Source organism: Anguilla rostrata, chromosome 6 (genome assembly GCF_018555375.3).
Source record: "Anguilla rostrata isolate EN2019 chromosome 6, ASM1855537v3, whole genome shotgun sequence".
Classification (NCBI taxonomy): Eukaryota; Metazoa; Chordata; class Actinopteri; order Anguilliformes; family Anguillidae; genus Anguilla; species Anguilla rostrata.
This window is the reverse complement of record NC_057938.1, coordinates 11369863-11514041: the sequence shown is the minus strand read 5'-3', so window position 1 is coordinate 11514041 and position 144179 is coordinate 11369863. Positions and strand designations below refer to the sequence as shown.

Sequence of the window (144179 nt, the reverse complement as noted above, 5' to 3'; positions counted from 1 at the left end):
GTTTGTGGTCCTTAAATGCATAGAATAATTGTGAATTATTAAATGCCATAAAACTAAAATTTGGACCATGACCACTGTAAAAGTGATGCAAGTAAATAACTGCAAAATAATGCAAAAAGCATTATTGTTGTTAATGTATTCACCCCTTATATTATTACAGTCCCTTTGTTATCAGGTGGCCTCAATTAAGTAGTGTCTGTCCTTTCACTGCTGTGTGTCAACAGCAGCATTGTGAAAGTATTGCACAAGTCAAAAAGTTTTTTTTGTTCTGAAGCAACGGTGAAGTCCTTCCACAAGCCCGCCTTTTATCAAATCTGAGGGCCGACAGAGTAAATGGATCCTTGAAGACATCTTCCATCTGTTTGTGACAACCTGAAATGGCTGTAACATAAGTATCACAGCAGTAATACCCAGTACCTGAATTATTAAAATTCAATGTGCAGTGAAATCAAGGCCTATTAATTATTAAGTGTAGATTGATACTAAATGCAAGGCGCCCTCTTATCTGTTAAACTCCTTGCTCGCAAACAGACATTACATGATTTATTTATGTAGGAATAGCTCCGGTGAAGGACGGCTTCTGCCGGTGGCGTTTCGGCACCGTCTCTGAGCGCCCTGATGGATATTTACAGAAGCACTTCACAGCAGGGCCTTCGCTCTCGGGCATAAATTCTGCGTCCCATCTTGGATCAGTGCGCCAGAACACACAAATTTGACTTTTAAAACAGCTCGCTTCGATGGCCTACCTGATGTCAGGTAATTTCGTGCCTTTCTCCACGGGTGCCCGTTGAATTGTTTTTTCGTGTCAGTTCAAATGTCAATGAAGTAAGCTTCATTGTGTCCTCAAAGTTATTTTTGGGTGTTTCAGTCAGTTGCATGGTGTTGTTGAGAAATGTTTTGAAGCATATATTGTAGCAATTAAACTCTCAAGTACAATGGGGCAAGAACATTTACAAAAATGACAAAATGTAATATATGTGTGTGTCTGTACATGCAGTGTGTATAGTGTTTGCTGATTGCATATTGTTTCACTATATTTGAACACATTCACTCTTGGGTAGATGTTCATAAGGCTTTTGATTTTTTAAATTTATTATTTAATTAATTTATTATTTAATTAATTAAATTATTTTAATTGGTTCAAACAAATAATTGACAATAGGTTCCATCTGTTATCTGGTTCACAAACCTTCATCGAACTACTTACGATGAGTACTCTTACTTTGCAAGACCTTATATTCATCATCGGATCTGTCAACACCTGTGTTCTAATACCGATTTTTCCATGTGTACTTAAACGTGTTCTTTGAGAGTCTCCCACATGAACACATTTTCTAGACATTGTTGTCTCAGACAACAGGCCGTGGACAGCAACAGTGCCTTATCCGGTGGCGTGTGGCTCTACAGGCCGCTGGCGTATTCAGAGTGGCCTGTTTATTTCTGGAGCCCATCGTATTTTGCTATTTGCGATTCACGTGGGACGAGGGACCGGCGTGTTTCCTTTTTCTGCTAAACGTGGCTCGGGCTGCCCGCGGGGGCGATGACACTCTCCGCAGCTTGCTTTTCACGGACGGCGCGTTACCACGGCGGCGCCACAAAGACGTCGTGCCGGCGTTAGTCGGCAAGGCGGAAGAGGCCCCTGGGAGGCGTCCGGTGCACGCAGGGCGTGGCAGAGCCGGCTAAGTGTAGAAGAGGATGGCACCGTGCTGATTCCCCCTGCTGTGCCCCACCTCTGGAATCATGCCCCACAGCCATGGCTTTAGGCCCGCTGCAGCACGTTTGCTCTTAAGCGAGCGCTACTCTCATTCCTGCTTTTCATTCCTGATAAATGCTGTGTGGCTGAAAGCAAAGTGCGTTGGGTTTATTTTCTGCTCTGGGGCATAGACAGATCACATTCTCGGTGCCTGGGTTCGCTTAAATCTTCAGGAAAGTAAACAATTACAAAGTTTGCAGTTCAGGGACTTTATTTGCCCATGTTTTTTTAACTGTATGTATAGACAGGACAGTAGACATTGGGCCTTGTGAGGTCTGTGTCGGTCCCATTTGTGTCCACAGTCCTGTGGAATGTGTCCTGTCCCGGAATGTGTCTTACTGCAACTTGAGCATTCTTCAGATGAATCTCTGAATGTTCATACTTTGAAGAAACAAAACAGTGAACTGGCCATGTGCTATAATGAGGACACTTAGGCAAACTGAAGCCTTGACTAATTTAAAGGGCGCTTGAAAGTTTTTTTTTTTTGAGCTGCAAAGTGGTGAATTTGTAATTTTTTGTTATTCAGTTCTTCTCACCAATCAGACGAAAGATCAGTGTGTGTGTGTGTGTGTGTGTGTGTGCATGTATGTGTATGCATGTGTTTGTGTGCATGTGTGTGTACGGGTGTGTCTGTGTGCTTGTCTGTGTGTATGTTATTGTTCTTGCATGAGTCTGCATGCAAGCTTGTGTCCAGGTTGAGGGTCAAGGGTTCTAAGGGTTCCAACTATTTTTTTTTACCTTTAAGCTACATGGAAATAATTTGTAATAAAACACTTTAAAACATCTTGTAAGTATTTGGAATGTTTTAATTAAACCTACTGACTGCTCACCATCTGTCATGCAAAAAATATTACCAAGCTGAGGGCTGGCTATCAGACTTTTAATGCTAAGTGCAGAATTCTTTCATGATCTCAGCAAACTTTTGATGGATATATTTGCGTTGTGCACATGCGTTTATATTTAGAGACCTAGGGGCCTACACACATGTAGCAGAATTTCAGTGGAGCTTCCCCCCACCCACCTGTGGGTGTGTGCTTAACCTGAATAAATGTACTTTTTCTTGTGCACACAAGGAAGCATCTCCCAATATGTGAGAAGCAGGTGTGCAACACAAGCATTAAAACCTCCTTAGAAAACACAGGTAAATTTTACTTAAGCAAAAACTGTAAAAAAAGAAAAGAAAAGGCAAGCAGTTTTCTGACTACAAATAGAGCCCATGGTGAATAGATATGAAATTGCTTATTTGTCCAGATTAATCCTGTTTTGTTGCTGAAACTGCAATTGCTTTTCAAGGCTGAATTAATAGCTTTTGTTATTACAGCGTGACTGTCAGGTGTATGCACGCTGGAAATTCATGCGTGCGTGTGCTGCAGTCCTGCTTTGTGAGGGACTACGTGTTCTAGTCTCTTTTCTGTTATGATTAAATCCATTTAGAAGAACATTGTTACCTCAAGTTTGTATCTAACAAAACATATTCATTTCACAAATAATTGCTGACCGTGCACTTTTCTTTTTGAGTCTGCGTTGGATTCTTTCTGTACTAATGGATTCGAATAGACTATTATGAACCAGAGGAAAAAAAGCTTACAGTACAGTATCTTTTTACACACAGCTCCCAAGCACAACATTTTCAGGGCTTCATGCAGCACTTCAATTCAAGAAGGCAAAATCATAGGATCTAAAGTTGATTGGCACATCTATTTTGCCTGTGACCAATGAAATTATGAATCAAGCCCTTGTTAGCCACAATCATCAGAACTATGCTTTTTAGTTTCTAGTTCTGAAGACTTTCACAGGAATGTGCCTGCTCTTGATGGCAGACAGATGGTAGGGTAACCAGAGTTGATTATGTAAAGGCCCTAATTTCCTTTACTGATGGGCTTGAATCCCCTCACTTAAACCTTAATTGACTACAAAGCAATCCACAATATTGGGGTTCTGTCCAATGAGGTTCATGCCTGAGCCCTGTGATGTGCTGACCTTATGTGCTGACCTTGGGTCCGGCATTCATAATTACCGTGGGCTTCGTACACCATGAAAGTAACTGCTGTTGGCAGATGACATAATGCTCCACATAGGCCTTTGTGTTCTTGAGAGCTGACTGTAATTGCAGGAAGTCTCTATGTCTACAGTGTATAGTTTTATTATATTATCATAAATGCTTAGTGCCCATAACTCTATGTGTATGCAGTGCTTGTAATAATGCTGTGTACTGGTTATGAAGATCCATTCAAAGAAGCTGTTACCCATATTAAACACATTATGATTGTGAAGTACATTTATTTTTGCTGGCCTTTACCACTCGTGATGTGCAGATAGCCCGTTACATAAATGAACATAAAATGCAGACCTCAGTGTTATTTAGCCAATTTTCTCACTACAGGTCCAATGGCATTTGGCTCCCCAAGGGACTTGGCGATTACATAACCACATGGAATGTGAACAGCTAGTTAAAAGGGAGGCATTTTCCCCAGCTGAGCCATGGTTCATGGTTGATTAAGCATGTGCGGCAGGCAGGCAGGGAGGGAGGGAGAGAGCGAGAGATGTAATTTGGTCATCTGTTTCTTCATCTTAACATCATTGTATTTGAAACTCTTTCAAATGTTATGTCACATCAAAGAGAGAAAAACAGGCAGATGTATGATATATAATTAAGGTAACTTAGGTTGCAACATTTGCTTACAAAGGCATTTAGCCAGGGTCGACTAAATAAAGCCAATAAACCCGAGTAATGTTTGTAAATGTAACTGCCTGTGATCAGCAGTATTGTTTAGTAAAGGCTTCTGGCATCAGTAGGATAAGGGGCTGTGAGCAGATGTTTTTTTTTTTTTTTTTTTTTTTACAATTTACCCTTTACAAAAATATTTGATGCTTTGGGTCTGTACTCTAGCACATTGGATTTTAAATGACATTACTACGCCTACATCCTGGAGAATGTTTTTGATCTGGTCAACAGAAAAGGGTCTTTTTCACAAATGAAGGTATTCTTTGGTTATTCACTACAGTGGTCTTCCGTGGTCTACCAGGTTGTTCGCTATGGCTGAGCTCACCCATGCTTGCTTCCTAACAATGTTTGTTAGTTTTCTTGTGCATGAACTAATGATTCTACAGCACACAGTTGGCCAATTACATTTGGTCCCCTAAGATGGGGGAAGATGGTTCACCCTATATGGATATTCAGTAAATACTAAATTAAAGTTGACAGTCTGCAGTTTAACCTCATAATCACTGTTTCATTTCTAATCTAGTGTGCTGGAGTATAGAGTTAAAACAACAAAAAATTTGTCACTGTCTACATACTTACAGACTGCCCTGTATATGAATTTATTCTCGAATGCTTATATGTTTCTATCTCTATCACATTCGGCAGTTTTTATTTATTGTTTATATTTTGTGTGTCACTGATGTGCTTCAAGTGCTATATCCCCCTGAGCTGTATTACGATGAACATTTTTCAGGTTTGTAGTTGATCCTTGAGTGATGGCAATTGCAGTGAAGTGTGTCATGTACCAGTCAGTCATTTTAAGTAAGCAGATTAAACCCAAGCTTTAACAAGAAGGAATCAATAAAAAGTGGTGAAGGTCTGAGTATAGTAATAATAGAGGAACCTAGGAAGAGCTAATGGTATGGCAACAGTGCCAAAATGCGCTGATAACTTTATGCTTTATGAGTTGCAAGTTGCATCATTTGGCCGGCTGTGCTGTAGCACAGAAAATGGTTTTTAAAAACTGTACTTAGGCAGAAAATATTTTAGAGCTCTTTTTTGCCTTGAAGGTACACTCAATTAATATAATTTAAGGTTAATAGAGCTGTTTAATGTTCTTCTACTAGGATTGAACCACAGTAAATAGAATTAGGTGATTCAGACATAATCTTATTGGCTTTAATGCTTATCAAATTGAGTTTGCAAACCAAACATTGTTCAGTATTTCTGTCTGCTCAGAAGAAAGAATAGTAACTACCTCCAGAAGGGAGACAGGCAGTAATGTTCTAAGTGTCCTGTTGCTATGTGAGAGAGATCTTCAATAAAGCAAATCAGTGGACTTACCAAAAAGCTGTCTGCCCCTGATTTCAGTGTAACACATGACAGGAAATTCTAAATATTATCACCAGTCTTCCAGGTAGGAAAAAAAATTGGATTTATGAGCAATGACAAGCCAAATTACCCTCAGGGGGTGCAAAAGAAGTGACTGAGTAATTAGTGTTGCAGCCTGTTCAAACCACCGCTTTCCTTTGACCAGTCAGTAGCGTTCAATGTGTAGGATACAACTCCTATCAGGAAGGGGGAGAGAACTAGGTGGAAGATGGAGTGCATTTTAGAAGATATACTGCATAGACCGGAGCACACAGCATGAAAGTTGTCCTCCAGTCTATACTTGAAAAGGCACATGAGACTGCTTTTTAGTAGCAGACAACCTTTAGTTAAACTGAAACTGAAAAATGGTATAATGTTTAAAGAACCCCATCACCGTGTTGATGGAAATTTAACCGTGTGTATTTTCATAACAGCCGGTATGACGAGTATACAGTGATTGAAAGAGCCCTACTTTTAGATGATTATTTTACAAGGCTTGACAATATGCATTTTTCATCTTAATTGGCTCCCATGTGCTGCCTGCGCCAGAGCAGTGCTTCTGTCAGGAATTCCAAAAATGCATTTTTTACTCTGTCCTTGGATCACATCTCCAAAGGACTTTTGCCATCAAGAATGAAACTACGAAAATAAACTATACATGGTTCAATAGCTTCCACAATGCATTTTATCATTGTGTGCTCCTGTCAATCAACACACAGTTCCCATGGGTACGGGCAGTGCATAGCAGCGATTGGATACATGTTTTATTGCTGGTGATGTGTTAAGAAATTGGTCCTAGCGGTCATACAGCAGCAGCCTTTAGGTACGCACTGTAACTTATTGTACTGCACAGCTTCCCATCCACTACCTTCTGTAAAAGATATCCACACATCCATATCTACACCCACAGTGCCATAAAAAAAATGTGAACCTCGTAGAATGGTGCAATAGGATATGTACATGCAAAACAACTCCAAAACAGCAATGAAAGCTCACCATATTTTGTTGATGAAATTAAGCTCATTTCCCCATGACCCCAAACAAAATGTTGATCCATATATTTGGAAAGATGAGATCAGTTGTACTCACTCAACTTTATCAAAATCACACCCAGAACTTTATGGACTATCCTATAGGGTTCAGAGTTGTGTTCTTGGCACGGTAAGAACAGTATAAATGTGTGAGTATGTGTACTGTAGAATTGTAAAAACGTGGCAGACGTTTCTACAGTTAGGTGTGGCTCCTTGTGTCTAAGCACTTGGAGTCTTGCTTGTCTTTGCTGCTGGCAGAGAGCTTGTCAACTGGAATATCAGTGCAGGGCTCACATGCGGTTGTTAGCCAGCTGGGGCTCATTGGGACTGAAGTCCTTTTGAGTCCTCTGGGAATTTCATCCTGTCAAGACTCCAGTCAGAGATCACTAACGTCCCGTATGCTGGCACTAATTGACTCTTCGGCTGGCAAAGTCTCTGCAAAAAAGCCCTTTAATTGGATGGGTATGGAAGTCAGGCAGCTGACATCTTCCTTTTAATTACCTGTGCTTGGCAGGAGCTGTTGCCAATGAAACTCAATTTCATAAAGCAGCATGTCGAAGTTGTGCCATGTCTGGTGCGTAACAAGGTCATTAATGCAGGTTTTTGCTCTAGCTAAAACCCATGAATTGGATTTTTTTTTTTCAAAAAGAAAATTCCAAGCTTTCTGATTCTATAAATGCATTATTCTCACATGGTTGCTCTTTTCTTCTTATTTTCTTATTTCTTATTTTTTCACTGGATCAGCTGCTCCATTAAGGTTTGCTGAAACCCTTGTCCAATGATTTCAGATGATGGAGACAATTATTTCCTAATCCAAATGTCTTGTCAGTGCACACTTGCAAAAATGTTTTTTGTCTCTATACCGACCCTTATGTAACCGTGCATATTGCACATCTGAGCTCTAAGAAAAGACACTTTTGTAACACTAACAGTATGTTTATCAGGCCTCTAGAGTAGTTATTGGGTGTTAAATGAAGACCATAAGTAATGCACTAACTGGAGCTGAGGTTACAATAAGAATTGCTTGCCTATTGTTTATAAATGATAAAATTCATAAACATTTCCTGTTTGCGTTTAGTTTTGTATTGTCTTGAATAAATGTGCCATTGTGAGTGTGCTGGCTTTGTCATTGCACATGTCATTGCACATGAGCTGGAACTGTAGTGAGAATGTCAGATTTGTTTCTTCATGTCATCACCTTTACTGCATTGTATATGAAGAGTTAGAGTAAGAGGAACTGAAGATATTTCTGCATGTACCTTGTACTCTGTATCATTTGCACAATGCCGCCCAGTGTAATGTTAATATAATGTTGCCATGTTCAGCTGTTTTTTTCAACACACTTCCTTTCCCGGTCAGGAAGCATCAAAAGTATCTTTTTTGGTACTTGTCTTTGATGTAATTGGCTTGGAACAACACTAACATTATTCAAGGATATCATCGACAATTCAGAGACCCCCAAAGTGGGGTCCAGTTCTCTCAGCAGGCATGAATCCAATCCAACAGTATAATTCTCTGTTCTGGCTCAAGACACTTCTGAAAATACCAATGGTAAAGAGGACAAGGCTATTTTATTTTAAATGAAGATTTTCTGGTCAATCAAAGCTTGGATAGAGAATGATAGTCACTTCTGTTCTCATAGCTCAGTACTCATGGTGTGGAATCTTTTAAATCACATTCATTTCTCAAAGTCATATAAGGCCAAATATGGGTACCTGGATGTAGGCTGCTCTTGTCAAGAAAAAGTGGCATTCATAATAGATGTGCACTCTAGGAAAAACCATAGTATTACTGGTTAATGGATACCACCATCCTATTTTCTGGTCGAAACACTTTTTGTTTTTTTGAATTGGGTTTTAATGTGGTCTGAAGTACATATGCATAGCAACAACTACATTAAGTTCTAGAAATCTCTCCCCTGTCTTGGAGAGAGAGAAATGAAATTCAGTTTTAAAGCAGGCTTGTGAATAGATATAAGTTTAAACAACAGACTGTAATGCCCTTAAATATTGCATGAAAATATAAAACGGCAGCAAGAGTGGTCCTGTCTGCTTCTCTTCTTCCCAACTGCCGAGCTTGGCTGGCAGGCTGCTTCCTAGCAACAGGCTACAGCAGCTGTGCTTATCTCAGCTGTGCTATCACCTGCATGGAGAGCAGAGCTCTCACAAATCTCTCCCCGAACAGCTGCTCTGATATTTCACCATTGCTTGGTGGCAGTGACTGCCTGTCCTCTTCTTTTCCATGGTCTGTACGAAGGGGAAGTAGCTTTAAGCGGTCCTCTCAAATGCAGCCACTGTTCTGACAGCACTTTGCACCTTTCAGAGAGTTCTGAGTGCACCAAGCTGTTCCATCGCCACACTGTGCCGTACCAGCGCTTCACTTTAAGATCTGTAAAATGACCCTGCATCGTACTGCAACAAAAAGAAGACTTTACCTCCCGTACTGGAAGGTCTATAAATAAGACTCTTTAGATTCAGCATTTAAACTCACAGCTGTGTCTAAGCAGCCAGTCAAAATGAGAGTAAAATCTCTTAGTGAATTCTGTACTATTGCACTTTTGTTCTAACATTAATTAAATGGTGAATTCAGTGAATCTTGTGAAACATCTTGTTATGATACAGTATAAGTGGTCTGGAGAGGGCTGTCTGCTGGCTGCCCGTCTGGTCCAGAGCAGCAGGGATGGGAGAAGCCAATGTTTGAATGGTCAAAGCCCTGCAGCTCGCAGTGTTTAACAAAACATTAATAACTGCATTTTATGTGCTTAAAAATGAATTGTTGATTTTATAGCAACATTGTGTTGTTATATGTCATGAAAGGAAGGCTAGAGTTACCAGGGATTGTACAAGGGATTGTTCGCCCATTTCAACCATGTACTATTTATTGGTTCCTATAATTGCCTGGGTTTTCACAAGGGGGTCCTTGAAGGTTCTGTTGAGGGTCCCTGGCCAGACCTGATATGTAATGACAATGTGTAGATTTGGAAAAATATATCAAAGTATAATTTCAAAAATAACTTTTTCACTTTTGATGGAAGTCCTCTGAATGCCTTTGAGCCTGAGTGGGGGTCCCTCGATTCAAAAAGTTTGTGACTTGAGAACCCCCGTTTTATTGCATTTTCCCAACCCTTCAGCTCACCATCAAAACAACTGACATTTTAAGCCTTCCGACCCATAATGGCCGATGGCCAAGAATGGGCAGAATTCAAAGGCAGCCATTGAAATGATGGAAATATAATGCTTTCACTGATGGCAGCATGAAAGATAGTTTAAATTACGGAAGAGGCTGTGTTAACATTCCGTGATTCTGCTCCGAGATCCAGTTACACTGAAACAGACAGAGAAGAAACAGTGAGAGGCACACATCAGGGAAATAAAGAGAACAATAAGACTAGCATTGTATTGCTCCACATCTAAGAGCAGTAATGCACTGCCACCCTGAATGAATGTGGTTTTATTAATTTTATAAATGTTTCATATTGTCTGATATCATTTCCTCAGAACTACTCAGAAGTAATAGTGTGAGATTATTAAAGAAAAGGTTATATTGGCCACCGATAGAACATTTAGTGATAAAAATAACTGTACCACAGTATTATGAAAAAGTCAGTCATAAAACTCAGTTTGAAGTTACATTCTGTGGAAAAGAATTAAAATGTTGTCTTGGTGACAGGGTGGCTACTGGCATGTTTGATCTGAGCACTGTGTATCATTAATAGAGGCTTTTCTGCGTTCCCTGGTGTTTCTGAAGCTAATAGAATTCCACCTGGGGAGATCTGTGCAGATTATTTGATTAAAAGGGCCCTGCTGCAGCACTGTAGGACTGCTTATGAGGGCCCAGCATTGCCCAGAGCAGAGGATAAACTCCTGAAAAATCATGTACTGTACCGGGGGGGGGAGTAGTAGGAAAACAAAATCATAGTTTCTTAAGAGGATCAAAATGCCATAAGAGGTTTTGCTTATCTTAAACAACACCCTGCAATTGGTTTTACATCAGCATTAGATAGATCATTTTAAAGAAGGTTAAGGCACGAGAAGCCCCGTGTGTTTGAAAGGCAGTCATGCGTCAGAAAGGGGACCATCTGCCGACACTTCTGTCAGAGCCGGGGGGGGGGGGGGGGGGGCGGGAGGAGAGGGGGGGCACCTGCAGTCAGAGCAGCTTGGCCTCTTCGTGCGCTCTACAGCCCTTTGACCTGCCGGTTCGCTGCCTGTGAGAGGCCAACGGCAGTGCCCATCCTATCAAAGACAAGCTTGAACTGCACCTTTTAAACACTGCCTGCCTGATCACCTGTATGACTCTGCAGTATGGGACTCTGTCCTCTGTAGCTGTACACCTGGTGCACACTGCTTTCATTACTAGGTCTTCAGTTCAATGTCAGCTCACAAATAAGTAAGCAAGAGCTATTTTTTTCAAAGCTGTCTGCTTATTTTATTGGGATTTCAAGAATATTTATTTTACCCTCAACATGAACAAAAACTGTTTAAAAAACAACCAGATTTTCAGCTGTGCCTCCTTGTCCTAACTGTACTGTGCCAGTACACATTTATAACAGTCACAGTAAGAATGTTTTTGGAAATGCACTTGTATACAGGAGCCCATGTGGTTCAGTTTGTCCTGTGATTTGTGTGCCTGTACTGGGTATTCTAATGGGGCTTTGCTTGGCGCGGTTTTATTCAATTTTCTACACGATCACCCCACCAGCTGTCGGTGTACCTGTTTTCATGCACGTACAGGTATTTCTTTTTTGCTACTTTTTTCTTCTTCATAGAAACTGCTTAACAGCAGGAGGTGGTATCGGCACAGGTGACAAGGTTGACAAGCTCCAGCCCCATGTTAAGGTTTCATGTAGACTTGTTATGGAAAGCAGCCTTTTAATCACTCATCACTTCTTATTAAAGTGCATGCCGGAACAGATGGCGATGTGAACGAAAGGTCACGTCTGAAAGAACAGGCTGTTGGGCTTGATGGCTCAGGTTTACATTCTTGGCATTTAGCGGACCCTCGTATCCAGACGACTTACATAGATTACATTTTTACATACAGTCTAATTATAGAGCTGGATGTGTTTACTGAAGCAATTCAGGTGAAGTGCCTTGCCTATGGGTTCAACAGCAGCACTGCAGCTGGGATTCAAACCCGCAACCTTCTCAAATACAAACTCAGTTCCCAAACCATTACAGTATGCTGCTGTAAGTATGAAGTGGCTTGTTGAGGCTGGATGCCTCTGAGCATTTGGCAGTGGGCCATGAATGATGTCCTGTCCCATATGAATGCCCTTCTCAAACTGAATCACACCACAATTTTTTTTTCTTCTCGGGCCTTCTGCTGTTGGAGATTGGCACTTCCGCACACTTACATAATATTTTTTCATTCCACACCAACTCACATTTGTGGAGTCTGCCAGGGGGCTAATCTGTTATTTTTTCGAATGAGCTTTCACAACCGTGATTTGCTTGATTATAAAACGGCATCAACCGCAAACTGCTGAGAACTGAAGCTTGTGCCTTTAAAGTCTGGAATCTCTGTGACCATGAAGGGCAAGTTTCCTGCTCTAGGATAGTGCCTGCGCTGTACTGGAGTCCACTTTATCTAATCTAAAGTGCATGAGCAGTGCTATCTGCAGATTATGGCCTAGGCTAAGTGAATGCACAGTTTGTTCATATCTGTTTCTCAACAAGAACAGACATCTTGGGGAAAAAAACAGCATTTTCTCAAGCAATATAAATGATATTTTCTGCTCTTTGTACAGAAAAGGAAATTGACTGTATAATTCACTATGTCAGTTTGTTATTATATTTTATGTAATTATTTATAATTAAAGAAGTGTTATATTATTTTCTGCACTGTCCTGTATTCCTGGAGTTTATTTTATTAAGATAAGAGCCAGATATGCAGCTGAGAAAATATTGTTTCTACTGTAGATGCTAAGCAGTTCTCTTAATGCCCTTAATTATCATACAATGTAACACTGCTAATAGGCAGAAGGAATTTAAACCATTTCATTAATATTTTAGATATAATATTTTAGGCTGTAAGAGCATTACAGTGATCCTTTATTAATTTCAAATAAATCACTTTTATGAGATTAATGTGGTTTACTTATGTGCTGCCATATCACATACAGTATATTTGATTGTCCCATACCACATGACATATACCTGAATGATACTAGTGTTGGCTTTTAAAAAATATATAAAAGCCAAAACTAGCTTCACGTTGGCCAATGGAGCAAAGGCACAATCTGGATTAAATCCGAGACCATGCAGCTCATGAACCAAAGCATGGTGCCTATATGGAGCCACCCAGCTGTTTTCTTATGAAAATGCTTTCATAACAGGTGACAAGCATCTTAGTGCTCATCATCAAAAGAATACATAGGTATGTGCTATAAAGAAATAAATTATTGTCAATGTATGTGAGGATGATTACCGCTACATGGGTCTTATGATTATCAATCATATAATCATGAAATAAAGTGAAGACTGGTCAATGCTTATGATGCCATGATTTAGGCTTTATAATGCATGCTCAGACTAAAGTGTTCCTGTTACTAAAGCTGAGAGCACAACTCCACTGAGACTATCATCTCCTATCATTTTATTCTTCAAATCAGAGTGCCACACAGCAGCCCCTGAGGTATGGCTGACCCAGTCACTCTTTTCTAACTGTTTATCCTGGAGCAGACTGGTGCTAAAACATTGTGAGAGAGAGATCACTTTCAAGTGCAGCCTCTTCAGAATTGTTTTTTCAACCAGCCATGTTTTTGTTCAATCTTCAAACCTGCCCAAGGGATAGGGGGTGCATTGAAAGTTCTTTAACAATGTTCTGCGATTACAAATATTTGGATGCATTTGATACTTTGTTTCAATAGCAAGGGTTTGGTTAAGGCCACGTTGTTGCGCAAGGATGTGCCTCGTGATCTTGGATCGAATCCAGACCTTGCCGGTTGAGGGTCCACGTTCCGTCTAGTAACCTCTGATGTTCGATCAGGTTAGATCGGGTGCCTGCAGACTGCATGTCACCTGACAAGCAGAGGTATTCCTCTGACTGCAGTATGAAAACAGCAGCTGGTGACATCACGTTTCAGAGAAGAACTATGGCACTCCACCAAATCGGCAGTGTGATTGAATGAATGTAGTTGCAGATAGCTGGAAGTTATGGGGGGCATTGGAAATCTGAGGGTCCCTTGAGTGTCTTTCTACCCCAGACAGTTTATACAAACTCTTTTTTTTGCTTTTTACATTTTACATTACATTAATCAATTTCACTTTGTAATTCCAGATAGTTTTTGAGTGTGTGGTGAAAATGAATTGAAGGAGAAAATGTGTTTATCTAAAAGGTAAGAAAAATTATTCTTAGTGCTGTACCGCATAATTCAAATTACCTCATTTTACAGTAGCTGCCATCTGCTTAATACAATAATTACTGTTCACTACTGTTCTTGCTCTAAGCCTGTGCTACTGTAATACAAAAGCAGAGTGCAGCTAAACTTTGATGAGGAAATCTAATCATTAAAATGCTGGCGCCTGAAAACAAACAGAATTTTTGTATTGATTTTAACCCCACTAACCCATAGCACTCCCACAGCATTCCTATAATCTGTTATGGGATTCTACTATTTTATCGACAATGCGATGAAGGTGTATATAAGATGGAAAGAGCTGGGTCTCATCTTACTTTTGTTTACTTTGTTTTAACAAAGATAGTCATGTCTCAATCCAGCAGACACCCAGCCGCAGACAGCTAATGATGGAGCTGAGGTTCAGGCCTTGATTATAGGGCCCAGTCTGCCCTCATGATTAATGTGCTTCATTGTGAATGTGAAAATTCAGAAACCCTCGTAACTACAGTCTGAACCTGCTAATGTACCAGATTACACTACAAGGTTTTCCGCTGTGTAAATGGTGAAGTTATCAGATGTTGTCCACGAGAGTTGCCCCAGATGAGGGGGGGGGGGGTCTGTTCAGGAAATAACTACTGCCCAGGAAACTCATCTGCACGTTTTGAGCCCCGAACTCTTCTGTGGTTTCCGTCAGATTCCTGCCCCCTTGCTGTTTCGGAGCGGATCTGTCTGGGCCATCCTGCCCCCGGCACGGCGTGCCAGTCACCGGGGGTGGCACACTTTCTCTTATCGTACGCCCATCTGCCAGCGCCCGTGCACACAGATAGGAAGAGGAAGCCTGTGAGGGCTGGCTTGGCACGGCAGACCGGTACGGTGCAGGTGGGCCACTCGTCTGCATCCCCAGGTTGAGCGTGTCTGTTTCTTTTGGATTTTCAGTTCTGCAAAATGCTCTCACTACTTCCTGTCGCTGCTGTTTGTGCAATGTAACTGCCATCCAGTAGAGCAATAAGGCCTAGCACATTGCATTATTGCAACGAATGAACACGTGCTTGTGAAAGACTCGTACACGTGCGCCCAGTGAACCGCACGTGCACCGACCCGTTCAATTAATTTATCCGAGCGGTGGTGCTGGCAATCTGGGGAAGTATGCAAATGCCGCGTCTATGCTCAGTCGTTAAGGATCTATTTACCACTCATCGATATAATGCACAATATAATTCCACACACCCCACACACACACACAGACACACACACATTGCATTCATCATTATTTATGGTATATTCATCAAAGTGATTATATTTTCTGTTCCAGGGCAGTACAAAAAAAATCTTGTCATTTAATTTGAAAAATGAGATAATAGTCTGCATGTATTAGAAAAGTGTTTCAGCTTGTTAGATGGATCATCATCTGGGAAAAAGCCATGTACAAATTGACAGTGAGGGCTCTGTATATAGCTGTTGCAACGGGGATAGGTTAATCAATCCAGAGTGGACTTGGCCTGTACATCGTTTTGCCCTGTGTGTACCACACTCTTGATAAAGCTGAGCTAAGAAGGCTGTTTAAAATAAACAATGCAGGTAATAAGCTATATTGTGTGCTAAAAAAGGGGAAATTATATTTCATTTTTATTTTATTATACAACATGTGCTCTGAGAAAAAGATTTTGTTTTACTAATAGTATTTTTAAAAACAGATATGCATTACAGTTATGCATTACATTCGCATCTTAATAATATGCATGCTACCTGTTGAAGTTCATCACAGGCTTATGGAAATGTAATGTGGCCTCACATGTCTTCCTGGTTCACTGGGGTGTAAAAATGAAGTAACATTCATGGGGCTCTTTCTCTCTCCCTATCACCAATGCTGTGATGTGGGACCTCACTTGGAACTGAGCTCTGGTCAAAAGAGACCAAAATTGAGCTTTTTGTCAATACACACCAGAGGTGGTTTTTGGCAATTAAAGTAGAATGTCATACCGATGGTGAAATGTGGATTTTTAGATGTCATGTGCTTGTTTTGCTTCTACAGGTCCTAGGGCTCTTGTTAACCTCCTAAGACCCAGCAATTTATTTCTGTCCCCTGTAGGGGACATGAGCCTCTGCCCTTAATCTCAAGAACCATATATTCTACTATGCTGAAACCTACACTACAAGGAACATTCAGTAAAAAAATATATTTTTTATATTTTCACTGCAACGTATTTTAAAAAAAAATCTAAACACTTGTATCATTATTTTTTAATAAAATAATTCAAAATTAAATATAGTTCAATACCTCAGATTTTTCTATATTGGCTAATTGCTATTTTAGCCTTTTTTGTTCAACTTTAATAAGTGTGAGACTACTTTTGATTCTGCAAAGCTTTTTTTTCTTAGTATCTACAAAGAACATGTGGTACAGTCATACCTGTGCAGGCACAATGTGTACTGCACTGGGGAGGATCAAGTAAAAATCGCACAGAACCCATGACATTCAAAAAGAGATTTAAAAATGTCTTTTTGAATGTCAAAAAGACAGTTTGTACTATTCAGTTACTGTAGGCTGTGGAAGCAACAGGAAGTACCCAAATCAGGGGAATACAGGTCATTTTAAAAGTTTATTAGAAAGATGTTTCATCCCAGGACTGGCCATTAAGTGGTCGAAAGGGAAGTACAAGGGTAGAAACCAGGACTGAAGACTCCTCTCGTTAGACGATATCTTGGTTCCCTATCCATCCCGTTCCCTATTTATGTGTATAGGTTATATATTGTTTATTTTTTGTTTCTCTTCTCAGGGCTTGTTATAGAGATGTAATCTTTATGTATTCAGAATTAGTACTTTGGTTCTTAGTTAGCACAGTAACTTGCACTGGTGCTTTAGCGACGTTGTATCTGTTGTACTAATGTTAGCCTGGTGTAGTGGTTTTGTGAATACTAATCAGATGGATGCGCTTATGTATCTCCTATATTGTACGTTGCTCTAGATAATTGCCAGGGCAGCAGTGTAGTATAATGGTAAACGTCACAGGTTCAATTCCCAGGTTGTACACTGTTGTACCCTTGAGCAAGGTTCTATATATATCCATCTGTATAAATGGATGCAATATAACTAGTATCTAAAAAGTTTATTGAGTAATTGCTACTGGATAAGACTTCTAAATGAATGTTATGTATCAACAGGTACTGGAGTACAATGTTAACACTGGTATGAATTGATATTATCAATGCTTTCATTCATGGGTTTCAATTGAAATGTACTGTAACTTTACAAAGTGTTACCATTAAACATTGGCATTTGCATGAGAATTTTCTATACTTTCTCTGAAAAATATCATGTTTCAGAAATATAAAAAATCAACTAGAAATTCTTCGGTCATGCTTTCAAAGCAGTCGTATATTCATCAGTGCTACACACGTTCTGGTGACACAGCAGAGTGCACTGTATGCAAGTCAAGGGTTTATCATGATCGGATAATGACCCTTCAGTGTGTACATTATGAGCAGTAGTATGTACACTGCATTTAATGAAAAGTAAATGCATCCTGCTAAAGTAAACCTCCGAGTCTGTCTGTCACATCCTCGGGCATGAAACAATGATTGACATGTTGCCAAAATGGATTTTCCCTCATGAACAACGCATTGTGTCTGATGGAATTCCACTTTTCAGATATGGCCAGACTCCACACAGTCTTCATCCAGTAAGCTGGAGTCATATTATTACACTGTTATTATTTTACTCAGCCTGAGTGAGCTTGTTTGTGCAATTGAAGAGATATTAAAAGGCTTTTTTTGTGCTAGTTCAAATCTGTATTCATTTTTTTCCACATTTACCGATGTGAAGGATGTTGGTCATATATACCTAATGTTAGCAGCATAACCTGTGATGGTAATACAGGCGCAATAGACCAGGATATAAATGCTTCCTCAGTTTTCTATTGAGAATCACTTTGACAATAAGTGGACTTGAATGAAGTATCAGTCCAAACAGACCAGGGTTTAAGCAAAGACTGCAGCTGGAACATATGACAACAGTAATTGAATCCTTGAATTATAAAAGGAATGCATTTTCAGGTCAAGGAAAAACTTGCAGCAAAAGGAGAACTGGCAACATTTCGTTCATGTGTCTACTCCTTACCTATATTTAATTATTTTGTCATAGTTTTATGTCCTTGAATTCTACTTGTCATTTTTCATTCTCAGTTCTTAAAGACATTTCAGTAGATGAGCAAAATCCCTTGAACAGCTCAATATAGGCCTACTCTGTCTTCCATTGAAATGATTTAAGTGCTTCTGTTTTATGAGTGTTTTATCTTGTCTTTCATCATGCAGCTTGGTAGCAGTAGTGATTTGACTCTAGCTCTGGTGGTGTTTGCTTACCTTATTAAGTGCACGTTTTAAAAGCCGTTTTGGCTGAAAGCTTCTGCCAAATGCCTAAATTATACAGTACGTGTAGAACCACATGTGTTTGCATTAGTATTGGCCACCAACTCATTCACCTATCCAGACATGAAAGGGGGGGGAAGTTTTTTTTTTTTTATTTTTTTTTTACCCATCAGGCATAGCAGGGGAATTCCAACAGACAGAGCGACATGTTTTGCCCTACTGTGTGAATTTAAACTTCAGCAGGAGGAACTGGAAGGGTGACATGCCTCATTATGCATACCTCTTCTCTGTCCCTGGGGCATTGGCCTCTTTGTCTTCGCTACGGTTGAGAGCGTGGAGAAAAGGGGCAATGTTTATGTTTGCACCGGGGTGATGACAGCTTGCTGTTTATACCTAATTAATATTCTATAGCCATATGAAAAACTGTGTGTGTGTGTGCGTGTGCATGTGCGCACGCGTGCGTGTGTGTGTGCGCATGTATGTGCATAGATACGTGCTTACACTCCATGTCCCAGCCTCCTTTGTTTACCTCATTAATATTCTGGATGGACACTTAAGCCTCTGTGGAAGACTGTATGTGAATATATGCGAGAGCTCGTGTGCTTTTGTGAATTTTGTGGAGCAGGATTGCAAATGGACTCCAGGATGTGACTCTCGTGTAAAATGGCACAGCCTTGGAGTGCCGCAGGAAGAATGGGTCTGAAATGATTTTCGCTGCAAACTGCCCTGAACCCTGACAAACCCATTACTCATCCACTGCACCTGTGAGTGCCGGCCTTTTGGAAGCACTGTAGACTGTTTGTCTTTGTCTAGTGATATTCGAGGTGTCAGGTGGGTATTTCAGCAGTCTCAAAGACATATTCAAATCCACAGTAATGGGCATCAAGTTTTGCTTAGTGAGCTCCTCTGGAGATTGTGTGTCCTTACAGGTTCAAAGCCACTGAAACAACGCAGGGCTCTATCACAGTCTGTGATGAGATTACGGCTAAAAAAAACAATCTCACCATAGCAACTAGCAATATTAATAAGAGAGAGCACATCATCACTATCTTGGCCTCACTTATAATGATGACCTTATTAACTTCAATCTGTCCACCTCTGCCAAGCGATCGTCTATGGTGAACAAGAAGTCCACATAAAGAGAAAGCCAGTTTTAATGGAGGATATAGTTGAAGGAAATCAAAAACTTTCAGAGGATCAAAATCTTTGAAAAATGCATTATTTAGAATGTGTTTAATAAATCAGATTTAAAAAGTGTTGATGAAAACCAGGCAGGTTGCCTTCTGTAACCCATAAACAGACAAATGATTAACAAGATTTATGAGTCAAAGGAGGCCCAACTCCTCAAACAAGTGGAGACTAACTCAGGTTTTTGCAGGACACTAAAGATGCACTGCTTAAAACTTCTGAAGGTTGCCCCATTCTTAAATGACCTTGGTTGACAAAGGCCTCTGTCTGAATGCTGGCTGCATTGTGCAGTCTTGGTTCAGACCTTGCCAAACTTGAATTTTAAGCCTCTGTTTAGTTCTACTTTTACAGATGTTTAAGGGATTAATAATGTACTTAAAATCACTTTGATAATAAGGTGTCCCTGATTTCTCATTTTCGTTGGCCGTCAAACAAATTTAAACAAGAAAAAGTGTATTTATAAGTCAAAATTTAGGACAAATGTTGATTGAGTACCGGCCAAAATCAGATGCTAAAGTACAGTGCATTCCCATGGTATTCCCTGTTATGTCATAAAGTTGTACACAAAAAACATAGATGGAGATAACTGTTGTGTTATTGGTGTTATGATATTCTATTGTACATTTAGGATTCGGGAAGGCACACAAAGAAATTTATTTGCAGACTTCCTACAGCAGCCATACCTCTCCTGCCCAGCTCAGTCTTCTCCACTTCATCCTCCTCAGGACAATGTCTAATTACATCTGGACCAGGAATAAGTCAACCATAACTTTTTAAGCCATAAACTATTTACCTGATACAAATATTCCTTTTTGTATACTACCCAGTTTGCTGCAGCTAAGATGGACAAGACTGCTTCATTGTGTGTTCATTTACTGATCTGTGCACTTCCACTTTCTGTCCAGGGGACCATAGAGATGGCAGAGACCATGAAAATAGTTTTTTCTTATCCAGCTCCTCTTTGAATTTGTGTGATTTATTTTTTCTTTTATTTCAAGGAAAGCCTTGTTGTTTTTGGCCTTCCACGTATTGCTTAAAATAAATTACAAGGACCATTGTTCTCAAGGAAAAAGTCTGATCTTGTTTAGGATGCTAGAAGAGCGATAATGTTTATGCAGAAATGTTGTTTTCATAAACAAGCATAGCAGGCAGGTAAAGCAGTGAAAAGCCTTAAACTTTGATATGCATTTTCTTTGATTACATTTTCTTATTCATTCATGTAGAACTCCTTCAACAAATAATCTTATCTTCTCATGGTGGAGTGAATAATTCAAAGATTCAGGCATTGTTGCTTAATATTTAGTATGCATGTGTCATTATTTTTGGGTTGTTTGAGATTTGACTGATCAGCCTGCTCCCACAGCCCCTGCAGTGTCTGGTGCAGCCTCCTAAAGTTAGTGTTGTTCAGGCGCTGTTTTTCTTGTTCCATTCTTTCTCTCTACCTCTGATTCAGAAAAATACATTTACTGCATGATTGTGAATATCCTTCCATAATTTCAAAAGGTCATGGAACTTAATGGCACCAGTTACATAGCCAAAGGGTGATGGGAAATGCGGTCCTTGAGTCAAATGGATAAACAAATTATTTTGAATAGAGGTGTGAGATGGGTAGAGAGTGTTCCAAGCAGTTAACAGTTGGTTGTAATATGTATTGAAAATACTGAATGTATTGAGCAAATACAGTACTAAGTGAAGTTACATAGGCTAACAGTAAACATCTTCAGCCTTGTACCTGTGGACATCATCAGGGGCTTATATGACTATTTCAAGCTAATGGAGAAATATGCACTTTCCTTCAAACTCAGGCATTTAGTACCCCAAATTGTCTGCTACATGAAGTGGAGTGAAGGTGATAGTGAGTTGATAGGTCATATCAGACATATCAGTGTCTATTCACAGGAAGTTGAACTTTGACCCTTTCATGCATTTCCTGCATCATCTACCACTGATGGTACGCTGGGACACCTGCCTGACCTCTCCAATCTGAGACCGACTCCATGCCCATCAACCATCCATTGACGTACTCACAAACTAATTTACATACTTTGCACAACAAATGTGTTTAAACAAGTGTATTCGGATCGTAAATGGACTGCATTTATATAGCGCTTTTATCCAAAGTGCTTTACAATTGATACCTCTCATTCACCAGAGCAATTAGGGTTTAGGTGTCTTGATCAGGGACACTTCGACATGCCCAGGGTGGGGGATCGAACCAGCAACCCTCCGACTGCCAGACAACCACTCTTACCTCCTGAGCTATGTCGCCCTCCTATTTATATGTGCACCAAGAAGGAGGTCTTTTTGAGTATGATGTTTGCTCTTTGGCCTCATTGCTGCCCCTGTTCAAATGCACAGAGTGTTCATTGTCCCCCCAAACACACACACACACACACACAATTCTCCACGAGCACCGTCCAGCTCACTGGGCTCAGTATAGCCTCTGAACAAAGACGCTGAGATGTCCTACTCAATTAAGTTAATTGCTTTAAAAGGCTGAAATCCAATTAGTTAAGAACTGTTGTATGTCTATGGAACTTATGGGCCAGGTTGCGCAAGACGGTGTACTGTTGCATTATGTTAATGCTGTGCATTCACTTTTAACCGTTAAAAATATTTTGTTCCACATTGTTAGATTATCATAATCAGTTGATGATGTAAAGACCGAGGCTTGAACCTGTAACTATAGGGTCCAGCTGTGGTTTAGTATTAAATAGATTTAACTAAACACATTTTGACTAACCACAGCTTGCATCTATTCTCTACAGTGCAGCAAGTGAAAGAATTTAATTATAAACAGACATTGATTCTTTCCAATTATAAAACGGTCAGTCAGCCCAGTTACCATTATTTGTGCAACAAAACCTTGGTAGGGACTCCAAAGAAACAGCCTTAGTCTGTCTACGGAATACTTGCCAAACAAACAGCATACCTCATATTCTTATCTCAGTGTCCAGTCCAAGAAAAGGAAACAGATGACTCCACTGTGAGAAGCTGGAGGCTGACAATATCGGAGAACAGCATGCTAAATATAAATGGATTCTCACTGGCTGAATGGGTAAGAGTGAATCAGTTTTCATTCATGTTCTGCAAGTACACTCCCCTTTATTCTGAACCACTCAACGTTGAGTAACTCTCCCATTCCTGTTGAAATGGAGAATATCTCCGGTACAAATCAGTGAAAACATGTTAATTTGTTTTGAAGCCATGCTCACTTGTAGATTTATAGAGTAGGTCTCTTTACTAGGCCAAGTTGTTTGAGTGGTCTCGAAAATATTTTTCTTTGTTTGATGTAGCACGAGTTTCATGTCCCTAATCAAGCCGCTATTATGTACTAAAAGGATTGTATCCTGCAAAAATCTAATTCCCACATCCATGTACAAAAATATCCTTAAATTACTCAAAACAAGGTTTTGGGCTTAAACCCAGAATCAATGAATTAACAAAAAATGGCTTCAAGCTAACCTTCTGATTAAACATAGACTATGAGTTGGCGATAACAAGGATATTTGATTACACTGTCATGATTAAACAAATTATTAAGGTTTACCAGCATTCTGGAGTGAATTATGACAGATCTACAGAACAGTAAACAATAACACTACTGATCTTTAGATTTTCCAGCAGTATACGTCAAATACAATATTGACTTTCCTAAGTTTGTTCATGCATGTCATTCATGCATTTGTATCACACAATGAAGTTTCAACCATTTCTCCTTTATTTCGTTTGACAGGCAGAACTATGCTGCGATCTATATTCTGCTACTGCATATCAGCAGTAGTAACTTATTCCACTTGATGTGATTGAAAAATGAGTGTCCATGTCTTTGTGCTTCAACTGAACAGATCTTCATAACTAACCCTCATTAACAGCATGACTTCACTGGCTGTCAGAGCAATAACAAACTGTGCTCGATGTACAAGTGAGTCTGACTCCTGGCTTCAATACCAAGACATTCTTTGTCCTGAATTTTGAATATCAGAATGATGAAAGTGCTGCATAAATAACGGTATAGCTTCCACAATTGTTTACATTTGTTAATAAATGGGGGCAACAGTTTGCCACAACAATGCCGGTGACTATTGCATAAATGTGTTATTGACTTCACCACAGACCACAATGTGGTATTCTAGAACTGAATCAAGTCAATATCAAACTAAGATAATAAATAAATGACAAAAGATGCCCAGGTCCATTACATAAGCTATATTACATTGCATTCATTTAATCAGATACTGTTATCCAGAGTGACTAACAATAGAGGAGAAATAGAAGTACATCAAAGGTACAACATTACTATAAAGCACCAGTGCAAATTAACTATTCTATGAACTAAAGCACAAATTCTAAATACAGACAGACTACATCCATAAAAAGCCCTAAGAAGAAAAACAAAAAACCATAAAAATATAACCGAAAACCATAAGAATGCCTTAAGGAGCGACTGATGAGAGGAAATGGTAGGGCAACCAGAATGGCTGAAGAGGTTTCAGGAGATAGCCAGCGGTTCTGCTTTACTCACCACTTTGGGAAGTTTGCTTCAGCATTGTGGGGCCAGTGCAGACATTCATCAGGCATCAAGAGACTATGCAGTGTGGGGAGATTTTGTTACAGGTTCTAAAAAAGACATTAACGATTTTTGGCCCTGTTTTTATTCAGCTGAAAGAATACAATAAAGAAATAAAACCAAAATAGCTGTTTTTTTTCTCTTTTGCTGTCAAACATAGTCTGGTCCTACTGGTATTGCTTGAGGGCTGTCTTGAAGTTTAGGCTATTTGGAGCAAGCAATGTCCCAGAATTAGCGGCAACCCAAAGCAAAACATAAATGTGCAGAAAGAAAAAAAAATCCATTGTTAATGGATTATGATGCTTAAATTGAATTGTATGTTGTATATCATGGTAATGATTTTCAGATATACAGAATAATACTGAAAATCCATCCTTACAAATAATCATTAGTCAAATTTTCTAGAAATTCATAAAAACAATCAGGATAATTTGAACGATTTCCGGTGTTGTCTTTTAATTACAATACTTAGTGCGTACGGTAGCATAGTGGTGGCAATGGAACTGGGTGAGCTTCTTTCCATAGTGCATGTGCATTTAGAGAGAAATTTAATGCATGATTTAAAAAATAATATATTGTATGCAAATTTAAATGTGAAATAGAAATGTGAATGTTAAATGTAGAAGGTACATGTTTGAAATATATGCTAATTGTCCATGCCTCCTACAGTATGGGTCAGTTTTTTGCATGAGGAGGGCAGTCTCAACCACACGCATGCAAACACAGCTAAATTGGCTGCCTCATAATGACTACCCCAGGCTATGGGGTGAAAAGAGATATTTCACTTTGGTATAACGCAATTCGTTTTATGGAGCTTAATTGCCCCATATTATTTGCATTGTGTGAATACTACTTGCAACATCAGAGGTCCCTGTTGATCATAAATGGTAGTACTGTTACTCCCATTTATCCGGTTCCCAATTCACTCCCATTCAGTTTCGCGAGTCTCGCGACCTCACTAAAATTAATCGTTTTAAAACACAAACAAGGCTAACTACTGAGTAAAATAGGTTGGTAAAAAAAATAAAAATAAAAAAAAAGAATACTAAAGTCAAACAGTCCCAGTCTTTTTTTTTTTTTGAATATCTGATGTATTGTCTACGCTTTATTTCCTTATAAAAGAAAAAGAAGATCCGTACAAAGTTTACTTATTTTAACTAACGGATGTATCCTGTATTCACATGGGCGCGTAGCTTACATTAAAAAAAATCTAACTGTAATACTTGCTGTATTTCTATACGCAGTAGCCAAACCTGAACATAGCATATCAGCTCTAAAAACCTGGAACCGTTTAATGTTAGTACTCTCTTTTATTGACCTATTACCCTCCGAAGTTAGTGTTTTATAACATGTAGTTCAGGCGAGGTTGCAAAAATGAACAGGAGTGAATTGGGAACCTGAAAACCGGGAGGAACTGTGCTTCCAGTAACGCTCAACGGGGACAGCTGATGTTGCTACTATTCCCATGAAGCAAGTACAATGTGGTAAGCTCCAAAAAATGACTTGTTTTACCATAGTGAAGTATCCCTTTAAGACTTATGAGTCTTGCTAATTTGCCTTGAAAATATCCTGCTTACATTGACAATATGTGACATTTTGCATTGCATGACTGTAGGCAAATTTACAATTACATTTTTAAAACAACATAGTTCTGTTCACATTAATGGTTTAAAAAATACATTCACAAGCATAACTAAATTTAAGGGCAGATGTGCCTTTTGTTCTTGTCCAATGTGCAAAAAAAAAAAAAAAAAACACACATGTATAAGTTTTCATATAAAATATAGTGCTTTAAATGGTAGGAAAACTAGAATATTTAATGGTGTAAGCCAGGTCTGTTTTTGGTAATGAACATCATGTTTATTGACACTAGAGTCACATCAGATTTGCTCAGGGGTTAATTGTCCCAGAGTTGTTTTCTGATTGAAGCCATGTTGTGACATGTGAGGAGCCATGTTTTCTACTTAAGGATATACTCATTAAAATCAATGTGTGTATAGCACCTGGGTGCATGGCCTTATTATCACCTGAGGGATTTCAAAATGGCTGCTAATTTTTAAATATTCTGTGCTCATTTATCCCCGATCCCTATTTTTCTCAGGTTGTTCAGATAATAATCTGTGGTATGAAATTCAGGCCATGTTAAACACATGTTGGCTTTTTACATGGATCAGTGCCATTTGTATCTAGGAAGAACTGATGTGGTTTATATTGTTTTTTTGTGTTTCCACTCAATAAGCAGTGTAGTGGTGAATTGATGTTTGAAACAGGCTTTTTTTTGGTAAGCAGGAATTCTTTTTTTTTCAGATAATTTTCTCATGCACTTTTGTTATATTTGAATTGGTTCTTTTTACGATACTGTTTTGATTGTTACAAATTATCTGATTTTTAATCCATTGTACTGTATGCAATGCCTAGTTTCAGTATCAGTCAAATTCAATTTGGAGGGAAATACTACATTATCCATGTAGGTCAAATGTTGACTGGATCGATATCAGTTGAAACCGAAGGCTTCACGCCCAGGGATTTATCATCAGTTTGAAAGCTGAAATTCAATATTTTTATATCTTATTTGGTAATGGAAATTAATCAGCAGAGCTGCCCAGTGACACCATCGCTGGGAAGGTGGTAGTGCTGGTCCACAGCAAGGGAGAAGGGAGAAGGGAGATGCGAGTGTGGTATCTGTGACCATATATCATGGCTTATCTGATTTTGTTGAGCATGCATTTGCATGGGTTGGCCCACAGGTCAGAAGAACACGACCAGGCAGTGCCATTCTGCAGCACAAATAAGCATGCATACGCCATTCATAGAGGTGACTGATAAACATCCCCCTTCAGACATGATTATTATTGTGATTCAATAATAATCACCATAGCAATGGATTGTATTTGTATTTTACACGTTTTGTGGCTCTCAAAGCACTTTACTGTGAAGGGGGATTAATTGATGCAAAATTGCACCAATATTTAGCACCCATCTGTGTGATGAATAAGAACTTCTTTCAGAAGAACATTCATCACACATCAGCTGAAATGGAGTGCGCAAGACAATTATTATATTAAATTATTCAAATAATGAAACTGGACCATGATTAGATATCCAGATTGAGAGAGCCATGGCATTTTACCAAGATACTGGATAACCCTAACCACCCATCAAATCAGTTAACAGATTAATCAGTCTTTTGTCCATATATATTTTGTGCACACATTGTGATTCTCAGACTTTCAAAGGAACTGGTACATTTGCTGGATATTATATATTATGCAGTATTACGTAGCAGCACTATAGGTGCAATGAAGATAGCAAAGAAAGAGCGTTAACATAAGGCCATTGAACAAGATAAATTAAAATGATAATGGAATTAAATGCAGAAGGTGAGGATTCACAGCTGTAGATTTGCATTTACTGTATATTCATTTTAGCAGATATTCACCACAGCCTCCTGTTCCCTGTGATCGTACATCTTCCAGAGAATTTAAAATCTAGGCTTTTTACTCATGGCCATTTCTGTATGTCCAGGAAACTTAACTGTCCGGCATATTGCCACTCACAAAACTGCTGTGAAATGGATCCAGGTTACGGAAGGGTTGTCTCAAGAGACCGTTGTTTGCCTGTGAAGTGATTTTATTCCCCCATCAGACCTGTGGTACTTATTTGCTTTCCATGTACCATTGATTTATCACCCCTATCTTACTTACCCTGCTTTCGTTCCCTGTGGTGCGGCACAGAGTAAAGCGTATCTTCCTTAACCCCTAGCAGCAAGCATGCTTCACGTATTTCGGACGCGAGCGCTGCAGATAAGGGGTACGCCTGGGAATCTTTTCTGACAGGTGATTGCACAGAAAGAATGGCCCTCCAATGTGACCTGGCTCCTCACGTGTACGTCTCCACTATTAAGCTCACAGCCATTAGTTACAATCTATTGTTAGCAGCAAATTCCTGTCTATGGGGGGAAGGGGGCGGGTGGGCGAAAGGGGGGGGGGGGTGGAAGATTAAGCACACACACAACAGAATATGACCTGAACAGTATTTTTGGAATATAGCAATAACATAAATGGACTCTGTAAGCTTGTTTGGTCGTCCTTCTTGTCTTTGCGTGGAATTTATAAAAACATGACATGTGCAAGCAGAAAGCACCATAAATAAAAATGCCCCTGCTCTGACACCTCCAGGGTTCCTTCATAGAAGAATGTCATGACAAAAAGCCTTATTAAAGCAGAGCATAACTCTTTCATGAGTGCGTGTACTTATGCTGTACTGCCATTGTATTTCAACAGTCTAACATCCTAAATATTGTCATTGTTGAATCTAGTTTATTATAAGCACCTACATTTGTGAAGCCATAAGCTGCAGCACCATGCAAATGGTTGCTTTGTTCTCTTTTTCTCAATTTACTGTATGTCAGCACATGCACACACACACGCGCACACACCCACACTCACAAATCAAACAGAACAGTCATAAATACACCGTGACTTTAAGCCTCAAGCAGAGAGAATTGGACAGTTTCCCATTCCAATGTCATTCCAGGAATCCCATTCCTAGAAAAGCCAGTAGTAAAAAAAATGCACCATTACATCTGCTGTTTTTTTTCCACAGTAGCTGGGTTAGAGTTGTTTTTAGTTTCCTGCGCAGCTTATGCAAGGAGACTATAGTCATCTGATAAAGTTGCTAAAGGTGCCATGAGGTAAAGTATACTCAGTCAGCCGGATTTCTTGCTCCGTGGCCGATCCTATTGCCAATTGTCTTTCACCTTATGGGACTTCCAGCTAAAGGAGACACTGGTGCAGTCAGAATTCATTTCCACTCGCCTCAGCGTTGAATTATTCATGAGGCCCAACATTGCTTGATTTTAATGGAATCTTTTGGATGTCTTCATCTGGGGTGAATCGTACAACCAGCAATCTTCAGTGCAGTACCTCATGTCCAAACATTTTGTATATTATACAGGACTGTCAAAACACCATCTCATCTGATTTAAACACCATTCAATAAATATTATTCAAGAGATCATATGATTCTTCAGGTGTTTTTTTTTCCTGGAAACCCTAGACCATATGGTGCGATATTGTGTAATAGTAGTTTATGGCATTATGTTTGAGTGTCACACCTCTGCAGGAAGTGATTCTAGTGTCCCATGCCTATCCTTCCTGAAAAGTGCCCTTGGGATCCTGGCGTCTCAATGCCTCTGTGTGTAAAAGTACATTACCACCCTTTTAGCTGTCAGTGGGGAGACGGCTGTGGATACAGTGCCCTCTGTTTAGCTGATGTGCACGTGACCTCCTGGTGGTGGGGGATATTATTGGAACTGGGTTTCGCCAGGGCCATCAATATGGCTCTTCCTCGATCGGGCCACCGGCGCACTTTAACGCTGCTCGTTGTGGGTCACCGAGAGGGCGCCTCTCGGTGTGCAGTCCTGTCCTGATGGACCCCGTCACCTCCAGGCCACGCCGAGTCCATGTGCCTCATGACCATGGTGACCTGCGTCAGTGGCATACTGTTGGTCTGCTGGGTTGCCACGGCAATCGCCCGTGGGCACTGCCGCAGTACAATAAGCGTGAGCTAGCAGGTGTTTGTGTGTGTGTGTGTGGTTAGACGGTTCCCTGTGATCTAGACCAAAGGTACTCATCTGCAGTTGTAATGTAATACACTTGTTCCCATAAAGCAGTGCCGTTTGACTGTTGGTGGAAGCTTTTGTCTTATGCAATAGCCTTGTGAACATTAACATGACTTTTTTGTCAAGTTGTAGAGGGAACTAGCAGAGGGCTGCTGTTGTTATATTGGGGGCAGGTGGAAGGATTTGGCACGTAGGCAGAGTTCTTTTGAGAAATTCGTGTCTCCAAGCTGATTGCTAAAATTCACTATTGCCTTTTCTGTTGACATCAGCACACCCTAATTATAACAGTAGGTCTACTTACTACTGTGCTTTGTTGAAAATGATATGTGACGCCAGTGTGCTACATATATCAATGTAATTTATAGTGGGAATTTAAGGTTACGGGTAGGCTCCTCTCAGCACTCTTAATAATGCTTAATTGTCTAACCTAACTAAACTTTGTATCATATGATATGAAATGGTGGTATTAAACAGTCAGAACTTTACTGTTCTTTTGGGTCAGTGGGTCAACACAAACGGCCTGTCTGTTTGACTGAAAGAACTGTCTCCATGAACATGAATCACCTGGATGGTGGGGATTATCTCCCATAGTCATCTTAAACCAATGCTACCTTAGTTGACAACCCAACTGGCTTAATTTAGATTATGACAAATGTAAACGTTCTGTGTTTCTCAAGGGAGGAGATGACAGCTCCCTTGATGAAAGATGTTTTCAGCTGTGGGAGTGATCGAGGTCAAACTGTTTGTAGACAGAATGGGTCTGCCCATCTGCAGAATGCCAGTAGATGTGTGTCATTATATCTCGGCAAAGTGCTTTCTGTTTGCATCGAAAAGCTCAGTGCGATTCTCATGTGATAAAGCAAAGGTGGCCAACCCAGGTGATGGACAGCCACAGGGTCTACTGGTTTTTGTTGTTAATTGGCAGTTGATTTATCAGTTAAAGCTGTTGTTTATACAGTTAACTCACTTCACCTGGTTTCTTGGGTCTAAAGTTGTTGCATTTAAGGTAAAAATAAAACCAGGCTAAACCTCCTCTGTGATGGAGATTAACTTTCTTTAGACGACAAACTATCATAGTTTCAGAATGTCACAATATTCTCCTCCTCCTCCTTTCTTGCTCTCTATTTTTCCCCAACGACTCATAAATTGTGGCATCATGTTCAGTTTCAGATGGATTCACGGTGTGATCATTTTCAGTGTCTCGTCACAATAACAAAATCTGAAAAAGAGTCTGAGGCAAGTCATCGTTGAGCATTTTCTTTCCTGGTCTATTTTCGTTCAGTCTCTAGGGACTATGGATAAATCACTACACAATGTTGTGGGGAGTGATGGGTTGTTTTTAAACAGGAGATTGAAATTCCACCCACATCTACCAGCCCTCTAAAATGGAATAACTGAGATTGCTGCTGTTACATGCATGTGCCACACACTGCACTCTTTTACCTCAAAACCACAAAATTGTCAAGTACAAATGTTGTCACTATGTGGTGTGTATTTTGGTGCGTTGACTGTAAAGTTGTGAAATAACTGCAATATTTTTAAACTCCAGTTATGAGAAATATGTGAATTTCACTGTAAAAGCTGATGCTCGGGTTGATGGTGATGTTTCTCCAGGTAACAGTTAAATATTTAATGAAATAAAGGTTTAAATTAGAAAACATGCAAAGGACTACTGTGTGGCATTAAAGACCTACAGTAATTATGTGACAATCATTTTATATTTAATTTTAAATTTATTTACAGGACATACAGTTCAAAACAGTCAGTATATGATGTAATCTCACACTTTAAAGAGTTTATATTTTTACACTTTTCAGAAATACAGTATACTTCTTCTGTAACGATGCACAAAACATTTGTACTTCATGATAAGATTAGACCAATCATAGAACTAGCTTCTGAATACCTTCAGTATTGGTTTAATCAATTCAGTTTCAATTAACCGCACAGCAGAAACTTAATAAAAAAATTTGTGTAATTAATTATAAAGGTAGAATTTATGACACAAGTTGGTGCATTAATAGGAACAAATAATTTAAACTAATTGACTCGGTGCTTACAAATGAGTAAAATCCAAACAGACACAGGACTCCAGTCATAATCCTTTCTTTAGACACCAGGAAATCCAGCTTTCGCCGTAGCTTTTCAGAGGCAGTCTCTGGTCACTGTTGATACCATGCTTTAAATAGCACTGGAATGGCCCCAGGAGGCTAAATTTGATTGCTTCCCCAGATCCAAAACACAAAAGCTGACAGAAATAGCACTGAAGTCACCACTTCCATCGCTGATCCTGCATTGGCCTTTGTCTCTGCACTGCACCTTTCATCATGCTTCTCCCTCTTTCATGAGTACAGCGCAAATGTGTTGTTACATTTATATTTTATATTTTAGGATTTTAGCAGACAGTTATCCAGAGTGACTTACACAACTTAGATTCAATCCATTTATACTGGTGGACATTTACTGAAGCAATTCAGATTAAGTTCCTAAATCCAATGTCCCAGGGATTTAAGATTAGACTTAAATTAAAAAAAAGTTTGACTTTACAGCTGTTCCATCCCAACTTATTTGGAAAAAGATCATACCCTTTTTTCAGACAAGATTTGCCAATGGATGCTGTTACAATAAATTTCACCTCAGTGGAGTACTGAGTTTTTTTTTTAACTAAAAGAATTTTGTCTGGAAACCCTAATTCGAGGATGAATCTTTCTGTTCCCAGCACGGCCTTTCAGCAACATGAATCTGGCTCTTATACTGTAGGAATCTAGACTTATCCACCAGCAGCGATAAGAATTAATTAGCACTTCATTTGAAACACTCCATGCTGAGCAAAATTCCTAGATCACTCATGGTACCAGACATTGCCTCATGAAAACCCTTAATCACTCATGCTTTTTGCATTGGGTTTTGGAAGGTTGTTTTATTTGTGATTACAGTTTCTTGTTAGTTTCTTTTTATTTTCATGTGAATCACTGGAAAAACTGCATCGTTTTTTTGTACCCTATTTAAAATTTTAATATCATCTTGACTTGTAATTTGATCAGAACGGACCAGGAAACTCTTCTCTGTGAGCTTAATAGGAAAGCAGCTGAAGCCTGGCTTCTGTAGTTTTCTCATGCAGAGGCTGACCCGCTGAAGCCAAAGCCGCCGCTGACATTTTCTGAAGGCCGCGGACGTGAGGGAAATCGAGGATACGGGTCGCGTCGGCAGCGCTGCGTGTGCGTGCGATTAGAGCGTGAACGCTGTCATTTACCGGCTCCACGGGGTCAACCGGAGGTTTATGCAGTTTCACCCGCCGACGCAAAGGCCCGCTCTCCCCCGCGCGAGCGAGTTCGGCTTCGCGCCGCTCGTGTCACCTCCACAGCTGCGCCTGAGGGACCCTGGGCTTGACATGGCAATCTGGCCAGCTTCAGAAAAAAGTTCCTCTTGGCCTTCTTTCGGTTTATTTTTACACAGCTGTTCCGTTTGATAAAAGCCCTGAAAAACAAGCAGCAGCACTAGCCCAATAAACAGTTCCCCACAGGAAATGATCAAAACATGCTTGCCTTGTGTTCTTGTCTTCGCGAGAATGCACACGAGAAATGTTTTTTGAGTATAAAGTGATGCCAGCTAAATAAATAGGGAGAAATCCTCAGCGGGCATGTTCAGTCTTTTACAGAGTCTGCAGAAATCTATAATACAAGGATATCAAATCATCATTTCTTTGACCGCAATAAATCAAGTAATTTGCTTGAACTAGCGCAGCGAGCTGTTTTGTTTATTTCTATATTTTTCTCCCCCAGAACAGCGTGAAGCTGATAGTACACCAATCTGTCTTCCAAAATTAGCTCTGTTACACTGTGCTGAGGCTGTTCAGCCTATCCAGACTACCCCTTTTCTCTACTTGCTGTTTTATTTTCATGAACGTTGCATAGTCAAATGAACACATGTGAGAAAATTACACCCATAGACACTCTGGATAGATTTTCCAAGCGGTCACTTGGTTTGCAACTTGGTTCCCAGGTGGGGAACCTCTGAGGTACTTTATCTAAATTGCCTCAGTAAATATCCAGCTCAGCAAATGGATTGTATGCAAAGTGTGTGCCGGGTGAGTTGCTCTGGATAATAAACATCTGCTAAAAGTCTTAAATGCAATTCTGAAACACTTTTCCTTGTGTGCATTTTCATTTTTATTTTTTGCTGTAAATATAGCCTTCTAACAACTTGGTGACCTACACAGCAGTTGAAATGCTTAGAGTGTCGTCACTATTTCCAGGAATTGTAGTTTGAAAACTGCATTGTGTTTCAAATGCATGCATGACGTTGTGCTGCTTGGATAACTGTGACCTCATGGTGATTTATGGATGACTGAAAGTCAAACTTCTGCTTTCAATGAAGTCATCAGGCTATCAGAAATGTGGCCTCTTGGAGACAATCTGAAGGGCTTTGCTGGGTGTCTCAGTCATATTAGCTGAAAGAATCCCTCTCTGGGAACTAGTCAGGTGTCAGTAGTTCTCTGGGTTATTTCTATGCTGAGTGAGAGGTAGTATTAAAAGGCTTTAACGACACCTGTGGTGGTTCTGTAAGCTAAGAAAATCCAAGGAAAGTGCTGGAAGTAAATCTGCTTATCACCACTGATCTGGTGTGTGTCCCATTGACTAATTTTGTATATATTTAAAAATGTAATTTGTGCTGACTATTCTTGGCTGGAAATTTTAAAATGGCTTTCACTTTCAGATAGTTAGGGACATGATATAAAATTCTTAGGTTATGATAAACTAAGTAAAATGTTTACTTAGAGAAGCTTCTGGCATATTTCAAATTGATTGTGCAGTTGTGTAAGGGAAACCCAAGCTAGTCTCTAGATGTGAATTTCCAGGATAAAATTCTGAAGCAAAAAATGTATCAGTGCAATAAACATAATATTCACAAAGTTATGTAAAGCAGAACTACAAAAAGTGTAATACATTTAATGTATAAGTGACATGTTCTCACATTCTGTCACCAGCCTTCACCAACAGCAGCTCATCCAGACTTTTAAAGTTACACGTTCGGCCCCAATACTTGTGCAATGCTTGTGCCTGTAAAATGTCCATTGCCTGTGCGTCTGTAAATGGGGTATTGTGAAAGGTATGATAGCAGAGGGCTTGCTCTTTAAAGAAGGACAGATCATTCCATGTGTGTTGTAGGTCTGGCCATGAGTAAAAATAGAGATGGGGTGTGTCGGCCCTTGGTGTTTGGTGATGCCTTGACTGATAAGGCTGTCTTAAGGGTTGTCACCAAAACCCAAAGAGGAGCAGCAGGGAATTTCTAGGTCAAAGCAAAGGCACTATCATTCAGATACCCAGTTTCCTAAACTGAGCTAAGCCAGCCATTACTGCTGAGAGCTGATTCTTTTCTGTTTGTAAAATCAGCCACCACATGTTTGTTACTTCAGAAAATGATCTTAGAAAAACAAGATTCAAAGCTTTGATTCTTGATAGGGTATTGGTCCAATCAATCTTCTTAATGGCTTAAAGGCAAATTTTTCTTTTGCACATACTGCTTATTATGTTTTTAAATGTTATCGGAGACAAAGAAATCAATTGTTTTCTGGACAGCAATGATTTGCAATTGATTAATATTCTCAGCGATAATATATTTGATTTAGCATTTTTCAGATACACACCAAACCAATGCCCAGTTTAGGGCCAATCTGTAAATACTTGGTTTGTTTACCAGAAACCCTTTGGAAAAATTTGTGGTTTGTGTCATACGGTGTATTTTAGATTCATTTATGGTCAACTCTGGACTTTGACACCAATTTCCCCTCTTCCTCCCTCACCGACTGCACGTTAGGACTGTCATTGCCATTGCAAGCACGTGAGCTGCAGTCACGCCCCCTCCCTCCGACGGTTTCATCTAGCGAGAGCATCAGGAGCCAGGTCAGCATGTGGGTCACTGGGAGAGGCTTTAGACATAATAGGACAAGCTGTTGCTGGTCTTGTCCGAGTGGCTGTCCCTCTACAAGAGGCTCAGGACCTTGCTGTAATGTAATGCCTCAGTGTCACGCTAAGAAGTGACACCTCTCCCAAGTTCCTGTGATGTTCTTTTGGCCAGTTTCGCTGAGGAAAGCCGACACTGCTTTTGTTTATATTGGCCAAAGGTTACGGTATATGATGCAGTGGTTATGAGCAATTCCCAGGACCTGTTCTTCCTCATGTTAGTGTTCTGGTTCAAAATTAAACAAAATCTCTGTCAGGCCAGGCCTTCTGAATACACAAAGAATGAAATCTCCCTGTAGCTCTTGGACACTCATTGTTATTTCATGATTTATTAATTTTTTATCTGATGTTTTTATTAGTTCTGAAATGTCCTCTTGGTACCTTTTTATGAAAGGTTAGCCACATGGGGTAAAATGATATTCACCTCATTATGCAATATTTGTTCAAACCAACAACATCAACCACACATTATGGCTTCTTATGGTTGTTTTTCTTTTGTTGTATGGCTTTTAACAATGTTCTTAAATCAAGTTGCTGATGTTCTCCTTTCAGTTTATACATGTATTTATGATCCAAGGACATCTGTTTCCTCCGGGGAGCCCTGGACGTCCCGTAAGCAAGCAAAACAAGCAGGCAAACAGGACATTCACTTGCTTGTTACAAGTACAGACTGCTGCTGATCACTACTTTTTACATTTCAGTGGGTACCATCAGAAATATATGATAGCTTTATTGATATATATGGGTTACAGATATATACAGGTTATGTAAATGAGGGGCTTTGATTATGAGTTTGTCTTGATAAGCAGATTAGGCATTGCAAGAATTTACTCCATCTCAAGAATGTATTGTTCTTGGGATGTGCCAATGAGTTTCAAAAGGCATTGATAAGGGGTGGAAAAACACTGTCGTTAGTTATATGCCGTCTGTACCATAGCCGTGGAGTGACATGAGTAAGCTTTAACGGGCATCTAAATAACATTGCATTATTATTCTTTTTAATTACCTTAGCTTTTAACTGTACTAATCCTGGTGAACACTGACCTGAGCTGAGGCTAGAAAGGCGTGTAGTTCTTTGGATGTTCTTCTGGGATATTTTGTGGCTTCTTGAATGCGCTGTTCCTGCACTCCCAGAGAAATTTTGGCAGGCCAGCCAGTCCTGGGAAAATTCACCACTGTTCCAAGTGTTCTCCATTTGGTGATAATGGTTCTCACTGTGGTTGGGTGGAGTCCTAGAATGTTAGAATTAGCTTTGTAACCCTTCCCTGACTGATGTATTACAACAACTTTTTACTCATCTCTTCTGGAATTTTCTTTGATTGTGACAGTGTGTGCTTGTAGAAACTTTGTGATGATTCCTTCACTCTGATGGTAAGGTTCAATATGAGCAAGGTTTAGATTTAACAGGGCTGGCTACAATCAAACATGACTGTGTTCTATCAGCTGAATGTAATTATCAATTAAATTTGGTTCATTGGTTGATTGAGTAACTAAGGGAGCAATTACTTTTTCACATAGGTGATATGGATGTTTGATAACTTTTTGTGTTCTGTCCTTTATAATGCATATACTGCCTAACACCTCTAGGAGGCACTGTCAGGTAATCAGTGTCTAGGTAATGAGGTAAGAGAGAGAATGTGATGTTCAAGATGGCAGCTGCTGACGTGACAATGCCCTCGTTCTGAAGTAAAAAACTTTTAAAAAGTTTTTTAAAGTGTCACTTGCGTCTACCGCCCAACACTACATAACTTCTTTATTGAGTAAATGAAATAATCATTTAAAAAGTGTGCTTTGTGTTTACTCAGGTTCCGTTTGTCTAATGTTACAGTTTGTCTAAAGAACTGAAACCATTCAGTGTGACAAATATGCAGTAATACAGGAAATAATGAATGGGCAAATACTTTTTCACGGCACTGTATGTAAACTGACATATGGAACCCCTACCCCAAACTTCACTTGTGGAACCTGGTCTTCAATTGATTTATTAGTAATGTGCATGGTGGCAGTGTGCGACTTTGCTGGAGGCTATTCCTTGTTCTCATTTTTGTTTGAACACTGGCCTAGCCAGGTTATTTAAGGTGGCAGGAAGTGTGATGGTGGCCCACTGTGGCCCACTTCCAGGGCCATAGATCTACAACAGGAAGGTCAATCAGGCTAACAGAATATGAAGGCCTCCTTAGTTCAGAGTGGAAAGTGAGGGAAAACACATGAAGAATCTTCCTTGAGGCTTTCCAAGTACCCCATTATTTTACTGGATCAGAGAGACACAGCAGATTCTGTTAACCAAAACACATGACTGGACGAGTGCTGTGTATGCAAAGATAGGGGTTAGCACATGGAAGTACTGTACACTGTAGAATTTGACAGGGACCCTGGAGCTTTGGCTAATATGTTGTTGTGCTGAATGGCCAGCAAAGGGCCAGGGTTCAAAACCCGCACCACATTGAACAGTTTGGATGAACTTGGATGTCCAAGGTCACACTGGACTACACAAAGGACATTTTGGGTTCCACATAGTTGTTGAACAGGCATTGGCACTGAGGTCAATCCTTGCAGGAAGCAGCCATCTTTTTATTACTGCCAGTCATTCAGGCTGGCCTACAATTTTGTCTTGGAAGAGCAACCAGTTAGGTGTGTGCCTGCAATACAAACAAGCACATTAGCTGTGGTTTCAAGGGCTCTGTCACTCTTTTTTCCTGAACCTTTGCTACCAACACCCATAAAGGCAGCAAACTATGTACCTGGCACAGAGGAAATAGGACTACTGTACCTTAAATAAAATTCTTCACTGGCTGAACAGATAGCCTTAATTAAAGTTACTTACATAGCAAACTGTTTACTAACACACAATGACAAAAATCTGGTGAAGTAATTACCTCAAGGGTGAAGTGACAATTTAACTCTTCACAGTCCCCCTTTCCAATGACAGAGGTTTTCTTGTTCAGTACGAATCGGAAAACTTAGCTAATTTCAGTCGACACGTTTTCGCTCGTTCAGGAGAGCGAGATCTGGTAGCTGTGTTTGCACAGTGTCTATCACAGAATGGCCTGCTAGAAGGTTGTTCTTTTCAGGGCCACTCTCCATGTTATAAAAGGTTAATCGTGGTGTGAATCAGCACTCGATAAGGAAATTCTCTGTGGCATACTGTATCAAATGTAAAATTATTAGTTTTTACTTACCACTTTTAAAGTCAGGGCTGACAGTTTAAACAAGGGCTGTTTATCCGGCATCAAACAAAGTGTTTCTGCAAGCAAACAAATTATTATTATTATTATTATTATGATTATTATTAAGGTCACCATGGTAATATAAGAGGCACCAAACACACCAATTAAGCATATGCTGTAATAGATTTCCCCACAAACGCTGAAAATGGATTTGTCCGTAGCAGTCTAATGTTTTCATAATTTCCATGATTTCATATGTCTAATGAATTAATAGCGAATGAAATGAAGGGTGAATTTTAAAATCAACTGCGGCGGCTAATTTTTTTAAACGTATCGCTTTCAAAAGCCATCAGGAATGTGTGGCCAGTATGATAATGTCAGCAGCAGAGGCTATGCCAGGCGCTGCCATTGTTTACCCTTCTGAAATTGCTTATGAGATGACAAGGGATAAAACCTGTCGAGCAGCATGGTCCGCCTTCTGCTGTCACGTCGCCCAGAACATTCAGAACATATGAGGGACAGAAACAAGTGGAATTCAAAACATGCTGAGATGCTGAGATCAGCACGTTCAACGGCAGGTGAAACCGTGAGAGAATTTGCGGAACAAAACAAAATCACAATCCGCTTCAACTTGTAAGAATGTGTTCGTGTCACATGATTGTTTCTTCAGAAAATAAAAAATGTACAGATTACTGATATGACTAACTTTATATTTTACGAGGTTAATGGTTGACTTACCTACTTGGCAGTTCATTGGCGAGTCAGTTCATCTCATCTCACCGTTTTTTTGGGTGTAAATTTGGTGCTGATTTTTTGGACACAAACAGAGCTCAGCACACCCTGCGGCTCGTCAGCACCTGGACTGGCCTCTCGGGTATAAGTGTGTTATTATTAGGTGTGCTGTGAAACCCCCTCCCCTGGGGGATCCTGTGCAGTTTAACCACGCTCATCCAATGATCCCTTTTCAGTATTTCCTTGTCTGAGTGATGTAGAATGACAGAGAGAACAAGTTCCTCTGGCACGCCACGTTCATTATTACATGAGATGAACTGTACCCAAGGGCGATTACCTCTGAATTTCAAAGATGTTTTTATTTTCATCTGACGAATGACATGTCCAATAATATGATTTAGTACAGCTTTGACGTCTCAAAAGAGAGGATGCAGCTTTGATGACTGTGATGTGAGGGTGTCACTGTATGACAGCACTGGGAATGTGGGAACGTTGTGTGTTGTCTGAGTAGGGCACATCTGTGCAAGTGTGTGTGTGCATATTACATCTTGGACTGCAGGGTCCAAAATGACCATTTTATCCCTATTTCTTAATAAATAATAAATGCTGCAAAAGTACTCCTGTCCAGTTAGCACAAACATATTTCCTGCATCTCATTTACATTGAGGGTTTGGATCATTTTCAGGGGCTCCTAATTGGTGATGCATTTAATGTCACCCGGCCTTCTTAAAATGTAGCCTAACATGTTCAAATATGGGACTGGCATGTTTCAATATGTAAAATAAATTGCAGAAACTGAATATGCGTAGGAGGAAATTACATTAAGCTAGAGTTGAGTTTAATTTGTGTTAATATCAATGGAAGGGGTGTGAACATGTGTGAACCACCTGAGCAAATCTCACAACCCCCCAGTGACTCCTGACCCACAGTTTTGGAACCACTGTTTTAATATATTTGTAATCAATCAATGAATCAGTCAATGAATAATTAAATGAATGAATGAATGAATCAATCAGTCCATACTTGTACAATGTCATGCAATGTTGTACAGCATTATTTACATACTGGTTGCTGCACAATGCTCTCAATGGACATTTTCTTGTGGGAATTAAAACACTGTGGGAAAAATTGGACATTGGTTTCCAGAAGGTAGTCAAACTGAATTGAACTCCTAGGAAATGGCAGGATACAAGCGAAAATGAAGATGTTTAGACACTCAGCCCAAACAGATATAGAAAATAGGCCAGAACTTTGATGATTCAAATTATCTGATAGGCAGGTCTATGTATCATTTACAAAAACAATATGCCTCATAATGGCTGTTAACATGGAATCTATTCCATGATCAATGAGGGGTTTTTGAATGAGCTACAAAGTTATTGAAGATCTTCAGGTTTAAAGGCCAACCAGAAGTGCATTCTTCCACAACCCTTAGTGGATGGGTAGGGTGGACAATTTAAGTCAGGCTATATAACAGCCACCTCTGACCCATTTCTAATAACAAAATTTTGAATAAAGTACCATACAGCAGACTGGTTCAGTTTATCACTTTTATTCATGGGGAGAATTGGGTCTTCTGAAACAACTTGTCATTTTAGAATTCAAGACTGTGAATCGGGTCACATAATGGCAAATGTTTACTCAGGTTTTTAATGTATTTTTAAATTATTAAAAATGATACACCTTTGTTGAATGTTGAACAAATAAGCATACTCTAAATCTGAGTTGAAATTTATTATTATTACTCATTTGTCAGCATTGCATACAAATCACTTGGTGGCTTATTTGTTTGTATGGGGAGGTCAATTGTTCCTGTTTTGTCCCTGGCTTTATTTAACAATGTAAAGAAAAGAGTCAGAACAAGTGGAAAATTGCTGTAGTGTTGAGAGAGGACTATTATCCTGTTACAAATGGTCATAGCCTGTGGAAACCAGGCCAGCACAGATGTTTCTGAGTGTGTGTGTGTGTGTGTGTGTCAGTGTGCGTATAGGGGTGTGTCTGTGTGCGTGTGAGTGTGCATGCATGTGCAGGTGTGTGTGTGTGTGCGTGAGAGTGTGCGTGTGTGTAGGGGTGTGTCTGTGTGTGCATGTGAATGCATGCGCATGTGTGTGTGTGTCTGCGTGTGAGTGTGCATGCATGTGTAGGTGTGTATGTGTGTGCGTGATAATGTGCGTGTATGTGTGTGTGCGTGTGTGTAGGAGTGTGTCTGTGTGTGCATGTGAATGCATGCGCGTGTGTGTGTGTGTGTGTGCGTGAGAGAGAGTGTGTGTGAGATTGTGTGTGTGTGTGTGTGTGCGCGCGAGCGCACGCGCTTTGGCTCTGGCTGTTGCTGCTCATTTGAAAGCAGTCCTGTTGCTTGAGGCACCAGGGAGTTGAAACAAAAGAGCGGAAGGAGAGGAAGTGATGCTGGTGCTAAAACAAACCTACGCTGTCTCTCACCTCCTGCTTTGGAATCTGCTACACTCACAAAGAGAGAGACACACACATTTTCCAGCAGTTTCTTCCGCTTTATGTGCATGGTGCTTGTTGGACACGTACACATGAGCACACACACATTTTTTTGTCATTTGTTTACTTGGTGTTGCTTTTGTTTCGAAAACATGGTGGATGTTGGACATGTACACACATAAATTCTGCTGCTATTGATTTTTTTCTGCCGGGCTTGTTCAGCATCCATATTGTACATGTTGGATGTGTACACATACACACACATGCACTCACTCATGTATTCAGAGAGACTGCGAGACACAAAGGCTGCCTAAGACACAACATGAACTGGGTATGTCTCCTATTTCATGAAAAAATGCTTTTGACTCCAGCTGCAACAAGGTGGGTCCCATATAGTGACTAAGGTGAATTATTAATGAAAGAACAATAGATTCATTAAGTATTCAAAACCAGAGGTCATGTCAGCAGTTGTGAATGGCTAGCCAAATCTCACTTCATAGATATTGAGCAAAGAATAAACAGGAATGCAACTAATGTCTAAACAAACACATTAGTTTCCTCCCATTTTCTGTCTTTCTCCTTGTTTTTTACCATGTTTAATACTTAAGATTTATCTTTGTTCCAAATGCAGTGGCATCATTGACAAAAAAAAAAAAAACTAATCAAGAATGTGGATTCACTTCAGGCTTGAAGAATCCAAAGAAGAATCAAAGACAGTGTGTGTGTCCAATCAGCCAATAAAACGTAGTGTTCTATATCTATGTGAACACGATGCTGTGTTGTCTATGTCAAGCCTCTAATTGTTTTATTGACGCCAATTCTATGTGATGCACAGCCCTGTTTTTGAGCTGTGTCGCAGCTGACCAGTACACGTTCTGAATTACAACTTCCTGTGCATGACATATCGGCTTCAACTTTGGACTGTCCTTTCAGGGCTGTTGTGCATTTCATATATCAAGCGAGAGGGTGGTGTAAGAGAGAGGGTAGTGAAAGGTTAAAAAAGGCAAAACTACAGGCCTTTCATAGACTCCAGCCTGGTGTCTCATCTTTACTGGCTAAGGCTCGGGATTATATAAAGGCTTTGATCTGTCCTGCAATTACCTGTTTAACTGAAAGAGAGTCATCTGACAATACAATGAATACAGTAAATTGTTATTTTAAATGGTTGATTCACTAATATATGAGTCATTTTGTTTATCTTGTTTTGGTCCATTAGATAACACCAGTACTATTCATTTTGGGAGAACTCACATTTGTGAGGTCTTTATGTTGGAGCTGAGAACTTCAACTATAGATTTGTAATGCTACTTGCATTAGAGATTACAAAAGCAAGAAAACAGGTGGTTTTAATTTGGCGAAGAAATATCTGAATTCAGTAAAATTGCATCATATTGGTAAGCTGAGTTTATGTAACCGTCAATTTTACTGGCCTACAGCAACGATATATTAGTCATTTTTATCAGTAAGATGCTACAAATAATTTGTGACTAACTAATAACTTTTGGTATGTAATTATTTGTGTCTTCCATGAACACAGTAGAACTCACAGGAAGAGCATTCTCATTACTTTGTTTATTGTTCATGGAAATATTCATGATAATGCCATACCATGACAGTTCTCAACTTGCATTGCTCAAACGAGGCCATAAACAATTGGATGATACACAGAAATGGGCATTTCTCATCTTCAATGGCATTCACGGCATGCCATTATCTGTGGAAAATACTGGGCCTCATTAACAGTGCATCAGCAATGCGGCTACATCTGGACCCTCAGCTCATTAGAATGATGATCAGTAACTTGCACATTGTTGAAACAGCCAAAAGCTCAGTGAAAGTGCTGCTTGTGGTGCATGAGTGAAAACCATCGTCCCGGATTGAATCCAGCCCATGCCAGGGCCAACTTTGGCCAGCAGTACAATTGGCAGGGGCAGCGCACAGTTGGCTTTGTGTCGCCAAAGGCATATATGGGAGGGATTTAGTCGGCGGAGATAGCAGTGCTCATTGCTTGAGTGACCCCTGTCATCCATGGCTTTTGCTGTCTGTGCACATGTATGATTGGGTCTCCTCCACCCCTGCTCTGCACATACTGTACACAGCTTCTGGTTGCTGTGTGAAAATAAGCGGCTGGTTTAGCACTGTGTGATTTGGAGGAGGACCACAAGTTGTCTTCGCTCTCCCGAGCCTGCTGCGGGGAGGGGGGGGAATATATGAGCACACTTGTACATAGTTCACGAATTGGACATTCTAAATTTGAATGGGATTGAAAATGGTCAATTAAAAAAAAATTTTTTTTTTTAAACCAAGCAAAAGGAGGCCTTATTTCTGAAAAAATATCCTTACTGTGTTGTACAATGTAGGATGATGTGGTGGAAAAATATAGAAGATTATTCTGTGACTTCAGTAAAGTAAACATATATAGATACATATACCACTGCTCAAGTACAACTGACACTTGATCTTTAGAGCTGAACTCTTCTGGTATGATAGTCATCTTCCTCTTTCATACAGGATGGTCAGAAAATGTGTTCTATGTCCAGCTTGCTTGTAATAGAAAAATAAATAAAAATTCTATTTTTATTATTCCTCCTTCAGTGAGACAAAATGAAATGACTAGAGATTGAGGATGATTGTATATAGATGGGGCTCTACATATAATGGTCACCCCCTCAGTACTCTTAGTTTTCTATTTTTTAAACTTTTTTCTTTTTTACTGGACACTCCTCCCAATTTGGCCATTGTTTATTTTTTGATCCTGTTTTGTTTCTTCCTGTCTACCTAGTTTTGGTTGTATAACTGTTTTTGTTATTGTTTTTGCTCATTTATATTCTCAATACTTTTCTTCAAAAATGTAGATGTGGCCCAAAATACAAAAGGCATTTATTTATATACTGCTAACAGGTATTTTACACATCTTTATTGAATTGTGAAGTAGTGACATATCAAATGACTATATGCAAGGCAGTATAATATGAATATACAAGAGGATTGCAGTGATAAAATAAACTACTGGCCAGTTGAAATTGTTTTTAAAATGAAATGGTATAAAATGGTCATTTGGGACATTATTAGAATTATTTCTGGAAAGGAATGAAAGGAACAGGATAGCCAGGACAGTTACTACAGAGGGAGATCCTGCTTAATTCAGGACCTTTTTTCTGGGGACAAATTTAAATATTTTGACTGAAACCAAGCGTGTGAAATTATTTATCTGGATTTTCCTAAATCTTAACAAAGTACATATGAGTGACTCATCATCAGACTCGGTGGGAAGTATTGCAGAGCTGATTAAGAATTGGCTCCAGGGAAAAATACAAAGAGTATCAGGAGGCTGGATGGGTGGAAGCCTTGTCTAATTGTGTTCCCATATAAACTGTTTATTTTATTTTCTCAGAACTATCAATGATATATGAACAAAATTGTCTCCCCAAACTCACGGGAAGGGAAAGTATTACAACAGACACTTCCTGGCAAATTATTCTAGGGTTTGAACAAACATTCTATCAGACATTGTTAAAATAATGGAAGCCATCTGTGAGCAAATGGTCACATATTATCATTATGAGCAGTTCCTCCAAGAATCTGTCCTGAGAAACCTGCTAAACAATCAATCTTATGTTTGAGGAAACAGTTACCCAAATAAAGAGTAATGCCATATTTATTGATACAAAATGGCGCTATTGCTTTTCTTGGCAATTAGATGTTGACCTACTGGAAGTATTTTCTGTGAGGCGCAGTGCAGTCGCACATCACTTTGGCTTCACATGTGAAAAATTCTTCACACAGCGCACCTGGGACATCTTAAACCTGGAAGCCATACGGAGACTGGTCACCCAGTGATCATGGGATGTTGTTGGGAATGCCCCTTGTAAGTATATCAGGAGGTAAGGTTATCAGGAAAATTGTGAGAATTTTAATGTGAAAGACATCCAGTAATTGCTCATAAGTAATGACCTGCAGGTTCCACTTGCTGTGTGCTCAGATGGAGTGAGTCCAGACAGAGGGCTTCCTAAGTTGTTCGGCACCAATGAGTGTCAGAACGTATGCATCATCTAAGCCTGTATACTGTAATCTTTCACTCCTCTACCTCAGCACCCATCTGACCCTAATCTTTGGCTCACGGCTAGTTAGACGTGCTGGATACCAGTGTGTTTCCTCCTGGATGGAGGCACCATTAAGTGTGGACTCAAAGTACAGTACAAAACAAAATGTTTCTCTGTCACTATTGTTTGAACAAATTCACCCTAGTTCTCCACATTAGAACACCAACTGCATTTTTTTAGTGCAACCTTTCCGGTTCTTGGAACAATAGGCAATGCAATAGCTGTTGAAATAAACATGGATAAATCATTTACGCACAGGTGTTCTCGAGCAAGGATTTTCAGGTGCAAAATGAGCCTCACTTGAGAGCCCACAGGGCAGCAGCCCATGCATTTTTAAAATGGGATCACCTTTCCTTGCTTTAAAGAAGGCTATAGTTTTGCGACACTTGTTGTTTTGGGACAGATAACGGAAATGATTTTGCCTTCCAACGACTTAAAAAATTATATTGTAAATATCAGTTGTACTTTGCCAAAGCCAGTACAATTCAAGTCAAACACGAGTGAACTGTTACAACTGATGATCATGCTTATCATGAAATGTCAATCTCAATGGAACAAAAGCTCACAATTGAAATCGAGGTCATGTCTTCAGTTGACCAAGCTATTATACTGCTCCATTAGATCATGAGTTAAAGAAACAGTTACATTTTATAATGCTCATGTATGTCCTTAGGAGCTTGGAAGTTGTCCAAATTAAGGAAACACTTGGCGTAAATATTGAAGTTGTTTTTTCTTGTATTCATTATTAAAATGAAATTCCAGAGCTGCTATGATTATCACATTGTCATGGGATATAATCAGTCCTTTATCCCCATATGAAGCCTCAAGCCCAGCTGACACATTCTAGAAATGGACACTCAGATTTGCTGTAGCTCATGCATTACTTTTGGCTGCAGATTGCAAAGAAATAATTGCTAAGTAATTGGTTGTTTTGTTTATTCTGAAAAACAAAGCAGATGACCTGCAGCTTCTCCAATGGGATTTCTCTGGGTGGTCTTTTAGGGTTTGCTGAGATGGTTGCTTATCTCGTGCCCATGACCTTTCCATGGGGGTCCCCAGGGTTCCATACTTAGCTCCCTCCTCATGCAGTCTCTTGGATCTGTCATCTCTGTCATCTCTCAAATAACTTGTATCCTGATGACGCTTTACTTTTCCTCTGCTTTCCCCCATCCAACGCACAGGTCTCATATCTTCATGGAAGGACATCACCTAAAGCTCAAATCGGATAAACTGAAATACTTTTCATTCCCTCCTGCTCCTATGAGAGGCTATGGGAAAGCTCACTCAGAGCACTTCTGCTCCTAACGTAAGAAACCTTGAGGTAACGCTAGATAATCAGCTCTCATTCTAGAAACAGTAATTCATGCGCATTCTTTCTATACAACATTTGAAAAGTAGCTCTTATAGAGTACATACGTAGAGTCACCTTTGGACTCATATGTACTCTGTTAGAGTTGAATTAGCACTGGACTTTTTTACTATGTTCTCTACATACCTCTTTGTCCAGGCCAGTGTACTCTTTCCTGGACTATTGAAATTTTCTTCTTGCCAGTCTGGCTGAGTGACTAAACCCCGGCAGCTAATACAGGATGCCACTGCATGACTTGTGTCTGCAATCTTCCCAAGCATGCACATGCCACACCCCTCTTCATCTCACTTCATTGGCAGCCTTGTTACCTCATGCATCAAGTTTTAAATCTTGGTAATGGCAGGGCAGGGCAGTGAATGGATCAGCGTCACCATGCCTCTAATGAATCTTCAAACCCTACAACCCAGCCAGATCTCTACACTGTGTAACCTTGGGGCAGTTGTCGATCCCCGCCCTCCGTAGTCGTTCCTTTCAGTCACTGTGGTCATCCCCCTAATGGTGGAATAAACTTCCCACAGTGGTCAGGACAGCAGAATCACTGTCTGTCTGTCTTCAGAAACAGAATTAAGTAACTTTTCCAGACTGCATTTTGGTTGCGACCAATAATCCTCCCTTTTATATTAGTTCAGATTATGGTATTTTTCATAGTTTCATGTTTTTCTTCTCTGACGTTAGCATGGTTAATTAGCATTAATGTTTTAGCAATGTTATATATGCAGTAGTCTGGGAATGCCGTTAGCCAGGTCTGCCCCTATTACTCATGTGACATAGGACAATGTACTTATGTTCTCCTGCATTGAAATCGTTCTGGATAAGGACATCTATTTAATGAGCTAATTTAATGTAATGACATATCTTGGTAACAAATGTTTACTCTGTTTAGCAGAGATATATTGTGTGAATCATGTTATCCAGGTCCTTTTCACTCCAGACATTGAATAAATGTAAGAAAGTGCTATGGGTATAAGACATAAGATATGTGTGCTGCCCTGGCAAGTACAACATTAACCCCTTAAATTGCACTGGCTGATATTTGAGCCAAAGTGGGTTCAATCTGGTCAAACGATATAAAGTTTGAAAATGTTAAAACTCACGGTTTTATCTCTATAAACTATTTTATAATGCCAATGTTTTAGCAACAACGGTTCCTTATTTGTAATGTGAGGAGGCTAAGCAAACTGGGGGGACCTCACCTTCTATGCGTTTTTGAAATTCATCAATGGCATGAATCATGGTAAAGTTAGAGTCCTTATCATAGCAAGGGTTCAGCAAACAAAATCCATAGTAGATTTTAATCCCAAAAATGTGCTAACTCATTGATAGAATGTCCATTGTTTACTTAACAATTCTTCAGAGGAATTATCATTGTTGTTCGTTTCGCCATAGCATACAAGCTGAAAGTTCTGTGTACAGAGGAATATTATTATCTCCAGTTCTTATAGACTCTCTGGAGCAAGATGAGCCCACCTACAAGGTTCACTGACCAGTAGATTGCTCGCCAAGTAGTCCCACAGTATAGCCAATGGGACCCGCCATGCGCAAGCAACAACTGCACCTGGACAGCATAAGTTCTTTCTAGTGCACAGCCAGCCGGTGGCAAGCTATTATAGTGATGACCAAGAAAGATTTTAGCCAATTAAATTATGGTTTCGAATGGTGTATAAATTGTTTGGCTTGCAAAAAAATGTTTCTCCTGCATAAACAAACCATTATGTTTTCGGTACACCCTATGAGAACATTATGCATCGGCAAACAGATTTTTTGAGACTTCTCTCAAGAAATGCCTGAAAGGGTTGTTGTTTTACAACAAAAATATATTTTGCAATACCTAAGTCTAAACAGAAGTCTTGGTATTTGGAGTTCTTGGAAGAAATCACGTATCTGAGGAGGTCAGTGAAAACGGCTCCACAGAAGAGGGCATGTTCAGTGAAGGACCATTTTATATGATTGAGCATCTAAATACATTCTCAAAATATTTTATTATTATTCAGGATACTTATAAATAAGGAGAGGGTTTGGTTTTGAAATGTTACATTTGAAATTGCGGTATAATTTTAAAATGTTGATGGGGTGATGCATTTGATATAAACTTCGATCCATGGACCTCAATCAATGGATTAGTAAACTAGATAGCTAATGTAGTTATTTCTACAATATTCCAGACTTGCTGCTGCCAGAGATGGCAAGGGAAGATCAAGGAGAGGGGAGGGAGAGGGAGAGGGAGAGGGAGGGTGACATGAAGGGGGGAAAGCAAGCTAATTTCAACACACTTCTTCCCTGAGCATATAGTGTACAATATATGGTATTTTATACCTCTAAAGACCCATAATATAATTTTGTTACCAAGTGTCCTTTTAGAGTTTCCAAATGGCCTTTTTGGAAACCTGCCGAGACATAGCTTAGAAAAAAAACAATGTAGAATGCTGAACCCCCCTGAAGTCTGCCTGTGTTTGTAATGATGGACCTGGAAGTCTGATACCAGATACCATCTGCTTTACCAGCCTGATAGCCAGTCAAGAATGCTAATGCTGTTTTTCCATGTGAAGCCCAAGTATTGTGAGTCTTTCACCTACAAGCATCAGTGTGACATGTGGAGTTGAGCGTCAATATAATCAATCAGTACAATAAGGACCAGTCACATGGTCTCATACAGACACACACGCGAAGACACACAACATCCACACACATATGCATGCAAATATGCACAGAATCACATGCACAACCTTTAATGTCAAATGTAGCCAACAACTAGCCTGAGCCCAGACTGAGAATTTCCTGCCAGTGTGCTCCCTCTAAGCACAGTGCTGCCTGTAGACATTGCTGGGATGGATATGTGACACCTTTTCTGTTCTTGCATTTATATTTAATGTCCGTATCACTGACCAAAAGCAGGGATACGGCGAGAGAGACTTCATTTGGGTAGGAACATTGATGCCCATTATTGATAAATAGAGGATGCAAAATGCATTTTGCTATATGGCTTCTCGACGGATTGAAGCGTAAAAAAGTGCACGACCCCCCAGAGTAGGCTTGTTTTGCCGTGAGAATAATACTGTTGTAGGGTAACATGCAATCCAAAAGGATGAGTCAGCCCTGAAGGGATTTCACACAGACCTTCTGTTCAGACTGCCATCTCCTCTCTGACAGGAAGAGGCTGGATTGTTTTTTTCCTGACCCCCTTAGCCAATTAAACAAACACTGTGTCAGGCCTTGCATTATCTGAGCTTTCCATATGGCCTTGGGGGGGAAACCTGTAGCGCCCTTTATCTCAATTTATATGAGCATTTTAGGAGAAAGGGGATCAGGGAATATTTGTTGTGGTAATGGATTTTCACCAAAAGATAAAACCTGGTTTAAATATTTTAAGAGTGAGGATTGTATGCTGGGAGGAACATTATTATGTGTTGCAACACCTCAACAGACTGCAGGTGTTGATTTACTGAACGGCAGTTCTGTCATGTTGAGGGCCAGAACCAGGCCATATGAGCATTAAAAACCATTCAAACAAAAAATACATTAATAAATAATGCATTCTTACTGGCATTCAAACCTGATGGTTTTTTTGGATGGTTTTTTACTGGATGGATATTTTAAGGTTTTAATCGGATATAAAGTTTACCGGTTAAAAATGGCAATGCTTTCTGTCAGAAGACGGTGTTGTAGGTTTTAGTTGTGTTCTTTATTTTAGATTCGTTTCAAGAAATCAACCCACGTATCTTTAAAAAAATTGCAAATATTCAAACACACTTATAGATTCTCATTTATTATATACATCGTAAAACCTTAGGATATATTTTCCTTTTGCACAGCAAAGATATAACATTTATGTTTATGAGAACATTTGGTGAACATTATGAACACATGGGGTAAACAATACCATGTACAATCAACAACATAACATGGGAAAGACAATTCCACAAAGGCTCAGAGAGAAAATAAACACGCGCCACAATGAAGGTAGCCTATCGATTTCCCACTGATGACGGTCTTGAAAACTGAATTTAAAAAAAATGTTGTTCTGTTCGTCGAAAATTTGGCATTTCTTCAAGCGAAACAGGTCAGGGTAAACAGATTTGGTCCGATACAATCTCTCTTAAGAGCAAAAATATCTTGATACTCGAGAGATACTTGATAACTCTACCTTTCAAGTCAAGGAAACAAATGCGTAGTCTTTGCAAGCACGAGAGCTGCCGATGTTTGAAGGTGTTTTCGTGTCATTACTGTTTTCTCCCCAAATAGTTGTAACATAACTTTTTGTCTTAAAAGTTTTCTTTCAAGTTGATTGGATGAGGAGACAGAACACTCCTGGCATGCATGCTCTTTTTGATGGACAACAGAAATGCTGACTGTTATAAAAAGGTAAAGGTTTGTTCAAGAGGCAGTTTGGGTTTATTTAAAGGGTGAAGTAGGCTGTGGATTATTAGCCAGTGGCCTGTATTTTGCTTTCCACGAAGCCGCTGGAAATAGAATTGATTTCCTGATGTCCCTCTATAGAAGAGTCGCTTCCCGTGCTCTCGCCTGACAGCAACCTCGTAACCCGCAAGTCTGATTTCAGTGTCTGCAGGTCGTTTCCAATGCACATTTCCCCAAGGTCATTTATAATCTGAGAAAGTTCCCGTTTTCCTTTGCCCAAGCAATCGCTATCAGAATCAAGAATATCCTCGCACTCAAAGTGCATCGCTTTTTCCTCCTCTTCTTCCCCGAGCAAGTCCTCGGTGATAGAGCCGAGTTTCGGAGCGCTCCGGCTGCGCTCCACTGGAGGCTTGTAATAGCACTGTCCGTTAAGGAGCTTTCTGATTGGCACCAAAGGGATTGTTTGATCCCCTATTATCTGTTGCTGTTGGTGCCTGGCATCGTCCCTTCGCTTTAGCCTTTTGAACTCAGCCAAGGCAGTCGCCGACGTCTGATACAAGAGCAGCGCCATGGCTTTAGCCTTCTCCGGCTTGGACACGAGCACTGCATGGCACCGGAGCATCACCGCCTTGTGCTTCATCTCGTGTCTGTAAATCCAAGCGAAAATCTTGGGAAACCTCGGGTCTGCGACGCAGTAGGTTATCCGGTGCAGTAAGTACAGGTGACCAGGTCTCCTCGTCTTGTCGTCCACATGCACCATCCGGATGCCCTGCGAGCTTATGGTGAGTTTCATCTTCGTGCCATTCTTGCCCATCTCGCTCTTGTTCCAGATCTTGCTCACAGCGACGTCGGTGCAACCTTCTCCTTTCGACTGGATTGTGGTGGCGTTCCCCAGGTACAGGACTGTGTATGTGGGGTCCTCGTTGGTGATCTTCACTTTTTTCCTCTTTGATTTAAACATGCTGCCCACACGGTTCAGGGCGCTCTCCGGGCACGACTTGGCAAAGGAAGTCAGCGCGGAGTAGTTCAAACTCACGGCATAACCCTTCTGTTTCGACTGCTTATCTCCTTCTATCAGTTCGAATTTATTCTTCTTCCACGGCAGCATTATCTTTCCGTGTCCCGTAAACTTCTGGCAATAAAATCTAAAGCAGGAGGTTCGTCTTGTTTCCTGCACTTTGCTATCTACCTATTGCCTAACGCAAAGGATTCGCCTTTAGAACTAACTTCAAAGCTGCTTCCTCATCTGTTTTCATCTGAACGACTATGTTCCATACCCCTTATTTCTATCCAACGCACCCGTCAGTCTAGTGCTGTGTGTTTATTGTACAGAGACTGAGATCAGCTGTAAATATACCCTGGGATGAACCATTCCACTAAAACAGTAGGGGAGACTGGGGACGGGAGAGCAGTCAAACTCTTAAAGGAATAGAACGAATAGGAAAATCTCTACCTATTAAATTACCTCAAAGCATTATTTTGTTGAATTAGTTTAAGAAAGATTACATATATTTGAATGAAGTACGAAACTTAAAACTAAAATTGCATTAAACGTGCCTTCCGCGAATATTACGGTGTTCACATAGGCTATGTGCCGGTACTTGAATATGCAGAATGTGAGCATGACAAACTGGGAGACAACTGCATGAACTGGAATATTACCTCCATACATTTAACTAAGTGGCAGGGATTCTTTTGGGTATCAGCGAATGTGTAGGCTACAGCATTTGTTCTGTACACTGTAACGACTTAAATCTTTAAAACTTTATTATGGCATCATTCTAAATTTAGAGCATTTGGCTATAATAATATTTTTATTTTATATAATATAATAATATTTTTATTATTTATAATTGTGTGGCTTTCTTAATTTTATTTTTAGCACTATCAATGGTAATTGGCGTGATTGTGGATGGTAACGTGCTACGTAGGTCTGTAATTCGCAATGGGTAGAATCGTAAAGAAAATTGCTTAAATCGTGCCATAAAAATCCCCGGCGTTTTTACACTGAACTTACTCCTGTTTTACAATATTGCCACCTGGTGGACAGGAGAAGACATTACTGCGTTTTAGCAAATATGAGCATAAAGGCTGCCCCCCCAAATATGACAGTAAAAACAAACCATATAATTTAGAAATAACGAACTCTGATTACATATATGATAGAGAACAGAACAGATAGGATCAGGTCAAAACCTTTCCTTATTCTTTGCTTTTTTATTGCACACTGATCTTCTGATATGATGTGCTTTTTCAAAGTCCATGTTTCTGTCATGTTTCTATTTTCAGTTACAAGGTGGATTAGTGAATCAGGAAAGCAATCTCTCTTCTTATGCAAACATAAAGCACATTTTATGACTTACCTGATGCTGCTTCTGTCAAGAAGGACTTTGCACACCCCAGTAATAACATAGTTCAGTGTTTAATGGCTTCCCAAAGAATACACCTTCACTGAGCACATTTTACAGTTTTTGCTGAAAAATTGGCAAAGTTCAAAATGGAAACTGTGAAATTGTGAAATATAAATGGTGCGGTGCATATGCTTATGTTATATCTTAGCCTGTTCAAAATGTATTGATTTGTGATTATTATTTTGTTAATGTAATGTGGCTCTGGTGTGGGATAGTGTATACAAAGCATTTTATGGACAAAAACAGAAATAAATGATGGCCTGTGTCACATCTGCAAACTCATTAAATGGTAACTAAATAAAGTAACAGTTGAAATACCCCAACACACATGCTGGTATATTACAGCATTATAACTTGTGACAGTCATAGAGCTTCAATATACCTACCTAACAACAAATTGCACTTAGAATAAATAACTTTTGAAAAGTCAATAATAAGTATTTTAGAGTGTGAAGAATGCCCAAATTGCTAAATATTTTCTAAAGTGATTTTGGACCATGTGCGTTTATTAAACATGTCAGTTATGAACATGGTCGTATTCACAGAGCAGCTTGTTTTTTATTTTGTTTGTTTTTTAAAATAATTTTTTAAATTATATATCACAGGTTCAAAATTAATGAAATTATACTAGACTACATCGTTGCCACTGGAGTCAACTGTATCCAGCATGCAATTTAGTCCATGTCCCATGAATCCCAAACTATAATTTACTTCCATTGAAATATTATTCCACTCCATCAATGACTATGTTTACATGCACGCTTTATTATAATCCTTATCCTGGTTATGCTTATATCACAAATAAATTGTTTACTTCTACCATGAAATATGTGAAATATGGTGGCACATATTCCTGTATCTGATATTCCTGTATATGTGACAATCAGTGCTACACAAACAAACCCTGTAGGACATACCTGCCATTAAGCATTAAATATTGCAAAAATAATTGCATCTTCAGGCAGGAAATGTGTACAGGTGTTGATTCATTCCGTTATAACCTGGGAAATTTTGTAATCTGTAAGCATCTGCTTGAAATGTGGCTAATTGTGCCTTGAAGGAATGGCCTGAACACTTTTAAAATAAAGCTAAATATTAAGCGAGGTGACAGTGAGTAATCGTAAAAGAGCTGCAGTTCTGCTGCAGCTATTTTCACTAGATGGCAGTGGTGTAGTGCCATCCAGTGGACATGCAACCGGTGCCGCGGTTGATTATAGAAAATCCAGCATTGCTTGGTGCTGAATTCGCATGGTGCTGAATTGTCAGCTTTCTTTGCTCCTGTTATCTTACTGTTTTACCACTGAAGCATGGATGGAATAATTGATGTAATACATTTCCTGAACCACAGCCAACACCTATATGAACCAAAGAAGGATTTAAAGAACTTGCGTACTGATAAATTGCCTAATTTTATAGAAGCCATGGGATATATGACGTTAGATGCAGAAGACCTGACACACAGCTGATAAATGTGAGACTACGTTTCGAGAGTATTCAGTGCACCTTCCAGTGATACAATAACACGATTTGCATAGAATTATTCTGTTACTAAACATAGAATCTGTGTGTATTTTCTTCATATGTTCGACAGCATACTACAAAATAGTTAATAGCTGTCATATGATAATTTTAAATAATAACAATCGAAAATATAGTTGCAGGTGCAACAGCAGCACACATTGCACATACCGTGTGGCTATTGAGAGTAAATAAGTAGGCTAATATGCGTTTATTGTGAAAATCGCTGTAAAAGAACACTATGGCTGTGTCCCAAACCGCAAACTTCCATGCTCCACACTACCGTGCTCCGGAATACGCACTCCAGGCAATGCTTGGGACTATGCACTCCGAACCATGGAAGTGCAGTAGCACGGAGAAACAGTTAAATGAGTGGGATGCACTTCGTGACGACATCTGACCCATAACCTTTAACCTTTGCCGTAACTATCGGTAAAATTCCGGTAATAAACCTGAGGGGAATAACGTGAGTGAGAGGGCATATTATCGACCATCTGAAATGCTACCGCATTTATTTCATATTTAATCAAGCGGACTGGACTCCGTTACCTATTTAAATGCAAGTCTTGTAAAAATTACACATAACTGTCTAAATGGGAAAAAATCTTACTTAATACATATACATTTTAGTTATATTGATATACTAATTAATTCCTTAATCACGACCATTAAGTAGTGCAAATGTCGCTTCTTCTTAATGGCTATTTTGCTCCCTGCTACTTGGGTTACAATTGTGAATATGTAGCGGATCGCTAGAAATGCTAGTAGGGACCAGCCTTTTTCATATTAACCTGAAATACACAAGACGGGACACTTCTACAATATGATCTCAAGTAAAGACAAGTTCCATTAATCTCTATGCAGTGGCAGATACATGTCCCCGTAGCAACTAAAGCTAGCACTGGGCGAAAATCGCGAAAGTACTGAAAGAATTACCTCCGGAGGATAACAAGGACGTTTTTTTCTACATAACTAGGTACAGGTTGTTACTTATATTTCGCCTATTTTACATAGACTACAGTTGAAAATCTGATGTTTTTCTGTCTACCGAACGAACCCGGTCGGTAGATGCTCACACTGAGTAGTCAACCCCATAATAAAGTTGCCATTTCATTGTAAACAGTCGTGTCTGTTTTTTCATTATTTTCGCGCTGTATACTTTCGCGCTGGGTACTCAGTTAGGCAACATTTATGGAGCCGGTCATGTTTGTGGTGGCTACTCCATAGGCAAGGGGTGTATTTCAAATTAAATGAAAAGATGGGCAGTGGCGAGAATAAAACGGCAGTTTATAATTCAAGACGGGACCCGACGATTAGCACCGATGTATTCAATATAGCTCCTTACACTCGTTAAAAGTACATATCTTTAAACTAATAAAAACAACTGATACTTTACATATTGCGTTATTCATTAACACTGTACCACTTTATTTATACACCAACTCCTGTTTACCATTTTCCTATGACATGATTTCAGTTTCCAATCCGAGAGAGTAGCCTACACTAGACTGTCATCCGCCATTACCGTTGTTTTTGGCCGTTTTCGCGAAAGGAATTATGGTATTTTTCCCAGTCGGAGCATGCACGGATGCACACTTCAAATTTTGATCAAATGGAGTGCGCATCCGGGTACTTTATCCGTGCTCCGCACTACCGAACTTCGGTTTGGACTCGCACTCCAAGATGGCGGCATGCTCGCTATGTGCACTCGGAGCATGGAAGTATGCGGTTTGGGACACAGCCTATTTCTCCATATTTGTGTTCTAACATGACCTCATATCCTGGTTTTCACTTCCTCCGAATCTGGAGAGGGAGCCAGCTATTCAGTTAGGAAGATTTTTGAACGCTGAGTTACTCCCTATGGTTACTCCTCTTGCAACTTATCAACATTGCACACGAGCGCGTTCGGTATGATGTGGCGGTTTCTCAGAGAAGCTCGGGTCATTTGACTATCTTTATACGGTAATGACCTGTAAAAACAGAATGAGTCTCAGGTGATCGGTTATTGGTGGTTTTGGGTGAGTCTATTTCAGTTTATGAAATACAAAGCATGCTACCAGCATATTGTTGTGGTGTCAGTCATCAGATGTGAATGTAGGCTACTTATAACCAGATTTGCGCGCGTGTCGTTCAGAGAAAAGGGAGTTCCGTTCTTTCTTAATGCCAGCGAACGCCATGGTTGTTTTCGCCAAAATAGCTATTAGCTAGCTATCGAAAGCGCCCAATTGTTATGAAAATTGAACTTTTAACGAGTGAACATTGCAGGTTAGATATGTATAAAAATTTGGGGTTTTTTGGCGGTTGTTCAAATAAAGATTGAACCTTGTCGAACAGCAGCTGTGTTGGTAGCCTGCCCATCGATCACAGGAGTAATAGCGTTGAACTTTGGTTGTCCGTAACTTTTGTAACGTTGGACGTACTTTTTTAAGCAACCTGTAATTATTTTTTGACCCTTCGTAAGGAGTATGTAAACATATACAAGAACTTCACCAGCAATCCAGCCACGTGGCTTTCTAGCTACCTATGTTGTTGGCTGATTGTCTGAATGTACAGCTAACACCGCTGCACAACTATAGAACGGCCAACAGTAGGTAACTGCCACTTGTCATGAGCCAAAACATAGGCCTTGGAGAACTTCGCTTTGCCCGTCACATCGTTTTGACACACATGGGTTAAAGCAAATGTTATTGAGATCTCAATATTTAGAGCAAAAATTTTTATTTCCAAAATCATTTAAATTGTATTGGCGTACTGTATGTCCAACTGCTACTGTCAAACTCGGAACATGTCATTGTCATTGTTCAAATAAAAATGCACATGTGTAAAATGTATATCAGGGGGTCTACTAACCCGATCTGTTAATAGTGTGTGTTGGCTAATTTTTGTTCAATCAAATTATTCTGTCTTAATATTTAGAACTACTGAATGCACCACTGCTGATTCAGTTCAATATCAGACCACAGTAAAAACTTTTTGACTAAGGATCGTGCTTACAGTTCACAGCTCTATCTTGACTTTGTCTCATAAAAAGTGTCTCATGGTGGGGCTGATAATTAAGCCCAGTTTTAGATTAATATGATTTAAATTGAAAATTTTCCTTGATCACTGTGAATGCCCTAAAGGTTATACCAATTCAGAAAATACTGACAGAATGTAGCGCTCCATATTTATGCTTATCACTTAGCCTATTTGTACTATGTAGGCCTAAGTGATTGGAATTTTTGTAAATTAAAGTTTATCCAAAAGTTTATCCAAAGTTTATGTGCACATTGCGCCAACTGATGTCTACAGGTACACTCCATGGCCTAAAGTATGTTGACACCTGAGCATTTCACCCGTATGTGCTTGTTGAAAATTTCATTCCAGAACCAAGGGCATTAATATAGTGTTGGTCCCCCCTTTGCTGCTATAACAACCTATAATTCTTCTGAGAAGGCTTTCCACTAGGTTTAGGAACTTGGCTGCGGGGATTTGCTTCTATTCAGTCGCAAGAGCATTAGTGAGATCGGCTTTTCAATTAATCCCAAAGGTGTTTGATGACGTTGAGGTCAGGGCTCTGCTGGCCTGTCATGTTCTTCCACACCAAACTTGGCAAACCATTTCTTTATGGACCTTGCTTTGTGCGTGGGGTGCATTGTCGTGAAACAGGAAAAGGGCCTTCCCCAAACTGTTGCCACAAAGTTGGAAGCACACAATTCTCTGGAATGTCATTGAATGATGTAGCATTAGAATTTCCCTTCAGTGGAACTAAGGGGCCTAGCCCAAACCATGAAAAGCAGCCCCAGAAAATTATTCCTCCTCCGTCAAACTTTACAGTTGGCATTATGCATTCTGGCAGGTTGTGTTCTCCTGGCATTCGCCAAACCCAGCTTTGTCCGTCAGACTGCCAGATAGTGAAACGTGATTCAACACTCCAGAGAACGCATTTCCACTGCTCCAATGACAGCACCATTTACACAAATCCAGCCGACACTTGGCATTGTGCATGGTGAACTTAGACTTGTGTACGGCTGCTCAGTTGGCGAGTCCGTAGCAAACACTTCCAAAACAGCCTTTTACACCTTTCCTTACCCAATAGCTTGAAAGCATTGCAGACTATAAATATTAGCTCTGACTTTATTGCTGTACTGATTTGCCATATGAGGTGAGGCACCCCCTCTGGTTCCCCGTTGTACATGACAGATAAGAGTTTTGTGCTAGCTTGCCTTTTGGTGACCATGAGAACAATGCTTATGCAGTACCTGAATTTGCCACTTGGGTTTCAGTTGACAGGAATTCCTGCCTGTTGGGATAATGGATCATTGCTCTGGCTAACCGTACAATCTATGGAAGATATCCTTGAGGACGATATTAAGTTTGGGGCGACAGGAAATTAATGTTTTTTTTGTTTTTTTTTTCTTTCTTTTCAAAATTCTGATCTAAATGTCACTTCTTGTTCTGCACAAAAGCTACACTTGTAAGGTGACATTATTGAAAAACCCAAAACCACAGAGTCTGCCTGGCTGAACTTTTGACTTTTCCCTCCAGCTTCAGTGGTGTTAGACGTTGTTTGTCAACCTGAAATTCTATGGTTATTCAGCCATGTCTGAAAATACCCGAGGACCCTGATGCCATGACAGGGATTTCTCTCAGAGATGTGCTCAAAGACAGCAGTCTTTCCACAGTGGGAGAGTACCAATGGTGGGTTAGAATGTGGTGGGAAGTATCCACAGTGTTGGCCTTGTTAGCAGACTGCTGAAGTTAATGTGCTGCAGTAGGGCTGGATAGAGGAAAGACTACAAGAAAGGAAAAGCTTTCCCTCAGTAAGGCTGAGCTCTACTGAGGAGCTCCATTACACCAATATAGGCTAGCCCTCACTGTATCTACTAAACTGGTGCACATGCATTTAGCAGACACGTGGTGTGATGAATGGGACTCTGCATTTGTACATTCATAATTTGTACTGTCATCAGATCACTATGGACTTTGCTTTATATCGGCAAATGTTGGCTCTAGCACTGTGGGAATCCAGAGGCATTATTCATTGTCCCATTTTGAAACTTCCCTGTTATGGGAGGTCTTGCTAGATTGTTTTAAGGTTTAAGTCAGTGGTTTTCCTTGGACTTAGTGTTGTTCTGCTTATAATCTGTGATTAACTGCTAATGGAGCAACTTGCTAACTATTCCAACTCTACCTCCTTATGGTGATACTAAAACACAATTATGTAATTACGTTTTTACTTTTTAAAATCAATATCTCAGCAAGATTGAGTACAAAATAAAGATTTTACACAAACCTAAACCAACAGTGCAGCGTCCCTCGCTATCAAGCATGCTTGTGCTTTCTACAGGCCCAACTTATTGGCCCTAATTAAGAGGAAATACTATAACTGAATTAAAATTGGACGGCTGAGATGTACACAATGAAGTCGAGGGAAAAACTAGATCAGAAAACTTGAACACCCCATCCTGCAATAAAGCATGCATTTGCAGAGGCAGAAAACGATCTGCTGTACAACTTTAAAAGGCTAACAATTCTTGTAAACAAACTTGATTTTTTACTTTGGACATTTCTCGCGACGCACATAAACAACCTGTTAAGATGGCACCTTTAGTGATCACAGTGTGGTAACATTGCCATGGTGGGCATGGAAAAAGTAGCTATATAATTCTAGCTTATCATTGGCAAGTTGTTGTGGAGGAGGTAACGTATCGTGAACTAATTCGGAATGCAATTCTTTATACAGAAGGCAACCTAACCACTGTACTAATAGCCTTATTTTTATAATTAATTAATTAATTAATTAATTAATTAATTAATTAATTAATTAATTAATTAATGTATTTTCGATATTCCAGAGTTTTACTTGGCTGCAATGCAAAGATGACACACACAGAAAACAAATCAAATGCATTATCTTAAAAAAAGGTATCTAGAGCGTGACATCTTCATGACATTTTCATTCAAATGAAGTGCTTTTTCTTTGAATCTCACAATGCTGCCAACAGCTGTGTAAATATTATGATCTATGAACAGCACAAATGTAACTTCTCTCATTAAGGAGGCCAGCTGCGTCTTGTCTGCTCCTAGTTGAACGTCTAATTTTGTTTGTTAAAAGGGTGGTACGGATCTTGATGCTAGGACTCAAGAGGCTTGATGAAGAATTATTTTGTAAATGTGCATGATGTTCCTTCTGTCCATGGCAACTTGAGCAAGACATTTATTCGTGTAGCTAAGAAAATTAATTAAAATTATTCATGGGGTGGCCTTACATCCAGGCTGTAGTACTTTTATGCTCAAAGACTGACCAATCGGAAGCGGTGGGAAATTCACGGGCAATATGCTGAAGGAACTATCCCGTCATATACCTTGGATATGAATGTTTGTTTACATGGTTTTATTAAGTTTATTTTTCCTCAGTTCTGTCCTGTTTGTTTGGTTTGGATGTGGGTTTTTAATGATATTTTCTTGGATATCAGGGTTAGTCTTGTGAGGATTAAAACTGTCCACAAATATCAATGCCAGATTTCCCTTTTCAAACCTCTCATGTTTTCATAATAATATTGTTATAGCATGTCAGCTTTTCCGCATTTTTTTTCCTTCGTTTTTATTGAGGCAATTCAGATTAGCCCGATTGCCTTGCTCAGTGGTGCAACAGCTCAGGTGGCCAAAGGTCACTCAGCAATGTTGTTGACAATCACAACAAATACATTCGTCAAAGACGGTCTTGTGTTTTGATGGATGGATCAAGGGAACTGGATCAATGGTTCAGTTACCAAACCAAACATGTAAGGTTTCTTAATACCCTTTAGGTTTTTAGCTTATCATATTTTAGTGAATATTTACTTTTATTCCAAGCATTTTGACTGGGAGAATAATAGAATTGAATTGAAGTTATTAAAGACGTTGTACCGTTGATGAATTATGCTTCAAATATCATAGCCACTGGTCCGTACCAGGGGCTTGGAGAACTCCAGCTGCTTGGGAATTTCATTCTGGAACTCTGGAATTCTGGAATTTAAGCTACACAGCTTATTAAATGTTATGTAATGAAAATGTTATCTTGGAGATTGTTTTCAAACAATGCCTCGGCAGATGAAAAAGCTGAGGCACATGACTATGTATCTTTATGCTAATAGTCAAGTGCACTTCTGCCTTACAGTTCACTTCTTGTTTGAATGTGAGAAATCTGACTGTAAGCAGAACATGCTTAATACAGGCTCAAACCAAACCAAAGTCTTAAAATGACAGCTTTAACGTAAAAGGAGTTATAGAGTTCAGTTTAGTCTCGTTTGAAGTGTTATTTTATGCACTTGCACAGCAGGCAGCATTCTGCATCTAGCCATGTCTAGTTTTTTACATTGAAGTGTTACAGGTATTACAGAACTGAAGTCTTTCAGACAGGTGTAGTAATGAGAGAATCAGAGCATTATGGGATGTCTGACTGTTAAGTATGAATCTAGGAGAATTCAGAGCCAAGTATGTGAATTCCTGTGATATTGTGCAATGTTTGCTAGTTGAGTGTACAGGAAAACATGGTAAACTTGAGTTGTCTAAAAGTTCCCCAAAATGGCTAAATGGCAGTGTCTCAGCACGTTTTTTCAGTGATTTGCCTAATACATGCAGAAGCATCATTTGGTGGGAAAGCTGGTTATGGCGAATGGACTCATAATGAGCATAGGGAACAAACAAAAATTCAGGACTGGAAACATGCAGATGAAACATTGTTGAAATATTTTTTGTGCACCCACTGGGAGGTCTTGTCTTAGAATGCTGGGCTGTGTACCCCTGCTTTCGTAGGATGGATTACACTGATCTGACGGGAAAATTTGATAAGGCAGAACATTTTCTGCTGAAGCCGGTGCCCAAAAAATATAAAAAACAAAACTCACTCTGTTGTCGACCAGTAAGAATCTTGCTCTAACAAAAACATTTTAACCGAACGATTGATTGGTCGATCAAAAGAGTCAGCCCTCGTATCATAGGGGTGAAAGCTCTACAGCAGTAGGAAGTGAGTTTCAAGCAGCCGGTGCTGAATGCATCGTGGAAGACAGCGAATACAACAGGTTTGGACCATAATCAGTGGAATGCTGAACTAACCTTGGAAGAGCAAATTCTTGTGTTGATAATACAGAAATGTAATCTTTTTCTCAGTAATTTTATTTATGTTTCAGTGTTGGAAAAAAATTGGAGTTAATGGAGCAATGCAATGTAAGGCATGAATGAAAACTAGGAATACATGTGAAACAATGTTATTACATACAAGAATTGGGCATGGGAATCGACGCATTAATCAGTGGCATGTTGAGCCAACCTTGAAAGAGCAGCGTGACCAGTCTTCAGGTTTCCTTCTAGGGTCTGCACGGAGACACGGAGAAACAATGGCCTCGGTGGGAGGAAGCTGAGGCCGCAGTTATGAGCGTGTCGACCTCCTTTTGTTTTGCTGGGCATTGGCACTGATGCCATTGGGGGTCGTGATAATCTGTGCGTGGTGTTCTTGCTCAGAGATCATTGGCTGACTAGCACTGAGCTGTCCTCAGCGTTAAAGGCCATACATTTATGTATATCTGAGGGTCAAGGGCAGCCAACATAAAAATGCTTCCCTTTGCATTTTTGTTATCTTCAACTGATCGGTACCACTGGAAATTTGCACAGCAGTACCACCCTGGCAGATAAAAGGGGAGTTATTGGTGCCATCTCAGAACAAGCTGAAAAATACAAAATATGCCTCTAATGGTAATTTCCAGTTCATGAATTGATCAGTCTTGAAGATGGAATTCGCCCCAACCTTGGAGTCCCTGGGAGTCCCTCACCGCCCTAGAGTGAAGCAATCTGGGAGGATTTCGAAAACTGTTTAATAGCTACAAGAAGCTGAGAATGCACTCGCTCAAGCGATTACCACACGGAGGACCTAACACATTGTTCGGGGTGCAAATTCAAGTGTGTACATGCCAAGTTGGTGCGCCCTTTTCCTAATAATCTCCGACAGGATCGAGGGGCCGTTGTCTCTTCTGCTAGTTCGTGCTGGTTCCAGAACTTTCAGCAGTGATTAGAAAATGGCACACATCGCTGCAGGGGCAGCACTGAAACGGAGGGAAGCTGAAAGCTGAAAGCCCGGCCTCGCCAGCACTGAGAATGAGCCGTGAGAAGCGTTAGCTCCTCTAATGAGCACCACAGCCCGTCTCCTGCTGCGCCTGGGCCCGGTTCGGGGTTGGCCCGCAGTTGCGCCTCAGCCCTGGTTTTGTAATTAAATCCCCTCCCCCGCTGTGCCCGTGGGCTGTAAGGTAATGGGCGCGCTGGCGTCCGCTTTGAAGGCTGGCTCAAACTCTCCCACACGAATGCGTCGCCCGCGCAGTTTCTGACGCGTCCGCACGTCGCAGAGCGGGGCTTCGTGTCGCCAGCACGACACTTACTGCGCTCGCAAGATGAGCGTTCGACCACGGGCTCCCTTCTGATTGGCCGGAGTTTCCGCTAGGTATTACCAGCACAGTACCTCCGCTGAATCCACGAACACCTCCACAAGTTTCAGAGAAAAATCTAGTTAACCTCTGACTCGGATCTCCATGGAAGGTGGAAAACGCACAGTGGTGCTGTTTAACATAATTGGCGCGGTGTAGTCATGTTCTCAGCTGGTGAGGTGTTAGCCGTACCATGTGAATAGTACCACAGCTCGCCTCTTCACGCTGCCTCTGCTTACCCTCTGAGGCACTTTCCCTTACACTGACCATTGCCCTTGGCAAACCCTGTAGGCGTAGATGTGTTTAGTTGCAGACGAATCCAGAGCCTAACGCACCGGGGTGTGTAATAAGCTAACATTTTGGCCGGTGCCTGGACTGAATCTGGATGCGTGAGGTGACGTGTGACGACTGTGAATTGACTTTCCTTAATCATAGCAGTGTGAGCCAATCCATGTTTTTGTTTCACTTTGCAAGTCTCAAACTATTAATCCAGACTGTGGCTCTCAAATTCGTGCCTATGCCACCTGCTCCTCTGCAGCCAAGGCACACGCTCTGCGGTGCGCTCATCCACAAGCTCACAACCCTTTTTTCACTTTACAGGCCTCACAGCACTACATGCACCTTGATGGTGGCACTGCTTTGATTGTAACTTTGCCAATCTACTGTACATCTCTAGTGGTGTTTTTGTTTACAGTGCTCATATATGTGCTGTTAGTTGCTTTGACCAAAGTCTTTTTTTTTTTACTGCTGCTTATTTGTTGCCCCATTTCTGAACATTCCAGTGAGGCTCCTGGGTGGAAGGATGGAGAAGGAAGATGTGAAACTTGTGAACAAAGGCCTGGAGGATGAAATGGTGGGTGAGCTATGCTGCTTATTCATACTGCTAGCTATGCTGGGCTGGCTGGGTAAGCTCTTCTGGCACATCACTCTTGTGTGTTTTTGCGTATGTCTCATTCGTGTTTGTATATCTCAAAGAACTGCAATGATAGTCTGAGTGTTTCGGGTTTTCGTATTGTTTTTCTTATCGTCTTTAACTGATAAAATACACAAGTATGCCATGTTATTCATTTCAGACTTCAGTGTATTAATCAGTTCCAGAGTACATATACTGACATTTTGGCACTACGCATATCATGTTTGCTGGAGAGATTAGCAGTATGTTCAAGTGATGTGATGTTTGCTTTGTTTTAAAACCGATAAAAGAATATAATTTGAAATCCCCTTAGAAGGCATATTAAAGCAGAAAAACCACTAGCCCTAGCTACACGGTTTGTCTTTTTCAGTGCAATATACTGTAGTGTTTTTCGGCCTACACTGTGTTTGCTGTAACATTTTCAGGGTATCTTGGGATGTAAGAAATAATGCAAAGGAAGAGCTAATCTGTCTCTGGTGCCCTCAGGAGATCTGCGGGTACAGGCCGTGCCGTTGGAAAGTGGCCTTGGTGGGCTTGGGCGTGGTCTGCTCCGGCGGCTTCCTGCTGCTGCTCCTGTACTGGATGCCCGAGTGGTGGGTGAAGGGCACCTGCACCCGGGCCACCCTCCACCAGGCCGAGGTCCTGCTGCTCCGGTCCACTGTACGTACGTCCCAGTTCCCCACTCCATTCACAGCTTAGCTAGCGTGCTAAGCCTTTGCGCGGCTTTGGCTCTGCTCAATGCAGGCTAACGTCTGGCACACACGCACACCCACATTTGTTGTATTAGTTACACAGCTGGTTACAAAGGTTGCATTACAGTTGCCAGTGCTTAATGCTGATGGCTTGTGTTTCAGGATGAGTTCAAACGGTGGTTCAGAGCCAAGGTGCGCGTGCTTCTGGCCACGGGGAAGAATCCTTTCTACTTGGGTGACCAGACCTCCCCGGCTGTGGCTAATGGCCACACCACGCTCTGTTCTGATGAGCCCCTGGAGGACCCTGGCAGGAAGGGCACCAAACCTCAGCTTGTGCAGGTAGAGCACAGGCACTCTGACACTCACATACGCACACACACACACACACACACACACACACACCCACACACGTGCACACACACACAAACACACACGCACACACAGGGGAAGGTATTGTACTATAATAGTTAGGTGACTTCTACTGGGCATGCAGCTTAGATTGTGGGTTTGATTCCTGGCTGGGATACTGCCGTTATACCCTTCAACAAGCTACTGGTACTTACCTTCCACTGGATACAAAACTGGATAAATAGATTGTCTGTAAAAATGTAATCTAAGTTCTGGATAAGAGCATATGCTAAATGGAAAAATGTAATGTAAAACGCACACACCCACACTCTACTCCTCTGTATTTGTATATGGTGTTGTAAGTGGAAAGATAATTTTTTGTCGATAGAATTCATTTTCTTTTTCAGGAATGGCTGCAGTATCAGTATGCTATTATATTGCTACTCCATTGTGATCATACCGGTCCTCTATCCCTCTTGACATCCTTGTGAGGAATTGTCTGCCACTGTGCACCGCCCCCTGCTGGTGGGCCGTTCCCACCGCGCCTCTGCTTGTTGTCCACAATGTTCTCCACATTGACTCTGTCTTGCACATGCAGATTGCCACATCATGGGCCTGATTTACTAAGAGCTTTAGCATGGGCAAAACCTGTTAGCACAGGCAAAACTAATAACACAACCAATGATTGGTGCAAAAAAAGTAGCTTGACCAATTGTCGGTCATGTTATTGGTTTTGCAGGTGCTAAAAGGTTTTGCATGTGCTGAAGGCCTTAGTAAATCAGGCCCCGTGTGACGTCTTAGGCAGGAACTCTGGACAGTCCTGTGAACGTGCATTGTGCCCCCATGTAGTAGTCTGTTTTTTATGAAAGCATTTTATTCTTTTGTATTTTTTTTCCTCTCAGATTCGCTATTTCACACTCCACAGCACAAAATACTACTGGAACGATAAGATGCAGAATTTTGAAGTGTTAAAGTAAGAGTTCTATTCTAATCTCCCCACTCTGAAATCTGCAAAGTTCAAAGTTATTAATTTTGTCTGTGCGCACACATAGCTACAAGTTTATGGACAAATCAGTAGCATAATCTAAATATTTGTGACAATTTTGTAATTCAACATTTCCACACTCATCTATTCCCAAGTGGTCTGCATCCACAATCCTATCTTTGCGACACAAGTCACTACACAGCAGTGCATTGTGGGAAATGCCGCTGAGAGCGAATCAGGTGTACGCATGCGAGCGGACCTCCCGGTCTCACTCCCTCTCTGTGCTGTTGTTGCAGTGGTTTGGAGGACCTGGAGTTGACCTGTTCCTCCGTATACTCGGACCATAGCACGGGGCTGACCGATGAGACGCAGGACCACAGGTACGCGAGCTCGACCCCGGGTCACATGCCTACAGGCAGCACACAGCTCCCAACTGACTCTCCTCAGAAGCCAAGGAGCTAGTTTTCACTGAAGGCTACTCTGACTTATGTGTTGTCTTCCCACTGGTCAAATGGTGGCACGCATTACTTTCAGGGACGTGCAGTAGGTAAGGCAGGCATGGGGCATCTCGACCTGCTTCACTCATTTAGCAACATCAACACGTACACACCAGTGGAAGAAAGTCCTGTGGAAAAAGTTTCTGGAAAGGCACAGTACTTCTCTGTGTTTAGAGATGTGTCCTTCCTAGTCCCTGCCAAACCACACACCTCACCCACTGGTATTTATAGGACCCTGAAATGTTTATTCTATGCAAGCAATGCGTTGTGGAAATAAAAGTTAATGAACAGTCATACACAATGCAGAAATTGCTGGACTTTCACCAGAAAGGTGGTTCTTGCTGACCGCTTGGTTTAACCTGACCGGAAATCCTTTGTTCTTTCGGAAAAAAACCTCTCATGAATATATTTCCACTTGGGATTAGCTTGCCCCTGACCTAATTCACATAATCTACATCTAGACCGAGAAAGCTCTACAAAGCTTACAGAATTCTCCTTAAGCAATAATGTGTATGGCAAATTTTTGTTCTTGTAGATGCTCTGAACTCAGTAAAGTAAATGCCAGAGAGATGTTGTAACGTGTTAATATGTATATTTAACAGGAGGCTGTTTTTTGGAGTGAATGAAATCGACGTGAAAGTGCCCTCAGTTTTCAAGCTGCTAATCAAAGAGGTAGATGATCCCATCCTCCCACGCAGCTGTAGTCAACCCGTGCGGAATTTGGACCGCGCTCTTATCTGACCTGCCCTTCTTTAGTAAACATCCCTAGCTGGAATAGTTTTTTTTAATCAAATGTCAAGCACTCAAAGCCTTTTTTTCTTTTTATCGTTGTTTATATTTTACTTTAATGTACCAACCTGAGTTTGGATGTATGGTTGTGACCAATGCGGTATTCCCTTAGTACCAGTACATTGTCCTGTCTTCACCAAAAATGGCTTGACAAATAAAAATAAGGCAGATAATTTATACTAAGGCAAATGTTTTATTCCACAAAGGTGGAATAAAGACAAACATGACCTTGGTATGCACCTTCAAATGAAATCATGTCAGACCTTTTTCTTTGCGGCTGAAACTGTCGTGACAAACGTGGCCTTGTTTTGGCTGTGCCCTTTTCCACAGGTGCTAAACCCCTTCTACGTCTTCCAGCTCTTCAGTGTCATTCTGTGGAGCTCCGATGAGTATTACTACTACGCCTCGGCCATCGTCTTCATGTCAGTCATATCCATAACTACCTCTCTGTACAGCATCCGAAAGGTGAGAGAGAGTAAGAGAGAGCATTACGGAGTGTGAGAGAGAGAGAGAGAGCACAAGAGAGGGAGAGTGACTGTATGAGAGAGGGAGAGAGCACGAGAGTGAGATAGAGAGAGAGAGAGGGAGCAAGAGCATGGGCATGGGCAGCCTGCTCTAATGTACTCATCAGTATTTGTTCAGACTTGCCCCTTTGCAGAAAGTGTATAAAGATCTCTGTGGGGCAGCACATGTGAAGATGTGAAACGCTCCTTAAAGTCAGCGCTGATGCAGCATCGCATACTTTTTTCTCCGCTGTCCTGGGACTTGTGTGACCTCCAGCTGGGGCCCCTGCATTTAGTGGAATGGAAGAATTACTTGATCGCAAACCAGTGTATTCCGAGGTCAACGATTTTAGATGTAATATTTATTGCAAGTGTCTTTGAAATACTGCCTGATGTTTAAAAGTTCAACGCACTCTTTTCAGCTGTTATCTGAAAAGATCTCAACTGATCTGAAATATGTGTCTCTTTTTATGTTTCAGCAATATGTCATGCTGCATGATATGGTGGCCTCTCACAGCGTTGTACGAGTATCTGTCTGCAGGGCCAATAACGGTATGTCACAGCTTCTTCTGTATGGATTTAGCCTTTTTGTGTGGCGTATGATGCTGAATAAGCCAATTTGCCGGGCGATCTGTTTTATTGTGTGGTTACAGTCTCCCAGAATTTGGAGATTAGAAAGAGAAACTGTGTATCTGAATTTCTGGTACTCTACCCTCACCCCCAAACCCTATCCCTGACACTTCACAGAGATAGAGGAGGCCCTGTCCACAGACCTGGTCCCTGGAGACATCCTGGTTATCCCCACCAACGGGATCATCATGCCCTGTGACGCTGTGCTGATCAGTGGCACCTGCATCGTCAATGAGAGCATGCTCACAGGTGAGTGGGCGGAGCTTTTGAAACGGTGATCTCTTAATTTTGATAGCTGTGCATAAGCTTTTTGACTATAACGATCATTGGCCACAAGTTTATTGAAAGAAGGTGGACTATTAGATTAGCCACCTAAAAACACTGAGGTGGCAGTCATTGCCTCATTCACCCCTCTGGGTCCTCAGGTGAGAGCGTGCCAGTAACCAAGACCAACCTGCCCAACCCAGACCAGGAGAAGAAAGAGGAGGAAGAGGCCATCGTCTACAGCGTGGAGGAACACAAGAGACACACCCTGTTCTGCGGCACCCACGTCATACAGACGCGCTTCTACACGGGCGAGCTGGTCAAGGCCGTGGTGGTCAGGACCGGTCAGTTTTGCAGTTTGCTTGGTGGGGTCATGGGAGGTTAAAGTGTTCAGATCGATGGGCAGCCGTTGAGTGATAATGCTGCTTTTATGCAACGGAAATGACTGGGATTTGTCCAAAATCAACCAGTGAATGAGCTCTGGAAGTCAGCAACCGAACTTAGTCACTGTTTTTGTTATCGGAGCGTCTGGATCTCCTGCCCTGGTCTCTCGGTACTTCAGTGCATCTGTGAAGCGCGCGTTCCCACGATGACGAATACAGTAGCTTCACACTGTAAGGCCCTGTGATCTCAGGCAATGACGAGTACAGTAGCTTCACACTGCAATTCTCTGTGATCTCAGGCACAGCTGGCCTTCAACTGTGCACAACAGTAACAGAGTCCTCCAAATGGACAGTGTCCAGTCCTGCATTTGTGTGTGCCTGTGTGTTAGACTTCCAGTGTATTCTGAGTGGAATTGGAATTTTTGGCTAATGTAGTCAAGTGAATCAAGTCAGGAGTAAATATCAGTCCCGTGTATCTGAAGAAAAGCCAACAGTACCTGCGTGAAAGGGAAATGCAAGTCAGTTTTTGTTTGTGTTTCACTGGATTGGCCTGGCCTTACTTTCAGTTTTTTGTGTTGTGAATGTGAATGTCTGCATTCTGTCAGACTCAAAAACTGCTAATATCATATAAACTTTTTCTGAAAATGTTTCCAGAAACCCACAATTTGAAATCAAACTTTATTTATTTTCATTCCAATTCTTTGTCCTGACTTTTCTTTTTCTTCTAAATTCTGATATTCAGACTCTGTATTCAGAATTGGCCCAAACCCTTGGATGGTGTCTGTGCATTTGTAATTTTTTGTGCTTGCGTTTGTGCTTATTTACGAAGAATGTCGTAAATAAGCACAGTATATGCAATTGTACATAGTGACTTTGTGTATCAGTGTAAATGAATAGATAATAATCATGTAAATGAATAGAATTTTGGATAATTTTCTGAACTGAATTAATGTAAATGGAATTGACCCCTACACTGTTGTGCATACCAGTGTTTTACTGGCTCTCTGTGCACTCTCAGGTTTCAGCACTGAGAAGGGCCAGTTGGTACGCTCTATCCTGCACCCCAAACCCACCGACTTCAAACTGTACCGGGACGCCTACCTCTTCCTCCTGTGCCTGGTGGGCGTGGCCGGGATCGGCTTCATCTACACGCTGGTCCTCAGCATCATGAATGAGGTAGGGCCGCCGGTCGTGCCGAGCGGAGCGGAGGGGCGCGTCGCGCGAAATCTCGACGGCCCCCCCGGAGTGACGCACGCTCCCGCTTCCCCTCCCCCCGCAGGAGCCCGCCAGGTTCATCATCATCGAGTCCCTGGACCTCATCACCATCACCGTGCCCCCGGCGCTCCCCGCCGCCATGACGGTGGGCATATTCTACGCCCAGCGCCGCCTCAAACGCATCGGCATCTTCTGCATCAGCCCCCAGAGGATCAACATGTGCGGCCAGCTCAACCTGGTCTGCTTCGACAAGGTACGCCCTGCCCCGTGGGGCGAGGGCTCCTGCCTTCCACGCCTCTTTGGGGATATGGTCTTGTAACCTAAATGTCACGAGTTCGATTCCCGGGTAGGACACTGCCGCCGTACCCTTGAGCGAGGTACTTAACCTACATTGCTTCAGTATGCATCCAGCTGTATAAGTGGATGCAAATGTAAATGCTATGTAGAATGTTGTGTTAAGTCGCTCTGGACAAGAGCGTCTGCTAAATGCCTGTAATTTAATGGATATTAGTCTAATCCTTTCACAGCAGTCTGCCTCAGAGTGGATTTGAACATAGTTGCGATTTGTTGTGGTGGCACTCATTTTGATAACCCCTACACCTGTTGGTTGAATGGCCTTTCTGAGTAGTGAAATTATAGCTTTGGCTGAAAGGATGCTGAGTGTATAATCATCAGCTGTGGAATGTGTTGGCAGGGAGGCTCGTTGTGAACACGTTTCATCGATTAGCCGTTTGATGCAGGGAGGCTCGTTTTGAACACGTTTCATTGTGTTCACAGACTGGCACACTCACTGAAGATGGCCTGGACCTGTGGGGCATCCAGAGAGTGGACAACAGCATGTGAGACCGCCTCCTCTCCATTATCTCTCTCTATTTCTCTCTCTCTCTCACTCTCTCTCTTACTATTGTTCTCGCTCTCTCTCACCTGCTTCTCCCCCTCTCCTCGGCCCTGCAGGTTCCTGCTCTCAGAGGAGAGCGTCCGCAGGGAGGCTCTGGTCAAATCCCGCTTTGTGTCCTGCATGGCTGTCTGCCACTCCCTGACCAGGATCAAGGGGGAGCTGTCCGGAGACCCTCTGGACCTGAAGATGTTCGAGGCCACGGGCTGGGTGAGCAAATGGCATGTCTGTCTCGGAGATTGTTGTTCACACGCCCGCATCAAAGCCGGGCCTTGTTGTAGAGGAAGGGGGAGGAGGGTCTGGATCTGTACCAGCTCCCTCTAAGGCAAGTTCAGACTGGCTATTCATATTCACACATGCTCCCAGGCTCGCACACACACACACACACACACACACACACCCAGACACAGGTCATTGTTTGTCTTCAGAAGTTCACATGCAGGGGGAAGACTCCTCGACACCCTTTTGAGTTTTTCAGACTTCGCCGGACTCTGCGTGGTAGGAGTGCAGAATATCTGCTCTTCTGACATCCTCAGGCCTGTTTTCCAGATTCTTGAGGAGCCCACAGAGGAAGAGACGTCTCTCCACAATCGCATCATGCCCACGGTGGTCCGCCCACCCAAGCAGTTGTTTCCCAAGCAGGAGACGACCTCCAGTCAGGACATGGTATGCCCCTGCATCTGCCAGTAACTCCTCCCCTGCTCCTTGACACAAAGCTGCCCGTTCTGTCACAAAGCTGCACGTCTTGAGGTGTGTCTCTTGACCCAGGTTGTAGTGTGTCCTCCCATGCCCACGCCCGGTATGAAGGCTCAGTGCTGGCCTCTTGTGGTTGTGCGTATCTTCAGCTTATTTTAAAAGCACATTTGCAGACACTCTCGCTGTAGCACTGTTACTCAATTTAAATCTTTGAGGATTAATGGCACTCGAAACTAAGTATCCTGGGTTGTTACAGCCTTATTACTCATCATAACAGAGGCCTTGCAGATTGCGTTTGAAGGTAGTTTGAATATAGAGGGCCACCCAAAAACGACATTGTTATTGTTGACCCACTATGCCATGGTGCTTGGCTCTGGTGAGTTGATGGTTTCTTCCAAGACTTGGGCAGTCATCTTAGGAGAGGTCAAAGAATCACTAGTTGTCAGGATGAACTTGCAGGTGAGTTTCACTGGCAGCATTACTGAACCAAAAAAGTATTACTTTATCAGTTAAATGACTCATCTGCACCTTGTTGTTGAGTGGCGCTCTATCTTCTGATAGCTTACTAGTCATGTGGAGGCTTGAAGCATCCTCTGTGTAATCTGGATACTCTATAGACTGTAGGTAGTGGACAAACCTAAGTATTGTCATTATGTTTTATTTTCTTCTTATGTGTGTTTTGTCTGACGTCTGTTTCTCTTTTGTGTTTGTTTTGTCTGACGTCTGTTTGTCTTTCGTGTTTGTTTTGTCTGACGTCTGTTTGTCTTACAGGAGCTGTGCGAGTTGTCGGTAAGTGCTGAAATGTCTCTCCTGGGTTTATGTCCTGGCTGTTTTAACGGGACATGCCGATTTAATGGTGTGTTCCCGGTGTCCTCAGTCGTCCTATGAGATGGGCATCGTGCGGCAGTTCCCCTTCTCCTCGGCGCTCCAGAGGATGAGCGTGGTGGCCAGACTGCTGGGAGAGAAGCGCATGGATGCCTACCTCAAGGGGGCGCCAGAAGTGGTGGCCAGCCTCTGTAAGAAGGAAACAGGTCGGTCATTGTGTCGCGTCTTACAGTGGACCGGTTTGTGAAATGTTCTCTCTCCAGCTACCCCTCCCCCTCGCAAACCCTGAATGGCCACTTGTCTCCGTGAATGTATTTGTTTTTAAAATGTCCACACTTGCGCTCAGGGGTCTTGTTTGCATGATTAAACTCTCCCAAAACTAATTTTCCCTTTCTTTTAACATCCCTGGGAAGATCGTCTGTAAACGGTTAATGAGAAGTTGAGAATGAGAAGTCGGCTGCTTAGTTGTTTTGAAATGTTGAGCTTTTCCTTCTCCGTCCTGCCCCCCCTCTTTCTGCAGTGCCGGAGGACTTCTCTGAGGTTCTGGAGGGTTACACCAAGCAGGGTTTCCGGGTCATTGCCCTGGCCCACCGGCGGCTGGAGTCCAAACTCAACTGGCACAAAGTGCAGAGCATCAGCAGGTGCCGGAACGCCGGATGACCGCATTGCACTGCCCACAGGCAGAACACCACTCCCGAGCGGTGACATCACAGTCCCCGGAGGATAGGCATCAGCTCTAGAGCTGATGCTAATGAGCATTTCCTGATGACTCAGTGAGCCTGCTGAGATCTGCCGCACGGCTCGTTACCTCATGGTTCATTCTAAAGGGCACACCAGGTCATCCTCTGAAACTGTCACACCAGGGGACACACCGTGTATTGATCAGTCATCTGTTAGGCTGTCTGCTTGGGGGGTACATCCACCCAAATACCTTGCCTGAGGTTCATTGTCAATTAATTGATTTTTTTTAACAAACTGTGGACCTCACAGATGTGCAGGTCTTGCATTTTGTCGCCCCTTTAATTGATGTAGTCACTCAGTGGCTCTTTTGGACCCCCGCAGGGACCTTATTGAGAGCAACATGGAGTTCCTGGGCCTGATCATCATGCAGAACAAGCTGAAGGCCGAGACGCCGGGCGTTCTGGAGGACCTTCGCCGCGCCAACATACGCACCGTCATGGTCACAGGTGAGCGGGGCAGACACCCAAGGTGCATGAATCCAGGGCTGAGCGGATCCGAAATCAGTCTTCATCTGCTTGTGATCATCCATGAAAGCTCTCAGTGTACATCACATAAAAATCTAACTGATTGCTTTATTACCTCCTTAATAGCAGAGCTCCTTAGCTTCCCTCAGTTTAAACAGCAATCACAATTACTTTGGCAAACCAGGCTGTGTGTTTGGAACCCCAATTGAAAAGCTGCCACGTGTTTGGTTTTCCATTTGTCAGTTCAGCTACTTGTGATCAAGCAGACTTTGAACTCTTAGAAATACACCTAGTCGATTACAGATTGTGATGCAGCTCAAGTTTTTATATCTTTTTTTAACCATTACATTTATTCAGGTTTTTTTAATTTTACATACAATGAAAATTAAACTATCCTAAGACTGGATAAGGCTTCCAATAATTTAATTGTAATTAAAGCCAACGGAGGCTATTTTGAGGAAAGTCGTGTCTAAGATTATTTTTAAGTAAAGCTCATCTTTTGTGTTATTGTACATAGATATTGGGGAAAAAAGGGTTATACTTTGATTTATTTAATAAATGTGCATAGGTTAACAGAATTCTTCTCTAAGGTTAAAAAAAAAAAACGAACAGGTTTTGGCCTGTACTGTATGGATGGATGTGTGTGCATATATATATATATATATATAGATATATATATAGGTATAGCATGTATATACTCTTAAGTTTTTTTTTTAGCACCAGTGTTCAACGTAAATATAAGCAACATGCCATTACTATGTGCTGCCCTAAATAAAAACCTACATAATGTACATGATTGTTTTGGCTCTAGCACCCTTTTACCTCTGATACTACCAACCAGCCAATTCCAGACAATTAATTGTTGTGTCTGTGAATGAAGTGTATTGTAAATACAGGACAGAACCAGAACCTTTTTTCCATAGACTGCGTTGTTGCCGTTCTCGTTGTTTAGTGTTAATCAGTTTAACCTTCAGGGTCCAAGTTGAACTATGCGGTTGTTCCCTACACTTGGACCGGTACTTCTCTCTAGGGGTTTCGTCATACTTGTTCCTGGTTATGGTTATACACTTTGTTGTACGTCGCTCTGGATAAGAGCGTCTGCCAAATGCCTGTAATGTAATGTAATGAACCTGACCTCCCCCCTCAGGTGATAACATGCTGACGGCCATATCAGTGGCACGGGACTGTGGGATGATCCCCCCACAGGACAGGGTCATCGTCGCCGACGCACTTCCGCCTAAAGACGGCCAGGCTGCCAGGATCGAGTGGCACTACGCAAACGACCCCACCGCGCGTCCCAACAAAGGCTCCCACTTGGAGGTCGGTGTCCTCTGGTGGACTGTATGTGGAACTGCAGTCTCCCCTGCTAGATCCTGCACTAGCGGCCCAATGCGCTTTGTGTCGGTTTAGGGGTGCGTTCACGAAATGCTCAAATTGGCTACATGAGGGGAAGCAATGATACATGTGTGTTCACCATGGAAGTAGCACTTGTTGACTGGGATCTACATTAAATGGTTTTCTAGCAGAGGGGAATGCATTGTGATTAGGCAGACGGTCGCTGCGGTCTTGGTGTGCCCCCTGCAGCCAGTCTAGAGAATGAAACTGAGCCATCCCTCGTCTCCCTGTCCCTCCGTCCCTGCAGGTGGTGGACATCGGTCTGGATGACGACGACGAGGACAAGCTGACTCTCCAGCAGCGGTACCACTTCGCCATGAGCGGCCGATCCTTCGCCGTCATCACCGCGCACTTCCAGGATCTGGTTCAGAAGGTGGGTTCCCAGTGGGTTTCTTTACTGAGCATTCTGATGCTGATGTAATAATCACTACGGGTCATTGGAAACAGTGAAGTTTCTAGAACACTGACAGGATTTAGAAAAAAAGGCCTTTCTTAGTGATAGCAGTAGCACACGCGAGTTCCGTGGGAGGTGGCATTTAGGGACTGTGGTTTCTCCCCTCTCCCTGGCGCAGCTGGTCCTCCACGGCACGGTGTTTGCCCGGATGGCGCCGGATCAGAAGACCCAGCTGGTGGAGGCGCTGCAGAGCGTGGAGTGAGTAGCCATCACTGACTGTTCCCAGATCAGCCGTTAAGAAATGCTCCAGCCCGACCTCTGAAGGACTGCCTTTCTCCCTCTAATTCGCAGCTACTTCGTGGGCATGTGTGGCGACGGAGCTAATGACTGTGGCGTGAGTATTTGCATTTAATACAGCTGGCTTTCCTTCATCCTTCATCCCATGCAAATAGCCATCTTCTATGTGCCTCTCAAAAACACACCACATTTTTTGTGGGGGGACTTGCTGGCAATTGGTGAAAGACTAATTTCAACTTAGTATGGTCAGTTATGTTTATACTTTGTCATGCTCATACATTGTTTCACAGTTTATTGGGAAACGGTGCCTTGCATCATTATTGGTTCCTGTGTGCAGAGCCAGCTAACGCTTTTCCTTCTATTTTCGCCCTCTTGCTGTTCTCTCTTTCTTCTGTTTTTTCTTAACCCCCCCCCCCGCTGGCACTCAGGCCCTGAAGAGAGCTCATGGCGGGATTTCCCTGTCGGAGCTGGAGGCTTCTGTGGCCTCCCCCTTCACATCCAGAACCCCCAACATTTCCTGTGTGCCTGACCTGATCAGGTATTCTCTCCCAAAATTCCTATGTATCTTCATGTGCTCTGACACAGATTCGTATCGCTGTTACCGTGTGCCACAGTAGACACAGAAAATGTGTCTGTAACGCCAAGTGCCCTCTTAATGGACTCATCTAATTTAGATGTGTGATTAAATGTGTGCTCAGTGCCCTCGCTGTTAATAAGGGAAATGGGAAACTAACTGCCGTTTCTCCTCAGGGAGGGCAGAGCGGCTCTCATCACTTCCTTCTGTGTGTTCAAGTTCATGGCCCTGTACAGCATAATCCAGTACATCAGCATCATTCTGCTCTACTCTGTGAGTACTGCCTGTGTGCAGCCTGCAGGCTTATTCCCCTCAGAAACACTGATCTCAGATCAGCTTTAATCCAGTGCATCAGCATCATTCTCCTCTACTCTGTGAGTACTGCCTGTGTGCAGCCTGCAGCCTTATTCCTCAGAACATGATTCAGATCAGCTTATCCAGTGCATCAGCATCATTCCCTACTCTGTGATACTGCTGTGTCAGCCTGCAGCCTTATTCCCCTCAGAAACACTGATCTCAGATCAGCTTTAATCCAGTGCATCAGCATCATTCTCCTCTACTCTGTGAGTACTGCCTGTGTGCAGCCTGCAGGCTTATTCCCCTCAGAAACACTGATCTCAGGTCAGCTGCAATACAGTACATCCCCATCATTCTCCTCTCATATGGGATATAGATATAGACTGAAATGGCGCTGAGGGTCTTGCTGTTTCTAAGGAGAATTTGTTCTTTCAGTTCTCAAGCAACCTTGGAGACTTCCAGTTCCTCTTCATTGATGTTGCCATCATTCTGGTCATGGTCTTCACCAGTGAGTAAGAGTGGCCATAATGCCCAACCCCCCCCCCGTTTCATGTTGACTTCTGTTTAACCCCTGTGCTGTCATGCCCATGAAGTATAATTATTAGATTATCTACACACATACGTATGGACGTGTTTAATGTCAAATCAGTTTGTGAAGTTGACTTGTTACTAGAAGCTGTAGGGGAAATAATGGGTGGAGTTTCAATTGCAGCCATAATCTGGACTGCTTGAGTAAATTCAGTTACTTTTTGTACAGCCTGTGTGCATGTAGTATGTAAGCACCAAGTCCTATGATGAAGCAAGCAAAGCAAGTCGTAGCTGAGAAAATATATTTTGTAGCCATGTAATGGGTGTCTGTGTGGTTGCGTTGTTTTTCTCTTTGTGTATGTGTCTGCCTACATGTTTGTCTGTGTGTGTGTGTGTGTGTGTGTGTGCGCATCTGTGTGTATTTGTGTCTGTCTGTGTGCATGGCTGTGTGTGCATGTGTCTGTGTGTGCGTGTAGTGAGTCTGAACCAGGCCTGTAAGCAGCTGGTGGCACAGCGCCCCCCACTGGGCCTCATCTCCAGGCCGCTGCTCTCCTCCGTCCTGCTGCAGATCCTGGTGTGCCTGGGGTTCCAGGTGCTCGCCTTCCTCCTGGTGAAGGAGCAGAGCTGGTATGAGGAGTGGACCCCTGCCTCAGAGTGAGTACTGCACACACAGCGTGAGTGTGTGTGAGTGTGTGTATGTATGCTGGGAGGTACTGTGTGTGTGTGCTGGGGGCTACAGTGTGTGTGTGTGTGTGTGTGTGTGCGTGCATGTCTGTGCGTGTGTGTGCTGGGGGCTACAGTGTGTGTGTGTGTGTGTGTGTGTGTGTATGTGTACTAGGGCCTAGAGTGTGTGTGCGTATGTGTGTGGCTTTAATGAGTCTTTCTGTCCCACAGTGCTTGCAATATGTCCCGTTCATCTGCTCATAACACAACTGGGTCCAGTAAGCACAGCGAGAGGAACATCGAAAACTACGAGAACACGACCATCTTCTATGTCTCCTGCTTTCAGTATCTGGTCATCGCCATCGTCTTTTCCAAAGGGAAGCCTTTCAGGCAGCCCAGCTACAGAAACTGTGAGTGAAACTCTCTCCCCAGTACTTTACAAGTGGGAGAAAACCCTCACTACAGTCAAATGGTTCATATAACATAGAGACCTGCTGTTCAGATAAGGGAATGTGGGTGGCAATTGCTTTAAGTAAATGAATAAAGCTGTGTAATTAACCCCAGATAAAACCTGAGCGACTGGTGCAAGGTAATGCGTGTTAGCTGAGTTCATCTGTGGCGCCATCTTCAGGATGATTACAGCACATCTGTCTCTGTGTCTGCAGGGCCATTCCTCCTGTCTGCTGTGTTCTTCTACTTCCTCCTGTTGTTCATCATATTGTATCCAATTCCTGCCATCGATAATGTCCTGCAAGTAAGTATACAAATTAGACCGTGCTGCCACCCTATACCCCCACCCATTATAGTGTCACTCTTACTTACCACCATCACGTAATAATGTCCTACTGTAGGAAACTTTTGTATTTCTGTATTTCATGTTGGCGTAGTAGGAGTATTAGAGTATATTAATGTTGATTTGTATTAAGATACAATGCACTGCAGTTTCATGAAATAAAGTTACATTTTGTGACATTTTATGAAATAATAAGTTTTATTTTTTTCCCCTCCACCCTCTTTCCATTGCCATCTCTGCTTATCACCAACTTTGACCCTTGGCTTTTACCTGCATCACAATATTACTGCACCACAGTGTTTAATGTATCACCAGTGTTGGAGCTAAATTCCAGCTGTTTGATCACATGGTCTTTCCCCCCTCCACCTTAGATTGTGTGCGTCCCTTACCAGTGGCGAATCAGGGTGCTCGTTATCGTCGTAGCCAATGCTGTCGTGTCCGTCCTGATAGAGGTAAGCCACTGGGGCAGCTGTCTGGACTGTGTTGGGAATCTTTTTAATGTGGGTCTTTATCTGTGGTTTATATTTAGATACACTGATATAAGCTGCAGATTATATCCAGTCACATGTATTAAAAGTCCTTAATCATTAATCCTTAAGTGCATTGCTTGCTCATGCTCGAGCCAATGCAGAGTCAACCACATACAGTACAATGACGTAGATGCATGCCATAAACTGTAATATACCAGATTTATTACCCAAGGTGATTGATAAGGCTTTGATGTTGGAGATGATGAAAAATCTGGTCAGAGGACAAGAATGAAATCGCAGCAGATGCTGAACATACAGTATTGCATAGCTCGTTTTCTCTCAGCAGTCTCACTGGCCTTACTGTAAGTTGTTTTTTTTTTTTAAATGATGAAAGCAGTACCATGTGACTTGGGTCTTGAGTTGCTCTGATGTTGAGGTACCTTGCCTGTCGCACTCTCTTTCTGTTGCTCCTCCTCTTTTTGGTGCTCTGAGTGCTTCGGTGAGGGGGTTACGAAACGACACTTAAGTGGGGTTAGCGTGACGCCGCAGAGGGCTGCGGTCAATTCCATTTCAGTTCAGTCGATTGAGGAAGCGAACTGAAATTCAATTTGGGAATTCAGAAATGCCCACCCATAACGTTCTGTGATGATTTTTCGATTCATTAAGTCACTTTAAGTCCAATTCTTGAATTGGCTGAACTGAAATGTAATTGACCCCCAACTCAGACATGTACAGACAGTACGATGTTATACAGTGACAACTGATCTACTCTCACATCTGGGTTACGGCCTCCTGAAAGCATTTTTACTAGCTGCACAACATTCAGCTCAGAATGACGTATTGTCTGCAACCTGTTCTTCAGAAACTCAGTCTCAGTGACTAACTCAGGAGCTCTTAAGCTCTTAATGAATAAACAAATGAGAATAAATAAGATTCTTAGAATTACTTGGCTTTCTTGACACAATGCAGGTAATGGTCAGCCTGTTTCCTCGTGTTTTGAGTAGCACTCTTGTTCGTGTGCCAGTAGACTATGGCTTGAGCAGTTGCCCTCGGTTGCGAGCGGTTGTCACCCAATCGAAAGCGAGCGCAGTCCGCAGCTCCTGTAATCGTGTCCTGCTTCTGGATTCTGAGGAATCCTAATAGATAATAGGCCTTGCTTTTGTCTACCTGTCAAAATCCTTTGTTGGGTTGTTTGCAGGCTGGCATTGACCGCTGTGGGGCCAGGTGTCTGGCACGGCTGTGCTGCCAAAGGACGCAGTCCTCTAATGTGCGCTACATGCGCCTGGCCAGGGAGCTGCAGAAGGACCCCTACTGGCCCCCCAAGGCCAGAACCACCACCGAGGCCCAAACTCCCCACCGCCCCGACAACACATTCCACCTGTTAGCCTCCTAGCATCCGCGCTAATCCTGACTGGATGCTGTCATCACAGGGACCTTTGGAACCGAAGCCTTTTTATATCGCACAGAAAATTATTTACACCCTCTTCTAAGAAGGTGCTCAGAGGAGGCGCTGGGTCGGCTGTTCCTTCGCAATGCAGAGCAGCCTGCCAACCTTTTCCGAAATCTGCGGCTTTCCTGTTCCTCGTTGCTCGAACAGGATTTCTTGCGAAGCTGAGGATTTAAAAGCAGCTCCTTGTTTTGACTGTCATGTAATTTCAAGGACCAGCACTAATACATGTAGCTACCTAAACCTAAAATGTATTTGACACTGTATTAGGAGGAGGCAGTGCCATGAGGCATTTATCTGTGCAAATGAGACCCATCCTTGCGCCACATCAAATGCTGCTGGGAGATGGTGAAGCCTTGGGAGTTGCCAGTAGCCAGTAGGTACACGTTCATAAACAATGCAGGTATTTAAGCAATTTCAACAATCTACACGACATACCGTAATTATAACTCAATGGGGTTCTTGGGATCTTCTCCACTACATTTTTTTCTACTGTTGTTTCCCTTTACGCTTCTTTTCTTCCTGTGGAAGAACAATCCTGCCATGATAACCGCAGATGCCTGGGTACCGTGAGGCTCTATATTTGCGCACGGTTTACGCGCAAGTTTCTGAAAGTGGGATGGGTCTAGCGGACCGGTTTGGAGCGCGCCCAGCACAAGTCAGTGTGGTGTCGGTGCAGATGCCTGCTGCATTCTCTGACCACGGTTGAAGGAGGGCGTTCTATCCCGTTTGTTCTCCAAAAGGGTCACCCACAGAAACGGAAGTATTCATTCAGCGGTGGTGGTCACTATAACCGTCAAGTGGATGCCTGTTGTGGCCGGCCATATTCCACAGGTTTGCCCTCCGTTTAACTGGATTCAAATCAAAGAATATTCTTTATGATTAATAAATCACCTTTTATATTAGAATATTGGTCAGCAGTTTCCTTTCATTTAGGAAACCATGTCAGATAAGGCAGGAAAATGACCCTCACACAGTACTGGATTAGCCAAGTAATTTTGCATCTGCACCATCCATATTGACTATGTTCGTTCCAAAACTACTTTCAGTTGTGCTTTACTTGTATCAGCCGTATTAATTGTGACCTCTGATTTATGCTGTTGCTGTTCTTTGAGTTGTACAAAACAATATTTCACGTTTTTGTATTAAAGCAATAATATATTTTAATAAAAATGCACTTAAGTTGGAATTGTTTCAAAATAAGTGTTAATTTAGAAGATACAGTTTTACTGTTTTAAACTTAATAGTCATTCAAGTGAAAATTAGACTTTTAAAACTAATCTCTCATCTAATTTTCACTTATTTCACTGCCTTTGCACTTTTACAATGTGTGTGTAAATATCTTTGTGTCTTTCACCTGAGGTGCCTTAATGCAGCAGTTTCCAAACTTTCAAAGACCCCGTCCAACTTCAGTAAAATAGGTAATGTTTAACACCATAATGCTGCACCAAACATGTAATTTCAGTTTCACAAACTAGTGCATGAACGCTTGTCTAATGAGACTTTGTGTATCTACATCATGGGGTGAGTACTTCTGTAAGGCATTATTCGATGCAAAATAAATATGCAATAAATGACAGTGCAATTACAGTTGTAAGATATACAATTTATGAAATAAGGAAATATAAAGGACATATCCTTATTCTTAACATTGCTATTCTGCTGAGGATCTCCTTTGCAGACTCCCAGAGGTCCTTAGACCCCACTTTGGGAACCCCTGCCTTAATGTTTAAACCCAAGTGGGCTAGGCAGCTAATTGTAGTTCTTCCGTTTGCCAGTCTGGTGCCACATGGACACATTCCTGAAATGCTGTTTTTACTTTATATATACTGTACAACACACTTGCAAACGGTTGTTTCTTTACTGCAAGTAGTTTTTTCTTTAAGTGAAATACTGTAATGGAAAAGAAAATGTCCAAATAAAAATGATATGTAGTTTTGTTACGTTATAAAAATGTGTTCATTGTACCGATACTAAAAGCATAAATAGAGTACTGCATTGTAGTAGGCATTGTCCTCTAGATGCTCAGGCCCCTGAAATAATCAGCTTTTCTGATATGGCTTTGTATGTGAATAATTGGCAGTAAGTTGAATAACAATAATTTACTCTAAATGATAACCAGTGGACCCAGAAATGTTTGGTTTGGTATTTTAAAGTTTATAGAACATGCATTTAACATTACGTTTTTGCAAATTTACATTTGCTGTGAGATTGTTGAAATAATTATATTTTATATTTTATATCTTTGTAATTTTTTTCCATGTAATTTGTTTTATCGTTGTGATGAGGGGAATACCTATTTGCAATTGATTGTATGTTGGTACTATTTGATTGAAAGATTGTTCATTATTAAATATCTACATTTTTGTGATGTCTGAATTTATTTAATGCAGTTAATTTAAAAATATATATTTTCATGCTACAAATGTAACAGCATGTGTTTTTTTTATCTTAGAGTTCATGGACATGGGTAATTTGTTAAGCAGTTTTAACATGTTGTGCTCGTATTAGGTGGTCTGATAATTTTAAACTAAAAGAGTATAGTAAAAACGGGTTTAAAAGACAGACAAGTTGGTGTGAAATGAACCTGAGCTCACACGATCATTTGCTTAATTCTTAAAGCAATGTGCTGGTTCTATTTAGGGATGCTCATATTTCTAACAAACTGAGCTTTTGCACAATAGGTCTGTAAACGTAGTTTTTACTTAGGGAAAATGTGTAATTGTACTACATTTTATTGTCATCACTCAAATGACTTTAATAAACCTGATATTGCACATAATCTTGATTTTCTGTGCTTCTGTAAGTGGTTACTTTTCTACAGGGTGGTAGGGGGTGGTGGAGATTCTCAGTGTAACCAGGACCAGATTCACCTTTATATATAAATGTTTCAAAGTATAAGAACTGAGTAGGGCAATGACATTTGCTATTGACAAGGGATCCCCCATTGGGGACCCCGACTTAGCCGGTGATCCACATGTTAGCTTCTGTTCCATGGTCTCCATATACCTCTCACTTCCCACTGTAGGATTTTTCAGGGCCTCTTCCAGGTAACGGTGAAGTCCATCTCACTACTACCACCAATTTGTTTCACAGAACCTATACAAGACATATTCCAAAGCAGCACTACCCATGTTTTCCTACATTCCTTTAAGTAACTTACCCAACCTTCTACATTTCGCCATATCAAGAGAATGTGACATTTGTGTAATTAATGTGCCCTCGGTCACAGAAGGTCTGTGCTGAGATTGAGTGCTTGTGATAATGGTGCAGACAGGAAAATATTAATAAAAAGACACATTTCAGTGTTATTAGGTAAAAAGTGTAATCCTGGATATATAGACATAGTGCTCATGATACCAGTGTCATGTCATGGATAGGCTAGTTAGAAATTTCGTGCAGTTTGTACTGCAAACTATTTAGGCTTCTTGAAACTAGAAATGCATATATATATATATATATATATATATATATATATATATATATATATTTATATAGTGTGTTGAATTTCAAGATTGTATATTATGTTTTAGGACTTGTAACTTGTAAAGATTGTAATGTTAGATGTCAAACCCGGTGGAAATTATATCAGCTACATTGCTTTTCAAGAACATAAAAATGTATACAATTTTTATTCAGTTTCTGTGAATTGTAACTTGGTTGATATCAAATCATTGATACGCAGAGAATACGTTTTTTTTTTTTTTTTTTTTACTTCTATGAATGCATCGAGCGTACTTGTCTTTTCACGTGGAAAATGTATGGGAACGTGATGTGCGGTCGTTGTTTCCGTTCGGTTTTATTGAAGGGGTTGGACTAGTTCTAGGATGTTGCTAGTTAGCTTAAAGCGATACGGCCGCAGAACCCTGTTGTACGGCGACTGCTGATAGCCGGCTAGATAGTTAATGTACTGTATAGCTCGTAAATAGTTTAGCTAACACATTATGTTATGATGAACTAAAGGACCTTTAATATACGAATGTCTAGCGTAATGTTACGGGTTGGAAACACTGTCGCCTGGTAAGTTCACTTGTCATAACAGAAAGTGGGGCGTGGATGCTAGTAATCCAGTAGTAAAATGCAATGTAGCTAAATTGACTACATACGATATCTGTCACTTTATTTCTGTAGCAGAAATGAGAGATTCTCTCTAGCGTGTAATATGAAAATATATGTGTGGTGTGTGCTGTTTCATATTGATGCTTCGACTAGCATTATGAATTGAAATCACAAGTCACATTTTCACTTTCACTCTGGAGCAGGCCAAGTTGTTAGCATTTTGTAAAGAAGCAATAGCGACCTTGCAAGCCAGCTATACCAAAGCGAAAGAGAAATGCATTTAGTGATACGTTTATCTACTGAGTACTGGGTAATTTTTTTTACACCTAATTTAGGAACCCGCCAAACATTTAAATGCAAATGCGCCTCCTGCTTATAAATCGGAAAATACAAAAACTCATTGTCACATAGTCTGATGTCACAACAATGAAACTAGCTATATGAAGTGGAGTCTTAAGGCAATGTGCGTTTTGCTGTCATACCTGTGTGGATATGAAAAAGTGTGCTGAACACTTGGTGCGGTTTAAATTCATTGATTTGGTTAGAGGATCATCTGTCGTCTCTTCACTCTGCAGCAGGGCCTGTGGGATTCTGGTACCCGGCCGTGTAGGTGTGAGGTTCCGTCTGCCCTTACAGAAACTGCACCCTTTGTCCCGTGCTATCCATCACCGCTACTCTTCGAACGCCAATCCCTGCCGCCCCGCTCACCGCTCGGCCGCCCGTCACTACACCTCCCTCTCCCGCCCTCCTGTGCGCAGTGCTCGGCTTTCCACGGGGGGACATGGATATCAGCAACGTCGCACGTTCTGGGTGGCCCAGCTGGCCACAAGGCTCCTGAGACTGCGCTATCTCGTACTGGGATCTGCCCTGGGTGGAGGATACACTGCCAAAAAGGTACGCTGCGTTCGTTTAACATTCGCAATTCACGGACCCTACTGCTGGTCAACTTTGCTAAGTTGAGTAGACCGCTTTCTCCCTAACACCTTCTGTCTTATTATTTGATTGAGTTATTCTTTGATTGACATGTCTCTGTTTTCTTATGATGGCCTTTCTTATGATGTGAAAAATACAATATAGCCTATACTGTAAATCACACCCATGTATTATTTTCCATATAACAGCTGTTGAAATAAGCACAAATTGTGGTGTATTAGTTTAATCCCTATTTAGATAGCCTTAATCCAGAAAAGACTAAGATTCATTAATTAACAACTGCATGTTTCCAATAAATTGCACATTTAATTTAGTAAAAGTAGTTATTCAGTTGCAACTGTTAGGCTATATCAAAGCTGACAGCAGTGAAAAATAATGTGAATATGAAAGATTACTCCTGCTACTTTGAATATGGTGAAGAATAGGATATGTGATATGTTGAAAAAGCAGGCAGACAGTCAATATTGTCATCTAAATAGTGAAATTCTGCAAGTGCATTTCACCAGAAATATGTGGGGAAATGGCGAACTGGTAAGTTGTTTTCATCACTGAAATTTAGAAAAGCAGATGATTACTATGTGGATGGTACTGTGGGCTCCTCTGTGTAGTTTGTTTGTTTGTTTGATTGATTGGTAGATTGATTGATTTATTGATTGATTCATTTTTGCTCGGTCAGTCAGTTAGTTTTATTGGTCCATGTGATCATTCAGGAACTCACTGTGGCATAAAGCTTGGCGCAAAGCCATGTCAGACTACTCCCCCAGCTCAATAGCTTCCACTTAGATTGAGCAGAAGCATTCTGTCAGTAGTTATACCATGCCAGCCCCGCTACATAGTTTCTCTCTGCCGCTTGTCACTGAATCCCAGGTTTTAAAATAACTTTTGACTCAATCCCTGGAAGCCAGCTGGTCTGGATGGTCTTGATCCATTTTTCTTAAAAGTGGCAGCTCCCATCATTACATCCCCTCTCTCACATATTTGTAATCTGTCATTTCATACTATTGACACTCCTACTGCTTGGAAAACAGGCACAGTATGTCTGCTGTTTAAAGGAGGGGATCAGGCTGATTTGGATTGTTATCAACCTATTTTCATTTTACCTGGTGTGTCGAAAATTCTAAAAAAGCTTGTAAATGAGCAACTAATCGATTACTTAGAAATGTATGGTATCCTATCCTGCATGCAATCTGGTTTTCACACTGGTTATTGTTGTGTCACTGCCACATTGAAGGTCCTTAATGATATATCATCTACTCTGGATTAGAAACAATGTTGTGCTGCAGTTTTCATTGACTTGGCCAAAGCCTTTGGATTCTACTGACCATTCAGTTTGGCTGAAAGGCTAAAAATACTGGTGTTGCCACCTACTCTCTTGTCTGGTTCTTAAACTGTCCAATAGGGTGCATTGTATAAAATTGGAAATTGAGTGTTTCACCATCTCCCAGTTACCAAGGGTGTACCTCAAGGCTCAGTCTTAGGTCCCACTCTCTTCCCTACATACATAACATAACACAGACTCTTAGAGACCAGTCTTCCTACATCCACATGTATGCCGGCAGTACAGATCTTTACTCTGTTGGTCCTTCCACAGAACCTGTTCTATGGTCTCTCTGGTATACTTTCCTCCTTATTCAAAAAGCCTTTACCAATTTACAACTTACACTTAACAGCTCCAAAACTAAAGTCATGTGGTTTGGAAAAAACAGCCCCACCTTTTCTCCACATTCCATAAAATCTTGTGATGGCATAGATGCTAAATTAGTCACTTCCTATAAATATATAGGAATCTAGTTGGACAGCACACTTTCATTTACATCACACCTATCAAAACTACCATCAAAAACAGTGACGTAGCTCTCTTTTCTGTTACCGTTCATCTTTCAGTTAATCTGCCAAACTGACAATGGTCAGACTGGAATGAACTGCAAAAAAACCCTTAAAACTGGACAAACCTATTTGTCATGGACAATCTGACTGACATTCAAACTTGATCCTTCTAACCTTTTTTTCTCCCACGTTTGTCTAATGCTTTTCTGCTGTTATTTGTTTTGTTGCTTGTATCTGCTCATCTTTTTATTTTGGTTCGACTGTTTTTGTTCTGTTGTTATATCTGCCCAACCCCCTACCCCTCCCCCTCCAAGAGAGGTTGTTTGCCTCTTGTCAGGCCATCCTTTTAAATAACAATTTGTTTTTATGTGACCTGCCTGGTTAAATAAAGATTAAATAAAAATAAAATTCACAAGTGGCCTAAAATGTACGCATTGCCTTCCGTCTGACACAGAGTGGCGCCATCACCCCTCTCATGTCATATCCTTCCTCCTCACTGAAACACTGACACTCAGCTTACAGTAAGACTGCAGTCGTGAGCCAATGATTCAAACGGTGAACAGATGGACACGCATGCCATCGTTCATGCTCCCCCCTCGAATTCCCTTTCAGTTTCCGTCTCCAAGGTTATGAGTGCACATCTTGCTTTGTGGGATGGTGTTTAAGTCACGGGTGCGATTTTTTTTTTCGGTGCAGAGGAGGTGATAGAGTATGGGAAAGCGATCACGCTTCTTCGCTCTTCCTCACTCACTCCATCCAACCTTCTGACACTTCCTGGAAAGACGTGCAAATGTTAACCGACTTTCAAACTGGAGAATTTCCTCTCAGCTCGTTCCAGCTACTTCATCTTGTTTATCTTATTCATTAATTAAAACTAGCTTTTGTGTGTTTTTCCGTTGAAAAGCAGCTTTTATCTGTGCAGTGTATTTTTCCATAATAAAGCACGCTTCAAGTACAACTAATGTCAGTGCCTTTGTTTTTGGCTTTTGTTTCTTCCTTTCAGACTTATGAGGAATGGAAGGATATGATTCCAGATTTCAGCCAATACAAGGGGATTGTGCCAGATTTCTTTCGAGAACTGAATGAAAGTATCGACTTGGGTAGGCACCTTTTCCTGAGGTTTTCACCCACTTGCAGGTCAGCACAAATCCAAATTTTGGGCATGTGATGCCCAAAAACATCAATATTCAATCAATATGAAAATATCTGGATAAAGACAGTAAATGTTAAAAAAAAAAAAAGCATTTGATGAAGTGTATAAAGCACCCACCTTAGGCTGAAGTACACTTTTGGTGTGCAGCTGTGTATTTTCAAAATAAGTGTTCTGAATGTTGAGTAATTATATGTTATTGGAAAGCATACCAAATCCAAGAAGGTAAAACATCATTGCAGAATTTAAGAAATGTGCCTCTCCCGTCAGGTAGTGGAGTCTACATGCTGTTTATATTCACAAGCTATTACACATCACAGTAAGTTATGTTAGACTTTTTTGATCCTGTAGGGTAATTTTTCCTCTGCATTTGACCCATCCTAACTACTTGGGGGCAGTGGGCAGCCACAGTGCAGTGCCCAGGGACTACCTCCAGTTCTGAGGCCAGTGCCTTTGTCAAGGGCAATGGCAGGAGTACACCTAACCATTCATGTCTTTTGGTGTAACCATAACCATGCTGTACTTTTGTTTGGTGCAGAAAAGCTCTCCAAGGCCCTGCCTGATGCTGAGGAGCTGGCCAAGCTGCTGCCTGACCTGACCAAGATTGGCGAGAACTTCTCCTTCCTCAAGGGCCTCATCTCCAACGGTGGGAGGGCAGGTCACATGCCACTGTGTGCTCCTTGTGCCCGGAATAGATTGAAATCCTTTGAGTTTATCTCTTTTGAGGCGTTGGCACATGAGTAAGGAATGTGTGAGACCGCTGGGGTCGATGAGCGTTTGTCATGTTGTGTTTGCTCCTGCTAGCCGCTGAATTGCTGCTGAAGCTTTGCTTGCAAACCGACACTCGCAAACAGCTTGTCCTTTTGTTTGGGCATGCCCTGGGCCAACCTTTTGAGCAGATTGCGTTCTCATTTTTGTTCTGCATCCTTTCATTTGTTTCCATCTTCTCTTTACCGACTCCTTACAGGTGTGGTTAGTGAGGTCACAGGAGCTACTGGTCTACGTGTGTTAGGTGTGTAAACCTCGTTTTGTCCCCTGTCCTTGACACCGCCTCCCAGTGTCAGGCTACGCCTAATTGGAACTCATCAGTGAACTAGACTTTCAGATCTCTGATCTATCTCAGTATTGTATTACAGAATCTCTGCAGATGTGTATACTGGATTGAACAACCTTAAACCCATGAGCATGGGTGGTTATATAGGCCATTGATTCAATGCTTAAAAATTTTTTTTTTTTTAAGTCATGTGTAAAATCAATTAAAAATATAGATGTCTGTAGTTGTGTAAAGTCTATGGAAAATACATTTCAAGATGGGTAAATCTTGTGATACAATCAGTAAGACATTGATAAATATTACATATACAGTAGATCTAAAATTGGTTTCATTTGGTGGTTATAACTCACCCCTGCTGACATTTCATTGAACTTAAACCATAGTTGATCGATGGTCCTTATAGATTCCAGATTTGAATCCAAATGGGCACAAAATCTGTAGAAAAAAATTCTTCAGTTGGGAGATGAAACACAAGATTGAAATTGGAAAGAATATAAAGAGTTCTCCGATGATGTGGGCCAAGCACCCCGAGGGCTTTTTTTGTGAAGTTGGGTGCTGTGTAGAAATGTGGTTTGGGATCTGTGCTTGTAACTGACAGGGCAGGGACTCAAATCCCCGATGTGTTGCCCCCTTGAGCGCAGTGCTTGACTTAAATTGCTTCAGTCAGGAAGCTTTCACATTTTAATCAGTGTGGATTTCTTCCGGAGGGAAAAATCAAACCATGGCCAACTTTGAGTACAGTACAGCTTTGTGACATCATGTGAAGCATAGGCCTATTTCTTTTACGTCTGTGGAATTTGAAATTAGTTTTTTGTCGAACAAATGATCTGTACAGTATATGTCACTCAAGTTAAAGCTTGATAAACTACAGTAGTAGTGATAAAAGTTTAGGGCGTTGACTTCAAATTTAAAAAATGTTTTTTTGTTTAAAAAAAAAAAAAAGAAAAACCGTAAACCATTGCTTAATGGCCTCTCTACATTGTTTTGCGATTTCATATTTTATTTTGCTTAAATTGCGCCTTGTCCATTTCATGCATGGCTGTTGTTGTTTTTTTCGTGTTCATTCTTCGTGCTCTGGCTGGTGTATTCCTCTTTGTACTGTCTCTTTCTCACTCTGCTGTGGGAGGTTCTGGGTTGACCCCTCTATTTAGATGGGCTTCTTTTCTTCTACCGTGTCATGTCACTCAGAAGTTTGAAAAAAAGCAACTTGGATGGATTTGATAGAGTTTATCCAAATGAACTATCATCATTCTGTTCCATTCACACCATAGTGTTTTTCACTAAACCACTTTAATCACATCTTCGTGATGTTACACATTAAAGAGTTAATACTAACGGGACCTAAAAGACAGAGCTGTCACTTTCCACCTTGATGAAATGGGTCTTCCATAACTCCTTCATGGGCTATGTACGTGCCAAGATGTCTCTGAATCTGCCTTGACAATGCAGCAAAGCAGCAAATACACACGATCTGGTGTTAACGCATCATTAAAACAAGATGAAACGAGAATAGTCTTGAGAACGTGAGAATGAGTGTTGGTTCTGCCTCATCCATTTGGAGCCTCAGGATGGTACTGCAAAAGCACTGACATCAACTTTCCATTTCTGAAAGCCAAATCCATCTGAGTAACTTTCAGACTTTTGAGTTTGATTAGTGAATAACTTTAGGACTCCTAAAGAGACCTGTACACACTGAATTGGGTAAATGAGGTGCATGGTGAATATTAATTGAAGAGTGAATATAGTTTACTCTTTTGGCTTATCTGTGTCCCTGGATTAACCTGTTTTTTTTCCCCATAATTCTTAATTATTTTGCCTTTGTGTTTATCAGAGTCTTCTGGAGAGCCTGCACTGACACCAGTAGAAAACAATGGACCAGAAAACAGCGAGAAACAGGTAGACTGCACCAAAATGACTTGGTCTATGAGTTGTTGTATTAACACTGACATGGTTTTTTGATTCTCTGTGATTTCTGACACGTACCATTTCAGTACTACTCGCATTAAGCCAAAAGGCCCACTATGGAACAAGACTGTGAAGCAGAATGTCTTCCCCTTTACACAGTATGAGCATGCAAAGTTGTTTTCCCCCAAATTACATAGTAATATTTGTCCCCCCTCTCTGTCGCCCCCTGCAGGCCATACTGGATGAGCTCGCTCTTGTTCAGCAGCAGATCAGGCAGCAAGAGGAGGAGGCGCCAAAGGCGCCAGTCGATAACCCCGCCCCGAGCCCCGCGCAGCACAAGCGAAAGGTGACGGTCCTGCCAGGGAACCACGGCAACACGGCTGCTAAATTCACACGCACAGAAAGTTGCAGGTCTCACCCTTTCTCTGCATGAGCTCGAGATGCAATCAGAGGTGTTTGGTTGCCTGGGAATGCGATGCTCACAAGTTTTTACAAACAGATACTTCCTTTTAACCCTTTCCTCTCCGAGTGCTTGGGTGTTTTTTTTGTGTGGAGCTACTGGGGTTGCAAGCACGGATGCTAAATGATTCTAAATGATAGAAATCATTTCCAGGCATATGTTCTGAGAAGTCTCCTAGTCCCAGAGGTAGAAAAAAATCTGTTGTTAAAAGGCATTTCCCATTCCTCACAGTTTTTTACATATTTAATTAGTCACCCAGATTACATATGTAAATCTTTTACCACATCAGTTTGCCAGCGTATGGGATGCTACAGTCATAGCTTCTGAAATTACCCCAGAATCAGGAAAGTCGTACTAGTATGAACTTTACATGGAAATCACTATGCTTAATTCTTTTCATTTAGTTTATGTTTACTCCAAATGAAATGCAATAATAGTTATTTTTGGAAATAGCTGATATCATCTTTCTTTGAGTGGAATTCTTATTGACTTTTTTTGTGAAATTTTGAAAACGAACGGTAGTGCACCTTCTCTACGGCATGCATTATGACGTCTTAATGATGTACTGAACTAGAAAATGTGATGGCTTCTGTTGGGTTTCTGACAGTTTGTGGTAAATTCAATTATTCTGTAATTATTTTATAGCAGTTTGCAGTGATGTGGGGGAGGCATTTCACCGGGAAACTAAAGATAAGTCCTGTTATCAGCGTTCATCGCTCCTGTGTTTGTTTACAGGGGGCTGATAAGGAAAAAGTGGAACAGCTGCAAGACGAGCTGCTGAAGACTCAGGTACAAGCTGCTAATGGAGCATCTAAACATTCAAATGTAATAGTTGTACTAACAAAGAATATTCAGTGGAGTGTATAAGCAAATTCATACATTAGAATGTAAGGAAACAAATAGGGTGAACGAGTCGGGCACTTTAGAGCAGACGACAGACCACTGTTATGACCTGCTACAGTCACTTTGATGGGCACCGCTACAAGAACTGGCACACGGTCCCTTGGCCGAATGGCATTGCTTTAACATTGAGTGTGAAATGGCAGATGGTCCCTTATGTGAACCCCTTAAATTAAAAGCACGACACACAGGAGAGCCTGTTAATGAATGCTCTGTCCCGTTCTCAGATGAAGTACCAGCGCATGCTGGAGCGACTGGAGAAGGAGAACAAGGAGCTGAGGAAGGAGGTCCTGCAGAAGGACGACAAGGGGATCCACCAGAGAAAGGTCAAGGTGAGGCAGGGCCTCCAGCTTTGTCCGAGAACGTCATCCTTCACATTGGGGGCGGGTTGGGTGGTTTAGCATGCTAGCCTTTGGATAGCAGAGCTCATGCCCTTCTGTACTTGCTGGACTTGTCCATTCAAGACATGCATGTGTGGTTCCTTTGCAGAAGTCTTTGATTGACATGTACTCTGAAGTGCTGGACGTCCTGTCTGACTACGACTCCAACTACAACACCCAGGATCAGTTGCCGAGGGTGAGTAATGCATGTGGACTGAGATGTGTGGTCTTGGCCACTAGAGGTCACTGTGTGGGAGAGGATGAGCACTGAAATCCTGTTCCCACTGTAATTTGGTGTTTCTGGGGGGAGAAATGATCTGAACTTACTATCGGTGATGCCTTCAATCACCGACACTGGGACCACCATATTATGTGTTACAAAATTGCTGCAAAAACATTATTATTTTTTTTTTCACAGCCGTTTTGAAAGAAGGTATTTCATATGATGCCCAGCACTACCTCTAAAGTGATTGGTTTGCTTATTGATCTCAGTCTCTCCCTCCTCCTTGGGTCTTTAGGTGGTGGTGGTTGGGGACCAGAGTGCAGGGAAGACCAGCGTTTTGGAAATGATTGCCCAGGCCAGGATATTCCCCCGGGGCTCAGGGGAGATGATGACCAGGTCCCCTGTGAAGGTTGGTAAATCTGTCTCACCGCTGTGGAGCTCCAGTCATAGTCCGCTAACAGCCAGACCAGTAATCTCTAGGCTATAACACGGAGTGTCTGTATCTGGATAAAATTGAAACTCACGATTCTTTAATTCCAAGCATTTATTTGAAATTGTTGGCGTTTAGTCCAAGGAGATGACAGCCTGTGTAAATGTTTGACGTCAGTGCTGAGCATCCTGTGTTTGTGGTGTTGGTTCTCTAGGTGACCCTAAGCGAAGGACCTCACCATGTCGCCATGTTCAAGGACAGCACGCGCGAGTTTGACCTGGCCAAAGACGAAGACGTAAGTCAAAGGGCTCGTCCTCATCCTCATGTTCATCAGAGGCAGGAACCGTAGAGTCTGCGCTTTACCGTAGAGCCGGTAGCGGCGTGGCGGATGCCTTCACCCCCGTGACGCTGGTTTTGTTTTTGCGCACAGTTGGCGGCCTTGCGTAACGAGATCGAGATCCGAATGCGCAAAAGCGTGAGGGACGGACAGACCGTCAGCCCTGAGGTGAGACCGGAGCCTTCCTGTCGCCCGTGGCGACACGCTCTTCTGCTGTCTGATTGGGTGCCTACTATTGGGCTGTAACTGAATATGGCAGTGTAGGCAGTGTACTTAAAATGCAGTGTGCTTTGGTCAGTGTGGTCTGGTCTCTTTGTAGACCATCTCCCTGAGTGTGAAGGGTCCAGGGATCCAGAGGATGGTGCTGGTGGACTTGCCCGGGGTTATCAGTGTGAGTAAGATTTTCAACTCAACCTCTTATTTTCCACTCATTCTCTGCAGCTAACTTGCTTTTTATAATTATTTACTTCAAGTTAGGGCTGAGGACTCCATTTTTAATAAACTGGCACCACTAAATCTGCACATAACGCATTCCAAATATGCACAAAAACCTGAAAACGAGTCAGTTCTACAACAGTTCAGTTAAGACTTATAAGTATGTATACATTTTAAAATGGCTTCCGATATTCTCTAACATGAACTGACATGGTTTTCAGACCGTGACCGCCGGTATGGCCGCAGACACGAAGGAGACCATCTTCAGCATCAGCAGGGCCTACATGCAGAACCCCAACGCCATCATCCTCTGCATTCAGGGTGAGCGCGCTCAGTCACGTCCTGGCTGCAGTGCTGTACAGGGAATCCAGCTAATTACAGCATCTCTACAGCATACATCAGCTCTCACACTATGTCTGCTTGAAAGCTGTATTCTGGCTATTCTGGTAGCTGTTTGTTAGGTAGGCCCAAAACATGTAACTAACGCTCACAAGGGCAAATTATCCTCACAGCTGAGACTTGTATTAATGCACTTTCTGTTTCCCTGTTTTTCTTTCCTGAGAACCAATAGGACCACACTTACAGTGTGCTTTAAGTGACTGCTGTGATGAACTGAATTGACTGTCATGAAGTGTGTATATGTGGAAAGTTTTTTGGTTTGTTTGTTTCGTACACTGAGGACTGTGTCTCTCGAACCCTGCCCGCTCTCCCACAGACGGGTCGGTGGACGCCGAGCGCAGCATCGTCACTGACCTGGTCAGCCAGATGGACCCGCAGGGGAAGAGGACCATCTTCGTCCTGACCAAGGTGGACCTGGCTGAGAAGAACCTGGCCAGTCCCAGCAGGGTGAGGGAGCACGCGCACCGCGTCCCGAACCGGTCCCTAAACCCACCCCTAGAACCTGGCCAATCAAAGAAGGGCCACTTCTAAACTCAGCATCCGTCTCAATCGGAAGTTCTCTGCCATGGTCAGCAATGTTTCATCGCACCGGCCACAAGGGGGAGCTCTTTCATCATTTTAAAAAACTGACTGTAGCTTGGCTAGAATCCTGGGTGTTAATACCTGCTGTAGTCATTTTATTAGTTGTTCTTTGCTTCAACATGATTACAAATGCAGTTCTATTCTTTTTCTATTTTCTAGATCCAACAAATAGTCGAAGGAAAACTTTTTCCCATGAAGGCTTTGGGCTACTTTGCTGTGGTGACTGGGAAAGGTAAAAAAAAAAAAAGAAGAAATTTGATTAGCAATGTCTCATGTTTCAGCTCCACTGAATCACTCCTGCATAAAATCTCTCGCCTCTTTTGACACAGGAAGTAGCAGCGAAAGCATTGACGCAATCAAGGATTACGAAGAGGACTTTTTTGAGAATTCTGCATTGCTGAAGTGTGTAGTATTCTGTTTTTTTTTTTAGTTGCTGTTGCAGAACCTTCGGATGCTGTGGTACTCCAGATGCCTAACCTCTCTATCTCTCTCTCTCTTTCTTTCTTTCTCTCTCAATCTCTCTCTTTCACACACACACACACACACACACACACAGGAAAGGCATGCTGAAGCCTCACCAGGTGACCACTAAGAACCTGAGCCTGGCCGTGTCTGACTGCTTCTGGAACATGGTGGGCGAGTCGGTGGAGCAGCAGGCCGACGCTTTTAAAGGTAGCGCCGGGGGCTCCGCCGCGCGCGGAGCGCGTTACACCAGGGGGCGCTGCAGACGCCGGTGCAGACCGGTGCGGACCGGCTCGGCCCGCGTTAATGAGCGACAGCAGACTCCACACGTCCGCGCTAAGCGCAGCTCGTCCCCCGGATGGCGAAAGAGGCTCGGGTCGATACCCGGGCTGCCCGTCTCCCTCCCGCACACCTCGCTGACACGCCGCCGCTCGTCACCGCACCTCTCTCCGCCAATTAGAGGAGGGCCAGACCTCAGACCGCGGTGAAGTAGATTTATGACGCCCGGCTCGGCCCCCCCCCCCTCGCCTTTACGCTCTCCATCGATTTCCGCCGCATCAGATGGCGAGCGTGAGCCTGGGGGGGAGGGGGGTAGTGGAGTGTGGAAGCGGTTGCTGGTATCTCTATTGTGTGAGTTTGGAGTGAGACGCTACCAGGACAGCCTGTGGGAGAGAGAGAGAGATGAGCGGCATTAACTGAGTGGAGGAGCATGCTAATACGAGAGAGCCACAGACACACACACACACACACACACACACTCATGCACATACACAGCGAGAGGCAGGCCTGAAGAGAGCTACATTGTTACAAAAAGAGAACTATGCCCCAGAAGTACAATGCACATCATCTTCATTTTGGCGATGTTGAGTCACAGCTACAGATTTCATTAATGCACCTTGTTTTTGTTTTGCTGTCCTGTACCGCACGCTATGCTGTGTTTCACTGTAAGAACAGGCAGAATCAGCTCCAGAGTGGCTGTGGAGCCCTGTGATGGAAATGCGCTCTGGTACTTGACTGTTTTAAAGACAGAAGCAGGCTCAGCTGGCCGCTTTTCATCTTCAGTACGATCGTTTTGGCCTCATCCCACATCATATGGATTTTAAAGGATCTGAATATGAAATCCATTCAGTGCAGTAGCACGCTTTTTTTTTTTTACTGGTCTTACAGGCCGTGCTGTTTTTTTTTTTTTTTTGAAAAGAATGGCTCTTGACAGGGAAATCTGAATATCAAACGGGCCTGGGGGGCCGCGGGAGGCCCCCTCGCTCTCTCTCTGGCCCAGTGATGAATAACAGCCCGCGCGCCTTTTCCCCGAACAGCTGATGTCATCCGCTCTTAACTATTTATGATTGTTTCAGGAGACGGAGTATTGATCCATCTGCTCACAATGTGTGCATTTTTTTATCTGCTTTTTTTTTTTTTTTTTTAAAGCGTCTCGTTTCAACTTGGAGACCGAGTGGAAGAACAATTACCCCCGCCTGCGGGAGCTGGACAGGGTGAGGACCCCCCCCGGCGTGTCCGTGGAGAGGCTGGGCTGGGCTGGGCTGGGCTGGGCTGGAGTGGGGCGAGGGGGCCTGGAGGATGGGGGACCCCTTTTCCGAACGCGGAGTCATCGTGTGAGGGGGGCAGAGGGCCGCCTCGCATGCAGCCGACTGCTCCGGAACATTCCCCGTGTCTGAGTTCACCTCGGTTCCCCAGTAGAGCGTGTCGGAGAAGAGCTTTTCCTTGCCTCTAATCAAGACTGTGCCATGTCAGTAATGGGAGAATGAGGCTTTCCAAATCCTAACGTTGAAGTGGATTGCAGCTGTTATGTGCTCTCAGTGATGGCTGTCTGGTGTGGGGCAAAGTCCTGTGATTGGTTGATTTGCATCACTGTTTGTGGTAGCTCCACCCAGTCTTGGGTTCATGACACCTCATTCTTTTATTACTTTGGTATAGTAATACTCTGAATCGTAAAAATGTACCCTTTAGGTCTTATTGTATCACTACTCTAGCTTTGATATCTGAGTCCATTTCTGAACTGTAAAGAAAAGACGAGAATTACTTGACAAAAATGTTAAGTCAAGGAAAACAGCCGAAGGGAGAGATTAATTTAAGTTGTGAGAACCGTGTTATCGCTGGAATTTGTGACCTTTCCCTTTATTTCGCAGAATGAACTCTTCGAAAAAGCCAAGAATGAAATCCTAGATGAAGTGATCAACCTGAGTCAAGTCACCCCAAAGCACTGGCAAGTATCCGCAAGTTCCTGTTTGTGAGAGAGCGAAAATCTGGCTCACACGGTAAGAGCAAGCAATGGCATCAAGACCCTGGGTCAGGGGTATGCCTGAGAGGTCTACCACATGGATTTAAGAGTCCTTCATCCCTGCTTGGTGCACACCAGCAATTCATTGATGCATTGTATTGAGATTATATTAACTGCATGTTTTATACAACGGCTTTCATAGCCTTCAGTGCTTTTCTAAATGTAGCCTAAACTAGCCTAAACTAGCTTTAACGTGACGCAATTATCTAACGAAAACACAAAACGCTCGGCACGTTCAGCGTCCCTGATGACGGACATCGATCATGTGGCTACGATACGCACCCTGTTCGGAAAGGTCTTTAAAAAAAAAAATTAAAAAAAATAAGGACAACAAAGTGCAGCAGGCTCGGTGGCGAGCTCACCGGCGAGCCGTATGAATCGGGGGAGGGGTTACGGGAGTCCGCGCGAGGGCCATTAGCGGAGCGGGATCAATGGGATGATGAATGGGAGCCTGTTAGCGCCGCTGAGGCCTGGGCTAGCCCGCCGCCGCCGCCGCCGCAGCGCGTGCACGTATTGATATGAGGGACCAGGGCACGGCCGGGGGCGGTGAAATATGAGCACGGTCCCGTGATGTATGGGGCTGTCGTTAGGGGCGAACAAAAAAAATCGTTTACCCTCGCTGGCTTTCAGCTGGCTTGTTGCTGGCTGTTCCTGAATCCATTGTCATGTGACCTTTTTTTAAAAAATATATTTTTTTTTTTTTTTTTTTAAACATGTCTATAAGTGGCACCCGGGACTGCCCTGTCAACTTTTTCAATTATACATCAATTATACGTTCAATATACCTTTTGCAAAAGGCATCGTTCAGGTCAAAATTCTATGTAAGCCTAGGTTTTTTGCCTTTACAGTGCTGTATTTTGGCACTGTGCTTGATTTAGGGAAAAAGACAGTAAGCTTTAGGTACCCTTTAGACTTTGAATATAAAAGAAGGTAGGAAATGTGACGGTGGGTTAGCATGAAGGCTGCAGATGTAAAGTGAAGATGTTTGTATCATTGGGATGCTTATGACGTAACCCGTCTCTCAATAGCCAGCCGCTTAGCTGGATAAATTAAGAGGTCATGGCAGTAGGTCCAGTGTGAGGTTTGCACTGACAGTGCAGGGGCTCTGGGCTGTTATTGGGGCTCTGACTGAAGCCTCGGGGTGCTGTGTGTTTGACCTTTGACCTTCACAGGGAGGACATCCTGCAGAAGAAGCTGTGGGAGAGGATGCACACCCACGTCATAGAGAACATCTACCTGCCTGCCGCGCAGACCCTGGACTCCGGGACCTTCAACACCACCGTGGACATCAAACTCAAGCAGTGGACAGACAAGCAACTGCCACGCAAAGCGCTGAAGGTACTGACCAACGGCCTCATTCAGACACCTCTGGAGGTACTGACCACCCATCTTATTTAGATACCTCAGAAGGTACTGCCCACACGCCTCACTGAAACACCTCAGGACGTACTGACCACACGCCACACTGAGACAGCTCAGAAGGTGCTGACCACACACCTCACTGAAACACCTCAGGACGTACTGACCACACGCCACACTGAGGCACCTCAGGAGCTACTGACCACTCATCTCATTTAGACATCTCAGCACGTACTGACAAGTGCAAGCTACCTCATTTAGGCACCTCAGGGGGTACTGACAAGCACAAGAGACCTCATTTAGACACTCAGAAGGTACTGACAAGCACAAGAGTCCTCATTTAGACACTCAGAAGGTACTGACAAGCACAAGCTCCCTCATTTAGAATTCTCAGGTGGTACTGACAAACTGCCTCACTCAAGTATGTGAAGTATCAACAGCCCACCTCAGAGTCATTTCACCACACACCTCACTAAAGACTTCAAAACCTGGTCTGCAGTTGAGTAGTTCTTGAAACACTCCAGTTTCCGTTTTACATGGTTCATCCATTGTAAAAGCAATTTAAGGTGGATCCTATTTTGCTCAATGGAAAAATGCGTTGTGTTAATGTTGTGTCCCCACCCTGGCTCGTTCTCTGGGAGGTGCCTGGAGCCTACAGGACGAGTTCACGCGCTACGTGTCCGAGAGCAAGGGGAAGGACCGGGACGACATCTTCGACCGGCTCAAGGAGGCCGTGAAGGAGGAAAGCATCAAGAGACACAAGTGGAACGAGGAAGCGGAGGAGAGCTTGGTAAGGACATAGCACGAGGTCTTACCCTTCTGTATAGAGAGCTAACACACCGACTGCCAGTGAGCAAACCGAGCATCATCTATAACTCACAGGCTGGTAGCGCATGTAAACACACACCAGTCAAACCTAGGCCAGTCGAGTCCAGTTATGTAATGAAGAGAAGGCTCCAGTCCCACGCTGCGGACATGTGCTGCCGTGCACTGCCAGGGCACCATGTGAGGCGGTGCGCAGGCCTGTTTTGATGCAGCGTAGGGCTGGATCACGCACCGGCCCTTCACAATGCCGCCTTTGTTCCGCGCCGGGCCGGGAGCGGCCCCCGGACCGGACGGTGGGCGGGCGGGCGGGCGGGGCCGTGGGAGAGCTCCTCATGAGGCCGTCGTGCGCTGTGTGTGTGTGTTTCAGAGGGTGATTCAGCACAACGCCCTGGAGGACCGCTCCATCGCCGACAAGCCCCAGTGGGACGGCGCCATCCGCTTCATGGAGGAGACTCTCCAGGCGCGGCTGGAAGACAGTGAGCCCGCTCTCATTACCGTCACGCGCATACGCTTCACCCTGAGAGCTCAGCCTCAGTGAGAAACCTCAGAAACCACCCCTTCCTGACCCAGACCGCCTGAGTGACCCAGACTGACTGACTGAGACTGACACAATGTTTTCGTTAGCCAGAGGAAGGGCTCAAAGAAAAGGATCCACCAAATTAGTCGCAGGCTCTCTCTCTCTGTCTCTTCCCCCTCTCGCTCTCTCCATTGATTGCAGAAGCAGGTCAGGTTAAGCACAAATCAGAAGTCCAGTAGCAGTGCCCCACCCGGGGATCGATCCTCCACCCTCTGTCTGGTTCTTCAGACGTTACGGCACTCTCTCTCCCTGGCCGCCCGCGCCATAGCCGGGCTCTCCCGTTCTCCCTGGCTGTGTCGCCCTGGCGATGAGCACGGGGGAGATTCATGGTGTGCTAACGCTGACTCTCTCTCCCAGCGGAAAGGGTCATCGAGGACATGGTGGGACCCGGCTGGAAGCAGAGGTGGATGTACTGGAGGAGCCGCAGTCCGGAACAGGTCTGCTCTGTTTCCTGCTTTAATATGTCATTAAAAGGTTAACTAAAAAACACGGTATGTTTCTGTATAAGTAAGGTACTCGGGTATGACTTCTGGACTCAATATGTAGCAGTGCTGTCCGTTCATGCCATGAATTCAGACGCATTTTATTTCACTAAGGAATTGGCCAGCCGTCGAAGGCGGAATTTCAGGTATTTGAAGCCGAGGGCCAGTAGTTTAGTTAGCTATGTTCAGTGTGCACAGTACCCAGTGCCCAGTGTTCAATGTGCTGTACCCTGTGAGCAGTACTTAATGTACAGTACTCAGTGTGCTGTACTGTGTGCAGTACTTAGTTTGCAGTATGTAGTGAGCAGTACTCAGTGCGCAGTACTCGGTGTGCTGTACTCAGTCAGCTTGTGTTTGGCTTGCAGCACGTCCGCAATGAGACCAAAAAGGAGCTGGAGCGCATGCTGAAGCTGAACGAGGACCACGCCGCCTACCTGGCCAACGATGAGGTCACCACCGTGCGCAAGAACCTGGAGGCTCGCAGGGTGGAGGTGGACCCCAACCTGGTCAGTGTCTTTAGTGTCTGCAGAGCTCCTCAGCCTGGAGACCCATAGTGTGTACAGGGCTACCCAGCCCTGGTCCTGGAGGCCCATAGTGTGTACAGGGCTACCCAGCCCTGGTCCTGGAGGCCCATAGTGTGTACAGGGCTACATGAACCTAAAGCACATGCCCACTGGTCTCTGCATTCGGTCCTAATAATCCACTATTTGCTGACTCCAAGCACGCTCCTGAACCTGGGTTGTTTCTCACAGGCAGGTGATTGATTAATGGCTGTATGACTGCAGAACCCAACTGTGCCTTCTGCCTTGACCACATGCCGCTACCTCTCGCTTCCTCTCCAGATAAAGGACACCTGGCACCAGCTGTACCGCCGGCACTTCCTCCAGAGGGCGATCTCTCACTGCAACCTGTGCCGGAGGGGCTTCCACTACTACCAGAGGGGCTATCAGGACTCGGAGGTGAGGGTTACAGTCAGAGGCTCCGCTCATCAGTCCTCCTGCCTCCGTATCTGGCCTGAGTTCCTGTCGGTATAAACAGCTGAACTTCAAAGATGGGCTCTGCTGATGAAACCTTCTGCTCAGCAATACAGGGCCAGACCTTTCCATGTAAAGTTCAGAGAGTCTAACATCTTGTTCCCATACAGCATCCTTGGTGCAGTCGTCAGTAATTCAACAAGTGCAGTCTTGTGAATTTCTGTCAGTCCGCAGCAGATTGATATTAGTGTTTTACAATGTGTGTCTGGCCTGTGGCCTGTAGTCAGCCTCCAGTTACTGTCTAGGTCTGCTTACGGCAGCCTTCATACACTAAGAAGAAAGGAACAGATTTTGGAAGCATCAATCATTTATTAATGAAATCGGTGAACACCCCTTCCCTCGTGTCCTCAGTTTTCCCCCTAACTGTAGCGGGATCACAGACCCAGTGCTTCCCCTCTGTGTCCTTAAGGGTAAAGGGTGTAGATCAGCAGGATGTGAGAGTGTGTCAGAGAGGGTGTATGGGTAAGTGTGTAGACCTGTGTTCCGTTGTGTTTGCCGCAGCTGAACTGTGACGACGTCGTCCTGTTCTGGCGAATTCAGAGAACGCTGGGCATCACCGCCAACACGCTGAGGCAGCAGCTCACCAACACGGAAGGTAAGGGTCGGGCCTCCGAGGACTGATCTGGGATCAGCTGTTTTCCTGCCCTTCGGAGCATATCAGCCTGCACAGGGAACCCACAAGACCACAATTTATCATTATTAAAACACTATTGCAATTATCATTAATTCTTTAGTATTCACTGTGTGTAATACACAGTATCTCTTTCAGAAATGACTCGTCAGCTTCTCATGAAATTTATATGGTTAGTAATCCAGGTAAAGCAAAGTTAAAATATATCAGTCAAAAGTACGTAAATGTTTTCAGAACATTGTAACGACTGAGTACTGCCCATGCTAACATGTCAGCAGCTCACATTAAAATTTTGTGAAACTATTAGTGGCAGCAGCCTTATGGGAAGGTGACTCTGCCTTATATTCTTATTGCAAATTGCCATCGGAATTTGTGCTTGTAAGAAGTGGGCAGATCTCCTGGAGTGTGGTCGACAGGCTGAACATGACCATAGCTGACAAGAAGGCTGAGCTTGGGGGTGCGGTTGAGCTGGTTGTGGTCGACCATTGACCGTTGTTTTCCGGGCCCTCAGTGCGCCGCCTGGAGAAGAACGTGAAGGAGGTCCTGGAGGACTTTGCGGAGGAACCGGTGAAGAAGAGTCAGCTGATCACGGGCAGGAGGGTTAAGCTGGCCGAGGACCTCAGTGAGTCTCCTGCCGCCACGCGCTCGGGCCAAACCCACTGAAGCCTCTTAGCTCCTTTTCAACATGTAGCTCTACTGCACAAGAGTAGCCTTCTGCTTTATCACCTCCATACCCCTTTCTGACTCGGCCTAATCATTATGTTATTGTGAAAATCGTGCCTGCTTACTAATGGTGTGGGTTTAATTAGGGATGGGACGGTGTGTAGTAAATGTGTGTGTGTGTGTGTGTGTGTATACTGAATGGGTGTGTGTGTGTGTGTGCGCGTGTGTATATATACTGTGTGTATATGTATGTGTGTGTGTGTGTGTGTGTGTGTGTGGGGATCCTCCCTGCTCTCTGTCAGGGAGCCCGGCCTGTCTCTTCTTGGTCATTTGATGTTTAAATGGCCGTGCTCTGGAGAGGACAGGGCGCTCATTGGGAGCACGATGGCTGTCATGCTCAGGCCCCTGGGCTGCATTAACTGGGCCTCAAACTGAAGCAGGCAATTTGTGGGCACAGCGAATGGGCCAGACCCTGTCCCCGTGCTGTCTTCTCCTCCAGCTGATAAAAGTCTTTAACTGAACCCTTCCCCTTAACCAAATTGGACTATCTGCTCGAGATAACACGCATTTAGCCTAGCGCTAACATTTCCTGTCGTGAGCTTGTAAATAGCTGGTCTCTACATATTTTTCCCGCTCTGTCATATAATTTGTCCAATTTGGTCAAAGGATGCAGCTTAATTACACCCACACCCCCTTTTCCTGTTCTCTGGAGTTAAGTGGCCTCACCAACTAAATGACAATATCTTTGTTTCTCTTACAAAATTGAGATTATGGTTTGGTCATTCCGAGCTGACCCATGCAAATTCCCTCTGAAAGTCGTGGACTGACACCAGGGGGAAAAAAACTCATTTGAAAGCTGGTTCTAGGTACCCTGAGCTGGGTCTATAAACGGGATCTGTGGTAATGGCTGTGAGAGGGCTCGGGGGGGGTCACGTGACCCCGAAGCGCTGGGCTTCCTCCCAGAGGGAGGCCGCGTGTGCGCCGGACGGACGTCCACGACGGTCACGCTCCTAAAATAAGTGACCCGGCGCCCGGAGGCAGTGGGCCCCGTGCGTCCGTGCGAACGAGGCCCGATGACACAGGATGCGGTTATGTCTGGAAGCGGCTGGCTTCCTCTCGGCGAGGGGCGGTGAGCGCGGGTGAGTCACACGGTCCAGCCGCCCCCCCGGTGGCCGTCCGGGCGCTGCGCGGCTCCGTGGGGGGAGGGGGGCCTCCCGCTGCCGCACGCGGGCCCTTCTGTTGTTAGCGACGCCGACTCTGCGGCGGGGAAGCCAAAAAGCAAAAGGGGCGCCTTGTTTTCTTTGTGTGCGATATGCTAATAAGGACAGGTCCAGGCAAGCAGCGGGGTCTGGCCGCGGGAAAAGGGCTCTCCCGCCTCGGTCTCGTAACTGGGTGACGGGAACAGGCGAGTTTCAGCGCTAGCGGGAAACCCTCAGCGAAAGCGATTAGCCTCAGAGGGGGGCCTTCCGCTGAATCCGCGCATTGTTTAGGCTGCTGGTGCTTCAGGTCGTTGGAGTTCGCGGCCCCGCAGGGGAGAAATCCGGAATGTTCCGTCTGCAGCCGCGCTGAGGCCCCTGGCAGCCTGCGGCCGTCTGGGCCGCCCTCAATGCCACGCGGCTCCCAGCTGCCAGTCCACCTTTAGAGAACGCCCCCCGCTCTCTCGCCCTCCGCTCTCTCGCCCTACGCTCTCCCGCCCGCCGCGCTCCTGTTTCCCGTAACACCGCCGGGCGGCTGATAGGAGACGGCGGGCGGGGATTCCCGGGCCTGCCAGGGCAAGGTGACGGGGTGACGGCCCCCCCAGCCCCCCCACCCCCCCGAGCGCAGCTCTCCTGCGGAGAGGTCGGCAGGCCGGTGCCAGCCCGTTGGCCGCGGGCAGATGGCCGCGCTCCAGGGACGAGGGGAGGTCGAGCGGGGCAGACTTCATGCCCGGGCATGCCCCGCACAGAGCTCTTCACAAACAATGAAGAGGATGAAAGATGAAGGCCAATTCACTGAGGACCGGGGACCATTGTACTTGTAAACTGAATTTACTGAAAGCATTCGAACAATACATACATTCTAGCCTCAGTTTAATTTTGCAGCATGTAGACACCTTGCTATTAAGTGAAATAAGAAATAAATATAAGCGTTACTTTAGCTGTTCTCTATTGCCGTTTAAAATCCATCCAAAGCGTTCTGAGACCTGTCACTGTGAGCTCTTGGAGAGCTGTGTGGTGAAGGTATTCGCGTGGTAAATGGAAAAGGTCTTTTCTTTAGTGGTTTTCTTTGAAAATTCCTATAGGTCTGATCCCAGCTAAAATTAGCACTGGGTGACGTCTTCGCAGGTCAGCGTGACCGCACAAGCAGACTGACCGCCGTGCCCGCCCGCGTCCTCTCAGGTCTCGCGTGTTTCGTGTGAGGGAGAGCGGGGCGTTCCCCCAGAAGGGCTGTCGCTGCGCGCGGGGGGAAAAGGTGAAGTGCGGCAGGAGGGAGGAGGCCTCCGCGGCCCCCGAGGCGGGAGGTTTTGGCGACGGGGCGGGTCTCGGCGCGTGGCTTTTCAGTCGCCCGTGGAAACAGCCGGCGGGGCGGGTGTCAGAGGGGCGGGGCGGGGCCGGATCTCACCTGTCTGCTGTGAGACGGGGGAATGCCCGGCGTGTGACCAGACAGGCGGAAAGGAAGCGCAGCCCCTGGGGGGCTGTCTTGCGTGAGGGGCGTGCCCGCACTGGCTGGCTGGGGCGGGGCTGCAGCGCTGTCTCTAAGCTCTGCGCTCAGGCCCTGCTAAGCCCTGCCTAGGGGTGTCTGATTCAGCTCTCTCCTGACTGAGGTGTTGAAGAAGAGAACAGAGGCTTCTGTGGCGCTAGGTCTCTATTATCACACGTTGTAAGCCTTAAAGGGTTAGTTAATTTTGTGGGTTTTTAAAAAGTTTGTGTGACATGGAGGATATTTTAGATATTTACAGGCGTTTTTAACGACCCAACGGCTTCACAGTGGCAGTTGTGATGGGTTTTTTGTTTAAAGCAAGAAAGTATGCTTCACAAGTAACTCCAGTGCAGCTTGTACAGTGAACTGTCCCTTTAAACATTCAGTGTGAGCTCATTTGGCTCACTGGGGGGATTTTAAACATTTTTTATTGTGAGGTAAAAACCTGGAGGAAGGGAGTGTGTAAATGAGAAGCCCTGACTCGCTGCTGACCTGTCCTTTCAGCAGTCCCCCCCCCCCCCCACCCCCCTTCTCTCCCTCTGTAAACAGTTTACCTGAGCCCCACACCTCCCGCGGCCCTGGGGAGCACTGAAGGCCCAGGGCTGCTGGTGTATGTCAGGCAGGCTTCCCCCCCCCCCCTTGTCTCTGGAGCGCTCTGAAGGCGCTCAGACAAGCCAGCGGTCTACAGCTGCCAGCGCTCTCTCAGGAGTGGGGGGGGGGGGGGGGCTTATCGATTATCAGACGTGAAACAGGCCAGACAAGCTGGGGGGCCGGGGGGCTGGGGGGCTGGGGGGCTGGGGGGGCGGTCTGCTCCGAGGCCCGGAACGTTCCTCCCTGCCCCCGCTGCTCTCCGCACGCGGTCAGCGCTGCGGCGTGATGGATGGCGGCCGGCCGCTCTCTCCGCCCGTTAGTCCGGGCCCTCCGGCGCTTTATCGAGCGCGGCCTCCGCGCGGGCAGCGCTACGGGCTGCGGGTCGGGGGCCGGGCGGGAACCGCGGCTCTGCTTCTCCAGACGGGAGCGGGAAGGAGCAGGCAGCTGCGTGACATAGCGGTTAAAGGGCTGAACTTGTTAGGGGGAGGCTGCTGGTTCGATTCCCGTGTGGGGCGCATTGTACTGCATTGTATTCTTGAAGAAAGTAATATACTTTCTTCAAGAATACTTGTAAAAAAAATATATATATATAAAAATATATGACCTGGGTAGGTTTCTCTGAGTACAGGCGTCTCTTAAGCACATAAATTATGTGATGTCATTTAGGAATTCCTTGTCCCCTTATCTCATCGTGTCTCAACCTAGTCAGACTCTAATAATAAGATTATGAGCCTGACAAGTGAGGCTGTCATATTTTATTTTTATGTTCTGTAACATGGACGACACAATAAGAACAAACAGCTTGGATCAAGCAAAGTCATTGTTGTTTCTATGGTTATAATTTGGTTGAATTCACTTTATTGTTGTAGGTGCTTTTTAACATATTAACTCCTTCGTATCAGCACTGTTGGAAAAATGAAATCTTGGGGAGCAGAAGTTTAAATGCCTGTGGTTCCGTCAGTAAAAACACTTGCCTTGAAAAAGGCCACGCCCTAAAACCTTTTAGCTGCCTATGACCGGGCACCTCAGGCAGCTGCTACATAAGCGTCTCCTAGCTACTCATCAGGCGGTTGCAGGCTGTCAGCTGTCATCAGTGAAAGATGCACTTCGGATCATCGTGAGCTGTACTGCAGAGCATTGTGGGGCTTGTAGTGTGGAAGGTGCTGATGGGCAAATGTGTATGAGCACATAGCTGCATAGTGGTCCCTGTGGAGTTGTGTGTAGTATAGCAGTGTAATGAGGGCCAAGTGGTTCCACATTGGCAAACAATGAGGGTACTTTTCAGCTTTTGTCCTACTCATGAGTCATTGTCCAACACATCATTCAAATCAAAACTCTGATTTTTTCCACTGCGACAGTTTTGAGAAAATATGGGTTTGTCCTATAGTTATTTGTCCAATAGTGCTATAGTTATTCAACTTCATTGTAGTCTCAAAACAGCAAATTAACATAGATTGCCATCTGTTTCTGCTGTCATTCAAACAAAGGTTTTACTGTCAAGTGATACAAATTTTTTGGAGGGATTTGCCAGCTATGATTTGATCCGTAAAAATGTCTATTATCTTCACAGGGTTTTGGTTTTCAGAGTTAGAGGACAAAGAAAAAAAAGAAAGAAAAAAAAAACCTGTCAAAGTCGTTATCCCGTCACGAAAGAGCCGGAGGTCACATGGCCGCACGCCACTCGTGATGAAAGAGCGTCCGCTGAAGCTCGTCGAGCTGCGGCGTGCGCGTTTCCTCTCCAGCCAGCGCGTCATCTCCGTCCCGATCTCGCCCAAAAGGCTCGACCCCTGCGCTTCTTTACCTTCTCAAAGCTTCGGGCGGGATTGTGAAACCAGCCCGAAAAATAAAAGCATATGAATTCATATTTAGGAATATTAAACGGGTCTTGCGTTGCCGGGGGTTTGCTTGGATCTTCTTACTCATTTGTGTGCGACTTTCCTGTGGGTTTCCCCAAGGGACCGAACCCACAACTCGTTCGCACATCAAAATGTGTTACCGTCGATGCACGAGACTTGTTTTTGAGGAGCGGTGTTTTTCTTTTGTTAAGCTTTACCCACGGGCGCAGTTTGGAACACGGACTGTAACTGACTTAAACACCGGCCTGGATTCAATCAATATTTGACCCCGTCTGACTTAAATAAATGCAAGTGTTTGCGCTTTTCTCCAGGAATGCAGTCTGGGAGTTCAGCAATCACCCAAATGAAATCAATCAACTGTTCATGAAGAAAGTCACTTATTTCTTTCTAAGTCAGAGTTGAGAGCTGTTGTCGACTGAATCTCCACCAGCGTTGCTTTGTCCTCCAGGGATCCTGATCAGCAGAAGATTGGCACTGAGTTTATGCCAGGGACGCTTTCCACGGGTGAGGTCTTTATAGCTACACATTTCGATACTTACAATTGCGCTTGCTCTTGGGGTCTTGGGTACGATTGTGATCAGAGAGTCCGCCTGCGTGGACAGGATTGCTTTTTGGACAGATGTGGCTCCCCCTGCATTATGTACATGCAGACTGGAGAGGGGCCAGCAAGGAGCCGCCCCCCAGAAGCAGCCCTGATGTTAAAAGCACGTTTCCCCGGCCGCCTGTGACAGATAGGTGTTTATGGCGCTCCCGACGGCGAATTGGGAAACCAGTCGGGAGCAGCTGGAGGGAGGGAGGGAGGGAGAGGGAGAGGCCCAGTGCGGTTCCTGCCTGCGAGGGCTCGGTCGCGACCCTCGCCCGGAGGCTGGGAAACACGCGGCCGGACACCCTCCCACCGCCCGCCGTCCACCCCCCCGCCCCTCCCCCCATCTGTTTCAGGGTCCCGGGGGGAGGTCTCACGCCCGTAAATCTGTCACGGGCGTCTGTGAGCGATGCAGCGCGTGAAAGGAACGCCGCTATGGGTGGTTTTCCCTTTCTCTCAGAGACGTTAAAATAAAGGGGGGGATCCTGAGTGCTCGCTTTTCCTGTGCGGAGCGTCCAGGGGGAAACTGAGGGGCGGGGGAAAGCCTTGCGGCCGATGATTCCCCGCCGCCTTTTTCCCTTCAGGGTTACAGCCTGACCCCCGCGGACTCGGGGCAGCCTGTCCCATAATCCCTCACTGGGCCAGAGCAAGGACATACTGAACCTTCTCAAAAACTGCCTAGTGATGTAAAGATGGCTGGTAAATGCTGAAGTATAGCGTGCATAGCATGTTTTCTACATAGCATGTGTTCCCCCCCTAACACTGGGGCATAAGACTGCATAGCACATGTTTCTCCCAAATTAACAGTTTCTACCGTTCCCAGACTTTCTGCGTGTCCTCTCTGGCCCTGCACTAGATTTTCAAAGATATCGTTGTTAGGCTGGATCACTGGTCGTAGCTTACATGTTGTGGTGTTATCTATTCATACAGCTGGGTCTGTACTGAAGTAAGCTGAGCCCAGTGCTCAAGGATACGTCAGAAGTGGCCCCACCTGGGAATTTGAACCTGCAGACCTCAGGTCTCCAGCCCTGTTCTTTAACTGATACATTGTAAAGCAACTCTAATGACAGTACCAGGAACCTGATTGTTCTCTTCAGAATCATTCTCAAAGTGCTCTATTATCTATATAGAAATCATTTTGCTTTTTGTTTTTTTCATTGTATGCACAGGACAGATTTGTTTTCTGTATATTGAAATATGAAACAAGGGATTGGTCCCTTAAACTTCTGGTCAGACATTTTATTGAAAGCAGAGTTGGGTGTGCTTTTCATCAACATAATGCATGATGGATAGTTGTAGAGCTTTATAAAAATGTAGGCCTGTTCCTTTAGAACTATGTATTACAGGTTCTTCCAGTCAGTAGTCAGAATTAACACTTCCTAATGCAAACATCCACAGAGTTTTAAGTAATTAATTGAAGTAAAAGCGGCCTCAGCTGTGTGCGGCTGATTATTTCCCTTCTACGTCAGCTACATATCGCTCTCTTTTCTCTTCGCGCTCTTTGTGAACCCAGACCCTGACATCCCTGCTTCCTGAAGTCGTGAGTCAGAGTGCGTCTGGTTAAAGCATAAGCTCGGCGGTGATTTGTGGACGTTTCTATCGAAGGTGTTGCGTTGTTGACATCCTGCTTTACGCGGCGCCGCAGCGCTCTCCTCCCTGGGTAGCTCTGGCGTGCCGCTAGCCCGGCCCCCAGCAGGTTTATAGCCAGGTTCACCGGCGCCATGGGCATTTCTGCTCGTTGCATTAGGACGGTACATCGGATCTGTACAAAACCATGCTCCGGAAAGTTCTACCAGCCTGCTACCTGCGGATGTGACTCCCAAGACCAGAGTTCACCTGTCAGTTTTAATTTACGGGAGCTGCAAAGGTTAGACATGTCCACATACAATACAATACGCTACAATACGCTCTTATATAGCGCTCTTCATGCGTACATCCCAGGGCGCTTTACAAAAAAAAAAAAAGGCATTTCTTAACTAACAAATGGATTTCAAATCACACTGAAGTTGTCAAATGTTGCCAATTGACACTGAAGTTCACACACTGAAGTTGTTTGAGTCGAACAGCAGACAAACAGCCATTAGAGTCTTTGTGAGGTCAACCAGGTGTAGTTGTAAAAACTCAGAAACCACAGGGAGAAGCTTTGCTGAGTGGGCACTGTCATCCCTCAGTTGTTTTTTTGAAATATATATCTTGCACCTTCCACACATTATTTTTGGCTTTCACAGTGAATGTACCCCACGTGCGCTCTTGCCGAACTAGACGTCAACGCGACATTCTGGGAATGCGCGGAAGCGGCACACGCGGAATTCGCTGCGTTACCGCGCGCCGATGAACGCCCTGGTTTTAGCGGCCGCTCGTGGTCCCTGCGCGCTCCGGGGCCCGTCCCGCCGTAAATGGATTAAGTTTCTTTCTCAGCGGCCCTCGGGGCCCCGCACTTTTTCCCCAGGATCCGGGGGGACCCCCCCCTGGCGTTGGTGGCGGGGGCGCTCCTCCGGGGCCACACTGTTTCAGACTCTAATTACAGGTCAATTATCGGCTTTGCCAGGTCCTACAGCGGCGGGCATATGGGGCTCGGAGGCGCGAAAGTGGGAGTGAAAGAGATATCATTTCATGTGGAGATCAGGGGGAGAGGGACCTGAATGGGGGGTGGGGGGGTGGGGGGGGGATTTGGGGAGGTTCCCTGAATGGGACAAGCCCCCAACAACAGTGTCTATGAAAAGGGCCCTCTGGGATAGGGGCCAGGGGATTATGGGAATATTCATGACACAGATAAAGGGGAGCCATGAATTGATGTGTCGAGCAGCTCATCTTTTAGGTAAACAGGATCTAAATGGGGGTTTAAGTCCCGCTCCCTCTGAGGTGCGGGGAAGAGCGGACTGTGTCCATTGGCGTGGCGTCCCTCCGCGGCCACAAATAAATAAAGGTTTGTTTCAGCTCCCGGGCGCGCGGCTCTCCCCGCATTCCTGTCCTTGGGGAAACAGATGGTAGGAGAGAAAAGGCCCTGCTTTCACACAGCACTCTTGTGTTGTTAAAGCTGAGCTGCGGCGCAGATCTGCTGGGCTTCTTCCCCCTCTCCAACCCGCCTCGTATAGCGCTGCTGCACATGTCGCTTACGTTTTGTGCTATCTTCCGTTGGTGAAAAGTGTTAAGCTGGTTTTTTTTTAAACATCCTCATAGAGAGTGCTTCATAGAGAGCCCTACTGTGTTCCTTTGCTACTTATAAAGTTGCTAAACTTACTGACGTCTTTTGATGTAATGATTTTATATGGGCGTATCGTATGTTCTTTAGCTAACCTTTTTGATTAGTTATATTTAATTGCGCTTGCGTGAAGTTTTTCCACATGTCACTACACCTGCAGAATGGGTGCTGAAATGATACATCTCATGCATTCCTGGGGAGTGATCATCTTATTCGGGTCTTTACTGACTGAGATTTTTGATGAAAATTTAGAAAGGGAATCTTGCATTTAAAAGAATTTAAGTCATGAAGTTTTCGGCTTTAATCTCTAATGGCTCATTCCACTGCAAGACGTCATCCTTTCTCCTCCTTGGCATGCAGAGGTAACTGACCTCCACTGCTGATCATTACAGAAAGCTGACCACTGAACACCTTAACATTTGACAGCAGTCTGGTGGGCCAGCTGTTCTGCTGTGCTGCTGTTTAACCTCCACCTACAGCTCTCTGCTTCTCCTGTGTGCCTTTAGTTTAGCTTTAATTTAGCTTATTCCACATTTATACAGCCATTTATTCCCAGATGAATTCTGTATGTTTCTGTGGGCTTTGTACCTGCATCCGATGATGTCACTATCGCCGGAGGACTTCCCTGGGAGAATCTGCTAGGGAGGATTTTTTCTTCGTGCAAAGTTTAACTATTGTAGCATTCTTCAGATGTGTAGAGCCCTCTTCAGTTTATTTCCGACACCTCACATGCTTTTATTCTTTATTTACTTCCATAAGTTCAGGGAATATTTGTCCAGTTTTCCCCAGAAAACTGAATATATCTGAATGTGTTGTTTCAGCTAATGCTGCCTGGATAATATCTTGTCCAAATACATTATCTCCAAAAGAAAAACAGGCACAGATATTCTGTCTGAATCATGTTACTCTCTATGGTCACAGTATTAATTTGGGAGCAGTGCAGTTTGTGTGTGGTCCTTCTCTTGCCCAACTTGGCTTTGGTCCTTTTTCTGTTCATTTATTTAAAGTCTCATTAGATGTGTATAAAGTCATGTCAGAGGCAAATTTAATGTAAAACTAAATTTTGTGAATAGTAGAGGTCAGAAAAAGATGGGGTGGAAGAAGTCCTGTCACCGTGGAAGGATTTTAATGACATGGAAATTCCATTCAATTTATTTACCATTTTACACAAAGAAGGGAGTCGAAAGACATTGGAATCTTGTTTGCCTACATCCCTATGCAGCCGTGTCGGTTGTTTTTCATTTGTTTTGTGTGCGTGTCACACCACATTGAGGCCGGCCGGAGAGTGAAATGTCTGTCTGGCTGCTTGTCTCGGTGCGGTTCAGGGATCGGAGCAGCAGTTTCCCCCCTTTTGAGCAGCGGCCAGCCCGCCTTCGGAGCAGCTGCCGGCTGAATGGCGCTCCTGTCCCGTGAATCCGTGTCTGCCATTGTTTGAGTTGTGATCGAGAGCCGCGCAGTTTAGCGTAGCGTCGCGCGAGGACACGTTATTAATCTGGGATGATGTCCCCTCAAAAGCTGCCGGGACACAAAGCAGCTCCCCGTTTTTTTTTTTAAAGGTTTGATCGATGTTCTCAAAAAACACGACAAGTGGCGGACGTCGGCGCTCTTGAAATTTAGCTCCATCGATCAGTGTGGTTTTTAATGAAATCACGGTGAGGTGACTTTGACGCTAACGCCTTTTAACGTGTCTGCTTTTTCAGAAAAGGTCAGAGAGATCCAGGAGAAATTGGATGCTTTCATAGAAGCCCTTCATAAGGACAAGTAATGAACAGGTATTCAGTGCTCGTTTGCTAGCGCTCATTTTCTCACATTCCTCTTTTTTTACAGTTGAGTAAAGGCATGTGCTATTAACTTTGGTCATACATAATTCTGGTAGGCAGTGTTTTATTGGCTAAACTGTAAATGAACGGACTACATTTTAGAATTTTAGGGGGCGACATAGCTCAGGAGGTAAGACCGATTGTCTGGCAGTCGGAGGGTTGCCGGTTCAAACCCCGCCCTGGGCGTGTCGAAGTGTCCTTCAGCAAGACACCTAACCCCCGACTGCTCTAGCGAATGAGAGGCATCAATTGTAAAGCACTTTGGATAAAAGCGCTATATAAATGCAGTCCATTTACCATTTAGAAGTGTGTTGTATGTTGCATTGAAAATTGAAGTGTAAAAAGGCTAAGCTAATGTATCCTACTTGCTCTTGGTGTAAATGTGGTGTTTCCTCTCCCAGGTGTTGTAGAATAATATCTCGGTTAGATTCTCCAAAGGAAATGTCCTCATCTCTCTTTCAGGACACGGGATGCCGGCTGCTGATCACCGTCAAGATGGCCGATCAGAAAAGAGAAGGCAACCCTCGCCGCCCTGTGAACTACTGCCTGCCATTTTCTTTCTTCCGTCTGATTTGAACGGCGTCTGCCTCGGCCTGTCCCGCTCCAGTCTGAGGGGTAAAAAGACACACGACCAACTGTTTTTAATGCTGAGCGCACTGAAGAGCAGAGGACTTCAGCACTGACCACAGACTCCTTCTTCTCATCTGGGGAACTTTGCAGCGCCGTGTGTCACCGGGGGAGAAGTTTGAATATTCAGTTCTGATCAGTTACTGCCTTTGTATGTACAGGAAGTGATCCCTGTCTCCTGCTTGTATGCCATGAACTCAATGCGCAGGGGAAAATATGCATTTAAGTGTGGCGCTCATCTGGTTCCTATGAAATGACTTGGAAAGGGAGAGAGTTCCTTTTCTTGCATGGGAGAACCTGCTGCAGCTGCTTACCAAACCTCTACATCTAGACAGGGGTGAATTGATTGATGGGATGGGTGGGGGGGGAGGGGCCCTTGAGATTGGGGTGAGTCTGTGCGAACGAACTCTCAGATTCAAGATGGCTCTGTCCTCCCCCCTGGAACGTTACACGCATCGAGATGTAAATTAGACTCGATGAAGAGGCCAAGGCTACAGACTCCGCCTCTGCCAGTCCAACAGCCACACCGGCCCGTTTGTAAGATGGCCGAATCTGATTACTATTCCTGCTCTGTTTATATGCGTCTTGTTTTGTGCGTCTCGTGTCGTAAGTGTAGAAGTAGTCTCAAGGTTAGTACAGTTGCACTTTTTAAAATGTCGGATTCAAGGAATGAAGGGGGGGCATTTAGTTGTAATATAGCAGTGAATCTGCCTCACTACCTTTCACACTGCACTGCGATTTGATTTACAGAATTTTTTTTTGTTTTGTTTTTGGGAGAGGTTGGAAGGAGGAGCACATTTGCGCGTTGCCTTGTTTTTCCAGCGTAGCAGTTTGGTGTGAGGGTGGTGTGAGGGGACGTATTTACAGTACAGCTGTCATGTCGAGAGTCGCTGTTTCCAGGGAGCGGTGTTTGGCAGGGTGGGGTCTCGAAAGGGCCCTGGCTCGCTCTCGTGGCCGTGAAAGGCCGCCAGTCGGGACTCTTTATCGTGGACCAGGTTCACAGAGCACTCAGGATGGAGTCTCCCAGCGTTGGTGTGTGGTAATGCAGTGTGCGGTATGGAGGTGTATGGTATAGTACCTGTTTTACAGCACTTTAAACACTGAGGGCCAGAGCAGCTTGGCACAACTCTGGCCTGCATGCTAACAAAGAGCATCAGTATCAGGAAGACAGACCACACTCACTAAGCACTTCACATGGACCAGGAAGGTATGCTTTTACCTGGGAGCTGTACAGTAACACATACACTTCATTCCTCCAACCAGAGCACGAAACAGACCAGTGTCCTCTCAACAGACTGAGCTCTGAGCTTTCCTCCTCCATACCCTCTACCTGGAGTGTAAGACAGAGTCTGAATGAGAGAGGTCCAGCTTCACTCCTGCTCTCAGGAAGGTCACTGCAGAGTTCCCATACCCGTGTGTCAACGACAAGGTTTATGTTCTGTAAATGGAAAATGAAGAAATCACAAAATTGCATCATTCTTTGGGAGGAGTGTGAGAGCGCAGTTCTGACGATAGTACTGTTGTAAAGAAACACATTTTTGTTGTGGAGTTTATCTGCCGTATATGAGTTGTGACTTTGCATGATGTGCCACATCACATGTTAAATATTTATTAAATTTGAGCTTAAGAACAAGTAAGCACTGGATATAAGTAAAGTCTCATTTTCAAAGCAATTGAGTTTGTGTGTGTGTCTGTAACTGCTAATTGCATCTGCATACTTCTGTGTGTGTGCATGCACGTGTGTATGTACTGGATGTACATGTGTGTGTGTGTGTGTGCATGTGTTTGATTTGGTGTGTGATGGTTGGCAAACATACATGTAGGTGAGTGTTGCACGTGTGTATGCGTGTGGATTCGTTTATGTTGGTGATGCTTGGCAAGACATGCATGTAGCTGTCGTGTGTGCGAGTGTGTGCAAGTGTGTGTGTGTGTGTGTGTGGGCATTCAGTGAATCCTCAGCATCAGTATCCTGCTGCAGTAGCTGAGAATGGGAAGGTATTCAGCTGGGTCTGTAGACAGCTGTCTGAAACACCCTGCTCTCTCTCTGTCTCTCTGCTCTCTCTCTGTCTCTCTGCTCTCTGAGTGGCCTGGACCTCAGGCAGGAGAGGCCAGGCAGGCAGCCGTCTGAAACGCGCCGCTGCTCCCCGCTCTCTCTCTCCCGCTATCTCCCTCTATAAGCGGCCTGGGCCTCAGGCAGGAGAGGCCAGGCAGGCAGCCGTCTGAAACGCGTCGCAGTTCCCCGCTCTCTCTCTCCCGCTCTCTCCCTCTCTCTGAGCAGTGTGGACCTCAGGCAGGAGAGGCCAGGCAGGCAGCCGTCTGAAACGCGCTGCAGCTCCCCGTTCTCTCTCCCTCCCACTCTAAGCAGCCTGGGCCTTGGGCGGGAGAGGCCAGGCAGGCAGCCGTCTGAAACACGTCGCAGTTCCCCGCTCTCTCTCTCCCGCTCTCTCCCTCTCTCTGAGCAGCCTGGGCCTCGGGCAGGAGAGGCCAGGCAGGCAGCGGCACGCAGCGCTAAACGCTCAGGGACAGCGCTGAGGAAAGGCCCTGATGGCTCGCTGATTGATAACTTCTGGGGTCGAGGTCTGTAACCTGTGCTTCCTCTCCTGCCTCTCCAGGACCGGGACCTGTCGAAGGACGAGGGGAACGGGAGGAGGAGGCAGGGGGAGTGGGGGTGGGGGTGGGCGGGGGGGGGTGTCCTGCTGACTGCCCTGCCCTCCCAGCGCTCTGTTTCCACATTTCAAAAAGCCAAGTCATACCGCCCCCCCCCCCCACGAACTTCGCTTTGTGACTTCATTCACATGCCTAAAGACATGAGAAAGTCAGCCCTCTCTGCCCCCCCCCCCCACCTTCCCCGTCAAGACCCCCCTTTGTGCTAGCAGATAGCCACCTTCACGGGCTGAGGAGGACACACTATGCCGACCATTAGCATCTCCAAAGGCGCTCACGTTGACTAATAGTCTGGGCCACCATGCCGCGGTTGCTCAGCTTGTGCTTCGCCTATTATGCGGGTGACACAAAGAATCCGAGGCCTGGTTAGGGCCTGTCAGATCTGGTCGGGTAGCAGACGCACACAAAGCTTCATCTTTGCCCTTTCTGAATGGACCGCCCTGCTCTTTGTGCCATTTTTGTCCTCCTCTGTTTTTTGCGGGAATGGCTGAATGGGCTCTGGGGTAGGTAAATAAATTCAGTGATTCGGGGGGCGGACAGTCGCGGACGTGTTACCGTTTGTTCGCAGGCTGGTCTTTGTCCCGTTCCGGTCCCTGCGCAGGTTAGGAGTTAATGGAGGATCTCATGGGCAGGCGACAGCAGGAACGGGTCTCTGCCCTGGGGACCATTAGCATTGAAGATAGGAGATATAGCCCTGTAAGATGGAGGTTGAATCTCCTACGGTCTAGTAGACCTGCCAGCCAGGGTGGAATAGATGCATAATTGTGCCATGTGTAACTTACTGTATCTGCAAGATGAAAGAAGAACATTCTGCACTTTGGCAGTGACCTGTAGGATTCAAGAGAAAAATGCCATCAGGATTATCATTGGTACATTATGGCTATAACTGCAAACAGAAATTCAGGGGGTTAAGCTCCAGATAGATTCCACGTTATGGGATGTACGAAAGATTTTGATTGGCTTATGGTCATCATTTTGTTCAGCGCAGAAACAAAGTGAATGTTTTAAGTAGGGAATAAATCTAGTCTAAAAAAATCCCAAAAATTTAAGTCACATGTCAAGCAGTCTTGAAGCAGATGTTACTATTTTTAAATATATTAAAGATGGTGGAAAGTCCAATATGGATTTGCCTTTTGTGCGAATTATAGGTATGTACTGTGTGTACTATGAGAAATGTATAAAGTTTCATGACTACTTTATTCAGTATTGAGAATTTTACAAAGGTTTTTAAAAATTCCAGCAAAAGGCAACATATACAATGTAGTAATTTGTGATAAAATGTGATGGCACTTCCTAAAGGTCTGTACTGTTAGGTTTTCATTAAACATTAAAGTTTAATTAAATTAATTGGCTTCTAGTGACTATTGTTTACTCCATGTTTTTCCTTTAATTATTTCCAAAATTTGCACCGTTGAGAAGCTTATCAGAAATCAATATTTTTGTGTTTGTGCAGTGCATTTGTACCAAGCTTCATATTGACTTTCCAAAGAATCACTTTTGGACATCTTTTACGTATGACATGCTATAATGACCATTGTTCTACAAAAGGTATCATGGAATGTTCTGTATGGTGAAAGGCTCTTAAGTATTTTACAGATGTCTCAAAGATTGTGGAGAATTCTGTGTGGCAGACCTCATAAGTATCCATAACGAAAAATGTTAATCAGGAGGAAATTCACACAAACATTCCGCATTTCTTGCCTCTGCAGTTTTTGGAATTTTGGTAGTTTGGTAGTTCAAAAATATCAAAACATACGGCATTATTTTACGTGGCTTGTAAAACAATGTCAATTGATGTGGAAAAAAGCCTAACGAGTTTACAATAATTGTATTTCTGTGTCTTTTTCCCCCAAACCGGCTGTAGCAAAAGGAAACCTATGCATATACATTGGATCACTGCTTAAAAAGGAGTTCAATTCATTATATATGAAGCCAGGAAGACCTTTCCCAGAATGAAAAATTGCTAAATTTGTGCTATGGACAAAAATAAGCACTTGTGTTGGATTTGTATCTGAGTGTTGATCTTTTTGCCAGTGGTGACAGTTTTACGGATGTAGAAGCAGTTTGTACCGTCCCTTGGGCCGAGTGTTTTATGTGACCTGGTAAAAAAAAAAAAGATCGCAATCGCATTTACTTCTGCAGGAAGGGTATTCCCACTACAGTGCGGAGTCTGTTCCAGTGCTGGCTTTGGCCTGGGGGATTACAGCCAGGTCATAGAGGTCAGCCCCTCCCAAACCCCCACGTCCTGTGACTATAAACTATGATTAATGGCTTCCCTAAACCTCATTTTCTGATCTTGGTTAAAAAGAAATGCGTATACCCGAGCTCATTGTGCCGATATTTCAGTTTAATGCCAAAAACAAGCCCTATGTAGCCCATTTTGGCCTGCATTTGATGTAAAGTGGTTGCTTGTGGAACTTGATTGTTGGGATAGACGGTGTTAAATTCTCAGTGCAATTTATTGGGATTTGAATGGGTATGTACATATGTTTGAGTGACAGGCCACTGCAGTTTCTCAGCAGTCAGTCAAGAGGAAAAAAACATGACATCATCCTTCAGTACTTTGATGGCGGAGATTATTATAATAAATGAATTCGCCCTTGGGACTGTGGGAGGAAATCGGGACAGATAATGAATTTATAATGGTGAACCTGTTTGGGGTTTAATCACCTCGGCCACATTTTTTCACACGCGCACACAAAACAAGCCTGTTTCGTCTCGTTTCTCCCGCTGACAAAGGACTGGAGGCTTACCGATAGAACTCAATTCACGGGACACCAATCACCCGGCCATCGGAGGTAAATATCAATAGGAACAGACAGGAGGGAGGGGAGGGAGGCAGAGGCCAGGGCCGTGGCAGAGGCCCACTTTCATGTGGAGATGAGCGTTTCCATGGATAGGGGAGAGCCGCGCACCAAACACGTGAGAGGGGAGGGCCGGCGCCCGGGCTGGTGGCTCGCACGGTCTTAGGGAGATTAGGCGCATATTCATGACCGCGGGCGAAGGCCTGGCAGGTGAGGGGCTCAGGCCGAGGGGCTCATCCTTTGGGTAAACAGCTCCCGAGAAAGGGAGCGCGGTCGCCGGGATGAAAGTGTATCCACAGTGTGGCCGATGGCCCAGAAGAGGGGCTCCCTGTTGTCCTGAGGAGGAGGCCGAGAGGGCCGCTTTCACCGCGTGAGTGGTGCTGCGCGGCCGGACCCGAGATGGTCTGGTGACATTACTTGACTGGCAAGAGTGGCGCGGTAGCGTCCTCAAAGCCCTGCGCAAACACACAAAGCCCCGGCGCTTTTACACGAGTGGGCACTGGAGGGACTTAACCGCGCTCTGGCCCGTCTCTCGCGCGGCCAATACAGTCAGGCCGAGCGGGAGAATGTAGCTCGTGTTCAGGTTGTTGCGCCGTGCGCATTGAGGATTTCTTTTTGCGGTTTTTAGTCGGAGCTGCTGGGCCTGTGGGTTCTGACTGAAAACGTGGAACTGATTTGGCTAACACGGCCCATGCTGTGATATGGGCATTTGATATCGGTTGCTGGTTTAGCTTCATTAAGCTGCCTCTCTTGGGTCAAAACCAGCCAACAGGACTCTCACATAGAGAATATAAGATTATTTGTGTCTGCGTGTGTGCACACGTGTGAATACGACCGCAGTCAGAGCACAGTTGTCTGGTCTGGCTTTTATCTCTATTTTGACATTTTCGTTTTAATGGGGAACACCCTGATTATAGTGGCTGGGAATATTATACCTCCACGGATGATTTAGAAAAGTAATTATCTAACAACCATGAATTGTTTTATACAAACATGCATTTTCATCATTGCCATAGATATGATCTGAAGAAAACACACTGCAACGATACTTCTGTAAAGTGAGTGGTCATACACAACATAAACCAGTGCTGTACTGAATTGTGTTCAAGTGCAGTTTCATCTACTTAACAATCCAAGTATAAACATTCCAGATTTTCCCATCTGTGTTTCAATATGCGATTACAAATGAACTTTTGTGCGAGCAATCTATGCAAGTTATGTGCCTATATCGCCTCTAAATATAGATGGTAACATAAGCTGACACAAAAGAACAAAGCACGCCAAATGTGTCTGAAGTTGCTAAATGAATCCTTTCGCTTATAGCCTGTGGGATTTCTGTGGATCAGGAAATGGTCACTGCACCCTTGCGCATTCCTGAGCTGTATGCAGAAGTAGATTTAAATCCCCTGCAGGCCTTTGTAAGGGACATCCCCAGTACTTTTCAAGCAGAGGGCATATCCACATTATTATCATCATAATGCAGATGGAAGACATTCACTCTGTGCACCAGCACCACATCATTTACATACTAAGTAGCCAATTGAGGTGTATGCCAATGTTGTGTTGGTCATGAAACACTGGCATGTTTACAGTTGGAAAGATACGCATACGTGCTCCATTGTGTCCGTCTAACACTGCTGGGATTTACTGAGGACCTTTACACTCTGGAAATTATGCATTCTCTCTTGCATTCCTTTGCTTTGCTCTGGTGCTTTATTTAGTGTTTTTCTTCTTTTCATAGCATTTGGTGCTGCTAACACCAAAAACAGGACTCTGTTTGCGTAATGTGTAAGTACACATAAATAGAAATTAAGCATGATGCCTCAGTTGATATGTCTCAACTTATAACATTCAGTTTAAGTTCGCTAACTCAATTTAATCTAGCAGGTGAATTATTTGTTTAAGAGAGTGAATTTCCTTTATATTCTTACATTTCAAAACAAGACCAAAAGCTAGCTGCACAGCAATGTTGCAATCAACATGTATTGTATAGCAGTACATAGCAATGACAGTCCTGACCCACCAGTCCATGTATTCACAAGCAAGCTCTTGATAACATTGGCCCACTGGCCATAGTACACTAGAACATTATTCATTAAAATTGTACCTGTAGGTAGCTGGACAGTCATAATGTTAATGGTCACATTCTAAGTTGTAAAATTTGACCTCTTAATTGTTTGTTTGTTTGTGCTGTAATTTAGTTGAGACTACATGATTGATTAACCACCTTTGTTGAAATCTTTTTGGAAATTTATGCTCATGAAACTAGCAAACAGCTAATAGCTAAAGCTATCTAATTCACGTAATTTTTTAAGTCCTGGGAAGTATGTGTACCTTTGACCGACGCAACAAATAATTTCTGTACAAGATTTGTGACATATTTTTGTTGCAAAACAGGATCTTAACAATCTATCTACCTAGCTAGTCTAGCAATGGTAGACTAAAACTTAGTCTACCATTGTGAGCTAGAGAATGTGAGCTAGAGACCATTATCTCTGGGATCTGGGGTCCAGTTATTAATCAAGATGTGTCTTATCAGCGGGTTCTTAAAATAGTTTTCAAGTGCACCACTATAATATGTCTTAGTCAGTTTTATGAATGTCTGAACATGAATGTATAGATTAGATTTAAATCTAATTCATGATTCCAGTCCTGCTTGTTTAAAACACTGGCTGAGCACCCTGCTGATTGTTGCATGCCAGTACCTTATGCAAGCCTTCTGGCACTGAATCACAGGGCATACTGAATCACAGAGTACACCGTGTCGCCAACTTCTCTGCTGTTGTTGCCTTTTGCCTCCAAGTTTTTTTTTAAATTTCACTTAAATAGCACTCTTTACAGAGACACTTTATGAGAAAATTGGAAAGTTACAAATGACCTGGCCTGCATTCATTATCAGAAAGTATGAGCTGGATCATATATCTATTACAGGATCGCTGATCCTTGTGCTTTGACTTTCTCATGATGAGCATGTGAAAGAAAGAAACTGGATCATGAATGGATCAAACTGTGTGTTGTTCTATGCTTGTGCACTGTGAAAGGAAAATAATCCACATTTTGGTATTGGTTTGGTATTGGTCCCACATTCGTGGATCTCTAAATGTGAAACCAAAGAAGCACCCTCGTTCTGTCCGCTGTTGAAAGCTTCCAAATAAAGCCATTGTCCAGCTTGAGTGCCAGCCCCTCTATGGCCACCGGTTCACCCCTGGACTCCCGAAGGGTGAGAGTGTGCTTCATATCGCTGTGATTCTCCACTTAGGAATGTTTGCTCAGCAAACACAAAGAAGCGATCTCCTCCAACTCAAACAGTACTTGTTAGTGAGGACGCTCTTCTGCATCTTTGCAAACAGCGCCAGTTTAAGAGCAGTGAGTTTTTGACAGAAGCATAAAGCAGACCAAAGGTAGCTGGCCTAAGTCTCTAGAAGGTCAGGAAGTGTCCTTTGATCAGATCATTTAGATTTTTTTGTCAGAGTTGCGAATGTAATGTTACATGCTGTCAGCTGTTCTTCTGCCCCCAGTGTCACGAGTACATTTGCAAGCCTCTTGTACTCTCACATCTAAGAACTTCGTCATTTCTCGTCCCTGGTTCATGAGTACTCCAGGCCCTGTAGACCAATTAAAAACATCTACCTGTCTTTGACCAGTATCCTCTGACCTTTGACCCCTGACACGAGACCTTGGCGCTGACGGAGAGCACACAGGACCATCTGCGTGAGACAGCAGGCCATGCCCTGGGTTCACTCAGCTCGACCTTCTGTCTGTCCCGGAAAGGAAATTACTGGTAGGACCACAGAGTCTGGAGGCCTGGGCCCTCATGGACAAGGAGAGCACGGGAGGTCACCAGGGGGCCAATCGATAAGGACCAAATTGGCCAAATGACACAAGCGAGGAGTGACACAGAGCTGCATTCCCAAACGGCAGACGAGGCCGAACGGAGCTGGCGAGGATGCTGTGCCCTGAGAGCTATCTGCTTCTGCTCAATATCAGGCAAGCAGGGGTCACTGGTCTGTGGGCGGAGCCTGACCTTAATGAGATCCCACCACATTCCACATCACACGACAATGCCGACTGTTATTACAGCAAAAAAAAAAAAATACATCCACATTCAAAATCGTTATTAGAAATTTTTTTGGCTGAGGTTATCAGGACAAAGGAAAGTTGTGGCCAATCTGGGCTGCCAAAGGTTTGACTGAAACATTTTCTGGTAACCTTGTTCTAATAACAGTTTTGATTGTCGATTTCATTCTTTAGATGTGCAATCATATGTGAGTATACAGTTCAAAGGTTTGAAGAATGCTTCATTTTGTTACAGCTCTCCTGTTAAGTGCATAGTATGTACAGTTTTTTTTCCTAACTTTTAATTAGAGAAGCCTGCAACAGTGTAATTATGTAACGTTGTTTATAGATTCCCCAAATCCCACCGAGGAGCATATTTGAGTTCCTACGGTGCATGGATACAGAGAGTGTGCAAGGTAAAAATAAAAAAAGCCCTTTGCAGATAATTTGGTTTCACTCCTTGTAGTTCACTACAGTGTGACATGGCTGCCATGTGGGTAGTATAGATTTTAAGTGTGCGTGCGTGTGTCTTTACATAGATAAGTGTGTCTTTCAGAGAGAGAGAGAGATGGAGAAAGATGAGCTCTTTTCCTTGTCTCTCTTCCTCATTAGTGGGAATAACCCAGACTTTCACAGTACCGCAGTATCCCTCAGATACTGCGGTACCTTCTGACAGGAGGTTTCTTTAGACATCAGGGAAGTTAACGAGGGCCTGCGAAGCAGAAAGCAGGGTTTTATAACGCCACACCACCACACCGCAGCCTAGCTCCTCATCACGATCACTGGGAAGCGCCCAGCCCATCCAGCTCCACATTACTGAACAATTCAAAGCCTTGATACAGTTAAATATATATGTACTTCCAAATATGGTAGGAAGTTGCAGCAGGTGCAAAACAATTAGCAAAATTTAAATTAGTTGAGAGTCTATCCTTTTGCTGCCTTTAATATGTGAAAGTATTTCTGTACTAAACTTAGTGAAATTCCCATGTTCCTCTTATCAAAACATGCTGTGAAATGTTTCCAAATTGTGTGATTTCCCAGTTATGGGGACAAATGTTAAATATGACCCGACATATTTGTTGATTTATGGTAACATATATCTCTCTGTATCGTGGAAGCAATGATCACACTACTGTCACTGTGCCAGTTATACAGTTGTACCTATGCCTGCTTTCTACTAAATACAAAATAAACCACAGTAGAAATGAACTATTAGTTCTGTAGATAATTGTCTGTTGCAATTAATTAAAAAGTACATGAATGTTCATTAAGTCCAGTGAAGTACAGAACAATCTTTGGTGCTTTTTAATACACACAACCCACCACAAGCTTTTGCAAATTCCTTTGATTCAACAATCATGATCTACTGACCAGAATGTTCTAGCACACTGGTTTGTGAGAGCAATTCAATGCTTGAATTATACCAGCTGTCTATGGTGCCTGGGTAACGAGGAGCCAGCGGCAAGCCAGGTCCAAGCAAAGTCCTGCCAGGTTTAGTAGATGAAACGCTTGACATCTCTGTGTGCCAAACCAGCACTTGACCTCTGTATATCTCCTCTAATGAAGCTAATACAGCCATTCTCCTCTGGCTCACAACAGAGGTACTGGATGGATCCAAGCGGGGTCTGCTAATAGGAGCTGCCAATGGGGCTTTCCAGGTCACAGACAGAGAAGAGCAATTAAATCAAATTGGAGGCTTCGCCAAGGACCAGGCCCCACTGGGCCCAACCGCCCATTTAATCATTAAATCCCCCCACCGCTTTTCCCTGATAAATGAGAGAGTGGAGCAAAATCTGTTGCTGGTCATTAATCTTGAACTAATCAGGAAGAGAACACAGTTATTTTATTTGTTAATGAGCTGGTTACTAAAGAGCGAGTGAGCAGAGACAGAAAGGGAAAGAAAGAGAAAGAGAGCGAGAGAGAGAGGCCCAACCTCAACTGATCCATAATGCCAATAATAACATCCCCCTGAGGTATCCGGCTTTTCCTCCCCAGTTTCTTTTTCTTTTTCAATTACTGCTTGAGGACGCTCGTGAAAAATGGCTTCCGGGTAACCTCGGCTGAGGGAACATGTAGTCAAGTTCCGCACAAATAAATTCAAAAAGGCAGCTGTGGCATAGAGGCTCTGGTCACAATCTCTCAAATCACCATTGGAAGTGGAAGATCTCCACTTATTGAATTTAAATATGGCAGTTACTTCTCATGAGATGAGATGGCATCTGCACCTGCTGGGTAATCGGTGTGACATCAGGGGATTTCAGTGAAAAATACCATCTTACCTTCTCTATGCCTTTAATGAATTTACAGAAACTATACAACTATAAGAACTACAAGAAAGTTCATATCCGATCAAGTAGATGTATTGAAGATAGATGTATGTATTTATGAAATACCCATTCTCTTGATCTGCACAATCTGTGGCTGTGTTGTGGTGTGTTGTTACATACGCATGCTAATGTAAAACGGTATGAAATCATGTAAAATAATGTAAAATAATCTGTGGTTAGTGTTTGCCTAGACTATTCATTGGTTTTCTCAAAGTAGCAGTGCTCATTTCTCGCTAATAGATTTACCTGAAGAGGTGCATTGCAATTCAGACACCCTTATCAAAGGCTCTAGAAATGTAGCATTGGGGCAGAAGAGCTGGCAGGAAGAAATGAGTGATTATGGAGACGAATGCTGACGAGATCTGACCTGAGCAGCGCTTCCTCTGGCCTCCTGATCGCCTGTCACTCAGGTCAGGGTGATGTCAGTGCTTTTGACGGACGAGAGGTCGGGTGACAGGTTAGCCGCGGCCCGATAAGGCCTCCTCCGACAAACGGGCTTCCTGAAAAGCTCAGTCACTCGCCGTCGGCCCAGGATTGATGGGGGGCTGGAGGGGCCGTCCAGACGCGCCCCACTCTGTCACTCTTATCAGACAGTCAGACCCCTCTCTAACCTGGGTCAGAACCTACAAGTACCACGGCCCCTCATTCAGGCTCCCCTATCTGGCCTATACAGCAGAGATAAGGCCTTTCATGTGTGCCACAGGGCTCGGGGTGGATCGCATACAAAAGACACCATTAGGACACCAGGGGCCAGGGAGGTCACCTGACTGATAGTGTTTCATTGGGTGAAACAGACTAAACAGTCGTTGCTTGGGAGCATTAGAAGGAAACAGATTTACGTATTAATCACGTATGGATGTATCTGCAATGCTAAGGGCACGCAGGTCAGGTCACAATGTTCTTCCCCAGTATGAAAAATGGAATGTCCTCAGGTCACCTGCTTGCGTTCATCTATGTTGGCTACACAAAGTGTATGCTTACGATGGAGTTTAAAGCATGCTCAGCTCGACTAGCAGCCTGCATATTCAAAAAACTATTGAGTTGTCAGGCATACTTAACAAAATAAATGAGTTTGCTAGACCAGTTTGAAAAGTGTCAGTGCTACTGAGCTCCTGAGGATCAGAGTTCATCCCAGTCTTCTTCAGGGAGGTCTGTGCTGAAGCTTGACATGTCCACGCATGACAGCTGTGCTGCTGAAAGAAAGCAAACTGTTTGTCTCCTCTCCACTGGAGGATTATAGTGGAGTGGCTTCACTCGCTCCGTAGGGGAAGAAGCCAGGGTCAGGTCTCTGACAGCGTCCACCCCTAGCCCAGGATCCTTCATGAAAATCTTCTCGCTGCACACCCATGGATAGGAGAAACTGACCCTAAGGTAGCTATCATGTTGGCTAGCTGTCTATCCTCAGAGAAATTTACATCAAGCCCATTCACAGGAGCCCACTACCCTGCAATTGCCCTTGCACAGGTCCTGCAGTTTTTCTAGTAACCCCTTCAGAACCAGGCGTATAGACCCAAGTTAGTTATCTGGGCAATTTTTATTCATAACTATGACCTACCGTGTTTATCTAAATGGCTGAATTTTAAATGAAGATGATTGATCTACAACCAAAATATAAGTGAATATATATGTGAAATACATATGTGAAACTTGACGAATCGTATGTATAATTCATTTATAGAGCTGGGCATGTACAGAAGCAAGATAGGTTAAGTACCTTGGTTGCTTACTTGCTTGCCCCACTTGCAAAGCCAGTTCCCTTAACAATACGCTGCACTACCACGCATGCAGCTGAGATGCAGGGCCTCCTGGTCGTTGGGTTCAAGTGAGTCAGCTCTCTCTTCGGAGGGAAGCCTGTGCCCCGGGGGTAAACACATCCACAAAATGACCCAGGCCAGGGTATGAGTGATAAACCGCAGTTTCCAAGCTGCCAGGTTCATAACACACATGAAGATCTGCCCGTCAAGATAATACCACAGATGTTCTGGATGAACTCAGTGGAACCTCTGTTGTAACCGAGGATAAGCGCTTGTTTAAATGTCGAGAACCGCATTGTTGATGAAGCCCTTTATATCTCTGTGCACCCAAACAACTGTTGACTCCTGTATTCAGTGTCTTCTTTTATAGCGATGAGGTAGCTAGCACTGCTTCGCTGGCTCACAGCAGAGGTGTAGGACTCAGGGTCTCTTTCCTCAACTCTGTCACGTTCTTTCATTGTTTGAATTGTGTTGTGAGTTCAATGGGTGCACTGTGCTGGTGTCTGCAGCCTAAATATACTGCAGGACTGTGAAAATCCTCAGGGACGGTGACTACGGCCAGAGACAGTGACTAAGACAGTGGGGCTGAGGGCAGGATGTGGGCAAGCCATCCTGCATTGAAGAAGGAGCGTGGTGGGGGGGGGGCAGGGGTTCAGGAAATAAGTGACCTCAGTCTGTGAACCCCCCATCCCCATGGGTAATGAGTCACCCCACAGCGTCCTGTCGCTTTCCGCCACACACGGCACCTGACACTGTGTCTGAGATTTATGCCCCTCCAGCTCACCCTTGTGCACTGCCCCACCCTGACTACAAGACCCACGAGCGTGAGAAATTAGGAACGGCACAGATTGTGCCTGCCAGTCCGCTGGGGATCTCGAGACAATAAGTCTAGGGAACTGAGCTCCCCAGTACGAAAAAAGGAGAGGACACTTACTTTTCCTAGCCTACTGAAGGTGCTTAGCACCTAGCTGGAGATTGAAACAGCCAATGAAATATTTACCATTTACAAGTTACTGAAGGCAACTATTTATCAGCTGAAAGATTGTGTCTGATTGACTGTACATAACGGTATGTGTGATTCCAAAATTACAGATATACCAATACTCTAAACAGTACACCCCCTAAAATGTGTTTGCACTCCTAGAACATACCCTTCCCATTCATGTTTCACTTAATTAAACCTTTAAAGAGTAGGCTTTTTGGAATGCTTTTTCAAAAGTGGAAGTCAGTGTTCTAGAATTCCTTTCAATCATTAGAAGTGATTGTTACATCAACATTATAAATGTACTGTTAAGAACTTTAAGCCTTAACAGTATGCATGTTATGTAAGGACCACAGAGGGGTACAGTCTCTCTGTTTGGTCTCCTTACTTATGATCTGAAAAATAGGGGTTTGCTTTAAATTTTAAAACCAACTTTTATTAGTTATGAGTTTGAATAGATGATTGTTTATCAGGATTCAGTACCAGTTCACCAAGGAATGTCACCATCATGAGAACCAATGCTTTATCAGGTTGAGCCACATGAAGAAAAAACATGTTTTGTAGATTGAACACTGTAATGGCACTGCTAAACTGAACTTGTATTCTGTTTTCCATCCCTGATCTGACAGTGATCAAAGGGATTGCAGAGCAGATCTACCTGTGCAGCCTTTCTGTGCTGGTTTATGGTGTTCCCATTATATATTGAGCCGTAATGAAGTATAAGTAACCTATTTAGCCAGAGGCCACGTCTTTTTAAAAATGTGTAGAGTATATTAATTTTGTCGTGTTTCAAAGTGCTGGTTTTATAAGCAAGCAACATTTTGTAGCTACTGGCATACCAAATGTATCCTATAAACAAAGAGTGATTTCATGTGCTGTAAGCATCTTGAGTCTGTATTGCAGAAATATATAAGTGCACATGCCATAATAGGGTAATAAACCCGTGCACTGTGGCATGCTGGTAAAGCAGTGAGGCTTTAGCCTGGAGATTTGATTGATCCCCAGGTGGGGCAGCGCCATCCACGCTCTTGCACAAAGTTCAAGCCTAAATGGCTTAAGCAAATGTCTTATAAATAGATATTATGCAAAATGTAATTTTCCCTGGTTCAGTTTGCCTTCCAGACAAGTAAATAATTAAAGTCGCCACAGAGGAGGGATTCAAGTATGAAAGGGCTAACAATGCCTATTCTGCCATTACACATACCAATTGCTGTTTGCTTAAGGATTGCAGTCCGTGTCTCAGACAAAAACTCAAAGGCCAAAACGGATTAGAGTGTCATTCAAAAGATGACTGATTCAGTCCCAGTGGATTGGCCGGATTACTGACCAAAATGGGCTCGGTAATTCTTTTCAAAACATCTTAAAATGGTGCTGGATCTAAAAGCTATAGAATAATTTTTCATCTTGTGCAATCGTGGATTCATTCATTGTATATTAAAAGTGTTATAAGTAGTCAAGCTGGGCAACAGACGGTTTAATAATGACAATTGAAATCAGACTTGCAATCCACTGAAAGATGGCTGTGCTTTATTATTTACTGTCCCCCCATAGATCAGCCTTTGAAAAGCTCAGTGAGAGCATTTTAAAGGCCCTTGGAAGGCTCTTTATTTGATAGAAAAAAAACTTTTTTTAATCATTATTGTGACTAGTGAATGAAATTATGATCCATTTTGATTGTAAACACACATTTTAAATCTATGATGAAATTTGTATGGGGAAAACAAACCAAATTATTTTTGGTTCCCACAACATTCCCAGAATGTCAAGATACATGTGAGCAACTTAGACAGGTTTTTTGTATGTCCCACAGATGTTATGTTCTGTGGCATGGAATTTTGCAGTTTTGATTTTTAAGGGTTATTTAGTTTTAATGAATAACTTTTGGTCATACTTTTTAATTTTATCTGAAATATTTAATAAATGTGGCATTTCAAATCATTGAGAACATTGAGAATATTTGAACATGTTAAGACATACACTCCATAACGATTTTCATGACTCAGTGACAACCGTTTGTTGATGTTACCAGTAAATGTATAACTTGGCGAACAACTTATTTGGAGAACATTCTTGTCATGAAATAATCTCACACTCAAATGGAAATCTACCCAGCGTGCCCTCAAATGTTCTTGAAATGTGTCTTGTTTGCTGGGAACTCTAGCCTTTAAGCATTCAGCATTTATTTATGCGCACAAAATGAAGATCTTTTGGTTTATTCAGTAAATGTGAGGTTTCTTTCAGAAACTCCAGAGGGTGTAGTGCTGATAAACCAGTTTGTGTTTGTTTACTGATGAGGGGATTTGTGTTTGTGAAGGATGGGGCCTGAGTGTTTTTTTGTTTTGTCCGTTCCGTTGAGTGTCTAAGCAACTATGGACAAGCGCTTCACGAAGCCCTCCAGTTGCTCTGTCTCAGCCTTTGTTTTTTAGAAGCGCTGTTCATTTTGTTTGTACACTTCAGGCCAGCATTTCCTCTCATAGCCCTAATGCTTTGCGCAAACTCTCCCAAAACCTGAAGACATCTTCCAGTTTGCTCAGCTCTTCAGCTCTCTAATTAGCACAGCGGCCCGGCTAAAACAATGCTCACTGGGAGAAAAGCATTCGTTTATTTTTTTTTTTTAAAGACCCTCCTCATCTCCCAAGGGTAACATGCGAGGACACACGCACGCACACACACAAACAAACACACACACTGCGCCCCGAATCCCAATGGAAGATGCCATATTTTTTTGTGAACCGGTCACCGTGGAGACCATTTATCCCCCCTCCCCGCTCCCCCCGGTCCCCCGGGCCCCTCCCCCCCATTGATACCTCCCTTTTTTTCCCCCCTCAACATAAAACAGAAAGTGGGCTGAATGGGCTCTGAGGTAGGTAAATGTATTCAGTGACATCGGCCGGATGATTCTATTCTGTGCGATTCCTGTAACATTTGTTTCCAGCCTTGTCTGAGGGTTGGGACTCTGTGTTTGCTCCATTGTCCCACGTGCTCTCCACACAGGCTCGCAGTTAATGCCGGCCTTGTCCGGCACCACCCGAGCAGAAAGTTTCGCCGGGGGTGGGGCGGACAAAAGGCCGGCAGGCCACCTCGGGGTTCGCTATGGGAAGCCCCTCTCGCCGGGACTCTCAAAGGAAGTGCCGTGCGGGACAGCGAGAAGGGCCACTGGTGAAAAACTCTCAAGTGCCCCTTTACTCCTTCCACATCTGGTGTTTGGGCACCAAACCCCTCCCCGGGAGGGCTGAGAAAGGGTGTTTTTCTCACCCCTTGTACAATTTGGGATTGCCTCTTTGCTGGCTCTTCGCTGTGATGTCATGCAGAGGGACCGAGAGAGCGGACGGTTGGTGGAAAGGTCGCTCTGGGACAGGTGGGAGTATGAGGAAGTGCGGGCTTGGCCAATGGCACACCTGTCCATCAAATCTGCCCCAGACCCACTCTGGCCCACTATGACTCATGCACCACCAGCCAGCCCAAATATATCACTCAAGAGTGGAAGTGGGGTCATATTTTTCTGAAGAGCACAAGCCTCTCATATCCTCTGTGTTGAACTGTGTTTTCAAGGGCAGATGCTTCACATCTTCCTGAGGCCTCCTGTGACGATTGGTCACTAGTGCCCCTTACAGCTTTCACTGTAAAATATTTACATTTTTTGGATCAATCTTTCTGCAGAAATTCAGTCCATTTTAGTGCAAACCATAAGGAAGGAGTTTCCTTCAGTTTAGTGCAATACATGATTGGCCCACCCTGGCACCCTGGTTTTAATTTTGTTAGAAATATACAAAATGAGTCATGATTATATTGGATTAGAAAAAATAATTATTGTCAGAGTTCATGTACTGAAAACATTTAGCTTTGAACATTTTTATTTTTGATAGCTCAGTAGATGTACATCCATGAAGCACCAGCAGAATGTTGAAAAGTGCTAGTTAGTGCTCATGTAATTATGCGGGGGTCTCAGCGGTCAAACCAATCCTGACTTGGCTGAACTCACCCGTTATCAAATTCTAGTTTGTTATCAGAAAGGAAAAATAAAAATGGAGAATTACTTTTATGGTTTGAGCTCCTTCTGAATTAAAAGTAGCCCCGCCCCTCTACCCTTTGCTCTACCCTGACTGAAACTGTTTGGTATGACTATGATGTGAGTCAGTCAACCACGGAAATTCATCAGAATTCACCCAAACAGCACCCAAAACATGTTAGCCCTGTTTATGTCTTTCATATCCTTTTTGAGTGATCGGGGGAGCAATGATTTCTCATTCACAAAATTTTTCTTAAAAATGTTCCCATGGAGAACCAATATGGGATTCATGGCACATGTGCGGACCTTTGTTTTTGTGCTGAAATGATGAATGGCAAAAAAGTTCTTGGAAACATTCTTACATGCGGTTTATGATCAAATGTGATTGTACGCATGTTTCCTGAATGAGGCCCATTGAGAGTGGGGGAAGACAATGAGAGAAAGGACCACAGGTGCAAAAAGGTTCAGAATATTATATATGAAATAGTAAGATAGAGCTGTAACATAAACTTCCCAATTCTAAATAGATCCCATTAAAATGCAAATCCATTGTCTAATACACTTTCCATGTGTTTTTTTTTTCTTTTCTTCCGTGTTTGTAATTCTGCTTTATGCTTTACATATTACTCAGGTAATGGTTGCTTGTTTGGAATGTTTGAGGTTCAGAATTAATCAAAGTTCTAAATACAGTTCTTGAGCCAGAAAGTAGAAAGTTGAAGTTGCCACAAAAAAAACTTAAAACACATTATACACTGTCCCTGGCAGAAGACGTTCTGTGGTGGATAGAACATCTTTCAGCACGCTTTGGTCATTTGGTATATCAATATTTGGGTAAACACTTCCTTTTACAGTTCGCTAAATTCTAGATATTTACCAGATAAATACATGGTAAGAGGTTGCACATAATTGAATAATTACAACTGGTAATAAAAAAATATAAAAACTTAAATACTAAGAACCTAAACCTGAAATACTTCCTCTATTACCTATCAATTCAATTGTAGTCACCAAAGATTTAGATTGGTAAGAGCCTGAGTTTGTTTGTGTACTTCCTTGGAACTTTTTTCTTGGAAACACCTCTATTAGAAAGTAAGTACTGTCTAATTCCCTTGCAAGTACACAATTACACTCAAGCTATAATTAACCTTAAACCTTTGATAACTAAAAAATAGTCACTTGAACTGACAGTCGATAAAGGAGAGATTTCTAAATTTTTCAGTGTTCAGTATTTCCCTATTTTTTGCCAGTGGTAATTGCCCAATTATGTGCTATTCGTACCACATATTTACCTGGTAAATACCTACAGTATTTACGAGGTACCTACTTAGGGGTCTGTAAATTGAAGTGTTACCCTATCATGTCGGATAATGAATTAGTCCAATTTTAATTAGGTTTTTAATTAGGTTTATTAAGACAATTTGAATGAGCAGTTTGTTTATTCTTGTCTGTTACATTAAATGTGATTGTGTGAAAGTATTATTTTTGTTCATTTCTATGTGATACTCCATTGTATTTTTAATAATACTAAATGTATAGCTTTCCCCATATCCTTTAATGAGTGCAGTCTTCAAATTAGCCGACTTTTCAACTGCATCCTGAAATTGCATTCTTTCATTCAAGGCTCATCTGGAAAATTTTTTAAATTGTGTGATGTAGCTATGACTTACTGGCTGTACCAGGCTTCTTAATGATTTACCATTGTGTATGAAACACGAAGACAGGGAACGTTAATGGAATAATCGCATAGTTCTGGTTGAAGCTCAGCCATTTATACGTTGTACATTTGACAGTTACGCACCTTGCCACTAGAGGGAAGTGTTGGCTCTTGGTGAGCACAACAGGTCAATTGGTATAACAGAAATCAGCGAAGGACATTTGAAATTTGTGTAAGTCCCATTTACCAATTCTTTTTACTTTATTTTAGGAAAGTGCATCAATCTTATGCCATTAGATGCGTATGTATTAAATATGTATGTGCATCGGTCTATGTGCATGTGATTACTTATTTTGATTATCTTGCCTCCTAATAACGCAGTGCCTTTGAAGAAACCCCTCCTTTTTTCCTGCTTTCAAAATAGTAAAATGAACATATATTCCATCAATTTGTTTCAGTGACACAGACATTAGTGGTAAAATATAGAGCAGGCTGTGAGTAGAAAATCTAACTGTTAAGCCAGTTTTATTTGTCATATTTGATTTGTAAAGAAACATCTTTTTGTCCTTTGCTTTGCAGTGGCTCACAATGCATTTTATTCCTAAATCTTGAATGGTTTGTTAACAGGAATCACACAGAAAATGAGAGATGGCATCCAGTTTCAGAAGGCACAAGGAACAACATGAAGGAGTGTTTGTTTATGCTGTGTGTGTGCGTGCGTGCCTGTGGGCATGCGTGAATGTGTGTGCGCGCGTGTGTGTGTGTGTGTGTGTGTGTGTGTGTGTGTGTGTGTGACCTGACCTGCATTTTATGACATTTGATCTAACTGTAGCATCTCAAGCAGGGCCTGTACAGCATTTTTCCAGACAGATTGGACTGAAGCTGAGCAGTCAGGGTGGTTCTGAGGGACCCAGGGACCCCCCCCACCCCCAATCAGATCACTGTATAGCTGAGCGGAGACAGGGGATCCAGATCCACTCAGATCCAGCTAGTGCCAAGCAGGGATAGAGGGTAGGGATCCACTCAGACCCATGCGTTATAATGTAGAGCACATGTTCGCGGCAGCTCCACCAAGACACATTTCATTGCCTCATCTCTAATTCGAAGCACAAAACCTTGTCACGATAAACGCTGTCCTGGTTTTGCTTCCAGCCTCTAACTGGATCCAGTGAAGTAAGAAAACGTCTCCTCCGAATGGTGATGAAATATTAATAGTGACAGCTGGGGCATTCAGCAGTTCCAGATTAATTAGTAGCTGTCATGCTGTAAAGTATGTGTTCTGTGTGCAGCACTCTGCAGGATCCTATGCATTTTCTGCAATGGCTCTCACTTTTGCCGCTGCTTGTATGTATGAACCTTCTCACAGCAGTTTTGTACTGTACCTATCTCAGTTAGATTAACTGCACAGACTAACACACTACAGTATTTGTTTGGACACATTTACTTTCAAGCTCAGGGATTTGTGTAGGGAATGCCTCATCTGGTGATACTGATATTGTAATTGCTTATACCCAGAGGGGGTTAGGAAATTGTGTTTGGTATAGGATTTAAATGCATTTCAAAGGCCTTTGATCATTATTTGTTGCTACTTGCTATTGGGTTAGTATAAAGGCAGCTTTTAAATGCTTTCTTTTATAAGCGATAGGTCAGGCATGCAGGATGAAACAAGTCGATGTGATGAACAGTTACTTTTTTCAGCTTTGTCTCTTTTAGGAATGTTCCAGACACGGGGAACGCTCTTTTGAACTCAGTAACATTTTAAATCTTCCAGGCATTTCATCTGAGTGCGGTGCCAGTCGGCCCTTTGTTTTCTTCTGATAAACATACAATATAATACACACGATGAATCTTGCCTTTGTATGGAAAGCCAGCCGCGCTGTAATCTTTTAAAAAGCTCCGTCCTCACACCTCTTCGCTGTTTGTTAAGGGTGTTCCCTCCATGTGATTGATGAGGATTGGAGGTGCGTGGTGTCAGAGGTAAAGCCGGGTCCCCCCCCCCCCCCCTTTTTTTTTTTTTTTGTTGGGACCAAAGAGACGAGCGAGCGGGAGGGGCGCGAGGCCCCTGGCGGCGGTGTTTGCGCTCGCACCGCCGCTGTTGACTCAGATGCGGTCCGTACGCGGGGTCAGGGGGAGGCCCACGCCGGGGGGCTCCATTCTGATGCAGCCGGACCCACTGGATTAGGCAAATGCAGGGCCCGCGATGGGGCGGAGATTCAGCCCACCGTCCTGACAGGACATGATGGATTAGGCCCCCCTTTGTGAAGGGGATTGCCAACTTGCGGGACCGGGGGGCAGGAACATCGGGGTGGGAGGCTGCTCCGTCCCGGGATCAGCCTCTTGTCGACAGGGGATAATCCTGTTTGTCACGTTCCCTCCAAAAATTGAGGATGGGGAGGAGGCTAACGCACCATTTCGCACCGTCTTCCCAGCACAAAGTCTAGCAAACTTTGCCGTGACTTTCGCCATAGGACTGACGTTTACAGTTCTGCATATTTGCTCAGTCCACAGTAATGATGAGGTAGAAAATGGGGGGACATTTTGAATGAACACATAACAGGAAACAACAGGAACATGTTATGTTTGACAGTGAAGAGCAGTCAGGCTGTGAACCTGTGTAAACCATGTTGTATCTTGGTTAAAAATGTACTGACATGTCTTAGCCATGTGTTTTCAGTCTTTGGCGGAATTTTATGTTTTTTTCCCCATCCTTGTCATAGTTCAACACTCCATCATGGATCATACTGATATTCAAACATTATCATCAATTATCAGCAGTTCCTGTTCTATGTCCTCACTCATACAGTCTTTCGTAGAAATTTAATCGAGACAAAAAGAACATTTCCAGCGTTTTCGCAGTGTCTCCAGAACGCGGCGGGGTTTAGGACCCTGAGCGCGCGCGGCGCCGATCCAGGCCCTCGCCGCGCTCCTCGCCGACTTGTCGAAGAGTGACGCCGATCCCGGCGCCGCTTGTGTCACCTCGCCCCCCCCTCCTCCCCCCCCACCAGTCTGCGGGGAGCCGAGCCGCACGTCAGGTGCTGAGCGTGGGCGTCCTCCCGGCGCGCACGCCGACACGGGGGCACGCTTCGGCTGCTTCCGCCGCCCGCCGCGCGCCGCGCGGTCTGTCACACCATACGTCCCGCTAGGGCGCCAAGCGCGGGCCAGTCGGGAGCGCAGCTTAAATCATTCAGAGGGAGACGGAACCGCTCGCCGCTGCGGAGGCAACGGCAGCGTACATCTGCGGTTGGCTGACGAATGCTTAATTACAGACCGTTTTACGTTCATAGAAAGGGCACGGCTGCAAACACTAGTCGTTAAAATGTAAGCTTAATACTGCATTGATGTGATTATGATGGTTCTGGATCTGAATGGTTACGGTAAAGTGAATTATCATCCTTTAAGAGAAAATGTGCTATGGACACCTGAGAGCAGATGAAAATATGAAAAGTAAGAAGTAAAGTAATGATGAAAAACAAACGAGGGTAGCCAATCAACAGGGCAATGCAAAACCTATTACATACACTGTCCCACTTGCATTTCTTTTTTAGTGCAAGAGGGACCAATGTGCTGAGGGAGGCACTGCAAATGACCACCATAAATGGTTTTCACCGTAAATAAGTTTGTCCGTGTATATTGTTACAGCCTGTGTAAATATTAAAAATGGAGGCAGCATCTTCTCCAAAATCAACACCCTCTGATAGACTCCTGTGGGTCTGCTTCACCAGACGCTGCATGCTCTGCTCTCCATTCACTCAGACGAGGATTTAATGCTTTTTTTCCCCAGCATCCCGTGTGCAGAATCAGCGTCCCCGGGGCTTTCTCGTCAGAGAGTCATCGCACGTCACGTTGCAGCCCATGGCAGACGGCACGCGCCGGCGTTTCCTGCGCCTCAAACGACACGCTCTCCGCTCAGCGGCGCCGGCCTCGTTACCGCGAGCGGGGCTGTCGATGACGTCCGACTCGCGCGGCCCGAGCGCGTGGCGCTCCTAACGCTAACCCCCCCCCACCCCCCCGTCTCCTGTGGGTCATCTCAGGCCTCTGTTCAATACGCAGCTGGCAAGAGGAGGCCAGACACTCACCCGAGAAGCTTGGAGGTGCACGTACAGAACAAAGCAGGAGATTTCAGAAATTCCAGCGTTACTCCCTGCCTCCAAAATACTTTCCCTTCTTTTCCCTGTCTTGATTTAGTTATATCTTCAGTGCTGTATTTTTTTTTTTTTTTGGAACATTTTTTTTTTGTTTAATCCCCGACCTCCCTGGTTATTTGCCCTGGCTTTCGCCCATCTCTCCTTGAATCCATCCAAACTCATCGGATCGCAGAAACCGTGTTTCCTCTGAAGTTCGGAGACATCTATTAGAAATGACAGGTTCTTCTGTTCAGAGGGATGGAAGACGGTTCTGTTTTTATGCGAGCGTTTTGTTCTTATGCGAACGGCGTCAAACCTGCGTCAGACCTGGTAAAGCTCCCTAAATCTGAGGCCTTGTCAGGGGGGGTATGTAGGGCACACCCGTGCCGGCTGTTGAGCTGTTACCCTGGGAAACAGTGGGGGTATAGACACTGTTAACAAAACCACCCCCTCTCCCTGGGGCAGTGGGAGGGGACAATTATAAACCAATACACCCTTCTTAAGACCCCCTAAGTCTCAGCCCAGGTCCCCCCCCATGCCCATCTGTACACTCTGTACCCAGGAGTCTGGGTTGGGGGGTGGGGGTACAGCTGTGGGGCTGTACTCAGACTCCCCTGGATTGAATCCAGCCCAGACAAACCGCTCCCTGCATGAAACAAGGCAGAGCGACTGTCTGCTAAATCATTATTAATTGCAGAGGCTCAAGTTGGGGAGTGGTTGTCAAGGGAGGGAGCAGCCCATCGCTGATTTTTGGAAAACTCCCCAAAGCCTGTGTGTGTGTATGCGTGTGTGTGTAGGTGTGTGTGTGTGTGTGTATGTGGGTGTGTGTGTGCGTGCATGCATGTGTGTGGGCGTGTGTGTGTGTATGTGTGTGTGTGTGCGTGTGTGTGTGTGTGTGGGCGTGTGTGTGCGTGCGTGTGTACACGTTGTGGAGGATGATGCTGGCTGAGTGACTGAGGGGATTGTACAAGCCATCAGGAATGTGGATAATAACATATTTCTCGGTTAGAAGGCTGGTTTGTTCGTCCTCCCCAGATTAGCTGCCTTGGCTCGCCGCTCTGGTTAAAAACACATGCGTGAGGCCTCTCAGTCAATAACACAGCTTTGTGACTTGCAAAAAAAAAAAAAAAAAAAGCTGCACTTAGTACTGATGCCGTTCGCTGAAGTTGGGCGTGATTGATGAAACGTGGCTCCTGCTGGCAGAATGGACTCCGGCTCCTCGTGTCTAAGTGCTCGCTCTTAGAGCCGGCTGCCCAAGACACTGACAGTGACAAACGGGCAGGAAACGACAAGGACAGCCACTTATGAGCTACGCTGTCTCAATTATAGGAAGACCACACTGGAGAAACCGGTGTTTACTGGACGCATGAAGCAGCATGATCATACCACGGTGATCTGAAAGTACCACCTCTGGTGATTACCCGTCATACCTCTTTAGAGCTGACTGCCCTTCCCATAATACACCAGGGATAAACTTCGCAGATCACTAAAAGCAGTCAATAAGATCTCTGCTGCCTCTGAACTGTGTACTGTTGGCTAGCCACGCACCTGATAATTAAGTTTGTAATGTGCTCGCAAGTAACTTAAGTTTTACAGAGATGAGTTTAAGCAAACTTAAGGGACAGTGAGAATACCGTTTTGGAATCTTGTTTTTTTTAATCTTGCTTTGCAAGGGCAATTGAGTATGATGTTGTTAACGTGAATGAAAAGTATTCAAAACGTTAATTCATCCAAAAACATAAACACTGAAAAGCACAATCCTGGATTAGTGCAACAAGAGGCATTATCCCCTCACAGTGTGGTCTTGTTTTCCAAAGATGGGTGTTCTGTGTCTGGAGGAAAGTCCAAGCCACACCTGTGACTGACAGCTGACCGCCCCTCCCACCTGCCTCTCTCCT

At 43.4% G+C, this 144179-nt stretch overlaps 3 protein-coding genes across 9 annotated transcripts; 2 read left to right on the top strand and 1 right to left on the bottom strand.

The window, feature by feature from the left end:
- Positions 1-51473: 51473 nt before the first annotated feature.
- On the bottom strand, positions 51474-53418 carry LOC135256516 (protein FAM43A-like). The gene has a single exon (XM_064338348.1). The coding sequence runs from the start codon at positions 53185-53187 to the stop codon at positions 52147-52149; it is 1041 nt and encodes a 346-aa protein (XP_064194418.1). The 5' UTR covers positions 53188-53418; the 3' UTR covers positions 51474-52146.
- A 4386-nt stretch (positions 53419-57804) lies between these two features.
- LOC135256517 (polyamine-transporting ATPase 13A3-like) lies at positions 57805-83234 on the top strand. 7 transcript variants are annotated; one of them, XM_064338351.1, is made up of 32 exons: positions 57805-57970; positions 66228-66298; positions 66845-67018; positions 67213-67389; positions 68301-68371; positions 68680-68763; positions 69483-69552; positions 70000-70134; positions 70652-70724; positions 70920-71051; positions 71228-71410; positions 72468-72625; positions 72729-72917; positions 73442-73503; positions 73619-73769; positions 74109-74225; positions 75027-75044; positions 75133-75286; positions 75601-75721; positions 76143-76267; positions 77433-77605; positions 77928-78053; positions 78253-78332; positions 78426-78468; positions 78800-78909; positions 79122-79218; positions 79678-79750; positions 80247-80424; positions 80665-80843; positions 81099-81187; positions 81598-81678; positions 82895-83234. In XM_064338351.1, exons 2-32 carry the CDS (start codon positions 66248-66250, stop codon positions 83087-83089), a joined length of 3669 nt encoding a protein of 1222 aa, XP_064194421.1. In that variant the 5' UTR covers positions 57805-57970; positions 66228-66247; the 3' UTR covers positions 83090-83234. The 7 variants fall into 7 exon arrangements, with proteins under 7 accessions (XP_064194421.1, XP_064194420.1, XP_064194423.1 ...); XM_064338350.1 differs by having other exon boundaries at positions 57805-58026; XM_064338353.1 differs by having other exon boundaries at positions 57805-58026; positions 66228-66302.
- A 3704-nt stretch (positions 83235-86938) lies between these two features.
- Positions 86939-119580, top strand: LOC135256515 (dynamin-like 120 kDa protein, mitochondrial). The gene is made up of 31 exons (XM_064338347.1): positions 86939-87163; positions 87778-88096; positions 90966-91062; positions 91651-91758; positions 92080-92124; positions 93998-94062; positions 94304-94417; positions 95267-95320; positions 95659-95763; positions 95921-96007; positions 96330-96443; positions 96679-96759; positions 96895-96969; positions 97121-97192; positions 97458-97557; positions 97952-98082; positions 98377-98449; positions 98547-98619; positions 98774-98889; positions 100108-100172; positions 100827-100907; positions 102155-102329; positions 102979-103127; positions 103530-103638; positions 104097-104176; positions 104587-104727; positions 105064-105180; positions 105757-105850; positions 106398-106508; positions 117161-117232; positions 117743-119580. The coding sequence occupies exons 1-30, from the start codon at positions 87123-87125 to the stop codon at positions 117223-117225; spliced, it is 3057 nt and encodes a 1018-aa protein (XP_064194417.1). The 5' UTR covers positions 86939-87122; the 3' UTR covers positions 117226-117232; positions 117743-119580.
- Positions 119581-144179: the final 24599 nt, after the last annotated feature.

Bases quoted from the DNA above. Each gene is read 5' to 3' on its own strand.
- LOC135256516 (XM_064338348.1), bottom strand. From the start codon at position 53,187: ATGCTGCCGTGGAAGAAGAATAAATTCGAACTGATAGAAGGAGATAAG.
- LOC135256517 (XM_064338349.1), top strand. From the start codon at position 62,751: ATGGTTCAGTTACCAAACCAAACAT. The intron at 71,411-72,467 runs GTCAGTTTTGCA...GTGCACTCTCAG, and splicing joins GGCCGTGGTGGTCAGGACCG to GTTTCAGCACTGAGAAGGGC. The intron at 78,054-78,252 runs GTGGGTTCCCAG...TCCCTGGCGCAG, and splicing joins TCCAGGATCTGGTTCAGAAG to CTGGTCCTCCACGGCACGGT.
- LOC135256515 (XM_064338347.1), top strand. From the start codon at position 87,123: ATGTCTAGCGTAATGTTACGGGTTGGAAACACTGTCGCCTG. The intron at 91,759-92,079 runs GTGGGAGGGCAG...GACTCCTTACAG, and splicing joins CAAGGGCCTCATCTCCAACG to GTGTGGTTAGTGAGGTCACA. The intron at 100,908-102,154 runs GTATCCGCAAGT...CTTCACAGGGAG, and splicing joins TCACCCCAAAGCACTGGCAA to GACATCCTGCAGAAGAAGCT.